The 144,179-nt window shown below is 42.7% G+C and overlaps 1 non-coding gene across 1 annotated transcript; it reads right to left on the bottom strand.

Annotated features, from left to right (window-relative positions):
• Positions 1–76,335: 76,335 nt before the first annotated feature.
• Positions 76,336–76,458, bottom strand: LOC138094061 (U6atac minor spliceosomal RNA). Its single transcript, XR_011146196.1, has one exon. It is a non-coding gene; the product is annotated as a U6atac minor spliceosomal RNA (small nuclear RNA).
• Positions 76,459–144,179: the final 67,721 nt, after the last annotated feature.

Raw genomic sequence — 144,179 nt, 5'->3', positions numbered from 1 at the left:
AAGTGAAATAAGCCAGACAGAAAAAGAAAAATAATTAATTATGTTACTTATACGTGGAATCTAAAAAAATACAATAAGCCAGTGAGTGTAACAACAACAATAAAAAAGCAGACTCACAGGTTTAGAGAACAAAGTAGCGGTTACCAGTAGGGAGAGAAAATATAAAGGTAGGGGATTATGAGGTACAAACTATTATGCATAGAATAAGCCACAAGGATATACTGTACAACACAGGGAATACAGCTAATATTTTATAATGAATATAAATGGAACATAATGTTTACAATTTGTGCATCACTATGTTGTACACCTGTAACTTATATAATATTGTACAGCAACTATATTTCAATTTTAAAAATTAATAAAAATATAAATTAAAAAAAATTTAAAGACAAAAAATTTTATAAAAAAATGAAAGGCATTTGCTCAGGCTGACTGGGCCTGGGGCAATCCCATGGGCACCAAGGGTGCTGGCAGTCCTGCCTGGGATCAGGTGGATATTGCTGGGAAGGCTACTAGGCCTCTCCGAGCCTTGGTGTCCTCACCTGTAAAGTGGAAACAATGACCCTGTGGTAGAGGCTTGTTGCACAAGTTGGGGGGTGAAATGTTCCAGAGAGGGCTCGTGGCCTGGCATGTAGTAAGCGCTCCATGTGCAGCGGTCACAGTCACCCACTGCAGGCATCTAGACCAAAGTGACCCAGAGTTCCTGCTCCACGCGGGCCTCTCCTCCCCCTTGGGCAACCCAACTGCTTTACCCCGACGAGAGACATGGTTTCATGGAAGCCACCTGGAGCTGGGCTAGTGCAAGGTGCTTAGTCAAGGCCCTCTTGGTTTGAAATTCAGTGACCAGGGAAGAAGCTTTTAGGGGTTCAGGGTGTGTTCAGGGGTTCTTTGAACCCTCTGAAACCATGTTGATCAATTTTGTGCAAAAGTGTATTTTTCCTGGGAAAGAGGTCTTGGTTTTTATCAGTTTCACAGAGGGGTCTGTGATCTTAAAAAATGTTAGGAACCACTGGCTTGGAGTCCAACCAGCCTGGGACACATGGGGGCACACGCATTCCTCTGAGTCTCTTAGGGCCTTACCGAAACGGTGCTGAGAGCTGGAGCCAGTCCCAGCCCAGACCCTTTGCCAGCCTGGAGTGCAGCTCTGGACATGTAAACGGAAGAATGAGAAATCCCTTGTCAAGACTGAGAGGTGAAGTGATGTGGCTTTGTGGTGGCAGAGATCCTCTGTACAGACCCTGCTCCACCTGGGACTGTCGGCCTTCAGTCTTAGACGGGAGTTGTAATACCAGCAGGAGGCTGTGGCAACCTCTGTAACCAGGCTTCTGGGTGTGTGTGTGTGGGTGTGTGTGTGGTGTGTATGTAAGTGCAAGGATAGATCTGCCTGGATCCTGGGTGGCAGATGTTGGTACCAGCTTCTGGGGGTGGGAGGTGCAGTCTGTGGTCCAGGAACTTTACAGAAGAGAGATCTCCTGTAATTCTCATCTAAAGGGAGGACAGCCTCCATCTTATTACAGGGCTCTAACCACCTCCTGCTAAAGCAAGCTGGCAGCTACAGGAGCTCCCTGTCCTGGAGGAACAACTTCTGGGCACAATGGTAGGCTTCTCCCCACATCTCGTGCTGGGAGAAGGTTCTGCATAGGGCTTCCCACCTCTGTCCTCAGGGCAACATTCAGAATACAGAAACATCTCAGGTATGAGCTCTCAGAGACTGAAGGCGCATGTCCACTGGCAATCAAGTATGTTCAGATTGCCTGACTCCCTGTTTTGACACCCTGGGTTTAGTGGGATGAGACAGGTGTCTGGAGGTGCTCCGTGGCAAACAAGTTTCCTGATGGAAATGCATTTATTCAGAAGCACATTGTTGCTTCCTTGGGCAGGATGTCTTAGAGGTCTCTAAGTTGCTCAGCTTTCCCTCCAGGTGAATGGAAGTCCTTTATGCCCCTGGCTGAAGGAGAAAGAGATGATGCGGTAATAGCTCAAGCTTGTCTTCATGCAGATATTACATTCAGGTTTTTACAATGAATGTTTGATTTTCCCTGGAGGAATATTTATTTCCAAATCTACCAAATGCTTCTCGAGGCAGCCTCCACATGGATTTTAATTGCTAAACCCACTTATTCTGACTCAGTGTCTGTTTGGTAAAATGTTTAGAGATACAAAAAGTAGAGAGAGGAGTGAGCTGGGCCCAGATGCTTCTCTATGACTAACAGAATGTCCACCCAAAGTTGAGAGATGAGCAGCCGGCTGGCGTGTCATAGGTGGGTGGGTTTCTCATAACTCTTATTTAAAGCTGTGCCCTATTGTACTAAAATTATAATTTGTGAATAAGCTTTGAATTGGAGTCATTGGGCTGAGCTGACTCACTGTCAGTAACTGGGACAGGGTCTGAGGGATGTCTCCGTGTCACAGTCAACGCCGGGGAGAGGAGAAGCGGACAAAACGCTGGAGGGGAACCTGCACATCGGCTTTTCTGAGAGTCATTTCTGCAGACGTGGGGCACTCCCTTTTCTCTCCATCCCTTTCCTCTATCCTTTTAGAAGAAGGATAGGGTTACTTTGGGACTTCCCTGGCGGTCCAGTGGTTAAGAACCTGCTTTCCAGTGCAGGGGTCTCGGGTCCCATCCCTGATCAGTTCCCACTACCACAGGGCAGCTAAGCCTAGGAACTGCAGCGGGGAGCCCTTGTTGCTGTTAGTATCTGAGTTGCGGCCGACTCTTTTGACCCCAGAGCCCACGCCCCCACCCTCCAGCTCCCTGCCAAAACCAACAATAGGGTTATGTCGAAGTCACCCTCACTGTATCATCCAGTGGGTCTCAGTGGAAATGCTTGAAAATCAGAGTTTGGGGCTTTGACCTCACATGGCCCACTTTAGCTCACTAGGCTGGCCCTTGCAGCAGGAGGTGAGGTGCAGAATACATAGAAATCTGGAAACCTGGTTTCAGGGCCAGGTCAAGAGGTAGCCAAAAATTCTCACCATTTTAAGTATGGAGTTAAGGTCTTGGAAGGAGTAGATGGTCTCTCTGAGGTGGCCTAGGCCGTTGTGCTGGGCTCTGTATTTCTGGCGGGTGGGAACAGGCTGCCTGGGGGAGCCGCAGTTCAAGGGCTCAGGGGCTTATCGCAGCGCTTTTGTTCAGGGGCCCTTGTGCCATCTCGGGTATTTATGTTGTGAGATGCTCAGCGTGTCATATGATTTGATCCCAGGTGGTCCCTATTGAGATGTCTCAGTGACAAATGAAGGATGGTGGGAGTGAGTGTGGGTGACGGAGCCACCGACACCTGTATCCGTGAACAGTTCAGTTTGAATTCACTCCTATTCATTGATCAGCATTTTGAAAAGCAGAGAATAACGTTCTGAAGTGATAGATTTCAGGAAGCATAGTTTTCAGAAGAAACAGGGTAGAGAAATCCCAGAACAGAGGGCTCTAGAGGAACGATGAGGTACTGGGATGATGACGTACAGCCTGTAGCCCAGTGACTCCCAATGGGTGACGCTGGGCAATGACTGCAAACACCTTTAGTTGTCACAGCTGAGAAGGGAGGTACAGCTGACATGTTATGGGATCTAAGGACCCTCTGGTGCATAAGACAGCCAAAATGAGGAGCAATCTGGCCCAAGAGGTCAGTACCACCACTGCTGAGAAACCCTGTTGGAAACGGACCTCAAAGCAGGGCAACAGCATGACTGCCTCTTGCATTTTATGTGTAATAAACACCAGACATTCGGGGAGCGTCCTCTCTGTGCCAGACACAGTGGCTGGCTGAGCGGGAGGCCAAAGGATGACTAAGACAGTTAGGGAGACAACAGGATGGTTGGGCTCCTCTCTCTCTGCTTCTAGATGAAGGTTCTCGCCAAGAAGAACAGACCCTCACAGCACCATCTACAGTTCCTGATGATCTTTGTTCTCAACAAATGCTCACATCCATCGGAGCGAGGCACACTTCTGCTATGAGGCCTGTGCTATGATTTGTCCTGGTGACTTCAGCTGGCCTTTGGTGCTGTCCCGAAGGCTTCCTGGTTTCTCACGCATGCAGCTTCCCACGCCAAGAAGCAGACTTGTTTTAGTTACTGAGATGGACTCAGATGTGACTGTGTCTGGAGCTCACCTCTTGCTCAATTGTGATTATTCATGGCTGACTGCAGATTTCTGCAGAAAATCCCCCACATCTGGCTTCAGGAAGCCCTGCTCAGGGGGTAGTTCTTATGCCAGAGTGTCCTGGCAAGGCAGTGTTGGAGAAGGAGGAGAGTCATCTGTGTGGCTCACAGTCCCGTCATTCTAACCCCCCTTGATTACATGTTAGGCCACAAGAGTTCAGTGGAGTGAGAAGGTCTGTTTCACATGAGGGATTTGGACTTACAGGAGATGGAAAAGTCTGAAGATATGAATTTACCCAAGGCACAGAATTCGAAGGCTGCCTGGGTCAGCCCAACCCCAGCTTCGCCCACATAGGGATGGTCCCCATTTCTGCTACAATGGAACACGATTGCTGGGGCAATTCCTTTGCTGATAGACTTAAAGCAACAGTTCAATTCAGTGGCTCAGTCGTGTCCGACTCTTTTCGATCCCATGGACTTCAGCACACCTTGCCTCCCTGTCCATCACCAACTCCTGGAGTTTACTCAAGCTCACGTCCATTGAGTCAGTGATGCTATCCAACCATCTCATCCTCCCTTCTCCTCCCGCCCTCAATCTTTCCCAGCATCAGGGTCTTTTCAGATTAGTCCGTTCTTCTCATAAGATGGCCAAAGTGCTTAAGGCATAGAACGTCTCTATCATCACACATTTATACTCTTCATATTCTGTGACAAAGCGCCTACGGTGGGGCAGAAGGTGCTACAGAGTTATTGCAAGGGGCCTGTGACCTATGCAACCAGCCTTGATGTCAACCAAACATATGATATTTCACACATAAACATTCTACTCTTTTTCAAATGTATGTGAATGCTGCTGTGATTAAACCATGGGGATTAATTGAGGTGCTGAATTCAGAGTGAACTGTTATTCCCCTGCCACTCCTGTCTCAAACCACCAACAGTTTTGAGTCTGTCTCCTGGCCCGGTCCTATCCCTTCCCATTTCCACCTCTTCAAGTAGGAACTGGGTGTTGTCAATTACTCCGTAAATCTCACCTGTGCGCCCTTCCTTCCCTGGTGTTCTCCCCCAAGTCAGGCCCTCATCACTCCACCACTGGAAGACGACCAGAGCTCCCCACCTGGCCTGCCTCCAAGGCCCCGTTCAAGATCATCTAGCACTCTGCCACCAAGTAAATCTTCCTTCTGGTCCATACAATTCCTTGGTCTAAAAATACTTAGGACTTCTGGTCTCTTAACCTGGTTATTCACAATGCCTCTCAGAGTGGCATTAAGTACCACCTCTTGAACACAAAATGAGAACCATCTAATATTTTAAAAATAACTGAAGCAGATTGAAGTGTCGTGTAAAATACCACAATTTATGGTTACCGTGTATTGATGAGAATTATTATTTTATCATATCCTTCAGAATGTGTGTGTGGGGGCATGCTCAGTCACTCAGTCATGTGCGACCACATGGACTATAGCCCGCCAGGCTCCTCTGTCCATGGGATTCCCCAGGCAAGAATACTAGGGTGAGTTGTGACTTCCTCCTCCAGGGACCTTCCCAGGAGGAATCTGAGTCTCTTGCATCTCCTGCTTTGGCAGGTGGATTCTTTACCACTGTGCCACCTGGGAAGCCCTTCAGAATGAAAGTGTTCAATAAATAGATGCAGTGGAATTATAGATTATGAATAGAAAACTTCATTTTCCACATCTCATTTTTTTCAAGAACAGGTCACTTCCTATTTCCTTGAAATAAATTTTCCCTAAATTGTAGTGTTCTACAGAATTCTGTGTATCAGAAAGTTCAGGAACTGCGAGCTTAGTTTACTGGGCCCAGGACTCTAATTCCAATTTCTCTTTGCTTCCATGAGGGTGTAAGCAGAGAAGCTTGTCCAAACAGGACCTGCTGGCGCCCTCTGGTGGAGATCGGGGAGAAAACATACACAAAGAAAGGTTGCTCTGCTGCTGCTGCTAAGTCGCTTCAGTCGTGTCCGACTCTCTGCGACCCCATAGACGGCAGCCCACCAGGCTCCCCCGTCCCTGGGACTCTCCAGGCAAGAACACTGGAGTGGGTTGCCATTTCCTTCTCCAATGCATGAAAGTGAAAAGTGAAAGTGAAGTCGCTCAGTCGTGTCCGACTCTTCGCGACCCCATGGACTGCAGCCCACCAGGCTCCTCCGTCCATGGGATTTTCCAGGCAAGGTTGCTCTACCTATTGGCAAATGCTATTACTGTATTGAAAGGGCCCCAAGAAATGTGATTTGCAAAGTCTGTTCTGACAGGGAGGTGTCTTTTGCTGTGTGCAGTACTGCAGAACGGATGGGAATCATTGGGTGGGGGGTGGTAGGGTGGTGGTGGAGAATAAATAACTGGAAAGTGCGGATAATTAAATACCAATTTTTGGCTGACAGTTTTAGTGCCTTTCCACCAGGGCATTTTACAAGGAACAATCTGTTTGAGGATCTCTTTCTCTTTTCATGGTGGGAAGAGGAGCAGAATGATCCAGAGGGAGGGTCCAGTCAAAGCTTCCTGCTCCTGGCAGGGATTCGAACCCAGGAAGACCAGCCTCCCCGGGACCCGGACTGCCTGGTCTCTGGGGTCTTTCCTGCTGGTGGTTGCTCCTGATGGCCGTCAACCAGCCCTTGTGGCCACTCAGCCTGGCCAGGGTCCCTCGCTGGTCCATGTGTTTCCTTCTCCTTCTTCCTACTAGAAATGGGGGTGCAGAGGATAGTACCCACGGGAGGGGATGGAATGGGCGTGATGAGTGTGTGTAATACAGCCTGTCATGGGTGAGAGGCACCACATGTTCGGCTTGTTCTGCTTCTATGGTTGTGCCATGTGGTCCTGGATTTGCAGCATCTGAACATATCTGGCTGGTAGGACACTGGACAAGTCCTAGCCAGTGGCACCCATCCTTGCTTGGCTAAATCTGGCCTGCCTTCCTGGTCTTATCTAAACGGCAATTTATTCCAGGAGACCTTCCTTGAGGTCTCCCAAAACAGGGGGAGATGATTCTCTCATGTGCCCCCCCAGCCCACAGGCTGTACCCCATTTATTGTACTGATCACTCTGTACTTCACCAGCCATTTGTTTTGGCTGTCCTCACCATCAGCCTCCCTGACTCTGGTGGTGACTATGGCTTAACTCTCCTCTGTATCCCCAGGCCTAGTGCTCTGCCTGGTACTCTGAGAGGGCTATCGGAGAAGGCTTCCCATACCGTCTAACTTCTGGGCTATGTCTTCAAGAATAAGAAGGGAGGGACTTTCCTGGTGGTCCAGTGGCTAAGATTCTGGATTCCAAATTCAGGGGGTCCTGGTTTGATGCTAGACCCAACCTTTTGGATGTGAAAACACAACCTTTCCAGGACAAACACAATTTAAGAGAAGATACATATTCCCCCCTCCCCAGTAATGGACACTTTGGAAATTAGAGGAAAACATAAAAGAATTTGTGGATCTCTGGGCCTCATACATTAATACCAAGAAACTGAAAGCAAGATGTCTTATCTTGAAATGGCCATGGCCTCTTTATGCCCTGGGTGCAGCCTCTACCCAGATGCGTTAGGACAGGGTCACAGCCCATTGCTTAGAGAGATGAGGCACAAATAAAGCCCGCTGGGAGTGTTAAAGTCACAGCCACAGCTGAGATAAAGGGCCTTGACAGCAGCTGCAAACTGGGGAGACAGAGGGAGTGAGGGGCTGTGGGGGGCACAGGCACAGCTCCAAAGTGCCAGCCACTTCTCTGGCCAGCAGGAACCCAAGGGTGCAGATATAGGTGTAGAAATACATGGGCTTGACGTGGCTCCGTCAGCAAGGAACCCGCCTGCAATGCGGGAGACCTAGGTCTGATCCTGGGTTGGGAAGATCTGCCGGAGAAAGAAATGGCTACCCATTGTTGCCTGGTTAATCCCATGGACAGAGGAGTCTGATTATAGTGCATGGAGTCACAAGAGTTGGATGCGACTTAGTGACTAAACTACCACCATGTATATATGTATATATACATTTTTTTTTTCAGATTAGAGTTTATTACAGGATACTAAATATAGTTCCCTGTGCTACACAGTAGGGCCTTGTTGTTTATCTATTTTTATATTATAGTATCTACTAATCACAAACTCCTAATTTATACCTCCTATTCTTTACCCTCTGGTGACCATAAGTTTGGTTCCCATGTTTGTGAGTCTGTCTCTGTTTTGTAAGTAAGTTCATTTGTATCACTTTTTAGATTCCATATATAAGTGATGTCATATGGTATTTGTCTTTCTCTGTCTGACTTACTTCAATACGTATAGAACTCTGTAGGTGCATCAGTGTTGCTACAAATGGCATTATTTCATTTTTTTTCTAGCTGAATAATATATATATTATTACTATATATATATTACTATATATATAACATCTTTTTTCTTTTAAAAATTACTTTATTTTAATCTAAATTTATTTATTTTATCACATCTTCTTAAGCCAGTCGTCTGTTGATGGGCTCTTGCTTGGCTTCCGTGTCTTGGCTGTTGTAAATAGTGCTGCTCTGAACGCTGTGGTGCATGTATCTTTTCAAATTAGCGTTTTCTCTGGTAAGATTTCTTGATCTTTAAATGGCTGGCAACTGACTCAAATTTTAAAATACTCTATCAATCCTCTATCAATCAGACAAACCAAATGCATCTGTGAGTCGCATTCACCCAGTGGCCTCTGTTCTCGACCTCCTTGGCAAGGATTGCTCCAGCCAAGAGCTGGTTTCTCCATTCAGACAGATGGACAGACAGTCCCTTGGGTCTTGTTTCCTCCTGGTTGCCCAACAGAAGGCTGATGTTCCCAGTGTGACCCAAGCCAGTGCTTTGACTTAAAGCCTTGGGAACTAGTACGTGGACTGGGATATGGGGGCTCCAAACTTCAACTTTATCTGAACTTTTGGTAACTTTTAGTCATTGCATTCAGCATCTTGAACCTTGTAGGCTCTCTCCCACAGGCTTCTCCATCCCCAGGGACCCAGCCTCACTGGCCACTGTCAGAACAAGGGGGAAGGAAGGGGAAGAAGGGGACGCTCCCAGATCTTTTTTAATTGCTCCTAGGAAATGACAATCCACTCTAGTGTTCTTGCCTGGAGAATCCCCATGGACAGAGGAGCCTGGTGGGCTACAGTCCACAGGGTCGCACAGAGTCAAACACGACTGAAGTGACTTAGCACGCACACACCTAGCTGCACCCGGGGTGAGCATGCCTACCTTGGCACTCTGTGATGCTGAGCAGCACTGTGAGTTGCATTCCTTTCTCTCCACAGTCCAGACAGCTCTGGGATTGTGGAGTTAGTGAACCCTGAGCTTTCAAAGGCATCCAAGCTGCCTTTGGTGCAATTCACTTGGCTTGGAGCTGGGAGGATGGCAGACAGGACAGGAAAGAGGGAAAATGGGGACGTGTAGGAAAAATGGGGTATGAGAAGATGGTTATATCTCAGGTCTCAGGTGAGTCCTTGGGACAGGCTGCCAAGTGAGAGTCCTTGGCCTCCTGCAGGAAAGAATTCAAGAGCTAGCCATAGTAAAGTGAAAGTAGATTTATTTAGGGAGATATACACTCTATGGAGGGGCTTCCCAGGTGGTGCAGTGGTGAAGAATCTGCCTGCCAACACAGAAGATGCAGGAGATGCTGGTTCGATCCCTGGGTCGGGAAGATCCCCTGGAGTAGGAAATGGCAACCCACTCTGTATGTTTTACCTGGAGAATTCCGTGGACAGAGGAGCCTGGTGGGCTACAGCCCACAGGGTCTCAAAAAGTCGGACAGCACAGCAGTGGCATTCTATAGACGGTCTGAGAAGGTGAGAAGCGGCTCCAGGGCCTGGGCTTCTCTCAGAAAGTCAGAGCCATCCTGAAATATGGAGTTGTTGGTTTCTACAGGCTGGGTAATTTCATACACTAGTAAGTGGGAGGAATATCCTGTCTTGGATAACAGACGGGGATTTCCAGGAAATGGGGCATCGCTCACTTTCTGGCCTTTTGTGGTCAGCCTCAGATCTCTCCTGGTGCCTGTGGGCATGTCCTTTAGCTAATGTATTAACAATGAACGTATAATGAGGCTCAATGTTGCAGAAGCTGAATATTCTGCCATCTTGAGCCTAGTAGGTTCTAATGGGTTTTTTGTTGTTCAGTGTTCTTCTTCATGGTTGTGTCCTTCTTTTAATGGTTGTGCCCTGCCTCGATTCTTCCTGTCTCAGAAGAAAAGCAGAAAATGGCAAAAACGTGCTTCTATGATTCCTCACCTTCTCTGAAACCTGCTTGGCTTGTGCTGAAACTCAGAAGAGAATTTCTCCATGGAACTTTTCCCAGGGTGTGTTTGGTTTGCCACAAAAACAAACTCTCTGTTGAGTGTAGGCATGTGTGTGTGTGAGCTGCTGGAGGAGGCTTTGGGTTGTTCTGGGTTTTGTGAAAGGTATCTATCTGGTTTCTCCCTGTTCTCTTACAGCATGTGGCAGCTTTAAGCTCCAGTGAGCTGCTGCTTTCTTGGTGCTTCGGACCCAGTGCAGGTGCCACTGCCACCTTCCTGCTGGGAGAAGCCCGGGGTAATTTCTCTTTTGCTGCTGGTGGTGTGTTCTGAAGCTATTTGAGTTTGGTTTTAGTGCCTGATGCCCTCTCTTTGGAGTTAATCCCTCACCCAAGAGCTCAGTGTGACTTTTGTGATAAAGCCAGTTTTCTCTGAGGGCTGCTGGTACCCAGGGACTTGGGGGTCCCTGGAAGTGCCTCTGGCAGGTGGGCATATCCAGCTCTGGTTTGAGCGTGTGACTCCAGCTAGGATTTGGGACTGAGGGGAATAAGGTCCTGAGCTTCTCGGGGACGAGGATCAGGTCCTTGAAAGCTGTCTGAGGTTCAGGCTGAGAAGGAGAAGTGGGTTTGGAATTTGGAGGTGGGTGTTCCTGCCCCAGGCATCCCTTCCTGCTAGCCTTGTTTACCTGCTCTGGACTCCTAAATGGTTCCACATTTAGGAACCTGCTTGGGACTCCTAAATGCTTCCACAAAACAAGCGAGTGCAGAGGTGGCAGACTGGTTTCAATGACAGAGTCCGGGGCTGAGCTGACCGCAGGCACTGTGCTAGGACCCCGAGCTTCTGCAGCTCCCCTCCCCCCAGTCCCTCAGCCCCTGGACAGCAGGGCCCATCCTCTGTGCCTGGGGTCACATGCTGCTCAGTGACATTGAGGGGGTGCAGGAGAGGGGGTGCAAGACTTTATGATTTTGCTGACTTTCTCATTTTAACTGATTTAAATGTAAATAGCCACATGCATCTCGTGGCTGTTGTCCTGGAGGGCTCAGCTTCCAAGCCTCCTCTTGGGGGGAGTCCAATGGACAGGAATGATTTCACTAGACACAAAAAGCATGTATGTAGGTGTGTTAGCTGTCAAGTGAATCATGACTCCGGGACCAGAGTATAACAACCCTATAGATGCTCTTAAAGGGTGACTCGATGGTGGGATCTTCAGACGTCAGCTCTGGCATCTTTTTCACTTTCTGTGTGTGTGGGGCAGAGCCTTTGGCTACCTTTACACCACTTTCTTCCACACCCAGCTCTCCCACAGCCAGGAATCACATTGCTTTGGAATAGCTCTGTTACTGTTTTGTCTTAGAAAGAAGAGTTTAGGGGTTGGGGATGGGAATGGTGGGGAAAAAGGGACTTTTCATTATACCCTCCACTCTGGTTTGACATTTCCATCATATACACATACGCACAACTTTCATCTATATAAATACATAAAATGATGATCGATCCCCTTGTCTCAAGCCTTCACGGCATTGTAGTTGGCATGAAAAGATGCTCAGGATATTTTATTATGTGACGAAAAGGAGGTCACAAAACCATATGTTTCGTTTTTGGAGGACACAGACACAGGCAGTGAGGAAAAGTCTCGATGGATTTGGTCTAAGTGCTAATTTGGTTAGTGGCGTTCTGGATGACTTTAAGGAATCTTTTGTATTGTATTTCCTGGTGTTTCTTCAGTGAACGTGCATCACTTGTGCTGTAAAAATAATAATGGGAACATAATCTACAACCACAGAAATCACCACAGGCCTCTGTTTCTGATTCAAGAAATAGGGTTAAATGACTAAATGAATACATGTGCATGCTTAGACGCTCAGTCGTGTCCCACTCTTTGCGACCCTATGGACTGTAGCCTGCCAGGCTCCTCTGTCCATGGGGATTCTCCAGGCAAGAACACTGGGGTGGGTTACCATGCATGATCAAATGAACACTTGAGGTCTAATCCTTGTATGGGCTATTTAGAAAACTTTAAAATCGAATAATGGGTGTAGCATTTGGAAAGAAGACCGAAAAAAAAAAAAAAGCAACTCTCTTCATCATTACCATGTGACAGATCTCTGAGCTGTGGACGTCTGGGAAACTGTTCTTTTGCAGTTAATCAACTGGGTTGGTTTGTTTTTCCCCTTTCCCCAGTGCAAATAAGCTTTACTACAGTTGAGACTTCTTGATGAAAGCTTACATCGGTTTTTTATTAATTCTCACAAAGTTTCCATTTGTAGTTTATTCAATCCCTGTTATGTGATGTGTTATTGTCCGTTATTTGGTTCCCAGAAATATCCAGGTTACCATTTATATTTTTGTATTGCATATGTAAGTATAACTGAATCGCTTTGCTGTACATCCTAAATTAACCCAACTTTGTAAATCAACTATACTTCAGTTAAAAAAGGAATGGAATCCTAACAGAATAATAGGAGACATGTTACATAGAATAAGTATACATCTGAAGCAAATGGTAACCTGGATATTTCTGGGAACCAATGTATACATATATATGGGGCTTCTCTGGTAGTTCAGACAGTAAAGAATCTGCCTGTAATGCAGAAGACCTGGGTTTGATCCCTGGGTTGAAAAGATCTGCTGGAGAAAGGAATGGCTACCCACTCCAGTATTCGTGCCTGAGAAATCCCATGGACAGAGGAGCCTGGTGGGCTACAGTCTGTGGGGTCACAGAGAGTCAGACACGCCTGAGCGACTAACACTTGTGCTTTTTCCATACATATATATATTATTTTTGAATATACAGTAGGTCCTTGTTGTTTATCAACTGGATTTGTTTTGATTTTGATTTCTTGCTGTTTTTGGTGGAATTGTGTCCCCTCAGTCTCTGTATATTGGCACCTTAGGCCGTTATTGGGCCTTTGAAGAGGTAATTTTGGTAAAATGAGGTCATATGGGTAGGCCTGATTGAATTTGACTGGCGTTCTTATAAGCAGAGGAGATGGAGACATAGGCAACACAGGCAGAAGGGTGACCTTGTGACGGATCAGTGAGAAGGGGCCTTCTGCCGGCCAGGGAGAGAGGCCTCAGAGGAAACCCAGCCTGCTAATACCTTGTCGTGGACCTTTAGCTTTATAATTGTGAGTCAAGTAATTTCTGTTATTTTAGTTTATTATGACAACACTAGGAAGCTACTATATTGGGGTTTTGTGTGACTTACTTCATTCAGGCCAAAGAGAAATGAAGGAATAATTTTTACTGGGCTCTTCCTTGGGCCTCAAATCTGGCAAAAACATGTCTTTCGCCTTGAGGGAGGGAATTTAGTGAGACTATGGGAAGGCTGTTTCTCTTCAAACCTTTGGGGACAGCGACATCTAGTGGTCTTTTCTTTTCTAAGTCCCACTCTGTCGTTCAAGGCTATGGTTTTTCCGGTAGTCATGTATGGATGTGAGAGTTGGACTCTAAAGAAAGCTGAGTGCCCGAAGAATTGATGCTTTTGGACTGTGGTGTTGGAGAAGACTCTTGAGAGTCCCTTGGATTGCAAGGAGGTCCAACCAGTCCATCCTAAAGGAGATCAGTCCTGGGTGGTCATTGGTAGGACTGATGTTGAAGTTGAAACTCCAATCCTTTGGCCACCTGATGCGGAGAGCTGACTCATTTGGAAAGACCCTGATGCTGCAAAAGATTGAAGATAGGAGGAGAAGGGGCCGACAGAGGATGAGATGGTTGGATGGCATCACCGACTCAATGGATGTGAGTTTGGGTGAACTCTGGGAGTTGGTGACGGACAGGGAGGCCTGGCATGCTGCGGTTCATGGTGTCACAAAGAGTCAGACACGACTGAGCTGTACTCTGCAGTTCTCTCTGGCTGTACAGAAAAACCACCTGAGGAGATTAAAACATTGCTGGTGTCCAGGTGGCACCCCAGACAAATGATACCAGAGTCTGGGAATGCGACTCAGGCAGCAGTATTTTTAAAGCTTCCCGTGTGCGCTTGCTAAGTCACTTCAGATGTGTCCGACTCTTTGCGACTCTATGGCCTCTAGTCCCCCAGGCTCCTCTGTCCATGGGATTCTCCAGGCAAGATTACTGGAGTGGGTTGCTATTCCCTTCTCCATGGGATCTTTCCCGATCCAGGGATCAAACTGGGGCCTCATGTCTCCTGCGTTGGCAGGAGGATTCTTTACCACTAGTGCCACCTGAGAAGCCTTAAAGCTTCCCACATTAATCCAAAGTTCAGCCAAGGTTGAGAATCACAGCTTTCAAGCGGGAACCCTCTTGAAAGGTGGTGAAAACATAGTTCACTGAAAATAATTCTGGGTAGTAAAAATACGACTTCATATTATGATGTAACTTTTCACAATATGAAAACTTTTATTAAATTGTATACTTATATATTACATGAGGGTTGAGGGGACCATGGTCTGGTTCACCCCTGGGTCCCGTGAGTCTGCCACAGTGCTGGGCACAGTCTGGGGTCATAATAGCTTTTGTGAAATGAATGAACATATAGCATGATGTCTGGCTGTGTCAATTGTAAATATAATATTTGTTCAACAGAAAATAGCCATCACACTTTAGAGTTTCGAACGTGTTATATTAGGTTCACTTCAAAGTGACTCATAGAATATTGCAGGAAGACATCTTTGGATCTGTCGTATAACACGTAGATTGATTTTTTGGAGTCTTTACTGCCTCTGATACTAGGAAAGGATTTTTTGAGGTTCAATTTTGTGGCAAGCTCTCAGTGTCTACCAAGAACTAATATCTTTTCCTCTGTGTTCCATTCCCCACTGCCTTTGGACTTAGAAGGTTCTATTCTTTCAAGATCAGTTAATTGGTTAAAAGTTTTCTAGTTTTTAAGTTGTTTCTTTTTTCATTGGCTTAACATATCTGAAATTAATTTTTTGTGTATGATACGTAGTGAATACATAAAGATTTTCTCAAATCCAAGAGCTAATCATGCCTATATGATTTGTGAATACACCATCCCTTTTCCTGGTTTGTGACACTTTCTGTATCCTGAAATAAATCCTTTTATATACCAATATGAAAGATGTTTGGAGGAGGACATGGCAACCCACTCCAGTACTCTTGCCTGGAGAATTCCATGGACAGAGGAGCCTGGCAGCTACAGTCCATGGGGTCGCAAAGAGTCGGACTAACACTCACTCATGGAAGATGTTAGATTGAGGCTTTTCCTGGCAAACTGAGTGGGAGATTCTGCATTGTCTTCAAAGGAAATCTCTGGGAATCTGCTTCCTGACCACTGGATGTGATTAAAAAATAGTCAGTGAGGAGATAAAAGAATAAGACTGTGCAAAGAGATTTCTTTGGGGAAAGCTGTTACTGTGTTCTGGGCCCCTAGCATCCCTTTTTGGGGAGAGGTGGAGGTGCTTTCTTCTAACCTTTGGCTTGACATACAAGGAGAACTTTGGAAAGTGCTTCCCATGCGGGAGATGCAGAGAAGCAGTGCTGACTCAAGGTAGCGTTTGGACCCCTACTTGGAAACCTAAGGGGCCAGAGGAGGCTACTGGTTCCCACACCCCAGAGTTATATAGGGCATGGGATGTGTGTTTGTGTCTTAAGGATCAGATCGGGGGCTGCCTGGAAAGGAAAGAAGATTAAAAACACATTCACAAGGTTTTTGTTTTTTTTTTTTAACTACTTCTCACTCTGAGAGATGATTCTTAATTCCCCTCTGCTTGAGTGTGGGCTAGAGTTACTGGCTTGCTTCTAATGAATATAGAATACGGTGAAAGTAAAAGTGTGAGACCGCCAAGACTAGATCGTGAAAGGAGCTGTGGTTTCCTCTTTGTCCTCTCTCTCTAGGGTCATATGCTCTGCGGAGAACCAGCTGCCATGTTGTGAAGACATTCATGCAGCCCCGTAGTTGGACTGCCAGATAAAACACAGGCTGCCCAGTTAAGCTTGACTTTCATGGAAACAATGAATACTTTTTTCGTATAAGTATGTTGCCAATATGATAGGGATTGAGCATCCTTGGCTTGGGCTTCCCTGGTGGGGAATCTACCTGCAATGCAGGAGACCCAGGTTCAGTCCCTGGCTTGGGAAGGTCTCCTGGAGAAGGAAATGGCAACCTGCTCCAGTATTCTTGCCTGGAGAATCCCATGGACAGAGGAGCCTGCTGGGCTGTATAGTCTATGGGGTTGCAAAGAGTCACGACTGAGTGACTAGACAACATCCTTGATTTGGAGTTGAGACTTTATTTAGGATTTATAGTGACTTAGGGTTGTCTTTGACCTATGAGTGGGCAAAAATATCGGTGGCTTCTTCATCTGAGAAAAAGGTTAATGCTTCTCTAAGTAAAATTTAAGGGATGGTGGGAGACTGCAATGATAGCTTATTTATTTATTTTTTCCTGAGTCTTTGTTGCAACACATGGGCTCCAGATTGCTCGGGCTCAGTAGTTGTAACATATGGGCTTTCTAGTTGTGGCACATGGACTTAGTTGCCCCATGGCATGTAGGGTCTTCGATCCCTGACCAGGGATTGAACTCGGGTCCCTTGCAACGGCAGATAGATTCTTAACCACTGGCTCACCAGGGAAGTTACCAACATATGATTGCTGTAATCCAGGCATCTTGCTTATTCAATATATAGATTGCATTAGGACTAATTTGAGAGTTATCTTGATAGCACTCCCTCTTAAAATGCTGAATCTTCATTAGGACCTTTTTGTTGGTTGCAAATAGCAGAACCTTCCTCAAACAAGCTCAAATAGAAAAGAAAACTTACAGTAAGGATAGATAAGGTGGCCCTACTAGTAGGCATTCAATATTTTGGTCTTCTCTCACGTATCCAGCATCTCTGGATGTGGTAGGTTTTGATACATTTTGATATATAAATAAATTAATGAACAAATGAAAGACCCACCTCAGCTATTGAAGCTAGCTAGAGGCATTGTTCTTCCCCCGCTGGGCAGGAGTTGTATCAATACAGCTTTACTTTCACAAGTCTGTTCCTTTTCACCACTCACCAGCAAAATGGTGCAGCAAAATTGCCCGTTACATATACAGTGGAATATCATTCAGCCTTAAAAAGAAGGCAAATCTGTCACGTGCTACCGCATAGGTTACTGAGGACATTATGTTAAATGAAGTAAATCAGTTACCTAAAGACAAATACTGTATGATTCCCGTTAATATGAAGTATCTGAAGTAGTCAACCTCTTAGAAACAGAAAGCAGAATGATGGTTACTAGGGGCAGGGGAAGGGGGAAAGAGGGAGATGCTGTTCGAAGTGTGAAGAGTTTCAATTCTGCAAGGTGAATGGTCCTAGAGACCCGCGGGGGCTTCCCAGGTGGCTCTAGCGGCGAAGAGCCCGCCTCCCAGTGCAGGAGACAGAAGAGACGCGGGTTCAATCCCTGGACGGGGAAGATTTCCCTGGAGGAGGGCTTGGCAACACACTCCAGTATTCTTGCCTGGAGAATCCCATGGACAGAGGAGCCTGGCGGGCTACAGTCCATAGAGCTGCAAAGAGTCAGCCACGACTGAGGCGACTTAGCACATACACCCCCCCAAGAAAGAGTTGTCCGTGTGGTTACAGATTTCGCTGGATTTAGGAGGCAGGGCTCAGTGACCTTTCTCTTTCATTGTTTTGTGCTGATTTCTGAGGATCTTACCTACTTGTCTCAGAAGGTAACCTTCTTATCAAATTCTGGAAATTGGATCACCTACACTGTCTGAACCTCCAGACCAGCCTGGCACTCAGCCGGCCTGCCCTGCTTCTCCCAGGCTTACGTGGGAGGAAGGGTAGCTACATGGAGCCTGGATCACAGCCTGGGACCCACGACTCTGGTCCTCAGGAAAGGGACAGACCCCGAGACAGTAGGGAACCCAAGTCCCACTTAGTGATATAAACAGGCAAGGTGGGTTTTTTTGCCTTCTTCTGTAGAGGCTCTTCTGCAGAGCCTCCTGCTTTTCAGTTATGAGACTGCCTAGTCGTATTCCTGCCCCTTCACACACAGCTGTGTGGCTCAGTGTCTTCTGTCAACACCCATCTGAGTCACAGGCAGAAGGCTCTCTGCAGCTCTGTGAGGGGCCTTGACACCTAGCTTGTTGCTCCTCCCGCCTTCTCGGCTTCTCTTTCAGCCAGTTAGCACCTTCGCAGGACAGAAGGTCTGCAACAGGGGGGCCTGCTCCTTCTTAGGAGCCACGCTGGAGAACAAAGGGGGCTGATGCCCTCCCTCCTCTGTCCCCCATCTCCTCTGTCCTCAGGATTCTCCCCCTTTCTGAGAAACCCATCTCAGAGCTGGTGTCAACATCCAGGAAGAGTAATCACACCCCCTCGCCTGCTTTCTGCTCCTGGCTTGCTGGGAAGACTGTGTTGTGCTCAGGGGCTTCTCAGGGGCTTCCCAGGTGGCGCTAGTGGTAAAGAACCCATGTGCCAATGTGGGAGATGTAAGAGTCACAGGTTTGATCCCTGGGTGGGGAAGATCCCCTGGAGGAGGGTTCATGCCTTCTGCTTCCCACTTCCTGGGAAGAAAGAACTTAAAATCATGTGAGTAAGAAGGGTTATTGTAAGAATAGTTAGAAAATAGAGACAAGGGCCTTCCCTGGTAACTCAGTCAGTAAAGAGTTCACCCACAATGCGGGAGACCTGGGTTTGATCCCTGGGTTGGGAAGATCCCCTGGAGGAAGGCATGGCAACCCACTCCAGTATTCTTGCCTGGAGAATCCCCATGGACAGAGGCGCCTGGTGGGCTGCAGTCCATGGGTCGCAGAGAGTTGGATACGATGAATAAGCACACACAGAGATAAGAGAAAGAGAGAAAAAGAAACACCAGCTGTGAAAATGGGCTGCCCAGAGATAACCTGAGGTCAGCCTAGTCTGTCAGGAACAAAAGCCCGAGAGGACGTGGGAGCCAGGGCCTGGGGACTGAAACAAGGAAGAGAAAGCTAGGAGAAGGATACACATTGGCTCTGACCACTGCTAAGGGCACCTGGGAGCTTAAGCCACTCTGACTGCTCGAGGGGCCTGGGGCATAGGAAGTCCATGTTGGGACACTTGTCTAGGAGAAAAGACGGAGCCGCTTATTCATTGACTTTCATCTCCCGCTGTTGGAACACTTGCTCTAAGGGAACTCTCCTTGTCTGCATTTCTGGGTCACACATGCAGGAACACCAGAGGGTGCATCACTGCAAAATCAGAGAAAGAGGACCCGTATGGGCCTGAGTTTGGTGCTGTAGGGATGGGTGTGAGTGGACTAAGAGACAGGTGAGGAAGAGAGAGTCTGAAGTGGCGCCAGAGGCACCTGGTCCATCTACTGTTTCCCAAAATATCTGCAAACCCAGCAGTTCCTCTGAGCCAGGTGCAGTGCAAAGTGCCCTACACAGATGACCTCATCCCATCCTCTGGTAACTGGAGGAGAAAGTCCTGTTATCATCCTGATTTCAGAGATCAGAAAGGCTCAGATGAGCCAGTGAAAAAGCGGCAGGTTGAGGATCCAAGCCCAAGCTGTCTGAAACTGGTTCTACTCTGTATCTGCCATCAGAACCAGTGCACGCTGGTCGTTCGGGCTTGCTCAGCACCCCAGCTGGCTTCAGGTGGGTTGGATTGAGTGACTGTCAGTCTGTCACTGTGTTTAGGCTTCTGTTGTGTCCACTGTATTTTAAGTCAGCCCACAACTCCCAAAGCCACATGCTTTCCCACCTGTGTCTGAGGGACAGAGATAGAAGGGTTTCCACCTGGCATTCCAAGTCGTTCCCTGACTGGCCCTGCCCAATGTGGCCTGCTTACCCCTGAACTGTGATGAGGGAAACAGGATAAGCCAAGGTTGGGAGGAATCCATTTTCCCTAAAGAATGAGAGGAGAAGCAATAGATCCTTGAAAATCTGGGCTTGGTTAGGAAAGGGAAGTGGGGGGTGGATGTGAGTCCGGCACCCTTGGACCATTTGGACATTATTTCCTCAGACTTCCAGTTTTGAGCAAACCGAAGGAACGGTTGGAAGGGTCACTGAAAGGCTGGCTGCTGGCCAGACTCTCTGCTGGAACTTCTTTCTTGAACATCCTTCTCTCTGACCTCCCCTAAACCTGGTTCTTCTGTCTAATCTAGAAACAATTGCCAACCCCCTGCCTACTAGTTATTCTTTTAATAAAGTCCTCTTTGCTTTAGTTTATCAGATAAGGTTTTACTGCTTTTCACTGAGAGCCTTGACTGAGTGATGTTGGGACCTCTGAGGAGATCCAGTGAATTCCACCCTACTTCCCCACCTGGTTGCCGAACAACCAGAAATATGGCCAAGAGTACAGAAAGAGGCCAGGACGTCTTCTTTACTGTAGATAAAGGAAAAGTTGGAGATGTAATCTAGTGTGAAAGCCACATGGGGCTGCAAACTGAACCCCAGGCACAGCTGGCAGTGGACTGGGTGGGACTTCTGGCCCAGGGGGCAGTGGAAACTATTCACTGCAGCCAGATCACTCCCAGGGGTGAGAAGGGAGAAGCAAGCCAGGTAGACCTGTTATTCTTCTTAGACTTACCAGTCAGATAAGTCACTCCTCTGAAAATGTGTTATGAATATCACTCTGTGCCAATAAATGCACCATTGCCACATTTCTTTAAATAGCTACCTGATACGCCATTGTTTATCATAATTTATTCAATAATTTCCTATTTTGAATATTTCAGTTTAGTTTAGTTGCTCAGTCATGTCCGACTCTTTGCGAACCCATGGACTGTAGCACACCAGCCCTCCCTGTCCATCACCAACTCCCGGAGTTTACCCAAACTCATGTTCATTGTGTCAGTGATGCCATCCAGCCATCTCATCCTCTGTCGTCTCCTTCTCCTCCTGCCTTCAATCTTTCCCAGGATCAGGGTCTCTTCAAATGAGTCAGTTTTGTGCATCAGGTGGCCAAAGTATTGGAGTTTCAGCTTCAACATCAGTCCTTCCAATGAACACTCAGGACTGATCTCCTTTAGGATGGACTGGTAGAATCTACTTGCAGTCCAAGGGACTCTCAAGAGTCTTCTCCAACATCACAGTTCAAAAGCATCAATTCTTTGGCGCTCAGCTTTCTTTATAGTCCAACTCTCACATCCATACATGACCACTGGGAAAACCATAGCATTGACTAGACAGACCTTTGTTGGCAAAGTAATGTCTCTGCTTTTTAATATGCTGTCTAGGTTGGTCATAACTTCCTGCCAAGGAGTAAAGTAAAAGTGAGAGTGAAGTCGCTCAGTTGTGTCCGACTGTTTGCGACCCCATGGACTATAGCCTACCAGGCTCCTCCCTCCATGGGATTCTCCAGGCAAGAGTACTGGAGTGGGTTGCCATTTCTTTCTCCAGGGAATCTTCCCATCCCAGGGATCGAACCCAGGTTTCCTGCATTCCAGGCAGACGTTTTAACCTCTGAGCCACCAGGGAAGCCAAGGAATAAGCGTCTTTTAATTTCATGGCTGCAATCACCATCTGCAGTGATTTTGGAGCCCCCCAAAATAAAGTCAGCCACTGGTTCCACTGTTTCCCCATCTATTTTCTATGAAGTGATGGGACTGGATGCCATGATCTTAGTTTTCTGAATGTTGAGCTTTAAGCCAACTTTTTCACTCTCCTCTTTCACTTTCATCAAGAGGCTCTTTAGTTCTTCTGTTTCTGCCATAAGGGTGGTGTCATCTGCATATCTGAGGTTATTGATATTTCTCCCGGCAATCTTGATTCCAGCTTGTACTTCATCCAGCCCAGAGTTTCTTATGATGTACTCTGCATAGAAGTTAAATAAGCAGGGGGACAATATACAGCCTTGACGTACTCCTTCTCCTATTTGGAACCATTCTGTTATTCCATGTCCAGTTCTAACTGTTGCTTCCTGACCTGCATACAGATTTCTCAAGAGGCAGGTCAGGTAGTCTGGTATTCCCATCTCTTGAAGAATTTTCTATAGTTTATTGTGATCCACACAGTCAAAGGCTTTGGCATTGTCAATAAAGCAGAAATAGATGTTTTTCTGAAACTCTCTTGCTTTTTTGATGATCCAGCAGATGTTGGCAATTTGATCTCTGGTTCCACTGCCTTTTCTAAAACCAGCTTGAACATCTGGAAGTTCACCGTTCATGTATTGTTGAAGCCTGGCTTGGAGAATTTTGAGTATTACTTTACTAGTGTGTGAGATGAGTGCAATTGTGTGGTAGTTTGAGCATTCTTTGGCATTGCCTTTCTTTGGGATTGGAATGAAAACTGACCTTTTCCAGTCCTGTGGCTACTGCTGAGTTTTCCAAATTTGCTGGCATATTGAGTGCAGCACTTTCGCAGCATCACTTTTAGGATATTTACATCTTTTTGAATATTTACCTTCCAATTTTTCACCATTAAAAATACTGTCCATCTATTTGACTACATCTCTGATTATTTCCTTAGAACATATTCATATATTAATAATTATATGAGATTATTAATGTTAGAAGTGATTGTTGAGTATAAAGAAATACATATTTTAAGGGTTTTAGTGTATTTCCTGATTTTTTTGAAAAACTTTGTGTTAAATTATATTTTTACCAGTAGCATGTGAGAAAAATCTCTGCTCATTTTAAAAGCCTTATTTGATGGGAAAAATGTATTGCTTTAATTTGTACTTCTTGATTAATAAAGTTGACTATTGCTTATGTACTCATATATTTATCATTCATTCTCTTGCTTTGTGTCTTTTACTTAATTTTAGAGTGGTGTTTCTTTTTCTTGTTGAGTAAACAGGTCTTTGTATGGTAAGGACATTAACCTCAGTTCAGTTCAGTTCAGTTCAGTTCAGTCGCTCAATCATGTCCGACTCTTTGCGATCCCATGAATCGCATCACGCCAGGCCTCCCTGTTCATCACCAACTCCCGGAGTTCACTCAGACTCACGTCCATCGAGTCCATGATGCCATCCAGCCATCTCATCCTCGGTCGTCCCCTTCTCCTCCTGCCCGCAATCCCTCCCAGTATCAGAGTATTTTCCAATGAGTCAACTCTTCTCATGAGGTGGCCAAAGTACTGGAGCTTCAGCTTTAGCATCATTTCTTCCAAAGAAATCCCGGTACTGATCTCCTTCAGAATGGACTGGTTGGATCTCCTTGCAGTCCAAGGGACTCTCAAGAGTCTTCTCCAACACCACACTTCAAAAGCATCAATTCTTTGGCACTCAGCCTTCTTCACAGTCCAATTCTCACATCCATACATGACCACAGGAAAAACCATAGCCTTGACTAGACGGAACTTTGTTGGCAAAGTAATGTCTCTGCTTTTGAATATGCTATCTAGGTTGGTCATAACTTTTCTTCCAAGGAGTAAACATCTTTTAATTTCATGGCTGCAGTCACCATTTGCAGTGATTTGGGAGCCCCCCAGAATAAAAGCTGTCACTGTTTCCATTGTTTCCCCATCTATTTGCCATGAAATGATGGGACCAGATGCCATGATCTTTGTTTTCTGAATGTTGAGCTTTAAGCCAACTTTTTCACTCTCCTCTTTCACTTTCGTCAGAGGCTTTTTAGTTCCTCTTCACTTTCTGCCATAAGGGTGGTGTCATCTGCATATCTGAGGTTATTGATATTTCTCCCGGCAATCTTGATTCCAGCTTGTGCTTCTTCCAGCCCAGCGTTTCTCATGATGGACTCTGCATAGAAGTTAAATAAGCAAGGGGACAATATACAGCCTTGACGTACTCCTTCTCCTATTTGGAACCAGTCTGTTGTTCCATGTCCAGTTCTAACTGTTGCTTCCTGACCTGCATATAGGTTTCTCAAGAGGCAGGTCAGGTGGTCTGGTATTCCCATCTCTTAAAGAATTTTCTGCAGTTTATTGTGATCCACACAGTCAAAGACTTTGGCATAGTCAATAAAGTAGAATTAGATGTTTTTCTGGAACTCTCTTTCTTTTTCCATGATCCAGCAGATGTTGGCAATTTGATCTCTGGTTCCTCTGCCTTTCCTAAAATCAGCTTGATTGCTTGTCAAATATGTTGCGAATATTTCCCCCATTTGGTGTAGTGTATGTTTTAATTTTATTGAATATCTTTGACCTAAAAAGTTAAAGAACCTGTGTAGTCTGTAAGTTTTATCCTTTATGATTCTCTGATATTGTGACTACAGGGACTACAGTTTAAAATTAATTAATTTTTAATTTTTAAATTTTTATATTTTTGGTTGCACCACGCTGCTAGTGAGATTTTAGTTCCCTGACTAGGGATCGAACCTGGGCCCTTAGCACTGAGAATTCAGAGTCCTAACCACTGGGTCACCAAGGAATTCCCTATATGTTTTTAAAAATAGCTTTAAAAAATGTGTGGGTATATATATATATTCATATTTTTATTTGTTTATTTGGCTGCACTCAGGATTTTCATTGCATCACTCGGGATCTTTTGCTGTGGCACACAGACTCTCTAGTTGTGGCTTGGGCTCTAGAGCATGCAGGCTTGGTTGGGCATGCTTAGTTGGGCACGGACTTAGTTGTTCTGAGGTATGTGGGATTTTAGTGCCTGACCAGGGATTGAGTCCCAGTCCCCTGCATTGCTACGCAAATTCTTAGCCTCTGGACCACCAGGGAAGTCCTTCCCTATAGTTTTGGGGGCATTTCTGGCTGTGCTGGGTCTTTGCTGACTGCACAGGCTTTTCTCTAGTTGCGGTGAGTTGGGGTTAGTGTCTATTTTCGGTGCATGGGCTTCTCATTGCAGTGGCTTCTTTTGTTGCGGAGCCTGGGCTCTAGGGCTTGAGGGCTGCCATAGTTGCAGCGCCCAGGCTCTGGAGCACAGGCTGAAGAGTTGTGGTCCTCGGGCTAAGCTGCATGTGGAATCTTCCCAGATTAGGGATCAAACCCCTGTCTCCTTCATTGGCAGGAGGATTCTTTATCACTGAGTCACCAGGGAAGCCCCTTCCCTATAGCTCTTTAAAAAGAGGATATCAAATCTCTATGAAGCTCTACATATGGAGCAATATGCTTTGTCTGAATACTTTGTACCTTTGCCCACCAAGTAATTTCTCTTCCAGAGCTTCCATAAACATTTTTGTTTTCCTTTAGCTGTGGAAAAGGATCTTTGAAAGCTGCAAGGTAGCACTGACTATGCACACACAGTTTGCATGATTCTCCCTTTCAGTTCTCTTGTTGTTGCTGTTCAGTTGTTCAGTCCTGCCGACTCTTTGAGACCCCATGGACTCCAGGCCTCCCTGTCCATCACCAACTCCCGGAGTTTGCTCAAACCCATGTCCGTTGAGTCAATGATGCTATCTAACCATCTCATCCTCCATCGCCCCCTTCTCCTCCTGCCCTCAATTTTTCCCAACATTAGGGTTTTTTCCAGTGAGTTGGCTCTTGGTATCAGAGCCAAAATATTGTAGCTTCGGCATCAGTCCTTCCAATGAATATTCAGTTCTCTATATTTCTGATTTAAAACTGATCACCAACTGAAGATGCAATAAGGAGTTTAAACATTAATTTTCCAATAAGGTATTAAGCATGCCACTCAGGCGGTTTATTAATTAATTCATTTAATTGCATAAAGCAACAGATTCTCTGATTTCTTCTCAGGAAAAATTATGGGTTTAGATCTCAAGGTAGAGATTGCCAGGGCTATCCTGAAGCTATTTTTCTCCTTTTCTTAACAATGATCATGATCAGCACTGTACACACAGAGGTTAGTGGGAACCAGGCACTGGAAAGAGAGCAGTGGATGGTTGGCTGAGGCTAATAGTTTCTCAGAACTATTGCAACTAACTCCTGTGATCCCGTAAATAGATCCTATACTGCCTTTGAGGCCTTCAAGCTGGGTCCTGTGAAATATCCTTGGAATTTTGTCAGCTGTCCCTTAGTTTCTGTTATGTCTACAGTTGTCAAAGATGGTTACTGTATCCAGGATATCATGTGGGGGTGTCTCTGCCCTCCTCATTAAGTTCCAAAGATGCTCCAGACACAAATGCTGGCATACTTGAAGTCCCCAAGCTCCCCAAAGGCAGGGGCGTGGCTTCAAAAGAGGCCAGGGATGTGTTTTTATTATTATTTTTTTCTTTTTGAGGGTTTCTAAATAGTCATCTCAGAAAGATCCTGTGAATGGTTTACTTTTATATAAACCTTCCTTGCAAGCTCCCTTGGAGAAAGTTCATGTTCACTTTTGTATTTATTTTTAAGGAAGCTGTGATATTTGTAGGTCTTGATATGCACATTACATCTTGCATATCAGGACCCTCTGTGGCATTTCCAGGTTTAACTGGAAATCTGTTTTTTTTTTTTTTTCTCTTAATTGCTTAAAAAGGTCCACTGATAAGTGAATCAGAGCCACAGAACTGAGGACTGGAAGATCTTCAGGGAGATCCTACCTGCAGGGACCATGAGGCTCCAAGTCCAGGTAGAGACTACAGTAAGACCTGGGGCTTGGGGAGGTGATGATATGTATAATCTGTAATGGTGTATGTGCGTGTTTTGGATGACTGTTACAGTAGTGAGTGTCTAGAGTGTTCAGTGTATTAATTAGGTTCCTATTGTTGCTGTAACAAATGGCTGCAAACTTGGTGGCTTAGCACAACACAAATTTCTCTCTTACAGTCACGAAAGTCAGATGTCCTAAAATCAAGGTGTTGACAGTTCTGGAGATCAGAGGTCTAAGATCAAGTTGTCAGTTGGCCTGATTCCTTCTGGAGGATCTAGGGAAGAAGCTGTTTCCTAGCTGTTTCAAGCTTCTAGAAACTGCCTGCCTGAATTGGCCTGTAGCCTCCTTCCATCTTCAAGGCTGGCAGAGCAGCGTCCTCAAACCTCTCTGATTCTCTAACCTCTGCTTCTGTCACATCTCTGACTCGAATGCTCCTGCTTTCCTCTTATAAAAATTCTTGTGACTACACAGCCCGCTGGGATAATCTGGATCCTTAATCACATCGGCAAAGTCTCCTGCTGTGTAAAGCTACATAGGTACAGGTTCAACTTAATTTTAGGAATTGGGGTATAGATATCTTTGGGGACCATTATGCTGTCTTCCATATTCATTGTGACAGATTTGCCCTAACTTTTGCTTTATTGCAGAGATCCTCAAGGAGAAATGAGGATGATGGTGATGATTTATAACAACCTTTCATTAGATGGTGATATGCCATTTACAACACTTATGACATTTCAATTTCCCTGAATTTCAATTAAAGTGTAGTTAAAGGGGCACTAGGACTTCGGATCAAGAGCTCTGATTTCATCACTTAACAATCTGTATGTCCTTTAGCAACTTATTTAAACTCTTGAGGCTTGGTATTCCCATCTGTAAATTGGGGGACTATTGTGATCAATGGGAAAATTTAGCTAGATTCTGGACAACTCGAGAATCTTGGAGTGTTTTGTGGGAAAATTTTATTTGGGGAGGTGCTTTTCAACTTTTCACATTCTAGGATGAATTTACAAACTTGTCCAAAACCTTTTTGCTCTAATTTTCACTCTCTGCATTATGTGAGATGATCTGAAAAGCAGAAACCAAAACGGAATCAGACACATTCATGAGATTTACTGGGGAAAATGCTTGTGTGGGGGAATGGGGAGGGGTTGGAGGAGGTTGGGAGAAGCTGTTCTAACCCCTGTGAAGAAAAGCCAGATGGTTGGAGCTGGGTGTTGCTGGAGAAGAAGAGTAGTATGGGGTGAGATTGGTTGGAATTTTATTATTTTTTAAATATTGTAAAATTGTTATTTATTTATTTGACTGCATTGGGTCTTAGTTGTGGCATGCAGGATCTAGTTCCTTGACCAGGGATTGAACCCAGGCCCCCTGCATTGGGAGTACAGAGTCTTAGTCACTGGACCACCAGGGAAGTCCCTGGAATCTTATTGTTGAGGGCCTTGAACTGGGAGCATTAGATGATTATTGGCAGAGGAGTAACTCAATTCCAACTGCCTTTTAGAAGATTGTCCTAGGATAGAAGATGATGGATTAGAACTAGAGAGAACATGGACACCATCCAGGGACTGCCGTGACCTTCTTCAAGTGGGTGGTGTTATGGGTCTGGATTAGGCTAGAGGCAATAAAAATGAAAAGAAAAGAACATGTGTGCGAAAGTCACTCAGTCACATCCAACTCTTTGGGACCCCGTGGACTGTGGCCCACCAGGTTCCTCTGTCTCTGGGGTTCTCCAGGCAAGAAGACTGGAGTGGATAGCCATTTCCTTCTCCAGGGGATCTAGTAGCCTTGAGTTATTATTCATCCCCCAAAATAAATTTCTTTATTCCTCCCTGCCAAATAGAACCATCTGACTGTGTTAAATCAGTTTTGATTGTTGAGGGGCCAGGAGATGTTTAACATGCTGTTAAATGACTATGGTAAGGAATGGTGTTTATTTTGCAGATACTGACCCCGTCCCAATGTCAGCTGATCTGTATCAATTTCGGTCTGCATCCCATTCCTCTCCTCTCCTTTTGGCCTCTCCTCTCCTCTCCCCTCCCCTCCCTTCTATCTCTTTCCTATCAGACTTAAGAACTCAACATAATTTATGACGGGAACAGGAGTGGTCTGGGCATTCTCCCTTTCCTCGACAGTAGATAATTCATCAACAGTAAGTTATGTCAACTTGCATCTTTTTGAATTTATCATAACATCTGAAGTTCCTGATGACTTATTTTAACAAAAAACTGGGAGGAATAAAGGAAATGTAGGTTTAAAAGATGATCACTCTTGCTGCTGATCTGACTTAAGGATGTTTGACTTTGAATGTACTTGTTTGTGAGAAGTGTCTTTAGGCAAAACTGATGGCCTGATGGTGACTTAAAATAAATGGCATGGGGTCTTGACGGGTGGATAACATGTAGCAGCAGAGTGCACCTGGAAGTCCAGGTGGATATTTGTTGTTTGTTGCCATCAGTTTTGGAGACTATTTTGCATGTTCCAGAACCTCTCATTGCTGGACTGAGTTTCAAAATAGGCTTCTAGTCACTGGGCTGGAAAACCTAGGTAAGGCCCTTGTTCTAGAGAGGATTCACAGCACCAAGAGAGGGTGCAGGCAGCATGAACAAAATATAAACTAGAAGCTGAAGTTCAAAATCAGAGCTACAGTAGGAGCGCTGGTAAGGGTCTACCATGTTGGACTCTGGAATTTCTTGTGTTTAAGTTTAGGCTTAGACTGGATACTGAGACAGGACTACCCCTGCAGGTAGGGGATCAAGGGCTCCAATGGGGAAGAAGAAGAGAATGGGGCCTTGTCAGGACTGAGGTCACCCAGAGGGGATTCTCATAACATTGCAGGAAACAGAGATGTCAATCCCATACTGAAGCAAGAATCAGAACTACCTGGTAGGCTTGTTAAACCACAGACTGCAGTGCCCCACCCCCAGAGTTTTTGATTCAGTAGGGTTGGCCTGGCTTCCAAGAATTTGCATTTCTAACATGATTCCAGGTGATGCTGATGCTACATCTGGGGCCCATGCTTTGACTACAGTTGTTGTTCAGTGGCTAAGTCATGTCCAACTCTTTCCAACCCCATGGACTGCAGCATGCCAGGCTTTCCTGCCCTTGGTGTTGGAGAAGAATCTTGAGAGTCCCTTGGACTGCAAGGAGAGCCAACCAGTCCATCCTAAAGGAACTCAGTCCTGAATATTCATTGAAAGGACTGATGCTGAAGCTGAAACTCCAATACTTTGGCCACCTGATGCAAAGAACTGACTCACTTGAAAAGTCCCTGATGCTGGGAAAGGTTAAAGGCAGGAGGAGAAGGGGATGACCGAGGATGAGATGGTTGGGTGGCATCACTGACTCCATGGACACTGGGAGTTGCTGATGGACAGGGAGGCCTGGTGTGCTGCAGTCCATGGGGTTGCAAAGAGTTGGACATGACTGAATGACTGAACTGAATTGAACTGAACTATCTCCTGAAATTTACTTGAACTCATGTCCATTGAGTCGGTGATGCCATTCAACCACATCATCCTCTGTTGCCCCCTTTTCCCCCTGCCTTCAATCTGTCCCAGCATCAGGGTCTTTCCCAGTGACTTGGGTCCTGGGTACAGTGTTTCTCCCTATTTACTGTACATTTGAATCATTTGGGGAGTTTTTAAAAACTATGGATGCCTGTGTCGTGCCTTCAGAGGTTCTATTTTAATTGGTCTGTTGTCTTTGGACTTCAGACTCTGATAGACTCATTACACAGTTTTTTAAATAAAATTTTCTCTAAAATTTGCATATACTAAAATTCACTCCTTTTGGTATTCAGTTCAATGAATTTTGACAAATTTGTAGCCATATAACCACTGTTACAATCAAGATATGGTCCTGTCACTGCTCCTACCCTCATGCTATGCTTTTGAAGTCACTCTTGTCTCACCCTCAGTCCCTGGCAACTGGTGGTCTGTTCTTTGACGCTGCAGTTTTGCCTTTTCCAGAATGTCTGAATCTAAATGTAGTCATATAGAAAGTTGCCTTTGAGTCTCATTTCTTTCACTTAGCATAATGCACTTGAGATTCATTGTGCCATAGTTTGAGCATTCTTTGGCATTGCCTTTCTTTGGGACTGGAATGAAAATTGACCTTTTCCAGTCCTGTGGCCACTGCTGAGTTTTCCAAATTTGCTGACATATTGAGTGCAGCACTTTCACAGCATCATCGTTCAGAATTTGAACTAGCTCAACTGGAATTCCATCACCTCTACTAGCTTTGTTTGTAGTGATGCTTCCTAAGGCCCACTTGACTTCATATTTCAGGATGTCTGGCTCTAGGTGAGTGATCACACCATTGTGATTATCTTGGTCATGAAGATCTTTTTTGTACAATTCTTCTATGTATTCTTGCCACCTCTTCTTAATATCTTCTCTTCTGTTAGGTCCATACCATTTCTGTCCTTTATTGATCCCATCTTTGCATGTAACGTTCCCTTAGTGAAGGAAGTGAAGTTGCTCAGTCGTGTCCGACTCTTTGCGACCCCATGGACTGTAGCCTATCAGGCTCCTCCATCCATGGGATTTTCCAGGCAAGAGTGCTGGAGTGGATTGCCATTTCCTTCTCCAGGGGATCTTCCCGACCCAGGAATTGAACCTGGGTCTCCCGCACTGCAGGCAGACGCTTTACCATCTGTACCTTTTCTTTCTCCAGGGGATCTTCCCGACCCAGGAATTGAACCTGGGTCTCCCGCACTGCAGGCAGACGCTTTACCATCTGAGCCACCAGGGAAGCCCCTCGGTGTTCCCTTAGTGTCTCTATGTTCCCTTGGTGTCTCTAATTTTCTTGAAGAGATCTCTAGTCTTTCCCATTCTATTGTTTTCCTCTATTTCTTTGCACTGATCCCTGAGGAAGGCTTTCTTATCTCTCCTTGCTATTCTTTGGAACTCTGCATTCAAATGGGTATATCTTTTCTTTTCTCCTTTGCCTTTCACTTCTCTTCTTTTCACAGCTATTTGTAAGGCCTTCTCAGACAACAGTTTTGCTTTTTTGCATTTCTTTTTCTTGGGGATGGTCTTGATCCCTGCCTCCTACACAATGTCACAAACCTCCATAGTTCATCAAGCAGTCTGTCTATCAGATCTAGTCCCTTAAATCTATTTCTCACTTCCACTGTATAATCGCAAGGGATTTGATTTAGGCCATACCTGAATGGTCTAGTGCTTTTCCCTACTTTCTTCAATTTAAGTCTGAATTTGGCAATAAGGAGTTTATGATCTGAGCCGCAGTCAGCTCCTGGGCTTGTTTTTGCTGACTGTATGGAGCTTCTCCATCTTTGGCTGCAAAGAATATAATCAATCTGATTTCAGTTTGACCATCTGGTGATGTCCATGTGTAGAGTCTTCTCTTGTGTTGTTGGAAGAGGTGTTTGCTATGACCAGTGCATTCTCTTGGCAAAACTCTATGAGCCTTTGCCCTGCTTCATCCTGCACTCCAAGGCCACATTTTCCTGTTACTCCAGGTGTTTCTTAACTTCCTACTTTTGTATTCCAGTGCCCTACAATGAAAAGGACATCTTTTAAAACATAGTTTTCTAATAGTATTTTATCTGGGCTCAGTATCAGAGTAATGCTGGCCTTGAGTAAATGAGTTTGAGACTGTTCTTTCCTCTTTAGCCTTTTGGAAGAGTTTCAGAAAGAATAGCATTTATTCTTCTTTAAATGTTTGCTGGAACTTACCAGGGAAATCCTCTGGACCTGGGATTATCTTTGTTGGAAGATTTTTCTGTTCTGATTCAGTCTCCTTCCTTACTATTGGTCTGTTAAGATTGTCTGTTTCTTTATGATTTAGTCTGGTTAAGTTGTATGTTTTGGGGCATGTATCTGTTTCTTCTAGGTTATCCAATTTGATGGCCTATAAATGTCCATAATAGTCTCTTGAAATCGTATGTATTTCTGTAGTAGCAGTTGTAATGTCTCCCCTTTCACTTCTGATGTTGTTTATTTAAATCTTTTCTCTTTTATCCTTAGTCAGTCTAACTAAAAGTTTGTCAATTTTGTTTATATTTTCAAGAATCAGCTTTTATTTCATTGAACCTTTCTATTGCTTCCTGGTCTCTATTTCATTTGTTTCTGTTCTAATCTTTTAAGTTTCCCTTCCTTCTACTATATTTGAGCTTAGTTTGTTCTTCTTACTTCTAGTCCCTTGAGATGTATAGTTACATTGTTTATTTGATATCTTTGTTTTTTCCTAAATGTAGGCACTTATTTCTATGAACTTTTTTCTTAGAACTGCTTTCTCTGTCTCCCTAAGTTTTGGTATATTGTGTTTCCATTTTTTATCATTTCAACATATTTTTTGATTTCCATTTTGATTTCTTATTTGACCCATTTGTTGTTTAAGAGTGTGCTGTTTAGTTTCTGCATATTTGTGAATTTTCTAATTTTACTTTTCTGGTATTGATTTCTAGTTTCATACCCCTGAGGTCAAAAGATACTTGGTATGATTTCAATCTTCTTAAATTTGCTAAGATTTGCTTTGTATCATATAATCTCTCCTGGAGAATGTTTTGTGTGTGCTTGAGAAGAACATGTGTGTTCTGTTGTTATTGGTTGGAATGTTCTATATGTATCTGTTAGGTCTATTTAGTCTAAAGTGTAATCCCAAAGTTTCCTTCTTATTGATTTTCTGTCTGTATGATCTATCTATTGGATACTGAAGTTCCCCACTATGATTGTATCATTGTCCATTTCTCCCTTCAGATCTGTTAGCATTTGTTTAATATATTTAGGTACTCTTCCTGGTTGCAGATACACACCCCCCGCCACACACACACAAATGACCGTTATATCTTTTGGATGAATTGACCCCTTTATCACTACACAGTGACCCTCTTTGTTTCTTGTTACAGTCTTTTCTCAAGGTCTATTTTGTCTGATAGAATAGTTTCCCCTACTCTCTTTCATTTTGATTTGCATGGGATATCTTTTTCCATCTCATTGAGTTTATGTGTGTCCTTAAAGTTGAAGTGAGTCTCGTGTAGGTAGCATGTAGTTGGGTCTTTCTTTTTTTAACTCAGCAATTGCTGTTTTCACTTATATTAGGTCATCTGGCTCTTCCATTGTCGCCTCTTTCTTTTCACTGCAAAAAGTTTACTGAGAAAGCTTTGCTTGAGTCCTCCTGGGGCTGGACAGTAAACTGCGGACCCTGGTTCTCTGTTGTGTTTCCTCCACAGAATCTGTGACTCCAAACTGGACATAGATTCTAGAGTCTCTTCCCCTTGATGCACATTCCAGGTCTTTTAGCCATTATCACCATGTGTATGTATGTGTGTGTATAGACATTGATTTCAATGTCTAGTTCTCTGATAAAAAGATCTTTAAATCAACTAGGAATAGGATGCCTCATACTCGGTTGCCCTAGTATGACCTTGTGATACATTATTGTATGGATTGGGTCATTTATGTTTAATCTTTCATTGTCCCACTGACATTGCTTATAAATTGTCCTGTTTGGACTAGTTTGCTTAACTCTGTGTGGATCACAATCTTCCAAGAGGACGTGGAATTTTATTATACTGGTGTTTATAACCCATGTGGGTGAGGGTGCTCTGAGTAGATCTCACCGTGAAAGTGACGAGAGTGCACGGATTTCCATTAGTACACTCTCTCGGTCTAGGAGTCCCTATGAACTGTGGTGGAGAGACAAGGGTGAGGACTATTGCGTCACTGTTACATTACTGCTACTGTTATAGGAGCCATTTCAGCTCACTTTTTGACTGGCTTTTGCTGGCAGCTCTGCTAATGGCTCTTCCCCAAGAGAGGGAAGTTTCTGTTCAGGACGGAGGAAACAGGTATGGGAAAATATCCTTTTTATTGTTCCTGAGCCTACAGCTCAAAGAGGGGAGCATTTGTATGCTGGTCACAGGCCCAGGCAGATGGCAACTTTCTGAGGCACCTGTTTTCCAGCTGTTTGCACCCCCTGTGAAAGCCAGAATGGATGTAAGTAGATATAAAACATTCCACAAACTCTGTTTAAGATGTTAGTAAGTCGCCAAGTAGAATACTTATTTAAACAAAGTCAGTGGCCAGGGGTATTTTTATATATGTCACATTTTGCCCTGTGTGCATGTATTAATCTTGTAGTTGAAAGAGTGAATTGGTATTAACCTGATATGTTGCCATACTCTGAGTTCCCTAGGCCTGTTTTCCATTTGGAATGAAATCAAGAAGATTAGGACATGAGCCCTGATCCTTTTTTTTTTTTAAATTGTTCTATATCTTGTAAACGAGAAAAGAGACCCTTGTATTTTGGGGTGATGTCATTTTCTTTTTGGAAGAAGAGTATGAGATTAGTATTTGTCCCTCACCTTTAAGTCTGGCTTTTGATTTAATTATCCCGCGGAAGTAATCTTTTAGTAGGATGTTCTATCATAGCTTAAATGCCATTTCTGATTTTGCCTGTGTGGACAGGGCCTGAGTCTCCTCCAAATGTTCAATTAGAATGACTTACGAGAACAAAGTGGGGGAAATGGCATTGGCTATCATACCAAAGCCATTTGTACTATCAAATAATGACGTTTCTTTTCTAGAAACACATAATTATATTTGGAATTCATGATAACATTCTCCTGTATTTCAAAATCCAGACCACAAACAGATAAAATATCAGAGGAAAGAAAATGCTTTTGATGTGTCAGAATTCATTTATATTCCAACTTATAATGCTTTGTCTTACGTATGTGAATGAGTACTTATCAAAACATAGGAAGGTTATTATTCAAATATTCCATTTCTGAACATTTGTCCAAATGCAGTTTAATGTGCCCTATTAACATGAAGAATGTTGAAAGAGGATCCCAAATAGACTTCAGAAGGCAATTAGAAAACTAAATCAGGCTTTGCTCGTAAATATTTTAAAAAGACTTATTTAAGCTATAAAAGTAATACATGAACAGATACTTAACATAAAAAGCAAACAATATATTCTTAGTACTTACCAGTTTGGGGTCAAATATCTCTCCTCTGTAAGAAATTGTCAAATCTATCTTTTCATGGCTAATACCTTTAAGTTAGCATTTTTTATGATTAATTTTGCAGCTGCCCATTAAAAATATAATTTATTATTTAGGATTCTCTTGAACACATTTTGCATTTTGGTTTGCTCTCTTTAGTAAGAGGGAAATTTATAAGGCAGTCTTCTACAGTGTAGCACTTATTTTATGCCCCTTAAGTTGTCTGTTTTTATGCTTTGCCTTGTTGAATCAGTCATTGTGGTGCTTTACAGCTATTTTCACAAGTATCTTATCTTCTCAGCTAAATTGTAAGTAGTGTAAGTCTGCAGCCTATGTTTTCCGTGTTCTGTAGTACATAAAGGGTATTATGAACAGTAGGTGCTCAATAAATAAATTTTTAGACGTACAGATTAGCATTGGATTGGTTCAAATCTGCTACATAAGGACATAGCCCCTAATATTGCCTTTGGGCATAGATGGTGGTGGTAGAAATATTTTCTCTCTCCTGATTCATTTGTAGTTTTGCTCTATCTTCAGGAAGAATTTCATTTTATTTATTTTTTTTCTGGTATATGTCTTTTAGAATTTAATTTTATTTTGTTACAATTTGTTTCAGAACCATAGTTGCTTCTTATTTTTTTAAATATAAATTTATTTATTTTAATTGGAGGTTAATTACTTTACAATATTGTATTGGTTCTGCCATACATCAACATGTATCCGCCATAGTTATACACGTGTTCCCCATCCTGAACCCCCCTCCCTCCCCATACCATCCTTCTGGGTTGTCTCAGTGCACCAGCCCCAACCATCCAGTATCATGCATCGAACCTGGACTGGCGACTCGTTTCATATATGCTATTATACATGTTTCAGTGCCATTCTCCCAAATCATCCCACCCTCTCCCTCTCCCACAGAGTCCAAAAGATTGTTCTATACATCTGTGTCTCTTTTTCTGTCTCACATATAGGGTTATCATTACCATCTTTCTAAATTCCATATATATGCATTAGTATACTGTATTGGTGTTTTTCTTTCTGGCTTACTTCACTCTGTATAATCGGCTCCAGTTTCATCCACCTCATTAGAACTGATTCAAATGTATTCTTTTTAATGGCTGAGTAATACTTCATTGTGTATATGTACCATAGCTTTCTTATCCATTCATCTGCTGATGGATATCTAGGTTGTTTCCATGTCCTGGCTATTATAAACAGTGCTGCGATGAACATTGGGGTACACGTGTCTCTTTCAATTCTGGTTTCCTCGGTGTGTATGCCCAGCAGTGGGATTGCTGGGTCATAAGGCAGTTCTATTTCCAGTTTTTTAAGGAATCTCCACACTGTTCTCTATAGTGACTGTACTAGTTTGCATTCCCACCAACAGTGTAAGAGGGTTCCCTTTTCTCCACACCCTCTCCAGCATTTATTACTTGTAGACTTTTGGATCACAGCCATTCTGACTGGCGTGAAATGGTACCTCATTGTGGTTTTGATTTGCATTTCTCTGATAATGAGTGATGTTGAGCATCTTTTCAGGAAGAATTTTAAAATTCTGGTTAATTGAAAGTGCTAATTTCATTTTCAGTTCAAGATCTCATCTTACAAAAATTTTATTTGGAGAAGGAGAAACAAAATCAGGGTATTTAGATTAGAATAAGGATGCAAAAGGTTAAGCTGCTATTTCTTTTAGAGTCTCTCATCTCTCCCATCCTCTCTTACATGCATTTGACTCTTTATGTGGGATGGTTTCACCATTCTCCCTTCTTCTGACCACAGGCACTGAGTACCAGGGAAAAATGAATGGCAGATTGGCTGAACTCACCATCAGGGTACTTGATTCATAGCCCAGACACTCCTTAGTTATTCTCAGACATTCATCTCTTCATTTTGCCAACAAATCTGAATTAATCACTTATTATTAAGGCAGGAGTTGTGCAGGCCTAGAATTACTGTGGGCACAAGACAAACACACCCAGCCCCTAAGGGACTTGTACTGTTGGGCTCTGTCAAGATCTTAAATAAACTCCATTACAGAGAGGATGTGAACTGCTTAAAGCCTAGTGGTGTCGGAGAAAAAATTAGACATCTGCAGACTGATTCACAAAGTAATTGTGTGGCTCTTCAGTTTAACTTAAACTTAATTCAGGTTAGATAAAAAAAATACAAAATCAATTTGACTTTTCCAGTCTAAGGAGAAAAATGCCTTACAAGTAATTTTTAAAAAATAAATTCTAATAAATATAGAAAATTACATATAAATTATAATCCCATATGACAGCTTCTTGTGAAGAATTACAGTCCCCCACAACTATTAAGTAACCTATCAAGAAACTATTTACATTTTCTCCCCTTCTCAGCAGAAGTTGACACCGTGTTGCGGGTGTCCTGTGGAATGAATGAGGACTACACAGGGACATCCGGCTTGGTTAGAAACAGAAGAAAATGTGACCATGATTTCAAGGATGATCCAGGATAGCTTGGCAACAGTCCTTGACAGCTCTCCTGCTGAGTTTTTTTGGGGAACACAAATGGAAAAAACAATGACGATAAAATTTCTAGGAAATAACCCAATCAGGTGTTGCTTAATGGAGTCTACTGTCATTAAATTCCAATTCGATTCATTTGGAGAGTGAAATATCACAACTGCAGCTACACCATAATCGCTTTTGGAAGATGGAATTTGTATAAGCTGGGTTAATCCCTTGATCACCAATTCAAATAAAAATAGATAAAACATGAGGAACTTGGCAGGGGTAAAGGACTGGGAATAGCAATAATGATGCCAGAAGGTGTCTTTCCTGCCAAAGGGAATTGGCATAGGAATAGTCTCTGAGCCCAAATACTGGAAATTGCAAGCTGGTATAGACCAAAGACAGATTGTCCACGTCCAGTAAGAGAGCAGGAATTCTGTTGACCCAACCAGATCACAAGTGAACTGACTCTCTGGCCTGCACACCTGGCCTCATGCAGAAATTTGCATTTCTTTCCATTTAGAGTTTGGCTTTCTGTTAGCCTGCAAGTAGTTTAATGGCTTGTCATGAACAAGTTCTGTCTTTGTAAGATATAGCAGAGACAATGTCTCTCTCAGGGGTGAGCTACTCTGTGTTTGTAGAAGAGGTTCTTTCCATGGAATAATTAGGAAATTGGTCAGTGAATTGTGACTCTATGCCCAGAGATGACCCTCTGGAGATCTGAAGGGGATAAGAGCTACCACAAAATCCCAATAGACTTCCAGGGCATAAACGTATATCCAAAGACTCAGCAGTATTGTACTGTGCATGCTAAGTTGCTTCAGTCATGTCCAACTTTGTGACCCTTTGGACCCACCAGGCTCCTTCATCCATGGGATTCTCCAGGCAAGAATACTGGGGTGGGTTGCCATGCCCTCCTCCAGGGGATCTTCCCCCACCTAGGGATTGAACCCTCATCTCTTGTGTCTCCTGCATCGGCATGTGGGTTCTTTACCACTAGCGCCACCTGGGAAGCTGGGTATTGCTCTCAGTTCAGTTCAGTTCAGTTCAGTCGCTCAGTCGTGTCTGACTCTTTGCGACCCCACGAATCACAGCACGCCAGGGCTCCCTGTCTATCACCAACTCCCGGAGTTCACTCAGACTCATGTCCATTGAGTCAGTGATGCCATCCAGCCATCTCATCCTCTGTCGTCCCCTTCTTCTCCTGCCCCCAATCCCTCCCAGCATCAGAGTCTTTTCCAGTGAGTCAACTCTTTGCATGAAGTGGCCAAAGTACTGGAGTTTCAGCTTTAGCATCATTCCTTCCAAAGAAATCCCAGGGCTGATCTTCAGAATGGACTGGTTGGATCTCCTTCGGCAGTCTTAATTACAAGGCCATTGCTTTGAATTTGAGATACTTTGGCAATCTATTATAATTAGCAGGTATGGGGTGAAATTGGCAAATTCTTCTAACATACTACAAGCAAAATGGAATTTCAAAGTCATGTTTACATTAGTTTTCATGACAAACCTTTATTACCTCACATACCAAAAAATTGGCATGGTATTTAAATTTTTTAGGTTTTCAGCGAAAAAAGACCCTACAAGAATCTCTACTAGGCTGTACTTGATTGCCTGTACATTGGATAGGATCCTTTTGACTGAAAGTTATGGAAAACCAAGGTCAGAAGGGTTTAAACAATAAACAATATGAATAATTTGTTATCTCACTTAACAAGAAGACCCGACAGAGGGTTCCAAAACCAGCACTTCAGAAACATCACCAAGGTCTCACATTCTTTCCATTTTGCCCTTCTCTGTGAGCTTGGTACCTTTTTCTGGTACCAAGATGACTGCAGAGTTGCGGCATTGAAATGGACACAACCATAGTTCCTGCCCAGCTCTTTTTTGTAGAAGAAATTTATTACTGAGGAAATTCTTCTAGAGATTTCTCAGCAGACTTCATGTGTCAATTCATTGGCCAAGAGTGGATCATACTCCCTTCCTAAATCAGTCAGTAGTGGGGTGAATGGGCTCATGAACTGACTACTTAGCACTACAGACTAATCAGGATTTACTGCTACAGGCTAATCAGGATTTGCTTCCAAGTCAAGTTGGGTGAAAGTGTCTCTCTGAACACAAAACTCACACACACATACATATGTGCGTGGTTCTCCAACAATAGCCAACCGCCGAAATGTGTGCTCTCCAGAAGCAGAAGCTGAGACAAGGTTTGAGGTGTAAGATATTATTAGGGTTTAATTCCTATTAAGGGAAGGTGCAGGAAGCAGGACTGAGCAGAGGAAGAAGCTGAACCGTGATGTAGCTCTGAAGAAGCTTTGGCCAAGAAAGTGGAGAGTTTGGGGGCAAGTGTTGCCCAGGGGTATCCTGCCTCAGGTCTTTATATATATCCTGACCAGGCTATGTATACCTATGTATATACCTATCTGAACATTCCCCAGATGTGGGCTACTGGCCAAGGCTGCTCTGCAGCTGAGGTAGACCTGGAAGAGTGTGCTTTCCATTCTGGGCAGAAGGTCTTCCTTGCAGGGGGAGGTGGGTGGTACATTCCCAGGTGTACCACACCCACCAATGTCTGTTACAGCCCAGTGTGCAAAAGTGCATAAACATGAAAAAAAAAAAACAAAAAACCAGCCACATTTCTTTAAAAGGATTCTGTAGTTTCTTCTGTTCCCCTTCCTCTGTTCCCAGCCTCAGTTATTTCAGAGTTGCAGTGTTTTATTGAATGTGACCACCATGTGTGGATCATAGATGTTTAGAGCTCAAACAGCTCTTGGAGCTCACCTGTTCAATTAGAAAACCAAGGGGTTGGGTTAGATAATTAAGCTGAGGTGCAAATGAGATCTGGGATTGAATATGAAAACTTGCATGTCGTGGGCATTCAATGAATATTCCTCCAATTGAGGACTCAAATTCTGTTCTCCTGACTTTTAGACTTCTAATCCAAGGTTTTTTGTCTTTCAACATATGCTTCCTTGTATGTGTGTGTGCTCAGCATATGCTTCCGTGTGTGTGTGTGTGTGTACATGTGTGAGTGTAGTCAGGGGTTTGCAGGGAGAGTTAGACAGCAAGAGAATTAGTTTAACATGTTTCAATTAGGCAGTCTGGGATTTTATGTTGTACTTATAGGAGAAGTCCTGCAAATCAGAATGATTTCACTTGAAAAAAATGGAGGCAGCTTTATCTGGCATTCAGATAGGTTTTGTTTTATGGGCTGTGTTGAGGCCACAAACTCAAACTTGGGTGGGGCAGTAGCTACTAAATCCAGCTGATTATTGCTATGGGGCAATGCAGGCAAGATGTCTTGCTTTCTCAAGAGAAGCTGGAGAGCTGAATTTTTAGATAGTATTTCCAAAATTTCTAGTGTTGATTCAATAGCTTAAAAACATGGTGTTTTCCAGCTCTAAGCATGCTAAGTTTCAAATTCAAATCCAGCAGTTCTCAGCCTGGGGCAAGTTTGCATGCTCTCTCCCTTCCCCCCTGTGGAGATATTTGGCATTGAAAGTGAAAGTGTTAGTTGCTTAGTTGTGTCCAAGTCTTTGCGACCTCCTGGACTATAGCCCACCAGGCTCCTCTGTCCATGGGATGCTCCAGGCAAGAATACTGGAGTAGGTTGCCATTCCCTTCTCCAGGGGATCTTCTTGACCCAGGGATCAAACCCAGGTCTCTTGCATTGCAGGCAGATTCTTTACCATCTAAACCACCAGGGACTCTCTGGGTTTATTTCTGGTTGTTACAAGTGGAGTAAGAAATGCTACTGGCATCCAAAGGCCTGAGATGCTGCTAAGCATCCCATGATGCCCAGGACATTCCCTACAGCAAAGAGTTAACCTGGTCCAAAATGTCAATAGTGCTGAGTTTGAGAAGCTCTGCTTTAGTCATATCTTAAAGGAAAAAGATAGAAACTGTCTCTTTTTCACTGGAACATCCTGCTTGAATGATGGCAGCTGGAACCTGCCCAAGAACAAGGAAGTGAAATTTCAGGACTTCAAAAATCAATGCCTTTTAAAATGGTTACTGATCAGCAAATGGCCAAAAAAGCATATGAAAAGATGCTCAACATCACTAATCACCACATAAATGCAAATCAAAACAATAATAGATATCATCTCAGACTCATTAGGATGACTACTAAAATAGATAGCTAGTGGGAAGCTGCAGTATTCAGCCTGGTGCTCTGTTATGACCTGGACGGGATGGATGGTGGGTGGGAGGCAGGGGGTACATGAGGGAGGGATTATATGTATACACACACACACACACACACACACACACACACATATACAGCTGATTCACTTAGTTGTACAGCAGAAACTAACAATATTGTAAAGCAATTACACTCCAATAAAAAACCCTAGAAAATAACAAGCTGCAGGTAGGTGACCTTGGAATCTTTGTGTACTATTGATGAAACTATGATATAGTACAACTGCTATGGAAAATATTATGGTAGTTCTTCAAAAAAATGGAAACTACAACTATCAGCAATTCTACTCCTAGGTATATAGCCAAAATAATTTTAGATCTGCTGGAGAGGTATTTGCATACCTATGTTCATAGCAGCATTTTTCACAATAGCCACTGATGAATGAATGGATAAAGAATATAATGAGGTTTATACCTTCAGTGGACTACTGTACGGCCTTAAAAACAAAAGAAATTGTCACATGCCTCAACACAATGAACCTTGAGGATGTTACTCAAAATAAACCAGTGACAGAAGGGCAAATACGGTATGACTCCGCTTGTATGAAAGTAGGTAAAGTAATCAAATTCATAGATATGGAGAGTAGAATGGTAATTACCAGGGGATGGTGGGAGGGGGCAAGGAAGGGTCATTGTTTAATGGGTATAGAGCTTCAGTTCTGTAAGATGAAAAGGTTCTGGAGACTGTTTTACAACAATGTAATAAATATACTTAACGCTACTGGACTGTATACCTAAAAATGGTTAAGATGGTAAATTTTATGATATGTGCTTTTTATCACAATAAAAAAGATGACTAAGCTGAAAAATAGTCCACCAATAAATTCTAATTTCATTTGAAATCAGTTATACCAAGTGGAGAAGGCAGTGGCACCCCACTCCAGTACTCTTGCCTGGAAAATCCCATGGGCAGAGGAGCCTGGTAGGTTGCAGTCCATGGGGTCGCTAAGAGTCGGACACGACTGACCGACTTCACTTTCACTTTTCACTTTCATGCATTGGAGAAGGAAATGGCAACCCACTCCAGTGTTCTTGCCTGGAGAATCCCAGGGACGGGGGAGCCTGGTGGGCTGCCGTCTCTGGGGTCCCACGGAGTCGGACACGACTGAAGTGACTTAGCAGCAGCAGCATCATACCAAGGGCATTTTTGAAAAACAAAGACTACAACAACAAAATTGTTTGTAGATACTCAAATCGTGTTTTTCTCTGCATTCAAGGAGAGAAGCATCTAAGGAGTTGACCTGTGGCTGAGTGACAGGGAGTCAGAATTACAGGGGTCATGCATCTGTCCTATCCGGACCCCTCATGGCCCAGTGTCCTGATGAATTAATGTGATCAGATCACCAAGGAGTCTCCTGCTCTGAGGAGCTGGTGGAACGAGTGCTTTTTCTGATTGAAATGAAAACTGTCAGTGTTGTGTCTTCTTCCCTGCTGTATGATGAATGACTCCGACTCTGTGCTCTAAAACTTCCAGAAGTTGGTTTCTGATATGAAAATCAAGATTTTAGAGTTTTATTTCTGTCTTTCTCTCCAAATCTCTGCTATATGTTTAAAATGGCCTTTCCTGATGGCTCAGTGGGTGAAGGATCCACCTGCCAGTGCAGGAGACACAGGTTCGATCACTGGGTTGGGAAGATCCTTTAGAGAAGGCAATGGCACCCCACTCCAATACTCTTGCCTGGAAAATCCCATGGACAGAGGAGCCTGGTAGGCTGCAGTCCATGGGGTCACAAAGAGTTGGCCATGACTGAGAGACTGATGCACACAGGCATGCATGTGTTTAGAATATCTATTCTGAAATCAGTTACATTTTTCATTCTGGGTTGTAGACAGTGAGTTAGAAGGCCATCTCTGATACCCAGAGTGAGGGCAGAGGAAAGTGGAAGGGGTGGAATATGTCAAAACTCCATCCTGATACTCAGGTTGCCTTCTTTGCCCTCCTGTGAGTTCCTCGGCAGGGTCTATATCTTCATCCTGTGCCACCAGGCTTGGAGTTACTAAGAAGGTGTTTGAATCAAGGAAGGAATGAAGGAGTGAGTGACTTGACCTCTTTTTTTCTAGGACTTTCTTGGCAGTCCAGTAATTAAGACTCTGTGCTTTCACTTCAGGGGGCACTAGTTCAGTCCCTGGTCAGGGAACTAGGATCCTGCAGGTCGCACAGCCAAAAAGAGAATAAATAAATAAATGGAAAAGTATTCTTAAAAAAAGCTTAAACAATAATGCAGAGTTAATAATCTTAGGGATGACATAAGCTGTTTTCCTCCATTTCTTTTGGGTAACCCATTCCCTTCCCCTGTTAAAAATGGTTCTCAGGAAAGGCCCACCTGTGGTTTTGCCCCACATTACACACTGATTGATGGGTTATCTCTCCACAGTCTATTGCTTCTTAAGCCTTGTCTACGCTGTGACATGGAAGAGCTGTCTTTGTGAGAAGGGCTGTTAGGTGTAATTTTTTGGGAGGGACTCGGGGGCCGTCGGTCCCTTCCTGGGCCCCTGGACCTATTGAGCACCTAATCTGCTTTGCTTACACTGAAGGCCAGCCCTGATAATCCCAGCTCCACCTGCATCACCAGGCTGTCAGCAGGATAAAGTTGGATGATGGATGGAGGAGCATTTTGAAAAGTTAAAAGCTCCTCACAATTGTGAGTTGTTATTGTTATTAATCCACAGTGTCAGAGAGACACTCCTCTTGAAAAGAGTCCCATTCCTGAGGAGCCTGGGGGCAATTTGGGAGGAGGTATCACTCATTGGTTTCTTGTTCTTAGAGCAACAAAATCGCCCCCAGTGCACATGGAGTGAATAGGATGAAAAGTTGTTCTTAAAATCAGCACGGATAAAGGGCTCCCCTCTCCCACCCCAGAGCCTCTAAAACTTGTAAACTTTGCTTTGGCAGGTTCATTGCCAAGTGACAGGGAGCCAATAGCCTTCCTTCTCCCTCTCTGTTCCCACATCTCTTTCTCTACCCCCTCTCAGTTATTTTAGAACAAGTCTCAGCACGGAGCTGATCGTCAGCTTCTGGAAAGCTGAACTGGTGCCTAAGTATTTGGCTTGGCTGAGTGAGGGGAGGAGGGCTTGCTTCTGCAGGAAGAGGACAGGGGTGCAAGCTGGGGAACTGGGAGGGGACGGGGGCCTTGGTCCAAGTTTGCACACTCACTCCCTGGCCTGCGCTTCTGTATTCTCCTCACAGCTCATCCAGAGGTGGGGCTGGGAGAGGATGGAGGCTGCGGGGAGGCAGGAGGGAGGGTCTGAGGCAGTCAGGTCCTGGGACTGATTGAGATTCTGACTGTTGGTCAGATTTTGTTAGATATGGGGCCAGCTGCTGGAAAATAAGTCAGGAAGTGGGAGAGAGGTGGCCAGTGGGTATCTATGGTGGTGATTTTTTGTCTTACAGGAAAGAGCTGTTTCCACATATCTTTTTCAGGTGGGAATGGGGACCCCTGCTGCCTTTCCCTCATCACTGGCTGTTTTCATAGGTTGGGGTTTTGGCAAGAAGACATGTGTTGGCTGGAGTTCCTGGGACTGGGTTGGGCAGCACAAGGGGGGCCCCTGAGCTGGGGTTGAGATGCTGTCCTCTGCCCTCACTGATGGTGAGCACCTTGAGCTCTGCTGTTCTTTGAGAGCAGCCCCAAGAGTGAAGGGCCTCCTGAGGCAGCTGCCTGCAGTGTGGGCAGGCTAGGAAGCATGGCTTTGTATCTGTGTGGGAGAAACTGTCTTCTGTACTCTAGAACCCTCTTGCTCGGTGAGCATGCCCAGAATATGGCTTCTTCTCTCTAGTTCTTCCTGCTGAGTGAAAACCCCTTCTTCCTCCATCCAAATTTAACTTACACAGGGCTTGGCTGAAATCCCACCTCCTTCTGTACCTTTAGAACAGTCTTCTCATTACATCCCAAACATTAAGAACCCTGTTCATATCCATCACACGAGTGGGCTCTTGATGACCTGAAAGTCCATAGATGTTGACACTCGTGAAGTTATTTTTATCTCATCATTTATTATGTGTGTCTCAAGAATTTCTCTGTATGTGCTATATTCTTCTTGAAATAGTTCATTTCTTTAGGACAAATGCTACCCCCTACTCTTTTGAAAAGATTTTGTGTATTTAGTATTTATTTTGGCTGTGCTGGGGCTTCGCTGTTGTGCAGGCTTTTTTCCAGTGGTGAATGAGAGCTACTCTAGCTGCAGAGCATGGGCTCCTCGTCGTGGAGCACAGCTCTAGGGAATGCGGGTTTCAGTAGTTGTGGCACATGGACTCAGGAGTTTTGGTTCCCAAGCTCTATGGCACGGGCTCAGGAGTTGTAGGGCACAGGCTTCATTGTTCTGCGGTACATGGGATCTTCCCGGATCAGGGATGGAACTCATGCTTCCTGCGTTGGCAGGCAGATTCTTTACCACTGAGCCACCAGGGAAGACCCCACTCCACTCCTTTTAGACACTGTTTGATTTTATACTGAAATTTTATACTGAAAGTGGTAAGCATTCTAAACCCATTTCTTCCCTTTTTCCTTTAGTGAATATAGTTTATGGGAAATGAGGATAGGTATTGGACAGGCAGATGTACTGTCAAGAGCAGAAAGGTTCTAGAGCATCCATCCTCCGCGATGTGCCTTTACTGCCTCATCCGGCACCAGCGTCAGGCATCACTAGTGGAGCGTCACTCTCTTCTCCATCCGACGCATGTGCAGGCACTATCTATCAATCAGAGCTGGGCCGATGCTCTGAAGCATTTGTGGGGAGCACGTGGGCTTCTTTGAAATTCTCTCCCTCCATTTCTCAGTCTTCCCTGAAATGGCCAAAGTAGGTAAAATGAGGGACAGGAGGCTGGGTGGTCAGAAGGCAGGAGGAGGTCTTGGGCATAGGAGGATGCCTTTTACAATTCTGCCACCCTGGGGGAGTTGGATAATCATGCTTGGATGGTGGTCATGCAGGAAGGAGACTAGAATGGCACTTTACGTTTCCATAGCTGCTTCAAAGTATAACATTTTAATATACAGAGTGTCTGGGTCCCACGTTCTTACTTCCCAGTCCAGGTATTATATCAGAGAAGTAGACTTTACATTTTGGTGTTTTCCGGTAGGGTAGATGCAATCCGGGATGGGATTATTTTCTGTCTGCCAATTCATACCTGGTTTTCAAAGATTTTCATATCAAGAATTGCTTTCAGAAATTAATGTTAAAATACTACTGGTGTGGACACTTCCATGGGAGTCCAGTGGGCAGGACTCTGTGCTTCCAATGCAGGGGATGCATGTTCGATCCCTGGCTGAGGAAGTAGGATTCTGCAAGTTGAGGGCTGTGGCAAAAAACAAAACAAAACAGAACAAACTTCCAGTGCTCACTTCCCTCGGGTCATTATAGGCACTGCCAGTGCTTCCTCAGAGCCTATACTGGTTCTCAGAGCCCACCACCCAGTCTCTCTTCACTTTGCTTCCAGGCTGGCACCAATGGCCTTCTTCACAAGATGTCTTCGGACCACTGGTTTTGCTTAAATCACAGCACAAGAGCCAGACATGTCTGGGGGTTTCCCTTCTGCCCTGAGGTGACAGGCAGCAAATGACTGACCTCATGCGAGTCAGAAGGGCCAGCTCCTTGCCTCAGTGTGTGCTCTAGATTGCCCCTTGCAATCAGGGTGAGGCAGAGGCTTGGAATCACACCCATACTCAGCTCTTCCCCTGTTTTTCTCCTGCTTCCCCCACTCCCTTCTTGATTCTTCCTGAAAGCACTTCATTGATATATTACTGGCAAGTGAATCACAGACTCAAGATCTGATTCTGGGAAACTGATTTAAGATGAGGGCAGCAGAGGGGGGATGGTGGTGGTGGTGGTGAGAAGGGTGACTATTTAATCTCAATCATGGTTAAAAGAAAGCTCCATGGAATCTTGATCTGGGGGCAAGGGATCTGTGACTAAAGCATGGAGGTATCTGGGGGAGGATGCTTCCAGTATCTGTTTGCCTACAAGACTTGGGAATTTGTAGTGTCTGTTGAGACTGCCAGTGGTCTAGAGAGGATTCCAGGTGTGGGCTGAGAACCTGGGTGGGCAGCAGTCAATTTCTATAGCTCAGGTTAAATCACTTCTGGAAGCCAGAGGGTTGGTAGTAGTTGATTTCTCAGTTTCTGAGACTGGAAGTTGGCAACGGCTCTGGAACAGCCACGATGACCTCCATGGGCGGAGGGGGAGGTTTTGCGTGGTGGATGCTGGATGTGATTGCAGCCATGAAATTAAAAGACGCTTACTCCTTGGTAGGAAAGTTATGACCAACCTAGATAGCATATTCAAAAGCAGAGACATTACTTTGCCGACTAAGGTCCATCTAGTCAAGGCTATGGTTTTTCCAGTAGTCATGTATGGATGTGAGAGTTGGACTGTGAAGAAGGCTGAGCGCCGAAGAATTGATGCTTTTGAACTGTGGTGTTGGAGAAGACTCTTGAGAGTCCCTTGGACTGCAAGGAGATCCAACCAGTCCATTCTGAAGGAGATCAACCCTGGGATTTCTTTGGAAGGAATGATGCTAAAGCTGAAACTCCAGTACTTTGGCCACCTCATGCGAAGAGTTGACTCATTGGAGAAGACTTTGATGCTGGGAGGGATTGGGGGCAGGAGGAGAAGGGGACGACTGAGGATGAGATGGCTGGATGGCATCACTGACTCGATGGACGCGACTCTGAGTGAACTCCAGGAGATGGTGATGGACAGGGAGGCCTGGTGTGCTGCGATTCATGGGGTCACAAAGAGTCGGACACGACTGAGCAACTGAACTGAACTGAACTGATGCTGGCTGTACTGCCGTCTGGGTGTCAAGGTGAAGTGGTTTGACCTTTGAGAGTAAGCATTTCCTTCCTTTATTTTAGGGTTTCCTTGGTGGCTCAGATGGTAAAGAATCTGCCTGCAATCCAGGAGACCCAGGTTTGATCCCTGGGTCGGGGAGATCTCCTGGAAAAGGGAATGGCAACCCGCTCTGGTATTCTTGCCTGGAGAATTCCATGGACAGAGGAGCTTGGGAGGCTATAGACTATGGGGTAACAAAGAGTTGGACACGATGAAGTGACTAACACTATGAACTATGTCCTTTATTTAAAATTCAATTTATTTTATTTTAAATTCAGATTTGCTACCTTTCACTGCAGTCACAATGTGGACACACTTCTGTGTGAATTAAAGTAAACAAAGGCACACACTATTTTTCTGGAAATTTGAAGTTGAGATGGAATATTTATCTGTCTTGGCTAGGCAATTTTTTCTCTTTCTACTCCATCCAACACCCTTGTTGGATTTTTTTTTTTAACACTATCATATGAGTCAGAATGGGTGTATCACTTTTAATTATTGTTGATTACCATTCATGTTGGAACAGCTACCTTGTAATACCATCTCCTATCAGAAATAAATGTCGACTTAGTGACCTGCATGAGATAGCTGGTGACCCAGCCCACTGGGGAGATGGCAGGCAGCCGCCTGGCGCTTGTTGAATTAAGAAGTGTGACTATAGTAATTAGCAGTGAGTTTCCAGCACAGGAGAGAGTAGATTCAGGGCACAGCCCAGTTGTCACACAGGTTGACCCCAGTGTGGGAGAAATGAGGGATTTGGGATTGGGGCCTAGAGGGTTGGGGAAGGGGTCACGGGAAAGATGGTCGGTGGCAGAAACCAATTTGACATCCTTGAGCTTGTAATAGGATTTACCCTGGGCTTGCAGACCTTGGAGGTGTCAGCTATGCAAAGCTGGTTGACAGTTCTACAGCCCTGGAGTATGTAATTGGGACCAGAAGAGTTAAGTCTTGACTGTTTTGCCTCTAGTATGTGCTTAATGGATCACAAACAAAAAGGAAGAGACACGGTGTTAAAATAGAACTGGGGCACAGATTGAAATGATACACGATTACTAGCAGTTGTACAATTCATGGAAAAAATGTGCATGCAGGTCTTTTAGGAAGTGTAAATAAAACAGATGGGTTTATGGAAGGGAGAAGTATGCTTTACACACCTAGCTCCTATATCAACAAATATTGCCCTCAAGGTAAAATTTTTAAAAAATGTTCTAAGCTTGTATTAGTCACACCCATTTATTTTTGGCATAATTTGTGCACTATTTGGAAGTTGGCAAAAACAGGAATTGTAGGGCCAACATTTGGTCTTGCTTCAGGAGTTTCTGTGAATATGAATGCCTGAAGTTTATGTAGGCTTATACCATCTCTATAGCAACGCATGTTTGTTGTGAAAATCCCACCTTTTAAAGTCAAGAATTTGTATGTTAACCTCAAATTCAACACACTATTCTAATTCTGGTGTTTTAAAACACTTTTAGAACTGTTGCATGTTCAGTATTGGATTAGATTGGAGGGAGAGTTGATGGGTATACTTGGTAAATATATACACTCTGTCTCTGTCTGTCTGAGAAGGGAAGCCCTTGCTTTTGGAAGTTAACCTTAAGGTCCCTCCAGATGGAGCCGGATGAGTGGAACTTCAGCCCATGGAGCAGCCCTGGCAGATCTGAGAGCCCCGTTTGAAGCAACAGTGGAGAAAATGGTTGTTGATTGTGATTTTTCCACCGACTGTTTAGAACTTGGGAAGAACTTATGGAGTACCTGTTTGGCTGGCTTTGGTCCTTCAGAACCTGGAAAGCAAAAAAGGGCTGCCTGGACTCCAGACCGAATAAGGGAAAACAGCCCACATCCTTTCATCACCCTGAGGCATGGAGATTCTTCTGTGCAGTTCCATCTCTGTTGGGCTTTTGTGTGGTGGGTGCTGTTCTTGCCCTTGCTGGGATTCTTGATGGAAGCCTAGTTATATACCAGTGGTAGCAGGGAATTTGAGTATTTTTACTGGTTTCCCAGTGCTGGCTTTTGGCAGAATTATGATATGCCTTATGTCCATAGCCCCTGGGCTCCGACATCCTGCTTCTTTTTGATGATGCCCTTTCCTATCCTCAGTGCTTCTCAGGATCCTCAAACTCTCCCCTCCCCTGACTTCAGAAGAGGATAAGATCAATTCTTTCATGTTGCTGTGTAAGAGAAGAGTCCTTTCACAGAGAGCAGCGGGCTTGGAAGAAGAACTAGCCTCCACATTAGAATCTAGGACCTACTTATTAGTGATGTGTCCATGAATAGTTTGCAGAAACTCCTAAAGTCCTCCATGTTAGCATGAAGGAAAAGAAAATAACACCTGCTTGAAAGACATCATGGATGTGACAGAGCTTTTTATAGTTCTCAACTCATTCAAATGCAGATCTGAAATAATAAGAAATGGCAGATAACTTTCCGTTCACATCCCAACTTTGTTCAATTGTTGGTGGCTGCTTGAAGTGTCATGTGGAAGATTCTTAGATGGAAGGAAAGTGCTGAGATTGATTGGTAATGTCTGTCAATGGTGCATGGAAGCTGGAAGAGTGCCCTCCTGTATAAAATGTTGCCACTTCTTGGTCCATTTTCTTTTCAAGAGGGTAGACTATGAAATAAAGGGATAAACATTTACTACTAAAATTTCAGGTGTCAGTGCATGGTGAAGGCATTATATTGAAGAAGTGGACCTCTCAGAACCCAGAATCAAGCATGTATAGTTCTGACTCTGTCTATGGATGAGAACTGTCATATTATTTCACAAGGCTGTTCTAGCTGCCTCGTTAGGAAGATGATAATAACTGTGACTAGCATCGCATCTTCCCTTTTTGTTGTTCCATTGTTCAGAACACCTCTTCCATACATTTTGGCATTTGGTAAGAAACAGGTTAGCACTTGGCTCTTTGTTGTTCTATCTTGATATCTAGTGGTTTATTTTATTATGTTTTTATTGTGTTAGAATTGACATGTAACATTATATTAGCATCAGGTGTATAACATAATGATTCAATATTTGTATGTATTGCAAAATGATCACCACAGTAAGGCTAATTAACATTCATCTTCATACAGTTACAGAACACTTTTTTCTTGTGATGAGAATTTTTAAGGTCTACTCTTGGGACTTCCCTGGCAGTCCAATGGTTAGCGCTCCACACTTCTACTGCAAGGGGGCATAGATCCAATTCCTGCTTGGGGAACAAAGATCCTGCATGTCTCAAGGCATGGCCAAAAAAAAAATTAAGGTCTACTTTCTTAGCAACTTTCAAATATACAATACAGTATCATTAATTATTACCGTATGCTGTACATTACATGTAATTACATGTTAAAGACTAATGGTTTTTAACTATATGTTCCTATTCATCTGTGAAACTGTAAGTTGTCCAAAGGAAGGGATTATGTCCAACACTTTCTCTCCTGATTCCTGGTCTAAAATAGGATAAGTTATTATTCGCTTAGCAAATTCAGAATTGATCATTACAATTTTTCTTGTTATATGCACAATTAATTTTGAAAAATTTGAAAAATGAAAAAATGAGAGAATCAAGTAAAAATTGATTATAACCTTATCACTAGAAGTAATTACCAATACCATTTGATGTGTTTCCTGCCAACATTTTTTATGTATATATTTAGATATAACTTTCAAAATAGGTGAGAGCATACTGTTTATATAATTATGTAATCTGATTTTTCATTTCAGTCAGTTCAGTTCAGTCGCTCAGTTGTGTCCAACTCTTTGCGACCCCATGGACTGCACAGCATGCCAGGCTTCCCTGTCTATCACCAACTCCCAGAGCTTGCTCAGACTCATGTCCATTGAGTCGGTGATGTTATCCAACCATCTTATGCTCTGTCGTCTCCTTCTCCTCCTGCCTTCAATTTTTCCCAGCATCAGGGTCTTTTCAAATGAGTCAGTTCTTTACATCAGGTGGCCAAGATATTGGAGTGTCACCTTCAGCACCAATCCTTCCAATGAATATTCAGGACTGATTTCCTTTAGGATGGATTGGTTGGATCTCCTTGTAGTCCAACGGACTCTCAAGACTCTTCTTCAACACCACAGTTCAAAAGCATCAGTCCTTCAGTGCTCAGCTTTCTTTATAGTCCAACTCTCACATCCATGCATGACTACTGGAAAAACCATAGCTTTGACTAGACGGACGTTTTTTGGCAAACTAACATCTTTGCTTTTTAATATGCTATCTAGGTTGGTCATAACTTTTCTTCCAAGGAGCAAGCGTCTTTTAATTTCATGGCTGCAGTTACCATCTGCAGTGATTTTGGAGCCACCCCTGCCCCCCCGCCCCCGCCAAATAAAGTCTGTCACCGTTTCCCCATCCATTTGCCATGAAGTGATGAGACCAGATGCCGTGATTTTAGTTTTCTGAATATTGAGTTTTAAGCCAACTTTTTCACTTTCCTCTTTCACTTTCATCAAGAGGCTCTTTAGTTCTTCACTTTCTGCCATAAGGGTGGTGTCATCTGCGTATCTGAGGTTATTGATATTTCTCCTGGCAATCTTGATTCCAGCTTGTGCTTCATCTAGCCCAGCATTTCGCGTGATGTACTCTGTGTATTAGTTAAATAAGTAGGGTGACAATATACAGCCTTGATGTACTCCTCTCCCAATTTGGAACCAGTCTGTTGTTCCATGTCCAGTTCTAACTCTTGCTTCTTGACCAATTATTGCTCTGATTAATTTTCTAAATGAATCTTAATAAACAATAAAATGCTTAAGTTTTAATTTTTAAAATGTCAACTGTTTATTAGTTTGTGACTTAAACAATGGTATCCATTAATTGTCAAAAAAACCTTGAAAGATATGGAATGAAAAATAAACAACTTCCTTCCCCTCATCTACCTCATGCCCTCACTTTCTGTAGGCCCCTCCCCCTTTAAAAATTTTGTATTTCCTTCCAGATGTTATTTTTACATTCATTGATATATAAAATATTGTTCATATTATTCATATGGTTTTTCAACATGACTTTTGTGCTTATTATGTCATTGAATCTTTTACATTACTGCATTCAAATCCATCTCATTCTTTTAAACTGCTACAAGATATCCCATTCTATGGATATCTCATTCTTAACCAAATTCTTATTGGTGGGTTTTTGGTGGTTTCCATTTTTTTGCTATTATAAACAACACAGCATGAACATATTTACACATATATTTGTGTACAGAAGTGTGAGTGTTTATGTAGGATTAATTCCTAGAGTGGAAATTCTTGACTAACGAGAGGATTTGTATTTAAAATAATGAAGGAGAAGGACAAATTGCCCTACAGAAATGTTAAACTATTACATTCTCACCAGCTACATATGAGCTCTCTGTTTTCAAATATCATCAGTAATATTTTCATAATGAGGAGGTCTACCATGAAATTAAAAGATGCTCACTCCTTGAAAGGAAAGTTATGACCAACCTAGACAGTATATTCAAAAACAGAGACATTACTTTGCCGACTAAGGTCCATCTAGTCAAGGCTATGGTTTTTCCTGTGGTCATGTATGGATGTGAGAGTTGGACTGTGAAAAAGGCTGAGCGCCGAAGAATTGATGCTTTTGAACTGTGCTGTTGGAGAAGACTCTTGAGAGTCCCCTGAACTGCAAAGAGATCCAACCAGTCCATTCTGAAGGAGATCAGCCCTGGAATTTCTTTGGAAGGAATGATGCTAAAGCTGAAACTCCTGTACTTTGGCCACCTCATGCGAAGAGTTGACTCATTGGAAAAGACTCTGATACTGGGAGAGATTGGGGGCAGGAGGAGAAGGGGACAACAGAGGATGAGATGGCTGGATGGCATCACTGACTCAATGGACATGAGTGTGAGTGAACTCCGGGAGTTGGTGATGGACAGGGAGGCCTGGCGTGCTGCAATTCATGGGGTGGCAAAGAGTCAGATACAACTGAGCAACTGAACTGAACTGAACTGAGAGTATCCTGACTGAAAGTGAAAGTGAAAGTCGCTCAGCCGTGTGCAACTCTTTGCGATCCCATGGACTCTGTAGTCCATGGAATTCTCCAGGCCAGAATAGTGGAGTGGGTAGCCTTTCCCTTCTCCAAGGGATCTTCCCAACCCAGGGATCGAACCCAATTTTCCCACATTGCAGGTGAATTCTTTATCAGCTGAGCCACACGGGAAACCCAAGAATACTGGAGTGGGTAGCCTATCCCTTCGCTAGTGGATCTTCCCAACCCAGCAGTTGAACTGGGGTCTTCTGCATTGCAGGAGGATTCTTTACCAACTGAGCTATCAGGGAATCCTTAAAAATAGTATTACCTTGCTAGTTTCACATGGATTAATTTTCCAGATTATGACTATGGAGTCATTATGTTAAATTTCTACCCTCCCAACCCAATGGACAAACAAAATCCTGTTTTTGTGACTTGGATTGGGATGACATTTAGCTTATAGAATAAGATGAAGAGAACTGACATCTCTACTGATACTTCTTATCCAAAAACACAGTTTTTGTTTCCTTTTATTCAGACTTACTTTGTGTTTTTCAATAGAACCAACATCATTCTTAAAAGCATTAGAATACTCTGCCCATGGATTAACTATCATTTATGTGCTATTACCTTATTGCTAAACTATCAGATCATTTCTAGATTCAGCAATGTTACTGTGAGCACTTGCATGCTTTGTTTTTGAGTATATTTTGCTGATTTCCTTAGAATGTATTTCTGGAAGTAGATCAAAGGACCTTGGCCTTTAAAAAGCTCTTGGTAGCTATTGGGAGATAGTGAATTTTTAGAAAGGCTTAAACAATCTACTCTCCTATCAGATGCGTAAGAGTACCTATCTGGTTAAACTGTCACCAGCTTCAAGTTAACATTCATAAAAACTTGGCTTTGATGAGAAGGAAGTGTGTGAAGGAACACAGCAGTGTGCAGTGGCCCCACCTGTCTGTGAATAAATCTTCTCTTCTTTTCTCCTTTGCTTCATGCTTACCGCCCAGTACAGTCAGGGGACAGTGTTCACCCTTCACTAAACTTTGGAGACATTTAGTTAAAAAAATTCTTGGGTCTTTTGGAAAGTTCAGTTGTCCATGGACATCTAGGAATGGAGAATAAATTTAGAGAGGTGTCTTTCCATTATGCCATGATAAAATTGTCTAATACCAGAAAAGATAGATATGCTACTGGAGATCAGTGGAGAAATAACTCCAGAAAGACTGAAGAGATGGAGTCAAAGCAAAAACAATACCTAAGTTGTGGATATGACTGGTGATGGAAGTAAAGTCTGATGCTGTGAAGAGCAATATTGCATGGGAACCTGGAATATTCCATGAATATTCCAGGTCCATGAATCAAGGCAAATTGGAAGTGATCAAACAGGAGATGGCAAGACAGGAGATGTCGACAGGAGATGTCGACATTTTAGGAAGCAGCAAACTAAAATGGAAGGGAATGGGTGAATTTAAGTCAGATGACCATTATATCTACTACTGTGGGCAAGAATCCCTTAGAAGAAATAGAGTAGCCATCATAGTCAACAAAAGAGTCCAAAATGCAGTACTTGGATGCAATCTCAAAAATGACAGAATGATTTCTGTTCGTTTCCAAGGCAAACCATTCAATAACACAGTAATCCAAGTCTATGCCCCGACCAGTAATGCTAAAGTAGCTTAAGTTGAATGGTTCTGCAAGACTTTCTAGAACTAACACCCAAAAAAGATATCCTTTTCATTATAGGGGACTGGAATGCAAAAGTAGGAAGTCAAGAAATACTTGGAGTAACAGCAAATTTGGCCTTGTAGTACAGAATGAAGCAGGGCAAAAGCTCATAGAGTTTTGCCAGGAGAACGCACTGGTCATAGCAAATACCCTCTTCCAACAACACAAGAGAAGATTCTATATATGGACACCACCAGATGGTCAACACCGAAAGTGGATTGATTATATTCTTTGCAGCCAAAGATGGAGAAGCTCTATACAGTCAGCAAAAACAAGACTGGGAGCTGACTGTGGCTCAGATCATGAACTCCTTATTGCCAATTTCAGACTTAAATTGAAGAAAGTAGGGAAACCACTAGACCATTCAGGTATGACCTAAATCAAATCCCTTACAATTATACAGTGGAAGTGAGAAATAGATTTGAGGGATTAGGTCTGATAGACAGAGTGCCTGAAGAACTATGAATGGAGGTTCATGACATTGTAAAGGAAGCAGTGATCAAGACCATTCCCAAGAAAAAGAAATGCAAAATGGTTGTCTGAGGAGGCCTTACAAATAGCTGAGAAAAGAAGAGAAGCAAAAGGCAAAGGAGAAAAGGAAAGATATACCCATTTGAATGCAGAGTTCCAAAGAATAGCAAGGAGAGATAGGAAAGCCTTCCTCAGCAATCATTGCAAAGAAATAGAGGAAAACAACAGAATGGGAAAGACTAGAGATCTCTTCAAGAAAATTAGAGATACCAAGGGAACATTTCATGCAAAGATGGGCTCAATAAAGGACAGAAATGGTATGGACCTAACAGAAGAGAAGATATTAAGAAGAGGTGACAAGAATACACAAAAGAACTATACAAAAAAATATCTTCATGACCCAGATAATCACGATGGTGTGATCACTCACCTAGAACCAGACATCCTAGAGTGTGAAGTCAAGCAGGCCTTAGGAAGCATCACTACGAACAAAGCTAGTGGAGGTGATGGAATTCCAGTTGATCTATTTCAAATCCTAAGAGATGCTGTGAAAGTGCTGTACTCAGTATGCCAGCAAATTTGGAAAACTCAGCAGTGGCCGCAGGACTGGAAAAGGTCAGATTTAATTCCAATCCCAAAGAAAGGCAATGTCAAAGAATGCTCAAACTACTGCACAATTGCACTCATCTCACACACTAGTAAAGTGATGCTCAAAATTCTCCAAGCCAGGCTTCAACAGTATGTGAACCACGAATTTCCAGATGTTCTAGCTAGATTTGGAAAAGGCTGAGGAACCAGAGATCAAATTGCCAACATCTGTTGGATCATAGAAAAAGCAAGAGACTTTCAGAAAAACATCTACTTCTCCTTTATTGACTATGCCAAAGGCTTTGACTGTGTGGATCACAAAAAACTTTGGAAAATTCTTCAAGAGATGAGAATACCAGACCACCTGACCCACTGTTTGAGAAATCTGTATGCAGGTCAGGAAGCAACAGTTAGACTAAGCAACAGTTTAGGCCTTGTAAATTGCATAGAGTAACTTGGGCTTGAGATGGGCCAAGTGGGAGAGGAGGTTTCCAAACTCCATACCACCAGATGGGTGTCTGGAACAGAAGGCTTCCTCCTGCTTTCCAGGGGAAAACATCATTCTGATTCTCTGTGCTTCAAACCCATGTTAGCAAGCAGATGCCATATTTACTAGAAAAGCCTTGGGTGGACACCTGGACAGCTCCCCTTGTTAATTCTTCTTTGCTGTGGGGTTATTATTCACTCCTGTGTACTTTGGCAGGCACTGAGCGTGGGAATTAGACACTTAAAATGCTCTCATTCCATCTGAAAACCCCTTTTGTGGCCACCACCTCACCATAGAACCTCCTCCATCAGGATTTTTGTGTGGGGTGGGTCATGCTTTTATAGGGTGGTGTCTTTCAGGGCAAGTCTATTAGGCTTGTAGGATGTTTTAATTGGGGCAGTGTAATTGCAGGGTGCCACAAGGGCCCTGGCAAGGGATACTTTATAAATCAGATTATTATGCTTAGCTGTGCTAATGGGCATTTATATGCCCTAAATCCTTCATATAGCAATGGGATAATAGCCCTTAAGGCCATAGTTACTATTTTGGGTTGGGCCCACTTGTAAAACAGGATCTTTTTATTGTGAAGCTGTTTTCAGTTAGAGGAGTACATAAAACCCTTTAAAAGACAGAATTTCAATTTTGTGGTTGCTATCTTATGTAGTTTAAATGGTAGAGCCACTATATTTGTGTGTGTGTAAAAAATATGTATATAAATATTTTAAATATATTTAAAATATTAAATATTTAAATATACATATATTTAAAAAAACTTAGAACCAAAAAGTTAAAATTGTACTCCTGAAGCAAGACTTCTTAATAATGGAGAACTACAGAATCTTAGTGGAATTTGGCCAAATGTACATCCTTTCCCCTGATCAGTAATAATTTTGAATTTTGGGGAGAAAGATTCTTTTTGGTTTTGTGATGTGTTTCAGAGGTTCTAATCTCCCTGGAAGACCTTGGCCTAGTGACGGGCAGTGGTGTGCCGGACACAGACTCTATGGGTTACACTGGGGAATTGAACACTCTGGCATGTCTTCACAAGGTTTTTCACATCTAAGGCAGACAGAATGCCTGGCTAGCCCAACAGGAGGTCTTGGGCCTCCTGGGACCGTGTCTACCCCATTTGGTGGTTCATAGTAAGCAAATGGAATGGATGGTGGGTGGCTGCCACACTAGACATGCTGTGTAGATGTGGCTGGGATAGGAAAAGACTGAAAACTGCATGACACGGGGAATGGGTTATTTCCTGAATAGAGAGGACCCAGGGTGTTGGGACGGAGAAGGCAATGGCACCCCACTCCAGGACTCTTGCCTGGCAAATCCCATGGACAGGGGACTGAGCGACTTCACTTTCACTTTTCACTTTCATGCGTTGGAGAAGGGAATGGCAACCCACTCCAGTGTTCTTGCCTGGAGAATCCCAGGGATGGGGGAGCCTGGTAGGCTGCCGTCTCTGGGGTCACACAGAGTCGGACACGACTGAAGCGACTTAGCAGCAGCAGCAGCAGGGTGTTGGGAAGGTCCCCCACTGATAGCCTCTGCCACTGATTCCCTTCATTGATATTGAGAGGTCTGCTTCACCTTTCAAGAGCACACACGTGCATACACTCACTCTATTTTGAGGGAGGAGATTGGGAATGAAGCTCCTCTGAGGATGGAAACTTTGTCTTTGGTCCCTGAGGACCGAAGAATCAGAGAATGGGAAACATTCCTTCTGGTCTTACTGTGTGCTTACAAAACTAAATTTAGTGACTGTCTTTCTCTCCTCTCCCTGGCTGCCTGTCCTCTTTCTGGTGTCGAATTTGTGAGTCTGAAGGACCAGCCAGGCATGTGGTTTCCACAGCCCTGTTTCAGCCTCCCCTTCCCTGCAGATACCCCGACAATTCACCCTTCTGAGCTTCTGTTTCTTACGGAAGACTCGAATCATTAATCATGAGGATTAAACATGATTCAAAGCTCTTCAAAGTTTTTATCATGGTTGCAGTAGATAGAAAGCACTCCAGAAGTGTTAATTGCTATTTTTGTATTGTTGTTGTTGTTATTATTATTTCAATAGAAACATCATGTCCTGACTTCATTTGCAAGGTCTTTGAGAGCTTCCTTGTATCCACCTGAGCACCTGGACCTGTGCCTACAGGTGATGATTCAGGGGGTGTGGAGGATGGCACAGGCTTCATATTCTCCCAGTGCTGACCCTTTGGTTTCTAGAACAAGATAGTTGGTAGCTCAGAGGTCCTGCTGAGCTTCTTGGCAAATAAACAATAGCATGTTCTTTTTAAAAATAAGACTTTAATTAATTAATTTATTTTTGGCTGCTCTTTGGTGCCCTGTGGGCTTTTCTCTAGTTGCGGCCAGTGGGGGCTACTCTCTGCTTGTGGTGCGTGTGTTTCTCACTGTGGTGGCTTCTCCTGTTGGAGATCACGGGCTCTAGAGCACAGTCTCCAGTAGTTGTGGCTCCCAGTCTATAAAGCCCAGGCTTACTAGCCGTGGCCCACAGGCTTAGCGGCTCTGCAGCATGTGGGACCCTCCTCGGCCAGGGGGTAAACCTGTGCCTCCTGAATTGGCAGGTGGATTCTTTACTACTGAGTCACCAGGGAAGCCTGGCATATGCTTTGGGAAGCAAATAAGGTGACTTTTCATTGACCTACAGTTTCCTCTGTGTGTATGTGTGTGTGATGTGTGGGGAGGAGGTGAGTGTGGCAGAGAGATGAGCACTTGAAGAGGTGGGGTGAACAATGGGAAGCTGGTTTCTGCTTTGCCCTGTAACTTGCTGTTTTGGGAGGCCACGTGGTTTAAGGGAAGGAGGATGATGTTAGCGTCAGAAGGCCAGGGTTCGGGTGCCCAGTCTGTCACTTGCCAGCTATGTGAGATTGGGAAATTCACAGTCTTTGGGGGCTGAAGTCTCCACACTCATCACGTTGTGATACTGCAATTCTCAGGGCTGTGGGGGAATCCAGCGAGGGGGTCCTTTTTTAACTGCTGTGTGAGAAGTGACACAAATATCAGCTGTAGTAACTGGACGTGTCCTGATTGCACGTAGCTTGGTGTAGCTCGGCGATTCCTTTTTCACTGCCTTCTTCCTGTGCGCTTCTCTGCCTCTTCAGTGGTCCTCTCTCTTCTCCCTTTTCCATCGCTGGAGTAATCCTTAGCCTGAAGGAAGCAGCAGAGGAAACAGAGCTCCAGCTCTGGCTGGGACCTTTGCACTGCCCACTTGGAGCATTTCTCTCGCAGCTTTCCGACTGCTTGGTGCTCAAGATGTTCCGAATCTGCGCTCAGTGTTCTTTCTCCCCTCAGGTGCATTCCTCAGTGTTACACTTATCTCCCAGCCAGAGCATGTATTTACTTCCAGGGAAAGATTATGGTTTGTATGGCTTTGTATTAATACAAAGGTGGGCATGTGGTCGGGAGTGAGTCATTGTTTCCTCAGTGGTGCTCTTGCTGGGGATGGATGAGAAAAATGCGGCAAATATCCCTGTAGCCTGTGGATCAATAGCCCCTGGAGGGCATGCTTGAATGATGGTCCAAAGGGACAGGGCTCAGGCTCCTGACTTCTCTTTTTGCATCAAAGAGCATAGACTTGAGAGGTGGTCTCCAGGATGGAGAGGTGGGTGAGGTCTGGAGATGATTCAATAGGAAAATCACTGTTTTTCTCTTTAGAAAGTAGAAACCATCCTATTACTATTTAATAATTAATGAAGGTATGAGTCTATGTAGATTAATCAGGAAAAAAGATTTAATGGAAAATACAGATCTTTTCAAGAGAAACAGCTTTAGAGAGATATAAAATAGAACTAAGTTGTGAACAACTTTATGCTACTAAATTTGGAAACTCTATATGAAATGTGAACATTTAGAGAACACTATTAAATGCCTGTGTTGGTAAAATAAGACACAGAAAACTTGAATAAATAAGTAAACACCAAAAAATTGAGATAGCAATCAAAGACCTCCTCTCCAAAAAGGCACCTGACTCAGACAGTTTTACAATTCACTTCTAGCAACCTCAAAATAGAAAGGAGAATATAACAAAAGCTGTCCCACTCATTAAAAATAGTATTTATTTATTTATTTGGCAGCATCAGGTCTCAGCTGTGGCACGTGGGGTCTTCGATTGTGGTGTAAGGGCCTCTCTCTAGCTCTGATGTATGGGCTTAGTTGCTCTGCAGCATGTGGGGTCTTGTCAGGGATCGAAACCACTTCCCTTGAATTGGAAGGTGGATTCTTACCCACTGGGCCACCAGGGAGTCCCTGTCCCACTCACTTTTGTGTTAAAAATAATTTTTATTCTAAAATTGGATAATGACAATATAAAAAAAGAAAATTACTGACCTCTTTTGTTTATGATCACAGATATAAAAATCCTAGATGAAATATTGTAGTAGCTTATCAACTGTTAGTAGTTAAAAACATATTGTCATTTAGAAGGTTTATTCAGAAATGAAAGAATAATTCAACATGGTAACGTAATTCAACACATTAATAGACTTTAGTCTTAAAGGAGAAAGAAAATCACAAGATTTTGGTAGATACAGAAAGGCACTTAATAAAGCTCGATACCTACCTGTCATGAAAAACTTAAAACACAACTTACACTTACTGGAGAAACGTGCATTCCATTTAAGATTGAGAGGAGGCAAGGATCTCCATTATCATTCACTAGTGTTAGCACAGTATTGGACTTCCTAGCCAAGACTAGGAATGAAAAAAAAAGAAATCAGACGTGTGAATTAGAGGGGAAGGAACGAAACTGCCATTATTTGCATAATGTGATTGTTACATAGCAAAAGCAACAGATTCAACTAAATTAAGCAAAATTGTCAGATACAAGATCAGTTTATGAATATGAGTAGAGGTACTCAACTGCAGCAAAAAGAGATTAAAAAACATAGTAGAAATAACATTCATGGCACAAACCAAAACTATGAAATATTTAGGGATTAATAGAAATATATGACTTCTATAGAATAAATACTAAAATGCTTAAAAGCTATAAGAGTAGCCAGAAGAAATGATCAGAGTAAATGCATTTTAGTGGCATGACACTATAACATTATGTTTATCCTCCCCAAATTAAGTTATAAAGTCAAGGCAATCCCAAGAAAATTCCAGAAGGATTATTTTTAGGAGTTTGATCGTTGTATTTAAAAACTAATATGGAAAAATAAAAGGTCATGAATAACTCACAATCTAATTCACACCTCTGTTTCTTTATCCATAGTCTTGGCTAGGAAGTCCAGTTTTGTGCTAACACTAGTAAATGATCATGGAGATCCTCATCTTGTCTCTTCATCAACAAAGGGAGATGAAGAGAAGAAAGTTATCCTATTAGGTATGGACACATCACTAGCCTTAATGTGGGGGAAAAAAACCCCAGAGAAATAGAGCAGTGTGAGAGTAGAGAGCTCAGCGACAGACTGTGTATAAAGGAACTTCAGAAATGAGAAAGGTGAACTGCTGATAAAGCTGGATCCCATGGCCAATTCTGTTCCCGAAGATGGCTGCAATGTTCTCTCCTGTCTACAGGCGCTTTTTCACAATATGACTTTGACACTTTTCCCATTGAAATGTGGCTTTTATGTTTCCTCCCCTTGATTCTGGGCAGGTTTTGACTACAGCAGAAGTAATTCTAAATGATTTCTGAAGATAGGAGATATAAAGTGATACCGGTGATATAAACTGCCGTTACTTTTTTCCCCTTGGAACTCAGCCACCATGTGTGAAGAAGCTCAAACAGTCTGTGACAATCAAGGTGCTGGTGGGAAGGATATGGCCCGCGGCCCTCAGCCTTGGCTGGACTCCCAGTTGACAGCCAGCCATACGAACTTGCCAGCTGTCAGCGAGCCATCCTGAAAGTGCATCCTTTGGCCCCAGGTGAGTCATCCCAGTTGCCACTCCATGGCGCAAAGATGAACCATCCCTGCTGATCCCTACCTACAATACAAATGTGTGAGCAAAATAAATGTTAGTTTTACTTGTAAGCCACTACATTTTGGAGTGTTTTCTTATATACATTTTAAGCAGCTCCCTGGCTCACACCATATACAGTTATTGATGTTACATCATTAAAGGTTAAACAATACAGTTTGTAAAACATTACATAGGAGAACATCTTTGGAACATAGGAATGGGAAAATATTTCTTAAGCAAAACCTCAATTATACAAACTATAATTGGAAAATTGATGAATTTAATTAAATAGAAATTAGAACCCTAACCCAAAGCAATAATGTTTTGTGAACTGATGACTCTAACCAAAACATTATTAAAAACCTTCAGTCTTAAAACACATAAACACCTCCCCACTAAATACTCCATGCACTAAGTTAATGCTTATCCTGGGAGATGTTTCCTTGTGTTACTGCTCTTATTCTGCTTGGAAACTCTTTCCTCCTATAAGGAGTCTCAGTATCTTCGGGTCAGAAGAGCTCTTTCCTTCAGTAGCATCTCCTCATTGAGTGAGATACAAGAGAAGCAAGATACACTTCCTATCTTTAGGCCAATTCATATAGATGGAGAGAAAACATACTCAAGAAACAATTAGATAATGGCCCAAGACAGTTTGTAATTAAGTGTTAAGATGCGTGGAGCAGGCCTGCAACCAGCAAAGGCAGAGGTGCTGCTGGGAAAGAATGGGATGTCTGCTAAAGATGAAAATAGTTATAGATATATGGCATTTTATTGACTTCAGAAGAATTTGAGTGGAGTCACAGGACTTTCCTGGACCCTGAGCTTACTGGCCATTGCCAGGAGCAGTGGATTTCCAGCTGTGCTGCCAGGGGTCACAGAGGTTGCCCTGATCAGCCTCTGGTGCAGGAGGCCAGCAGGAGAGAGGGGCTCTGAATTTACCATTCAGCTTCAACCAGATTTGCTTTCCATGAATCCAGGGCTTTGAATGAAGACACTGCCTGAAGACAACTTTTCTGTACTGAAGAGTTTGAAACGAGAGGCCTACAGAATAAAATTCAGTGCCTCAGTGAGTGTGAGGGAACCTAACTTCCTGATCTGGCTCTCACTGACCTTATGGGATGTCATGGGCCTCCTCTGATCCCAGAAACTGCAATTTTCCTGAAGACCTCCTTGCTCTTATGTCTCTGTGTGCCGAGTGAATTCCTTGTATCGTTCAAGGTACAGCTCAAGTGGTCTTTCCTTTTTGGACACCTTTCTCATCAATCACCTTCCCCTAACCAGAGCATACCCCTTTCTTTAAGCACTCACCATACATGGTGCTATGATTGTCTTTGTATCAGGCTATGAGCATCCCTTCCTAAAGGTTGAATGCTAACTTCTCCATCTTTGCAGCTTCAGCATCCAGAAAGGTACCTGGTACATAGTAAGTGATAAGTGAACACCTGTGGGGGGAAGAGACACATTTGTGTCTCTTACATTTTTAAAGACTTAAAAATACTAGGAAGATTGTGTGACAGAGGTGGTATGTGGCTTGTAAAGCCTAAAGTATTTACTATCTGACCCTTTATTAAAAAAACTTGCTGCCTCTCTGGGACCCTATGAGAAGATACTGTGCAAATGTCGTGGGATTCTAGAGGCTGTGCAGAGCTGACTGTACTGGTTAACATTACTAGTTGGTCCTTGGCTAACATAATTGCTCTTATTATGTGCCAGGCACTGTTCTAAGCACTCTCTCTATATTAACTCATTTAATTCCCCTCTATCCCCTATGAGGTAGGTACTATTATAAGCTCCATTTTACAGGTGAGGAAACTGAGGCACAGGAAGTTTGACTTGGCCAAGGTTCCTCAGTGACTTCTCTTTAGACAGAGAATTAGCAGAGTACGGTGGTTAAGAAGAACGTCCTCGTGCCCTCCAGCCTGGTTTGACTCTCGTCAGCACGACTTTCCTGAGTCTCTAGGTATAAGGAACTCAAATATTATAGAGAGGAAAAGATAAATGCTCCTTCTTATTAAAACTGTGATGCTGCAAAAGTCACACTGACAAATACCTTGTGTTACTGTAATGGAATAGAGAATATGAGTCACTAGATTTGGAGAAAAGCAGTCAGATTGGGAGGCGAATGGTACTGCCCAGGGACTTGTGCCTGTGGGGGGCAGTCAGGGTACTGAGGGTGGTATATAAGTGAAGGGCGATTGCAGTAAAGGCCGGGGGTGATAGGGTTAAGAGGTAGAGTTGGTGCACGTGTGCACATGCACACACGTGCATATGTGTGACATGGAGAGGGAGAACCTGGAAGAGAGAAGGAATGTGTGTGTGTGTTTGTGTTCAGCCTGTACTGTAACTGTAAAACTATAAGATGGCTAAGGAGGGTTGATTGGGAAGATTTCTGGGTGAAACACCAGCATAAAACTTTATAAGAAAATCCCACACTGATACTGTTTTTCAAGACTTCTGGAGTCATCTTTGTGTTTTCTTTGAATATATCTTTATGCTAAGACTGGATCACGTGGGGGCCAGGATTTACGTGGGTTTTGTTATCTATCAACTGAACTCAGTAACTAAGACTAGCCTCCCCACCTATGATTTCATGTCAGTATAAAGTGCCTTTTAGCCCAGGATATTGGCAGGAATGTCTGAAAATCATTCTAGAAACAGACCAGTTGAGAGCAAATGACAAGAGTTACCTCTAGAACTGCTGCCAGATGTGAAAGGTGCTGGGGATATATTTCAGTCTGGAGTTGCAGACATCCAGTGGTGGAACCAGCTCCAACCACCTGGTAAGAACCAACCGTGCATAGATATTCCCAGTTCTGCACTTCAGCAGCATCCCAGTGGTAGCTTGAAATTGGCCGTGATGGAGGAATTCATGTCATGGAAATTAACAAATGCTACAAGTCAGTTTTTTTTCTCACTCAAGCTGGTTGTTAAATATCTATCGGCATACCACTGCAGGCATCAGGTTTCTCCCTCTTCTCAGTTCCAGAATTTCTTTTATTACTTAAAGAGTATAAGGATCATGGTAACACGGGTGGAACCTTGAGGAGAAAGAGCATTTCAGTGGGGAAATTTTGTTTTTAATAAATAGGCTGAATAGTAGTTCTCAGTTTTGAGGGGCTTTTTCAAGTGTCTTAATGCTAATCAATCTAATTTTGACATCAAACATTCTAGTCAAATGGTGGATGTAAAATAATTGGGCTTCTATGTTTAAATGGTGTGTGTGTGTGTGTGTGTGTGTGTGTGTGTGTGTGCGTGTGTGAATGTTTTTGTGGTGGGAAAGACTTGAGCAGGAGAGAGCTGGCACGTGGTGGGGTACTTATAGAAAAAAAGAAATATATTTTGGCCTAGTATTTCTCTATATTTCATTCAGATTTATTTTTTTGGTTTTTTGGAGGATCTTTTTTGTTGTGCATTGACTTAATATCTTTCCACCAATATCTTTCAGGGAGAGAAGTGCATTTTTTAAAGTATGTTTAATGCAAGTCACAACCAGAGAGGATAAAAAATTACTAAGTTGTTGTCCATGCATGGTTGAGTATTATGTCTTTGGTTTTTCAACAATAGCTGATTTTCAATAAAGAGATTATCCTGTAAAACTGAAATAGCTCTGGAAAGGAGTCAAAGTTTCTCAGTTACTTAGTAGAAGTTTACTATTATCACTGGTTAGCTCTAATTAACACAAGAATGAGATTTGGATGACATCGCAGGGGGGTGTAAGTGCCTTTGTTGTGTGACTCTTACTGTTTGTGGAAGAACCAACTCTTGCGGGAAACAGACTCCGCAGCTATTGGAATATAATTATGTGCGTTTTATTTGTTTTTACAGAACAGATGCAAGACAAAGAACATAGTATGAGATATTGGAATGTAATTTCGAAGCATATGTTTCCAAAATTATGGAAACATTCTGGATGATAAATAAATCCTTTCAGCCTCAGAGGGTACAAGCTTGTAAGTCTAAGGGGGAGTGGGGTGTCAGGCGGGGAGGAACACGGTTTAAGTAACAGGCTAAAGAGTACACAACATCAAAGCTATTAAAGCATAAACCCCCAGATTTAAAAACGTGAGAGGCAGAAGATTATGTAGCGGCTTTATAGAGCCCATTTCAAATGAAGGATAGAACAAAAGAATGTGTGATTGAAGCTCTTGAAGAGATTTATTTCAAGAGAGAGGCAAACATTTTGCTCTGATACCAATTAACCAGGAAAAAGCACCACGTCATAAATGCCAATATTAAAAATGTAAATCCCACACCCGAGGGTGTATTGAAGACAGGTCACAATGCTTTGAAGATGAAATGCATAAAGAGATAACAGGAAGAGAGTCATTCAACCACCCAGACTACCTGCTTCGTTCTGTGTTTTGTCTGCGGATGAGATTTTTCAATGAGGTAAAAGGTGCTTGTTTGGGATAGTTTGGCCACTTGACCTGTTATAATGTGGGGTTCCCATATCATCCAAGAGAATTTATTATTGCAACTCCAGAAGTCCCTCTTCATCACACTTTTTCATCTGTACTAACCTGGAGATGCCCCAGAGATATCTGTTATACTGACTAGCATAGTTCACATAGTAGATGTGTAGAAGTATTTACAAAATACAGAGTGAAAACCATCAAATGATATGTATAGCACTTTGATGCCTTTTAAAGTATATTCACCTCCATTAACTTAGTTATTCCTCATCATAATTCTGTACAGAAGGAAAAGTTCATAGAGTCGTTTCCTTTGGAGTTTGGGGTGAATTTAGGATGATTAGGCCAGCTCTTTCATAAAGGAAAAGAGGGCCAGGGAGGCTGAGAGATACTTATACTCATTAACCTACTCAAGAAACTGAACAAAAAGAGAGCTGACCTTCTCAGTCACCAACAGCATTGTGTGTTGCGTCGTGGGTTTCTCTCATTGATAATAAGGCACCCCAGTCTTCTGGGAATGAAAATACACTAAAAAGTCAAATAAAAAGTGTTATCTGGAATAGAGATGTCTGTTGCTACAAAAATATTCAACTCATCATTACTGAACTAAGATAATAAATCTCTTTACCTTTTGTATTTTGGTGCATTGAAACGCTATCTTTTATGATCATAGGTGTTGCTTCATTATTTAAAGCATACTTGTTATTGCAGGAAAGACAAGCTCTCGCTTGATTTATAATGGAACGATTATGCTTTGAGTTAAATGAAAGTTCAAAGGAAAATGAATTCTAAATAAGAATAATTGAAGAGATTCAAGGTTCATTTGAGTTTATATTCATCAAGGCGATTGTCTCCAGAAATCCTCTTATTTGAAGCAACAGGACAGATCGTAACTTACAAACTTTGCCTTTATGACATCACTTTATTCTATATATCATAATCAGAAATGTTAAGCCTCAGCAGTAATTTATACAAAACGTATTGTTACAGAGTTATAAATGTCATTAAGTGGTAGACTTATGCCTCAATGTCATGCAAGTTGAACTCTGGATTTAAAAAAATTACCCATAATGCAAGTATTCTATAAAAATATTCTTAGTCCTTTCTCCTCCAGAGCAGTTTCATATTAAAAGTTCAGTTTCATTTTACACCTGTACTCTGCTCTGGGAAGTGCAACCTTTATTTCTCCTTCATGTTTTTAAAGTCACCTTCTTAATTCTTGTAGAACATAACTCAAACAACTGAAAATGTTAGGAATGAATTTACAGTCCCTCTGGCTACTCTCTGTCTGGGATGGAAAGGAGAGTGAAGCTGGAGATAACTTTTCCTGCCATCAAGGGACACGTAGAGGGAAGAGGTGATGAATTGTAATGTGCCAACTACTTTTGATTATTCAGGGACTTTTGATGGAATCTGTGGATTGTTCAGGTCTCCGGTTTTCTATTTTGGCTCAGCTCACTGCTCAGGGGCACCTCCGGTGGCCAGGGACAACTGTCCACCTACATATGGTAGGCCTCTGAAGAGAAGGTGGCAAAGGAATGACCCCCTTCTGAGCCTTTCTCCTTGTCAGACACAGGGTAGAATTTTCACAAATATATTTCCATTAAATATTCACTTTAAACTTACAAGGAAGGTACTATCATCCCATTTTATAGATGATAAAGGCTCAGGATGGTTCATTCATTTCTCAAATCCTTATTGAAGTTATGCTATGTTCTAGTCCTGGGGAAAAGGTGGTAAATGGAAGAGATGAGCTCTCTGCCCACTTTGAGCTTAGAATGCAGTATGGGAAAAGTTAGACAAATCACCTCACACATAAATGATAAAATTACAAATAATGATGCATGTGATAAATAAAAATTATTAGGGATTAGGAAGTTTATATAAGGGGGATCTGATCCGATTTGTGGGGCCAGAATGGTTGACCCTGAGGGTGTAGTGTTTGAGCTGACAATTAAAGGATGGCATAAAAATCATCAAAGTCTGCACAGCTACCCAGTGGCAGAGCTGGAATTCAAACTCATGTCTGCCTGACACCAGATTTTATCCATGTCACAGTACTTCATGTAGTTGAGAATGTGCACTGAAACCAGCCCTTTGACTCTAGGCACCAGTCACGCTCCACCAGCTTCTACTTCCGCAGACTGTGTTTGGGGGAGTTGGTGATGGCAGATTGGAGGTACTCATGGGTCCTTATGGCTTCTCAGCAAGCTACACCCACACACAAAGCAGCCCTCCTCTCTGCATTCTCTCCCTTTTCTTCCTGGTTCCATCTAGGTTGAACTTGGGCACTGGTGGCAGGGGCGACCCTCTGGCATTGTTCCTGGTTGGGGAGAGGCCAATTTCCAACACTTGGGAGGAGTTTGATGAATGACCCATTCAAGCCAGAATTCAGAAACATTGCCCGGGGCCTCTCAAGCTTCCCAGAGTCTGTCTCCTAGTCTAACTTTCATTGTTCAACCCTACTTTCCAGATCAAAAGCTGGGGATTGGCCACGTGCCTGAAGAACTCCCTGACCCACTGAGGAACTGTGGTGGGGGTCCTGGGAGCAGCTAGGGGAGGGTGGTTGGAGTCCAACCAAACATTTCTCACTCATGTTTCCACCCACTTTGTGTCTGGCGGGGGGAGCTGCCCTGTTGGACATGGTTGCCACCCAGAGCCAACCTTCCAGCCAGGGACAGGGGTGGGAGCAGCTGATGACGGAGGAAAGAAGTCAGGGAAATGGAACATTTTCCTGGGTCTTCTGATAATTTTTTTCCTCTCCTCCAGATTATAGAAAAGGCTGTAACTCCTTGAAGAAATTGAGGCACTAGATAACTTTTCAAAGACATTCCTCCAAAACACAAAGACAAAAAGGCCTAGGGAAAAAAAGTCTTTTTTATTTTTAATTTTTAAATTTTCTAAATTTCTACTGCTGGTGATTTATTCTTTTGGGTTAAGCAGCATTGCCTTTTTGGTTCAGTGCTTTTGTTAAAAAGCATAGTCTGGGGTGAAGGGAAGTTTTCAGTCCTGGACACCTTAATGTGAATGAGTTGATCATTTCCCTTTTCTGAGATTGGTGGAAGGGCAGCTGGAGGGCCGTGGGTATATGGAGAATAGGTTGCTAAAGTGGGGGACGTAGGTAGCAGCTTATTTCACTGGTACTCAGTTCTCTTGTCTTTAGCAAAAAGCAGCAGTTATGATCACTAGGGGGCGGAAGCAGGCCAGCAACTGGTCTCTAGTCCTTGTTACCAATTCTGAAAACCCAAGTTGGCAAATTTCCATTATTAGTGCTCTTTTTTCCCTAGGAATCTGGAGTTGCTGCAAGCTGGTATGAATGTGTGAGTTAGGCCACTGTAGTGCAATGAAACAACTCCTCAGGAAATAAAAGCCCCGTGTAGGTAAAGCAAATACCCAGCAGATTCCATCAATGAACTTGGGTATTCTCCCATTGCTTTTATTCTGAAAATTTCTCAGAGCTAAAATTCAAATGAGAACATTTGAAGTCAAACTGGTTTGTTAAATCCATACTGGTACCCTTGATTTCACAAAAGGATGAAAATTTACATAAAGATATATATTTTTTTCTTATGGAGGACACACTCTCTGGAGGAACAGTGAAAAAGAATCTCCCTTGCAGTCAAACATATATTGTACTGTTACGGATGGCTCTGTTCTTACTGAATAAATCTTGCTTAGCAACCTACCTCCAGAGTAAATAATAAATCACTGCTGAAAGCTCCAGGCATTTAGCTCTGTCTGGGCAGTAAAACTTTGCAATGGTCTTGACAGCATTTTGTAAAATCATAATTGCTTAGGGAAAGTGATTCTGGATGTCTTAAAATGTTCAGAATTAAAGAGTAGCTGTTCCTTTGAGGAAAATTATCCTAATACCATGTGCGTGTGTTATCCTTTATAAGAAGTCTAGATTATAATCTACAGACCCACTTCATTTCTATTAAGGATATGATGCAAGAATGGGACTAGAAACTCAGTCACATGCATCACACTCAGGTTTTATAGGAAACTTTGTGACAATTAGGGCAAAGATGCTCAGTTGTCTATGCACAGTACACTGTATTCAGCCTGAAATGGGTTCCCCTAAAACTCAAATGTTGAAGTCCTAGCCCCCATACCTCAGAAGGAGGAGTAGGGGTCTTTCAGTGAGGTCATTAGGATGGGCCCTAATCCAGTATGACTGGTGTCCTTGTAACAAGAGGAAACATAGAGACGGATACACACAGAGGGAAGGTCGCGTGAAGACACAGACAGGCGTCTATGAGCCAAGCAGGGAGGCCTCTGAGACCAGCTCTGCAGATACCTTGATCTCAGACTTTTGGCTCCTAGAACTGGGGGAGAAAATAAATTACTGCCATTTGAGCAGGCTAGTCTGTGAACCTTTGTTTTGGCATCCCTATCTAGCTAACTCTACGTATATATGTATTATATATATGTATTAAAATTGTTTTCAAAAGTCAATGTATTAAAAGGATATCTTTACATATTTAAAATATAGCTCATGATCTGGGTTTGCTGCTGCTAAGTCGCTTCAGTCGTGTCCAACTCTGTGCGACCCCATAGACCCCACCAGGCTCCACCGTCCCTGGGATTCTCCAGGCAAGAACACTGGAGTGTGTTGCCATTTCCTTCTCCAATGCATGAAAGTGAAAAGTGAAAGTGAAGTCATTGAGTCATGTCCAACTCTCAGCGACCCCATGGACTGCAGCCTACCAGGCTCCTCTATCCATGGGATTTTCCAGGCAGGAGTGCTGGAGTGGGGTGCCATTGCCTTCTCCGCCTAGCAAGGCTAGGCGCTTTCTTAACTACCAATCCAAGTTTCGGACCTAAGCCACTGTACACAGTAACAGTATAGATCCAAGACCCTTGAAAGTCTAAGATCCGATAGATTAGGTTAGTACTTCTAATTCTCAAGGAGTTATGAAATGGTCAAAGAGACCAAAAAGTTTGACTGAGAAAAGAGAGTTTGGTCCACATGCTTTGCCCATTTCTGATCGGTTCCCAAAGGAGACATTGGGTGCCTCTTGGCATTGGCAGGTCGGTATAAACCCCCGACAGGTTTCTGCCATAAGTCGTATGAGATCACCGTGGAACCGCAGAGCAGGGCTCCTTACTTGCTTCCCGCAGGGCATGTCATTCATTCACACAAGCACACCGTAGAGTTAGTAAAGCACAGCAAACGTGTTCGCTAAGAGAACAAAGAACTAGAGCTCCAAGCATCCTTACCTTGTCCAGAAGGATCCTGGACAAGCCCCCAAGATGAAAGGTTGTTGTTGAATCACGACGCCAGGATTCTTGGCCCCCAGAGGAGAAGAATTCAATCCGGGGCCAGAGACGAGGCTTGATCGCTCAAAGCTTTTGTGTAATAAAGTTTTATTAAAGTATAAAGGAGATAGAGAAAGCTTCTGACATAGGCATCAGAAGGGGGCAGAAAGAGTACCTGGGTTTAACAGTTTTAATATCAGTAATTTTAAAGTAGAATTGTTTAAAATGAAATGAAATATTTATGGAAACTCCTACTGTTGAGCTAATCCCCCCTCTGTAAGTTGCCGTTAAATCAATGCACTGTGTTTGTGCCTGGATACTCTGTAAGTGTCTGGCCGTTCCAGTTTCTCAACCTTGGCAAGCCAGGAAGGTACCTTTGGGTATTGCTCTTTTCTATCTTTCCCCCGAAGTGTCACAGGACATTTAACCCCAGGTTTTGCAGTGTAAGTGAAGTCTCTGTCTTATTTTATCCAGTAAAACAACAGTGCATTGTTCCCAGGCTCACCTCTGGGATGGGGTATGGATGAGAATCGTCTCGACTGCCTCCCCACTTCTGGCATCACTCTGAGAAGTGCCAAGAGTGTATAATCAAAACCCCAGAGGGGAGAGATGAGCTAAGCAGTTCAAGATAGTTAGACCATAGAATTGAGCTAGTTTTTCAAGATGGATAATGGGCTTGAGTTTTTAATCTCTTTTTGTTTACTCATCTCAATCACCAGGTGTGTTGAAAGCTCATTGGAAGAGAATTTGGACCAGCAGTCAGGAGGCTGGGGTCTAGCCTACCCCAGGGATCTCTCCCTACTTTCTTCTAGCACTAACATTCTCGATAGTAACTAAGTGTTTGAGGCCATGGGGCAGGTGCTGCATCTAAAACGGCCCTTGGCAAAATGGACAGGTTCAACGTTCCTTCCCTGGCCCGGTGGCCTGGTAGTGTCTCCTTTCCAAGACTATTTTGCATTCATGAGACTCACTCATTTCACCCGTAGGTACTAATAGATAAGTTCTACTAATAGATCAGTTCTCTGGTGTTACCTTCTTTTCCATCTTTCTCTCTAGCAAAACTAGTTCTCTAGAGAGTACCAAGCACATGTCATTTACAACTTAGTGCAAGTTTAATAGGTTACATTCAAAATCACATTCCTTAACTTAGCTGTAGGACTGTCTCCTTCGAGCAGGTTCAGTCATCTGGGAGGGTGGAGAGCCATCTTTGAGGGTCAGGAGCGTCTTATGAATCTGTCAGTTAGGTAATCCCCTTCTTTGCTGGGGAGAGAAGGCCAGGTGTGAATAAAAGAACCATGTTAAATGACTGCTGTGAGTTTGTAATGAACAGGAAACATCTGTGACCAGGATTAAAAGCCCAGGTCTGGTTGACCTCCTCCGTTTTCATCCTCTTGCTGCTGCTAAGTCACTTCAGTCGTATCCGACGCTGTGTGATCCCATAGATGGCAGCCCACCAGGCTCCCCCATTCCTGGGATTCTCCAGGTAAGAACACTGGAGTGGGTTGCCATTTCCTTCTGCAATGCATGAAAGTGAAAACTGAAAGTGAAGTCGCTCTGTCGTGTCTGACCCTCAGCGACCCCATGGACTGCAGCCTTCCAGGCTCCTCTGTCCATGGGATTTTCCAGGCAAGAGTACTGGAATGGGGTGCCATTGCTTTCTCTGCTTCATCCTCTTAGGTGGATGCATATTTAGTATGTATTTTCTTACTCTGGGCAACTTAGTGCCACACACCAGTTATCCGAACCACGAAGCAGCCCAAGTCCAATGGGCAGCAGGACAGGACAGGACTTGACCAGCTTCCCGATGATTCCTGCTTTCTTGCCTCTGTCTGATGCAATCTGGGCAACAGAGCATGGCACACCACATGAGGAGATCAGTAAGATATTTTTTCGGATGACTGAATGAATGAATGAATGGCTGTGTCTTACGAGCTCTTGGGGAGACCCCACTGTGGGTCTCTCAGTGTATTTTCCTGCTGCCTACTGTAGTTAGGTGTGCTTCTATGCTGCATACCACACCTGTGACACTATGTAGCATGGTGTACTATGTAGTGAATGCTACATATACACATATAGCAAGCACATACTACATACGCTATGTCCATAAGACATGTGAGAGGGAAAATGAAGGTTGCTCAGTTGTGTCTGACTCTTTGTGACCCCATGGACTGTAGCCCATCAGGCTTCTCTGTCCATGGGATTCTCCAGGCAAGAATACTAGAGTGGGTTGCCATTCCCTTCTCCAGGGGATCTTCCTGACCCAGGAAACAAACCGGGGTCTCCAGCACTGCAGGCAGATTCTTTATCATCTGAGCCACCAGGGATGCCTCCAAACAGGAGTTAGATGCCATGAAGTAGGTGGCAATGGCTTAACCAAAGGCATGTTGTCAGGCCATAGAGCTTCTTCCATCCTAGTCAAGGGGAATGCTAATCTTTTCTCCTTTCATACAACACATAGAAGACATACACCCTAAATTAAAACTTTAAAAGGTTGAGAAAAAACCTAAGTACAAGCAGAAGTTGTTCGAGTGTTTCTTTCTAGACCCCAGTGGGTGTAAATGCACACTTTGTGGTGGGAGAGGCTGAGCCCCACTTCAGGATCTCTTGCTTAGTGCAATATTTTTATGTCTGACATTGACTAGAATCTATATTCCATCCACTGGATGAAGGAAAGCCAGAATTCAATTAGACGAATGTTCACTGAAGGCCTGTCTTGTCCTGGATAGTCTGCTAAATGCCAAGGGGTTAGTGACTCTGTGCCTGGGATTATTCTAGGCAGACCTGATTTAAAATACTCATTTTCATTTTCCCATAAGTATACTCACCCTGGCTGGTTGCATGCCCAGAGTTTTAGTATAGAAAGTATTGTGACAATTGCTACGGAATAACCAAAGGATGGAAAAGACTGCTCCTGTTCCTCAGGTCTTATTTTGGGTTATGTTGTGTTAGCAGTGGCCACAGTAAAAAAAAACAAAACAAAACAAACAAAAACAACAACAGGGCCACCAAGGAGGAGCATATGGGAGCTCTAGATATCTTGGCGATGTGGTGATGTCTGTTTCTGAACCCAAAAGGAGGGGGCACAGATTTCCCTTGATTATTCTTATTTAATCCATAAAACGGTAGTCATGTATGGATGTGACAGTTGGACTGTAAAGAAAGCTGAGCACTGAAGAATTGATGCTTTTGAACTGTGGTGTTGGAAAAGACTCTTAAGAGTCCCTTGGACTGCAAGGAAATCCAACCAGTCCATCCTAAAGGAGATCAGTCCTGGGTGTTCACTGGAAGGACTGATGTTGAAGCTGAAACTCCAATACTTTGGCCACCTCATGTGAAGAGCTGACTCATTTGAAAAGACCCTGATGCTGGGCAAGATTGAGGGTGGGAGAAGAAGGGGATGACAGAGGATGAGATGGTTGGATGGCATCACCAACTCAATGGAGATGAGTTTGAGTAAACTCAGGGAGGTCTGGTGTGCTGCAGTCCATGGGGTCACAAAGAGTCGGATATGACTGAGTGACTACACAGAACTGAACTGAACAGGTACAGGGACACTTCTGAAAGATGAGCAATTTTATTAAAAGCACAAGAAAATAAACGAGGGCATTAAAGTTACACAGCCCTCTGGGACTGAGCACAAATAGAATGAAGCCGGCTGTATGTTACTCAGACTGTTGGGGCTGAAACAGTCAGGGGAAGCTTTGCCAATGTGTATGGATGTGAGACTTGGACCATAAAGAAGGTTGAATGAGAACTGATGCTTTTGAACTTTGGTGCTGGAGAAGATTCTTTAGAGTCCCTTAGACAGCAAGGAGTTCAAACCAGTCAATCCTAAAAGAAATCAACCCTGAATATTCATTTGAAGGACTGATGCTGAAGTTGCAGCTCCAATACTTTGGCCACCTGATGCAAAGAGCTGACTCATTGGAAAAGACCCTGATGCTGGGAAAGATTGAGGGCAGGAAGAGAAGGGTATGAAAGAGGATGAGAAGGTTGGATGGCATTACTGACTCAATAAGACTTCCCTGGTGTCTCAGATGGTAAAGCGTCTGCCTGCAATGTGGGAGACCCAGGTTTGATCCCTGGGTGGGCAAGACCCTTTGGAGAAGGAAATGGCAACCCACTCCAGTACTCTTGCCTGGAAAATCCCATGGACGGAGGAGCCTGGTAGGCTATAGTCCATGGGGTCACAAAGAGTCGGACACGACTGAGCGACTTCACTTCACTTCACTGCGTCAATGGACATGAGTGTGAGCAGACTCTGAAAGATGGTGAGGGACAGGGAACTTTGGAGCGCTGTAGTCCACGGGGCTGCAAAGACTTGGACATGACTTAAGAGACCGAACAGCAGCAACTGCGGGGCCTGGAAGCACAGTGGCATGTGCTTCCCGGTAGAGAGGAGCCTCTGGGACTCTGCAGGGGAGGTGAACAGTGAGAGCTAAGAATGTCAGTGAGGCTGAGCTGGAAGGTCTGAACATCAGCCCGGCAGGTCATGGGAGGGCGGCAGATGGGTGTTCATTCTGAGTCGTGGGGTAACTAGTGGAGATATGGGTGAAAGTAGTTGTGGCAGGTTTTGAAAGCCAGACAGAAGAGTTTCAAAATCAGTTTGAGGGCACTGGAGAGCCATTGACCAAAGTGAATTTGGAGAAGGTTAATTTGAAGCTGTGGAGAAATGCTATCTGTTGATGTTATCTTCTGACACCTCCTGATTCATTCTATCTCGGTTTGTGATGCAGAAACAACCTCCTTATTGGCTCCCTCCCTCTCACTCAACTCTTGCTAGTCCACTTCCTGTACTTTTGGCTAAGAGATCTTCTAAAAATGCCATCTGACCACAGCTCTTCCCAGCTCAAACATGTTTAAATGGTCCCCACCATCTTTTCCATAAAGACCAGATGCCCTTATGCCTTTTCCGTTGTCTTGCTCTCCAGGTTTTTCTTCCACTTCCCACAAGCAAAACTGAAGGCCTTGTACTTCCCTGAGCCCTCCACCCCTCCTGATATTTATCTGAGCCATGAGATCCGCCCCCCAGCCCATCCCCAACTTCCTCTTACCCTGGCTGACTTTGGCTCATGCTTCAGACTTGGCTCAGCCTTCAGAGTTCTCTTGAACGTCACGGCTCAGAGTGTGGTCTGTGCACCAGTGTCATTCTCAGTATCTCCTGGATCTTGTTAGGGATGTAGAGTCTCAGGCCCCACCTCAGACCCACTGAGTCAGACCTGCATTTAACAAGGACTCTAGGAGGATTATGTGCGTAGTGACGTTCAGAAGCACAGCTCTGGGCATTCTGGTCCACTCCCTTCACACCCCCAACTATAGGAGAATCAGGCTCCCATGCACTCCTGGAAGCCTTCCTAAGGGGACATTGATGTCTTTTTATTTTCTTGTGTTTCCTTCCTTGATTTTGACCTGTCTGAGGACCAGGATGACACCTTATTCATTTTTGGTGGCTGACTCAGGGATTAGTCTAGTGCCAGCACACAATAGGTGTTCAATAAATGCTTGTTCCATGAGTGAACCATCAGCAGCAGCCTCATATCACGAATGATGATCCACTGTTACTCTCACACCACTGGTGACCAGCATAAGGGAGACCCCATACAGGATGCTTTGTTGAGACCTGTTGACACCTTAGTTTCAAGCATCTATTTACCCTAAATGAGCTGTGAGGCCAGCCAGGCCCCTGGTACCTGCCAGAGCCCAGAGCCCAGTGCTCGTGATGCTGACATGTAAATTCAAGAGACTCTCCTATTAGCAGGACTGCTTTTAAACAGCTGCCCCTTGGGGAAGAACGAGCTGTTCATGAAAAACAGACTTGTCAATTAAACAACATTCTCCTTCTGATCAAAGATCCACCTTGAAGACTTTTAATTTGGCCTTAAAGTGAGGATTGAGGGACTAAACGACATGGGGCACCACTTTTGACCGCTTACCCTTAGTGGGGAGCCCTCATCAGGACTCTTGGCTCTGTGCACAGAATGGGGAGGTCACCCTAGCTCTAGAACTGGCTTTTCTCTCTATCTTGGAGACGGACATGGGTGACCCTCATGCCAGAGCTTCAACAGTGAGAGAGCCTCCAATTGACCTTGGAGTCCAAAGGACACAGTTAGACCTGCCTCAGTATTTCAAGGCCCAGTTATAAAGTCTGGAGCATTGTCAAAGGGGACAGGGGGACATGACGATCAAGGCTTGGCCTTGGAAGTCCATGAACAGATTTTTGATGCTTCTCCCTTCTACCCTGAATTTTCTGTAGCCCAGCTGAACTTAAAAAAACGTGTCCTCTATTTGTGATGAAAGGAATAGCTTGCGTTTGCCAAGTCCTTAACTCGTCAATGCATTTTCCAATCTTGGGTGTCATTTGGTCCTCATGGGAGACAGCAGAACTGTGTCACAGACTTTATTTCAGACCTGTGGGACTAAGGTGCAGAGAGAGGAAGAGACCAATCTCGTGCCGTGTGACTAGTGGGGTTGAGCTGAGGTTGGGACCCAGGGCTTGTGACTCAGTGCAGAGCTCTTTGCAGCCTGCTTCTTGAATTTACAAGATGGATTCCTGCATGTGGATACCACATGCCAGGGTGGAAATATACCTTGTCTGTTAATTCTCATTCCTCTGAGATATAGGAACTCTATCTTCCTCATTTGCCAGACTGGGAAGTCATGGTGGACATCCCGTCTTGGCCAGACAAATGTCTCCTGCAGGACCCAGCTTCCGTGTGATTCCTTGGGTTCTTTCCTGGTTTCCCAGCAGCCATGGGTACTCCTCCTTACTCTGCTCTTGAATCTGTTGGTCTCTCCTCTATAGCATCCATCATCCTATGGGATGGTAATCATTGGCCTTTGAGTGGTTTGAGGGTATCCTTTTTTTTTTTTGACACGATTCAACCCTGGGTAATGATATTCTTTCTCTTTTCTTTGCAATTTTCCCTGAACTTTTGTTTCTTTGGGGTCCTCTGGAGTAAAAGAAAGCATATTATACATCAGGGCACATTTGACAGATACAAGTGATTATTACTAATAGTGGGATTATTTCCCCACATGTCCAATGTATTCAGGCTTCTTTCAAATGAAATGAGTTTAAAACTCATCCCTAAAAATGAAATGAAGTCTTTAAGTTTAATTCTACCTACCTCCTTCTTTTATCTGGATTTCAAAACCTTTTTGTTTTTAATGAGAGTGATATTATGCTGCCCATAATTTTTAAAATACTTTGATACAAAATATACTCACACACATGGACTTCAATTATCTTTATAACCACAACTAGAGGTTTTACTTTTTGTAGGTGAAAAAATAGTGTTCAAGATCTGTGGATTGGTCAGAAATATTGCAGTGACCCTTCCCCTTTGCATAACAGTACGTAAGAACATAGTCCAGTGGTCCATACCTTTCCAAATGATGCCAGATGTTCCCTTTGGAAATGATCCTGCACCAGCCACTGATTAGAGAATTCTGGTCCCACAAATCTAATTATAAAATCAGCTGAAACCTGCTGGTAGTCTATTGTCACATCTTCCTTTGGCGGACCTAAAACTTTCTACAGGGATGGAGAGCTGGAATGTCATGCTTACAGACTTGGTTGTATGAGCATTTTGGAGCCTGCTTGCTAAGTGAATGAATACACATGTGGTGGAATTTTGTATGGGACTTAATTTTATTGTAAGCAAATAGTGGAGTTTCCCAGCTGGCTCAGTGGTAAAGAGTCCACCTGCCAATGCAGGAGACACAGGAGACATCAGTTCAATCACTGGGTCCAGAAGATCCCCTGAAGAGAGTAATGGCAACCCATTCCAATATTCTTGTCTGGGAAATCCCATGGACTGAGGAGCCTAGAGAGTTATGGTCCATGGGGTCACAAAAGGGTTGGACATGACTTAGTGACTAAACAACAGCAACAGTCAAATGGCAAGGGGAGAGGTCTATAGACCCCACCCACCTCTAGCTGTTGGATGCTGCCCATGTTTGCTAGAAAGAACCTAATAATTGCGAACAACCAAGTTGGCTTAGGTGAGATCACAACAGAAGATAATGGAAAAACTGAGTTCATCTCTTAGAGTAGTCTTTGGCTCATTAGATTACTTTATTGCCATTCTTAGGATATTCCATCATCAACCTTCTCAGTTTTGCAAAGGAGGCTAATAAAGTGTCCTCTAAGCAAACAACAAGAACACAACACTGCTAATGATATCTTAGCTTCGTCTTATCATGGCTCCGAAATTTAGTTTTCAAAATACACTGGGGGCCAAGGATGACATGGGTGCCTGCGTGATGAGTGTCATCCTGTCCAGAGAGAGAGGATTGCTTGACAGTGTACACAAGGGCAGTAATGATGGCAGCACTGCTATCAATCCAGGGTCACTGGGGAAAGACTCCAGTTTCTTTAGCACCTTTTACCACATGGGGCCTATTAGGATTGAGGGGAGAAGTTTGCTGCAGATTTTGTGGGAATCCATGGCAGCTCAGCATGCTTTAGATGGTGGGGTAAATCCTGCGTTGTCCCTCATTTCTAGGGTTGGAAGTTATAGAGGGATTTTTTTTTTTATACCCATGCAATAATAACTTGGCAAAAAGAGTCTGTATGTAGAAGAGAATCCTGGAATGAGATACATCAACTGTTAATTATGGTTGTCTTTGGATGGTGGAAATAAGGATAGTATTCTTCTTTCGACTTTGGTTTTTCACAAAACATTTTAGTGCCTGATGATACGATTTTGAGGCACTTGGTATAGGGTCTTTCAGCCTTGAGTGAGTTGGGGGTACAATGTCCAAGCTCTGACTTGGCCGCAGGGTGACAGCAACCCAGACTGACCCCTTGGGCATTGCCAGACTTATTATAGGAGGAAAGAGCCCAGAGAGGGAAGAGAGTTTCTTAATAGAGAAATGGAGGCTTGGGTCATCTTAATTTCAGTGTTAGAAGAACAGTGACCTTTTTTGATATCCCAAGTTTCTACAACAGGTCACAATGCATCAGAAGCATTTCCCCATGCTACTAGATACTTTAACTAGATATATCCAATATAAATATATATATTGGAGTCCCACTATCCAAACACACTCACTAAATTAAGGATTGAATGTTATGTCATTGAATGGTTGGCTTATTATTCAATGAATGAGAACTCTACAGTTGGAAATTTAGATCTTTTCATTTTTCATCATATATTACAACGAATATAATTGTGCATAAAGCTTTCGTTGGTTTGTTTCTGATAACAGTAGTATTAGTTAGTGTTTATGCAAGCTGCTTACCCTTCTAGAACTTCAAATTTTGTTGGCAAGGGACTTCCCTGGTGGTCCACTGGTTAAGAATCTGCCTGCCAATGCAGGGGACATGGGTTCGATCCCTGATCTGGAAAGATGACATATGTTTCAGAGCAACTAAGCCTGCGGGCCACAACTACTGAAGCCTGTGTGCCTAGGGCTCATGCTCTGCAATAAGAGAAGTCACTGTAATGAGAAGCCCCTGCACTGCAACGAAGAGTAGCCGCCCACTCACCTTAGCTGGAGAAAGCGGGCATGCAGCAACAAAGATCTGATGCAGCCAAATAAACTAATTAATTAAAAAAGAAACAAAAAAATCCAAACTTTGTTGGCAAGTAGGGTCAGGGACACAAGTAAAATAATAGAATGACACAGGACGAGATCCTATAGTAATCAGCGACACATAATTTGTACAGCTAGTGCATAAATTAAGGTGAAGTAGGAATTGAAATATTACTTATACAAGGTTACTAAACTCACCTGATCTTTGGTTTCAGATAAAGCTGAGTTCAAATACAGATACTGACATTTATTTGCTATGTGATTTTTGGATAAGTTACTTAATGCTTGACCCTTTTTTCTAAAAGATATTTTTTTTGGGGGAAAGAAATGCCTCATCTTGGATTTAAATCCAATAAACGCATGCCAAAATATGAGATGCTTTTACGTAGCTGTGAATTTTAAGGAAAGATAATATTTTATTGGGCCATTCTGGAGTCCTTAAGTCACACCAAGTGTAAGTTTACACCCTCCCCTGAATTCCGTACAAGTTTAGAATGTGGTACAGAGTGTCCTAGTTAATTCACGTCACTCATTCATGTAACTAATATTCACTGGCGCTTAACATGTGTCAGACACTAGTGGCTATGGGGACTTTTTATATCCTTTTCAAGGTGTATCAGTCTTATCAAAAATGGCCCCAAAACCAGAGTAAAACAATTTTTTCTCAGAGCAATTGAGGGCCTGAATACTAAACAATTTTTGAAAAAACGATTAAGTGATATGTACAGTCTGGTTACTAATAAGCTCCCAATGGAAATGCCAGTGAACAGCAAAGTGGCACCTATAAGAAGCCCCTGCCTGGCTCAGCTTTTAGGGGAATCACGCTTGGGGACGACTCCTGTGACCTTATGAGCTGCTCATAAAGTCTGCCCTTGAGGTCAGTGCTGCCAGCCCAGTGAGCACTAGTGATAAGTACTCCAGAGGCTGATGACTAAATTCAGGTACCTCACTTTAACCCCACTTTTTAGGCAAGCCAACTCAGCCTGGAGAACTGGGTCCAGTAACACTGTGACCCCAGGGTTGTAGCCAGCAATACACTTCCACTTCTCTGCTGCTGATGAGTCACTTCAGTCATGTCCGAGTCTGTGTGACCCCATAGATGGCAGCCCACCAGGCTCCCCCATCCCTGGGATTCTCCAGGCAAGAACACTGGAGTGGGTTGCCATTTCCTTCTCCAATGCATGAAAGTGAAAAGCGAAAGGGAAGTCGCACAGTTGTGTCCGACTCTTCGCGACCCCATGGACTGCAGCCTATCAGGCTCCCCCGTCCCTGGGATTCTCCAGGCAAGAACACTGGAGTGGGTTGCCATTGCCTTCTCCAATGCATGAAAGTGAAAAGTGAAAGTGAAGTCGCTCAGTCGTGTCCGACTCTTAGCGACCCCATGGACTGCAGCCCCCCAGGCTCCTCCGTCCATGGGATTTTCCAGGCAAGAGTACTGGAGTGGGGTGCCATTGTCTTCTCTGAAGTGATTTTGGAGCCCCCCAAAATAAAGTCTGACACTGTTTCCACTGTTTCCCCATCTATTTGCTATAAAGTGATGGGACTGGATGCCATGATCTTAGTTTTCTGAATGTTGAGCTTTAAGTCAACTTTTTCACTGTCCTCTTTCACTTTCATTACGAGGCTGTTTAGTTCTTCTTCACTTTCTGCCATAAGGGTGGTGTCATTTGCATATCTGTTATTGATATTTCTCCTGGCAATCTTGATTCCAGCTTGTGCTTCTTCCAGCCCAGCGTTTCTCATGAGGTACTCTGCATATAAGTTAAATAAGCAGGGTGACAAAATACAGCCTTGATGTACTCCTTTTCCTATTTGTAACCAGTCTGTTGTTCCATGTTCAGTTACAATCAGAATTTTAAAAATTGTTTGCCAGTATGATATGTGGAAAATATGAGATTCCATGATTTAATCTGCATTTCCTTGATCATTGGGGAAGGTAGCTCATTTTTCACATGTATCTGTCATTTATACTTCCTTTTTGTGCATCGCTCGTTCACTCTTTTTGCTATTGGCGTGCTCATCTTTTTCATATTGATTCAGAAGAGCTTTTTCATATGAAGGACGCACATTTAATTTTAAGTGTTAAGATTCTAGTTAAAAGGGAAAGTGAGCACTATGCAAAGAAAACATGAGCACATTTTATTAGCTAGTTCCCAGTCTTGTTCTTCTCTAATCACTGCGTCTGTGGAGACTAGAGTGAGGACTCTAAAATGCAAGCCTGATCCTGTCGTCCTCGCTCTCTTTTTTTTAAAAAAATTAATTTATTTTTGGCTGTGCTGGGGCACGGGGTCTTCTTTGCTGCCTGTGGGCTTTCTCTAGTTGTGGCGAGTGCAGGCTATTCGCTAGTTGCCATGCACAGGCTCCTCATTGCTCTGGCTTTTCTTGTTGCAGAACATGAGCATCCAGGCTTCAGTGGTTGTGGCACACAGGTTTAGCTGCTCCACAGCATGTGGGATCTTCCCAGAGCAGGGATCAAACCTATGTGCCCTGCATTGGCAGGAGGATTCTAATCCCCTGGACTACCAGGAAAATCCTCTGACTCCTTTTAATAGTTCCTGGTTGTACCATGGTACAGTCCATCTCCCACATGTAGAGTGGCAGGCCTTTTATTACGATCCTGCTTCCCCTCTTGACTCCTAACCCTCTATATCTAGTTCTAAGAGCTATTCATATTGCATCATCTTCAGCTCCCAGGAACTGCCAGCCTCTCCCTCCCTCTCTCTCTCTCTTCTGGGCCTTTGTGCTTTATCTTCTGCCTAGACCTCTCTCCCAATTCTTTTTCTGATAACCACCACTCATCATTCAGATCTGCCTTGGACACCACTTCCTTTAAATCAGTGATTCTCAGCCAGGGATGCTTTGTCCTCAGGGGACTGTGTCTGGAGACATTTTTGATCATTATACTGGGAGAGAGTTATGTTAATGACATCTAGTGGGTAGAGGCCAGGCTTCTCAGGTAGCTCAGCTGGAATCTGCCTGTAATGCAGGAGACCCCAGTTTGATTTCTGGGTTGGTAAGTTCCTCTGGAGAAGGCATAGGCTACCCACACCAGTGTTCTTGGGCTTCCTTGGTGGTTCAGATGGTAAACGATCTGTCTCCAATGCGGGAGTCTTGCGTTTGATCTCTGGGTTGGGAAGATCCCTGGAGGAGGGCATGGCAACCCACTCCAGTATTCTTGCCTGGAGAATCCCCATGGATAGAGGAGCCTGGCGGGCTTCAGTCCATGGGGTCACAAAGAGTCACACATGACCGAGCGACTAAGTACAGGACAGCACAGTGGATAGAGGCCAGGGATGCTGCTAAATATTCTACAAGGCCAGGGATGCTGCTAAATATTCCACAACAAAAAGTTATCTGGCCTGAAATGTCAATAGTAGTGAGGTTAAGAACCCCTGTTCTAGATCTAAAAAGTCTTTACTAGTCTTCCCTCTGATTTACTAGCGGTAGACGGGAGAGCCTAGTGGGCTGCCGTCTCTGGGGTTGCACAGAGTTGGACATGACTGAAGCGACTTAGCAGCAGCAGCAGCAGCAGACTTACTCATCTACCTCTCTCTGCCCAGTCTAAGACAGCCTTCCTGCGCCCACAGCCTCCCAGAACATTATCCTGTGTTACCATGTTCGTGGATTTACTGCACTGTATTGTAATTGTTCTCTAGACTAGAAGCTTCTTGAGGGGAAGAACATGTTTTGTTACTCCAGGGCCAGGGTTGAGAATATGGTTGGCAGAAGCAGCTTAGCACATTGTGCAGTGGGGAAACAAAGTGCCTGGACTTGATTCCCAGACTCTGCTACTTGCTAGCTGTGTGCTCTTTGGTGAATTACTAACCTCTCTGTGCCTCAGTTTCCTCTTCTATAAAATGGGGATATTAATAGCATCTATCATGTGAATTATTAGGAGGAATGCATGGGTAAATGTTGGTGGATTGCTTAGAGAAGTAAGCTCTCTATAAGATTATTGTATAGATTATTTCCTATAAATAAAGGAGTATTAATGAAATGAGTGCTCAATAAATATTTGTTGACTGAATGACCAAGGCATGCCTTACTGTGGGTTTGGTCATCTCTCCTTTTCTTATCTTTCTCCCATTTCATTCAGCACACAGTAATTTTCTCCAATGATTTGAAAAGCTTCTTTGTAGTTGTTAATTTTTCTAGGCTCACATTATATCCCTAAGTAGCTCTGTGATCATGAGCTGCTAATTTTCCTTAAAAATGTTCCTATTTCTATTTGTGTAAAGGGGCAAATGAGAGTAAGCCAAAATATGGAATCATAAACACATACATTCGTTTTGGAAACGCCTTTCTTTTAAATAAAATATGTACGTGGTTCCTCCTTTTGTATGCGGGGTGTACTATGGAGAGGCTTTTACAAATGAATTTGCTTTAAAAGGAGGTTTACACAAGGTACATGAGCACACGCTGGAGCAGTGTCGTGTACCATCTCAAATCAGCGTCGGCTGTTACATATTTGAAGTTAATTTGACGTTGAAGTAAACAAATCAAAGTGTGTTTATGGGATAATTAGGCCCTATTCTCAATGCTGTGGCTAAGAAGTTTTGTCACAATTACTGATCAGTGGTTTTCTTTGTTTTGCTTTCAGAATTCCATAGCAACACACAAAAATAAAGTGGTTGCTATTATATGGGTACTTATGTAATTCCAGCATCCTGTATGCAGAGTATCTGAGGAGGAAGTCAACAAATTCTTAGCTGAATCTTCTCTTGGCTCATAGAGTAGAGCCTGGTTGGATCTTCAGAAATGGAGAGGAAAAGAGAACTTTTATAAATGTGGTCCAGTCTTCCACAATTGCTTTAAAACGCATGTTCCTGTTCATTTCTTGCTTCCTCTTGTGCATTGTGGGTTTTTCTCCTTGCCACTGAGGAGAACTGGTTCACAATCTTGTGAAATGAAGTCTTCCATCCAGATCAACAAGGAAACTTGACATGAGAAACCAAACCAAGAGAGTATCATACATCATACTTTAAAAAAAAAATTTTTTTTTCCCAAAGAAGCTCATTACATTCCCTAAAGGAGTATACAGTTGGACCTTGATAGCCATAGGGGATTAGTTCTAGGATCCACCCAGATACGAAGATTTGCCTGTGCTCAAGTCTCATAGTTGGCCCTGTGTATTTGCAGTTTCCACTTCCAGAGATTCAGCCAACCACTGATCATAAACGTAGTAGTATAGATATTGAGGGGGCCTCCCAGGTGGCTCAGTGGGTAAAGAATCCACCTACAATGCAAGAGACACAGGAGACGTGGGTTCGATCCTTGGGTTGGGAAGATCCCCTGGAGGGGGAAATGGCAACCCACTCCAGTATTTTTGCCTGGAAAACCCCACAGACAGAGGAGTCTGGCTGGCTACAGTTGACGGGGTCACAAAGAGTCGGAAACACTGAGCATCTAAGCAGGGAGATAGGTATTGAAAAAAAATCCAAATATAAGTGGACCCAAAGCAGTCCAAACCCTTAACTGTTCAAGGAGCAACTTTACTTAATCACATATACTCAGAGGAGTCTTTTTATGGTGTGCCAGTGCACTTGCCGGAAGGTATATTTAGGAGAAGGGATCTGCAGGGTATTGAGGACAGGCTGGAGGGCTGGAGATGGGGAGCCCTGCCCAGCAAATCTCCCTGAAATTGTTCTGACCCACTAGAACGGTCTTGGAGTGATCTGTTCTTCTTGAACACCATCTCCCCGGTATTTACTCAAAGCAGGCTGGCATTTACAATGGGTCCTTCTACCAAGAATCTGTTCTTTTCTGATCTATAAATGAAGTTGCGGATCAGTCCCCAGTTCTTAGCTTGAACGTCAGTTCCATTTTTCCTCCTTTCCTAAACCCCAAGACTCCTTGCCCTGGGCACACAGCCTACTGTTTTCCAGCAGTGTCTCTGTCCCTGGAACCGCCCGCTGCTCATTTGAGGTCCTTGGTGACAGCGGCGCTGTGCCACCGTCAAATCTCTGGGGTCTGCTGCTGAGTATTATTTTAATTTCTCTTCATCTAAATTCCTCATAGAGCAGCTTTTGAAACATGAGATTGTCTTATTAAGAGGTACTTATTGTAAAATAGAGTGAGCTGCACCTTTGATGAAGACAGAAGAGGCCAAGTTTGACGGGTTGGACAGCGTTAGACAAAGAGAGTAATTAATGACTTAATTGCCTCTTCACCCTTTCCTTTTTAAGAAAAGTTTTTCTTCTTTTCTTTCAAAACTCACCAGGCTGAAAATTGGAATTCCCAATGCTATTTTACAGCTTAGTGCAAAAAGAAACAAAAAATGGAGCCCAATTTTTCTCTTACATTTTCCTGTAACAGCATCCTCACTTACTTTCTAGAATCATCGTCTATTGATTTTACCTGTAGTGGCCTTGGAAGTTGCAGTGATCTGTTTCTGAGAAGTTCAGTACCTTGTATGGATTTCCCTGTGTTGGTTTAAACGCTGATAAGATACATGGCAAATTAATGAAATAAAAATAGCTTTGTCAATAATCAGAAGAGAAGCCACTTTCAACATTTGTTCAGTACCCACTGCTTTTCAGGGCCTAGACAAAATTAGTGCGTAGGATTAAAGAATATATTCGTCTTTTATCCTATGTTTGAGTACTTGATCACAGAGGCATGGTTTAATCCAAACATCAATAGCACCTCGTCAATTCCGTCAGAGACAGCTGTCAAAGTGGACTTTGGGTTTGTTAGGGCTTTGCGTTTTATCCTTTTTTAGGGTCATGGAGTATTTTCTTTGATTCTTGATGCTGAAATCTTTCTTAATCTTCTAAACTTGAGAAACATCTGTTAGGATTTAATAGGACGGTTTTTGTCTTAAAATTAGAGCCCATCTTGCAAATCATTCTACCTCCTTTCCTTTTCTACCCCAATTTAGAAAACTGGGGGGCTGGGACGGAGGAAGGAAAGCCCATGTCCCTCATCAGACAGGAGTTCTTCTGCTCAGTGTGCAAAGAGTATGTTGGAGTGATGCTCAGGCAGGGCACGACATTTCTGAATGCTGGATGCTGGAAACTGGTGTTCAATTTTATTTCCTGGTGACATTAGCAATTTCCCTATAGCACATCACTTAGCCTGGGATCTGAGTGGCAGATTTATGGATACTCGTGAATAATGAGACAAAAATGATATAAGGAAGAGAAACAGCTGGAAATAGAAATTTTAACCTTTTCCCGTAAGCCTCCTAGTTACTGGATTGCATTGTGTCAACAAAATTTAGTAGCTAACATAGCTGGAGGTACAGTAATGGCATCTAAAAATACATGCCTCCAAATACATACAGACAGCTGTCATCTCTGTTGACAGAATATATTAGTCATTATCCTCATCAGTAGACACAAAATCATCACAGTTTTCATAATGGAGGCATTTCATACCACATAATTGCTAGTGATTTTGGAAGGCCTCCGATAAAGCCACCACCATTGTAATCATGGTGTTTTCATTTACTTGCTTTTTGTATTCTTAACCTGGATATTAACACCTTAACCAGAGTGCTTCACAGGGAAACATTAAAAGCCTTCTAATTTATTGCTTCAGACACGTTACCGCCTCCCCTTGACAAGGAACATGGGCTGGAAACTTCTGTTCTGAACAGGAGGGGGGTCCAAGCCCTTTCCCACTGAAGGTGCCAATATCCGAATCCAAACCTTTTCTAAATGTATTGGAAAAAGATGTCTAACTCCCGAGAACTGGATTTGTACCATTTTCCAAGGGTTTCTTGCTCCTTCTCAAATGCAGGAAGGAATCCCCTGTGCAGAGCCTGTGGGAGATGGTGGCAGGAGGGAGATTCTGGATGCTTGATGCCACCTTTAGGAGCCTTGTGACTTTGGGGAGCTTTTTGATCTGTCCTGAGCCTCAGATTCTTATGGAAAGTGGGGAATAATCATAACCACCTTTCAACTCTGTTCAAACACCCCGTGAAAGCACTTAGAATGTGTCTGCTGTAGAACAGATGATTAAAAAAGAACAGCTTCTTGGTGTTCCTGCCCTGTTACCCTGCACTGAATTCTTGCCACCTTCCTCCTCTGCCTCGACATATATATGCATTCTTGTTCCGTTTGCCATTTGATACCTTCTGTGGAACTGGTGCCAGATTTACTCATGAAATGGGAGTAGAACAGCTGCCTCAGCTCTTTCTCCTCTATTTTTCCCTCATCTATATTTCTCCAGCCTGATAAGGGAGAATTCTTATTGTTACATGTCTTAACATGCATGCGTGAAAAGTCACTTCAGTCGTGTCCGATTCTTTGCAACACTATGGACTGTAGTCCATCATGCTTTTGTTTGTGGGGTTCTCCAGGGAAAAATACAAGAGTGGGTTGCCATTCTCTTCTCCAGGGGATCTTCCTGACCCAAGGATCTAACCAGAGCAAAATATTAAGATCTATCACTTACTGTATCAGGCCTTGTGTCAAATGCTTACAAATATTATCACATTTAATCCTCATAATGACCCTGTTGGGTAGATGCAATTCTTATCCACATTTTCCAGAGGAGGAAACTGAGGCTGTGTCTTGAGAACAATAAGTATCCCATCCTCATAGAGCAAGTAAGCCCCAGAACTGAGCAGGGGTCTGGAAGCCCAGTGATTGCATCCTTGCAGCATTTTTTTTATTGTCAGGCACCATCTCCCAGAGCCTAAGTCCCCAGGTCCTCACAGCTGGGAGGAAGGCCTTCTGTGTGGCTGAGAGGGAGAGAGCCCACCCTCTGGGAGGGTGTGTTGCTCTTCACAGTACAAGGGGGTCCTGCCAAGGGTGGTTGTTTTTCCCCCTCTGCCTCTTCCTCCCACTTCTGACAAGGTTTTCAATCAGCAGCTTGTAGAGGTCCGGCCTGTGGCCTTCATTTCATGCAATATGCATAACTGAATTCCCCCGAGGGGACTGAAGGGCAGAGGGAGAAGGGGAAGAGGGGATACAAAGGTCCCTTGAATCAAGGACAGAAATGTGCTGTGAGTACAGGCTGAGAGCAATGCCTTGTTTAAGCTTCTGGTGACCCTCAGCGGTGAAGGGGATGCTGCTGCTGCAGGACGTGGGGCCCCTGGGCTGCTGGCTGGGGGGCCTCTCTACTTCGGTTCTGGTTCCTGGCAAAATCTGCACAGAAAGTGGCACAGGCTGCTGCTCAGGCCTCTGTACTCAGGAAGAAGGCATTTCCTCCCCTTCTGGGAAGTGCCCCCAGGTGGCTTCTTCAGGTGGAAGTCCTGCTCCCCTGGAGAATAGGCTGCCTATTCCTTCCACAGCCTTGAGTGGAACCAGCGCCCTCCTCTCTCCGGTTGGAAATTTGTTTCTGTGGAGATTCTGCTGGTTGCTTCCTCTTTATCAACAGGCTGGGTCTGCATTTCACCTGGAAGCCATATTCTTTTTTTTTTCTTTAATCTGTCTAAAGCAGGATAGTCGTTTCAAGGAAGAAAAAGGTCAAGATGCTCATGATCCTGAACCAAACGCTATGTATTTGCCACCTCCATCCAATAAATGGCTTGTGATCCACCGGGAAATAAGGGCTCCTTGAATCAAATGGCAGGAATATGCTCCCCTTTAGTGCAAGCTGAACAGAATGTCTTGTTTGAACTTATGTGGGGCCAGAGAATTATCTGAAAAAGAAGACAGATCAAAGTTAAATTCTGCTTTCTAAACATAAGTAGAGGGTTTGTTTGTTTGTTTTTTAAAAGAGGTTGTTTGCAGTCTTTAAACCTCCATTATCTGGTTAATATCTTTTTCTTAGGATCCACAAACACAATTTTCTCTAAAAGAGGACTATGGGTCTGCCTGTGTTATTGGCGGTCCTCAGAGGGCCTGATGTTTGGAGGGCCAGAAAGAAGAGGTTCTGGAAGTCTAGGAGCAGAGACATAAACTCCCCCTTTATTTAAAGTGTTCTTTTAAAAAAAATTGTGGTAAAAGTCACATAATATAAAGCATACTATTTTAACCACATTTAACTGTACAGTTCAGTGGCACTAAGGACGTTCACGTGTGTGCATGCTAAGTTGCTTCAGTCATGTCTGCCTCTGACTCTTTGCAACCCCATGGACTGTAGCCTGCCAGGCTCCTCTGTCCATAGCATTTCCAGGCAAGAATATTGGAGTGGGTTGTCATGCCCTCCTCCAGGGGATCTTCCCAACCCAGGGATTGAACTTGGGTCTCCTGCATTGGCAGGCAGATTCTTTACCGTCTGAATTACCAGGGATGTCTCTAAACTGAAACTCTCTCCTCATTAAATACCAACTCCCCATTGCTCCCTCTCTATCCCCTTAAACCCTGGCATCTATCAATGTACTTTCTGACTCTAAGCACTTGACTATTCTAAGTACCTCATATAAGTGGAATCAAACAGTATTTGTCTGTACCTAGTGTATATTGCAATGTACTTTTCTTTAAGGAATTTTATAACTCCTTTACTCAGTGTCCAAGACTCCTCTGGGCAGCAGCCACAGGCATATAAGAAATAATTAGGCTCCTGACCTGTTTTGTGAGAGAAAAAGTAAAGAGTATAAAAGGTTCCAGATGAATCACGGTGGTATTCAAATTTGAAGTCATCCCCAAAGCTTATGTTCTCATCAGAGCATATATGTAGTCATAGCTTCAGTTCTTTTTGAATCTTCGTTTCCTCCCCTCCCCTCTTCTCACCTTCAATTCCCTCCCCATCCCACCAGCAAGCATTTTCTTTCCCTGCCAGCTTCTTGTTGAGGGCTGTTTGGAGTACTGAATTCCCCTCAGGACAGACCTGAATCATCCCATGCAGGGTGTATATTCATGTAACAGCAACATGTGAAAACAGGCCCCAGGAGAAGCTGGACTCAGGGCCACCCACTGCAGACATTTTCTAGGTGAGCCTGACCTCGGTGACGGGCCAACCAGTCAAGCATTGTGTGTGCTGAGGAGAGCCAGGGTGTGAGGGAAACCTGCCTTCCAGTGACGAGTGATTCTGAATCTCAATGATGTTTTCCTAGATGTAGTTTCAGTTTTTCAAATCTCCTGCAAACGAGGCCTTTCCCATTCTGGGTAAGTGGGCCCTCCCCTCCTCCTGCATCTGACCTGTCTGCTGCTGCCAACTGATTAGGCAGGAATGGGGGGACGTGGGTGCTGCCGGGGTCAGGTTATTGGATGGGGTAGTCGTCAGGCTTGGGCGTCCCCAACTAGTAAACACACTTGCTGTTACAGAAAAGGCAAAGTATCACATTTTCCTCTGAATTCTTGAGGAAATTGCTCTCATATACAACACCAACCTTTGGCTGCGTGACAGAGACAGTGTGTCGTTCGCATGCCATTACCAGGCTGTAAAGTCTGGTCAGGGCTGCTTTTTCGGAGTTTCCAATCTTTTGGGATTCTTGGAGGGTCGCCCTGGGGGTCAGGTTTGTTTAGTCTGGTCCGTAATGGTGTAAAGTGGCCTTGACTGTCAAGCCTACCTAAATAATGCCCTATCTGTGTGATACTCCACCAGCCCCTCGAAGTTGTATATATGTTTCACTTTCTAATATTCAAAGCCGAATTGGATTTCATTGTTAATAGAAGGCAAATTGTTTCTAAAAACAACCCCATCTCACTTTGAAAATTAGCCAGCGTTCAGAGGGCCCCTGCAATTTAACGGGCGGTCCACACTTTTCCTTGGGAAAACAGCGCAGCACGTCTGTGTTTCTGTATATACGTTAGCCACTCTCTGCCTCTCTTTTAAGACTCAGTTGAACATATGCTATTTTTCAGGCTCTTTCTAAATGGAAGCTTAACATACACAGAGGAAACAATATACATGCCAAGAGTATAGTGAATTTTCACAAACCCAGCACACCCTAGACACTGGCCTCCAGATCCCGAAGCAGAAGATCACTCCTCCAAGAGCCCTCTTCATGGCCCTCCACTTCGAGCCCAGGTGATTTCAAACTTCTCCTGTTTATAATTTACCCAAGGTTTCCTGTCTTGCAACTTATTTCTCTTTTCCTGATGGGGGAACATTCTCTGAATTGTCACATAACACATCAGGAGGTGCAGGAGCCTGTCTGATCTTCTGAATAGTAATAAACAGTGTCTTTCTAGAACCCCTGAATCTGGCATTGTGGTGTCTTAGGGAGCTTTGTAAACTCATCAGTACCTTGTTAAAATGGGGTTCACTTCTGTATTATGGATCCCTCTAGAAGCTCAAATCATGCTCCTTTACATATTTCATACAATAAAAATTCAGTTTCACAAGATCTGTCTAAACGGCATGGGCTTATCTATCTAATTCACACCCGGGCTTTGTGAAACGCCTTGGAACCCACTTTATAAATGTTAAGCGATTATGGCCTTGGGGGTGGAGAGGATAGAGGTGCAAGAAAGATGCTCATTGCAAACATATTTTGCTCAGAGGCTTTTACGAGTAAATAGGTTCTCCTCCCCAACCTCTCTATATTTCAAAACTAATCTTGTTTGAAGCTCTATAGATGGACTTCCCCTCCCCCCCTTTAAACATAGTTCAATTCCTTTCTTCCTAAGCTCCTCAGCTCCCAGTGCAGCTTTCATTACAGCAACATAAATAAAAAGTGACATAAAATTATACAGCCCTGTGTAAAGTAGTTTAAGGAAAATGTCTTTTATGGCGGCTTTTATGGTTTCACCAATTAGTTATTAGATTTTCTCCATTTTTAATTTGATGTCCTGGGTATGCGTTCTGAAAGGTTTCCTCCCTCCTTTCATCTCCTGGCAGTAATAAGACTGGGGGGCCTTGAGCCCCCGTTGAGCTGACTTTCTAGTTTTGTGAAGGCCTTTCACTCCAGCTTATTTGGGCCAGGCAAGTTCCTTAGGAGAGAGGCCAGGGTCGAGGTGTTTTCAAGTGAGCAGAGTTTTACCCCCTTATTAACACTCAGGGTCCCCCGCAGCCTGTGAACTTGCCTCCTGCTGAGGGTAGCTGCAGGCCGGGCTCAGGTTTGGACCCTGGTCGTTGGACCTTAAGCTGATAAATCCTGAGTTTTTAGTAACTTTCCAAACATTCCTGGGGAGTGAGAATAACAGAGATTTACTCCTGCCAAAATTTAATCATGCAGAAAAAGTGAAATTTAGATCAGCGTATAGATTATTTTTTAATGTGATCACTCGACGGAGGAGGCAAAGGGAGCCAGAAGTTGAGCACTTAGTGCAGCCGAGTCTAGACCATTGCAATTTGATTCATTTGGGAGAATTGTATTAGGTTTTAGGCTTTGGCTTGGGCTAGGCTGTTCTCTTTGGGAGTGCATGATGTCATTGTGTCAAGCGTGTCACGGCCAAGGCATTCTGGTATTTATGTTGGCTTCAGATCTAGCCCAGAGTACATGGCAGGCTCGATTTATTGCTACTTTAACTTTGTTTAGTCATGGAGAGGCTTTATTTATGTTGGTAAATTTCAAACAGTGGCCAACAGTGACCGCACAATGAAAAGGCCTGCAAGATTCATCATCGATAAATCACCTTGTTGCTGAGTTTCTTTAATTAAGGAAAAACTCCGTCTGTTGATCCCTGTGGTTGCTGGAAGGAAAGCAGGGTGGGGAGTGCTTTGATTAATCTATCTATCAGCCCAGCTTTGGAAAGTGAGTCTCCTGTTTCTGATTGTAGCTGGGCAAAGACCTAAATAAAAATTTATCTTGTCAAAACCTATGGGCTAACTGAAAGCAAATAAAGAAGTTTTATGGCATCCACATAAAGTTAAATAAATAGTGCCAAAGTGCAATGTGTCCTACAGACATTTTTCATTACAGTACGTGGCTGTTCTTAGGGGAGAGCTCATTAACTTAAAAAAAAATTACCTTTATTGGGCCACTCATTATTGTCATGATTAAAACCAAAGACTGGGGCTCATGGCTTGGTGCTGTTGGAACCACCCAGGATGGTTGGCTTGGTAAGTGCTTCTAAATGGTGACAAGCACATTGTAGATATTAAGGGATCTTTTTATTGATTCTTCTAGAAGGTAGCCCACCTTCCTGTTGATGACATACCGTGGGGGCAGTGGGGTAAAGCTCTTTATGTCTGATTGAACAGGGGACCTCATCTCTGGGTGAACTTACTTTTCATGTAGGGGATTCCCTCTAGAAAAAGCCTATTGAGGTTGGAAGGCTCTTTTTATCAAACGCACTTTAAGCAGATGTCTATCTGAGCTTGGGCTCCTGGCAGAGTACTTCCTTTTTCTAGTTAAAGGATGTCTTTGAATCAGACGAAAGACAGCAGCTGATGATGGAGAGGGCCAATTTTGATATTGAGGTCGGCTTAAGATCACTTGCTTTTCCTTTTTAGGTTGTGAAAAGGGTGCCTTCTTGCTACCAAGCTTCAGGATCTATTCACAGGAAAAGTGTGATTTCTCGAGTGTCAAACTGTGGGGCATGATGTATCTGATGGAGCTATACCATAAATGTGGGCTTGAGGGAATATGGATGGTTTTGAGGACCATCTCCTGTGGGGTCCTGGTGCTGTAGGCTACTTTGGGACATGACATCTTTGTGTTGACAGACTAAAGCTGCTCTTCTTGGATTTAGCTGATGGTTTTGCAAGTTCTTGGCTCTTTTCCTGACTCCTGTCAGCATACTGCCATTATTCATGGGTCAGGGCTCTCAAGGAGCCCCACAACTGAGGGTGGTGATCATGGTGACGGTGTGTGAGGAGCATGGGTGCTCCACCAGGGTCTGGTTAGGAGAGATGGGGAAGCCAGACCTTCCCTTGAGTTAGGAAGATAAAAACTTACTCAAACGGGGGACAATATAGAAGTCACAGTCTGGACCATAGAAATGGGTAATACGTAGATAAAAATTTCCAACTACTTTACGATGACTGTTTCTCATGCACTTTCTGTCTTTTCATTGGCTCCAAGATATAGTTGTAGGTTATCTTGAAGTCACCTTAGTTTGCCGCTATGCATAACCAAGGGCAGTTCACTTTTTTCCCAGCATGGAGGTCAGAAGTTAACAACAGGGCCACAAGTACTGTGTTAAGCTTTCTCCAATTGGTTTAACAAATGCAGGGCTGTGTGGGGAATCCAATGAATCTGAGGTCATGGTGCTTGCCCTGAAGAAGCTTCTGATCTCCAGGAAGGAGGTAGGATTTGTGGCACTGCCAGTTTGAAGGTGAGGACAGCTAGAGGGTGCAATCATAAGGTGTCATTGTTCTTTCCTTCCATGCCTGGGCCGTGGTTCTTCCTTCTGCAGGAGAGATCTAGGGTAAATTCTGTCAGTTTTCTGGTCACTCCACAATCTTTTGTTTGAAAAAATGTTCTTTTTTAAAAAAAGTTTTTTGATGCGGAACATTTTAAAAGTCTTTATTGAATTTGTTAGAATATTGCTTCTATTTTATGTTTTGGGTTTTTGGCTGAAGAAACATGCAGGATCTTAGCTCCTCAATTGGAGATTGAATCTGCATCTCCTGCATTGGAAGGTGAAGTCTTAACTACTGGGCTGCCAGGGAAGTTCCTGCAAAAAGTTCTTAATTCAGTATTACCACAGTGGTTTTCAGCCTGGGCTACCCATCAGAATTGCCTGGGCTTTTTTTTTTTTTTTTTGGATATCAATATCCAGGCTGCTCCCCAGGCCAATGAAACCAGTATCTCTGGGGATGGATCCAGGCATCAGGAATTTTTAAAACTCCCCAGGTGAACCCAATGGGCAGGCAGGATAGAGAGCCATTGAAATGTGCAGTTCCAGATGAATAATGGAAGCTTCAAAGTCTATTTCAAATTAAAGCTTTTCCCCTTCTCTTATTTTGGCCTGGGAAGAGGGCATGGGAAGCTTCTGCTTCTCATCTTACAAGTCTATTACTCTCTGCCAACTTGTTCACCAAAGTTGTCAACTGCTCTGTGGTTGGGGTGCTGCTGGGGGAGGGGAAGTAAAGGCTCGGGATCTAATGCGACAGGCCCTGGTGCCGTCTGATGTGGCTTCCTCATGCTGTGGCAGATGTCCCAAGCCCATTCATTTTGGGGGTAGGGATGAGCCTTTGTGTATTCTTCAGAGACTGCCTTCCACCCCTTCTCTGCAGTTCTCTTGGTTTTCCAGCATCTTATTCATATGGAGAGATTCTGCTGGTGTTCTGGTGCTGCCTCCCTGGAAGACTGTCCTAGACAAAGTCCGTTTAGGATGGCACCAGGCTAGAGTACATCATGAGAAATGCTGGGCTGGAAGAAGCACAAGCTGGAATCAAGATTGCCAGGAGAAATATCAATAACCTCAGATATGCAGATGACACCACCCTTACGGCAGAAAGTGAAGAGGAACTAAAAAGCCTCTTGATGAAAGTGAAAGAGGAGAGTGAAAAAGTTGGCTTAAAGCTCAACATTCAGAAAACGAAGATCATGGCATCTGGTCCCATCACTTCATGGCAAATACATGGGGAAACTGGAAACAGTGGCTGAATGTATGTTTTTGGGATCCAAAATCACTGCAGATGGTAACTGCAGCCATGAAATTAAAAGACACTTACTCCTTGGAAGGAAAGTTATAACCAACCTAGACAGCATATTAAAAAGCAGAGACATTACTTTGTCAACAAAGGTCCCTCTAGTCAAGGCTATGGATGTGAGAGTTGGACTATAAAGAAAGCTGAGCACAGAAAAATTGATGCTTTTGAACTATGATGTTGGAGAAGACTCTTGAGAGTCCCTTGGACTGCAAGGAGATCCAGCCGGTCCATCCTAAAAGAAATCAGTTCTGGGTGTTCATTGGAAGGATTGATGTTGAAGCTGAAACTCCAATACTTTAGCCACCTGATGCGAAGACCTGACTCATTTGAAAAGACCCTGATGTTTGGAAAGTTTGAAGGTAGGAGGAGAAGGGGAGACAGAGGATGAGATGGTTAGATGGCATCACCAACTCAATGGACATGGATTTGGGTGGACTCTGGGAGTTGGCGATGGACAGGGAGGCCTGGCGTGCTGTGATTCATGGGGTCGCAAAGATTCGTATACGACTAAGTGAACTGAACTGAACTGAGGCTGGATGTCTCTCAGTCACGTGGGTTTCCTCCTCCTCTCTCTGGTTTCAGAGAAGCAGTCACCCTAGACATCCCCTCAGGCTCGCCCATGAAGGGGTCTGGCACCAGCCTCTAGTGTTCCACAGACTTCAGGAGACTAAAGCTCTCCCTGGGCTCCCTGAAGCTGCCTCCTCCAGGACGGAGGTAAGGGGAAGCAGTGCTTTAGCAGAGAGCACTAGCTATCCCCCAGCATTTGTTCCACTTCTTTCTGCATTGCAAACACGATTTCCCAGAACAAAAACAGTGTGTCTCACTTTCCCTTGCAGCCAGACAAGGCTCTGTGACTAAATCCTGATCAAAGGTGTGTTGAGTAGAAGCAGTGTAGGCAATTTTCAGGAATTGTCTTTAAAGGGAGAAAGCATATCCCTCTCCTCATCCCCCTTTTCTTATTGCATGGGATTCAGGTGGCTGGGCTGGAGGAGCCATCTTGGTCCCAGAGGTGGGGGAGGAGCTGGGTCCCTGGTGTAGGGCCAGCACACACAGATGGCCTACCTTCACTTTCACATGAGAGAGAAGTAAGCTTCCATCTTTAAGCTCCATTGCTTTCAGGCTTCCCTGGTGGCTCAGATGGTAAAGAATCTGCCCACAGTGAGGGAGACCTGGTGTGATCCCTGGGTTGGGAAGATCCCCTGGAGAAGGGAATGGCTACCCACTCCAATATTCTGGTTTTTATGGGTTTCCTGACACAATTGAACCTGATCCTAAATAATTCATAATTTTGTCCCGAAATGGGCTGCTGAGCATGAGCTTAGGCAGGTAGTGGGCCACAAGGACATAGGGATTGCGGGCTAGAAAGATGGAGCCCCCTGTTATGTGGTGGCAAAGCATTTGGTCAAATTGTTATCTGCTGCAAGGCAGACCACGAATGAATGGAAATAGTAGGAAAAAAGTCTGAATGTTGGTGGTGTTGGATGCTTCTTGCTGTTTTTAGCTTTAGTCCTGCAAGAGAGAGCTGAAGTCAGCAGGGAGCTGGTAAGGCTGCAAGCAGAGATGGAAGGCAATTTGGCTGCTGCTTGTGTTCTAATTTGGCTGAAAGCCCAGCAGTTGTGGTCTTTGAAATGTTGAAAAAGCTATATCTGTACCCCAGATTGAAGCAGTTTTAAGAAGTGGCTACCAATGGCAGAGTTGTTAAGATATAACACTGTAGCCCCAAGTCTTCTTCAAGCAACTTCTGTCAGAGTTCTCTGCCCTTTGGTGGGAATCGGGCTTAGCTGGCTGTACAAATCAGAACTCATCCAAGCCTTTGGTTTTAGTTGCTACTATGTTGAGAGAGAGGAGTGTGGTCAGTAAAGACTTGAGACATTTTCAAAAACTCTGCCTAGATGCGATCTTTCACTGTGGTTTTTCACACATAGACATAAACTGACTGGAAGTCTAAGATTTTGAAGGAATTCTATTGGAAAAAAGAAGTCTGTGATCATCAGCCTCTCTAGCAATGCCTGGGCTCCTGAACCTGTGTTAGTAGAAAGAGGGAGTAAGAGAGGATCATGTGTGTTCTCCAAGGCCCATTTCACATGTGTCCAAGAGGGTGATGGATAAGGAAGAAACCTTCCAGAGAGCAAAGACAGGGATAATAGACAGGGGAATTCTTCTCAGGAAGGAGACTGAGAGGCTGCCAGACGGTCTAACCAGGGAATTCACTTAACTATTAAGGAAAGAAATCTTTGCAGTTTCTGACCAGTGGGCTGTGACAATAGTTATGGGCCAGTAACTTCTGGACATTTCCCATTTCCCCCGTTTCCAAATGGGCTTTTTTATTGTTGTTATCTTGCTTCTTTTCTACCAGTTTTATTTTATGTGTGTGATGGGAAGATAACTTACTATTAGTAATAGATCACCTGACCATTCAGAGCTCTGTCTGGGTCTGGTGGAGAAGATTGAGCTTTGCTCACAGGTCCTGACTTTAAGCTGAATGCAGTTACTGCTTGGCTTGGTTGTCTTCTTTTTTGGAGAGTGTGAGTGTGTTCTGTAACTTCTCAAAAGGGTCCACATGATATTTTTAGGGCTTAAGAGGTAGATTGTGGAAGAAACAGCTAGATTTCTTGTTACATCTGTTGTTCCCTTCCTCAATCAGTACCTGGTTTCTTGGCATAAAGTCTACATTTCCCCATCGCCTTGCAGCCCCTTGTAACTAGGGTTGGCTATGTCACCACATCCAGGCCAATGGAAAATAAAGTGTGTGTATGCAACTTCTAGGAAGTGTCCTTTCTAGAAAGGAGGACACTTTCTCTTTCCCTTTTAACCTTCCTAGTGATGGGAAGGTGGGTGGAGTCTCCACTGCAGTGCTGAATCATTGATTTAAACATTCACAGGAGAGATAAATACAGTTCTACTTTTAGAAGTCACTGCCATTTTGGTTCTGCTCTCACTTGTGGTTGAAGCCAATCCTATGGAGGATATTGACAGAACACAGACTAATGGGGAATGAAAACCTCTCCTATTCCCAACTTCTTCAATTTCAACATTTTATATCATTGAAGACAAAAGTCGCAAAATTGATTATAAGAGCTTCTCTTTACAATTTCCACACAAGTGGCAAGTGGTTTAGGTAGGGAAAGCTGGCACCTATTTTCCAGGTGTCCCCAGGGAAACTGAGACAGAAAGAGTCCCATTTTAACATCCTATTATAGTCATGTATATAAAGGAGTTGTTCCAGAGACTGTATACTGTAAGTTAATGACAGATTTCATGATGTATACTATAGATTCTCAAGGAATTCAGAGAATTGAGAAATTATTGTGGGTTAGACTAGTTAGGGGTTTCTCTGGTGGCTAAGATGGTAAAGAATCCGCCTGCAATGCAGGAGACCTGGGTTTGATCCCTGGGTTGGGAAGATCCCCTGGAGAAGGGAATGGCTACCCACTCCAGTATTTTGGCCTGGAGAATTCCATGAACAGAGGAGTGTGTGAGGCTACAGTCCATGAGGTTGCAAAGAGTTGGACACGACTGAGGGACTTTCACTTTCTTTCACTTTTAGACTAGTTAGAGAAACTTCTAAGCTGTGGAAGACTCAAAATGAAGGTCTGGATTGAAAGAGAGTGAGCCATATAGGGATGTGTGTGTGTGTGTGTGTGTGTGTGTGTAGGGGTGAGGCAGTTCAGACTGCACAAGTGAAAGTGTGTAAGTAGGAATATATATGGTCCAGGGGGGCATTTTCTTTGGTGTTATATAGTTCTGGGTGAAACTTGATCTCCATCTCTTTCATTTTTCTTTTCCTTTTTCTTCAAAAGTTGATATATGAATTGCATTAGAGTGGTTTAAACAACTACCTGAATTATTGATGAAAAATAATAGCCCTCAAAGTACCATCTTTTTATGTTTTTTTTTCAGATGTGGAAGACACTGTTTATCTGCCTTCTCCACCATCATTCCTCCCAAGCCCCTGCCAAGAGACCACTGTTTTGGTTGGGTTATCAGGCTGCTATGTATTTTGGGGGACATCAGGTCCTGTCCCAGTGCAGAGGGGGCATCTCAATTACTCTAAGCCAAGCAAGGGAATCTGTTACACTTTTTAGTGGTTGCCATGGGAACTTGGCATGGATCACAATTCTGGCTGAATTGCAAGAAGAAATCTGCTAGGGGGTGGGGATGTTCTGGAAGTTTTCTTTGTTATTAAAAAGCAATATAAGGATACTGCATTTGCCAGATTCCTCTTACATGTTGTATGAACTCAAATACTTAAAATATCCCCAGACATCTGCCACCATGAAGGGACAGGCCTGAGGACAAAAGCCAACAAGCCTGGGAGAGCAGAACAGAAAGATGGAAAGAAAGAATCTTTGCAAACTTATCTCTGTCCTTATCCAAACATACACAAACATGGATATGTCATTTTCACCTCCTGTAAAACAGCTGTATGAAGCATTTATACAGGCTTAATCTTTTCTTAACTATATATCCTGGAGTTTCTGTAGGTATTAGGCAGAGAGATAACTCACTATGGAAAAATAAATGTGTAATATTCCTTTGTGTGGATACATTAAAATATATTTAACTCTTTTGTACTGATGGATACTTAAGTTGTCTCTAGTTTTTCCAGTTATGTGTTTCCTTACATATAGAATCTGTTGTTATGTTTACCTCTGAAGACAGATGACATGAAGCGATATTAGTGAGTAAAAGGATTTATAGGTTAGAATAAGCTAATTGCGGTAACAAATAGATCCTTGACTATTTAGTATTTCAGACAAAATAAACGTAAAAGTTCAAGTTAGTTCCAGGTACTTAGATGGAACTAAGGGTCTCTGCTACCCATAGACATTCAGGGGTCCAAATTGTGAGGCGTCTGTTACCTTCAACAAGTGACTCAAATGTCATACCTGAGCTCGGATTCAGTTACCTGCTGCAAAGGAGTCTGGCAAATGTAGTTTAGGTATGCCCAGGAGAAAGAGGAGACAGATTTTGAGAGCAGCTAACTAGTTTCTGACACAAAGGGTAGATATAAGTATATTTCTAATTTAAATATGTGCTACCAGATTACTTTTGCCTATGGTGGCAATGATTCACATCTCCACTAGCCATATCTGTGTGTGGCCATAATTCTACCCTTTGCCAGTCCTGAATGGTATCATTCTTTTCATTTTTCCAAATCTGATGGGTGAATAATGATACTGCTTTAATTTGTAATTTCCTGAATAGTAATGGTTGAGTATCTTTTTATGTAGGTGACAGTCACCTGGCCAATCTGTTTCAGATTTTTAAAATTTTGTTTTAAGTCTTTTATTTCTTTTCTTATTTTTATTTTTAAATTTTATTTTACTTTACAATACTGTATTGGTTTTGCCATACATCACCATGAATCTGCCACGGGTGTACACGTGTTCCCAATCCTGAAACCCCCTCCCCCCTCCCACCCCATTTGTCCTACTTTCCATCTCTCTTTTTTTTTTTTGCCTTATTTCAGATGAATTACTTTTTATTATTTCATTTCTCTCTTCTATTAGTTTGTTCATTTTTATTTTGCTTTATTACCCTTTTAGAGATACTCAGAATTTCAACATACCTCCTTGATTTATGAAAATCTAATATGATGTTGCAGGTGAGGTTGGTTTCCCAGGAGAGAAAAAGTCTAAGATGCAGATTACTTCCGAAAGTCTATTTGGGGGATGCTTTTGGGCTTATCACCAGCGGAAAGGAAGGAAGGATGCAAGTTTGGCAGGAGGAGTTAAGTTGCAATGCAATTACAACAAAGGCCTGAAGCCACCATGAGGGGGCCTCTGAAGCTGGATGCTCTTCAGAGTTGGGTGAGTAGGTCAGGCGTTTACATCCCCACATTGACTAGTACTTGGATACGGGCTGCCCTGGTGGTCTTCTTAAGCTTATGACAATTATTAAAGAGGACTGACAGCTGAAAGAATAGGTTCTTAAGTCTTGAAGTGGGGTGGTGCTACCTATTAGATTATACTGCATCTAAATTAATACTATGATTCTTTCCTAGGCAATGAAAGGAACATACTTCTTTAATTTCACTTGACTCCTCTGATTTTATTTTGGTCCCTTATGTTTGTTCCCTACACATTTTAAATGCCATATTATTATTATTGTTCCTACATTAGATTTTCATTTAGATTCACCTACTTGCTTCACCTTTTTGTGGATCTTTATTTTTTGCATTTTTGAGCTTCCATTTAGGATCATTTTCCTCTGCTTGAAGAATTCTCTTAGCATATCCTTTCATATAGGTCCGTTGGTAAGATGATTTTCCCTAAAACATCTTTATTTAACTCTCATTTTTGAGAAACATTGTCACTGTTCCATGTTTACAGGTTGGCAATTATTTTCTTTCATCTGAAAATGTTATTTTGCTTTAATCCTTGAAGTACACTTCACTGGCTATAGAATTCTTGGCTGACAGCTTTTTGCTTTACCCTCTCACTGTTTTGCCACTCCCTGTCTCTTGCCTCCTAGTTTCTGATGGGAAGTTAGTGACATAGCTAACCATGCTCTGAGCACTTTCAAGATTTTCTCTTTATTTTTGGTGTTCAGCAGATAGAGACTGCTGTGATTGTTGTAGTTTTCTTTGTCGTTTTTTTCTCCAATTTTTATTGAAATAAAGTTGATTTACAATATGTTAGTTTCAGGTGTACAGCAAAGTGATTTATATATATATATAAAAATATAAATATATAAATATATATATATAAATATAAATATATATATATATCGGATTCCTTTCATTATAGTTCTATGGATCTATAGACCCATAGATCTTTGTTGGTTATCTACTTTATATATAGTGATAGTGATAGTGTTAGTCACTCAATTGTGTCCAACTCTTTGTGACCCCATGGACTATACAGTCCATGTAATTCTCGAGGCCAGAATACTGGAGTGGTTAGCCGTTCCCTTCTCCAGGAGATCACTCCAACCCAGGGATCAAACCCAGGTCTCCCACATTGCAGGCAGATTCTTTACCAGCCGAGCCACTTGGAAGCCCAAGAATACTGGAGTGGGTAGCCTATCCCTTCTCCAATGGATCTTCCTGACCCAGAAATTGAAATGGGGTCTCCTACATTGCAGGTGGATTCTTTACCAGCTAAGCTCCCAGGAAACGCATTTTATATATAGCGTATATTTTCTGGTTTTCTTTGTGCATATCCTTCCTGTGGATCACTGAGCTTCCTGAGTATATAAATGATGACTTCCACTAAACTTGGGAAAATTTCAGCAATTATTTCTTTAAATGTTTGTTTATGTCCCAATCTCTCCCTCTTCTTCTGAGATTCCCGTTACACATACGTTGCTGCTGCTAAGTCACTTCAGTCGTGTCCGACTCTGGGCGACCCCATAGACGGCAGCCCACCAGGCTCCCCCGTCCCTGGGATTCTCCAGGCAAGAACACTGGAGTGGGCTGCCATTTCCTTCTCCAATGCATGAAAGTGAAAAGTGAAAGTGAAGTCGCTCAGTCGTGTCCAGCTAGTAGCGACGCCATGGACTGCAGCCTACCGAGCTCCTCCATCCATGAGATTTTCTAGGCAAGAGTACTGGAATGGCTTGCCATTGCCTTCTCTGACACATACGTTAGGACTTTTGATTTTGTCCCACAGGTATCTGAGGCTCATGCTCTTAGCTGGAGTCTGCCGTGTGCATGTGGTTCAGGTGTTAGCCAGAGATTTGGGCAGAGTATAAACCCAGAAATTGTGGTTACCCTTTCTGGCTCTCTCCTTTCTGGAATTTCCCTCTAGCTTTCAGTGCCTCTGGTTACCCTTAACACTCTGTTTCTTTTTTTTTTCAAGCCAGTAATGATGTGGGTTTTCTATTGGATCCATTCTATACTGCACTGACTTTGGTCTATGCTTTAGGCCAAATGCCATCAAAGAGAATAAATCACTGTAGGCTGTTCCTTTTCCCCAAGTGTCTACTCTCCTCCACAATCTATGTGCCTTTTTACCCGGTAGTGCCTTTGAAATGTTATTTATCATTTTGAATTTTGTCCAGAATTTGCAGCTGGGATCTGTGCGAAATTTGGGTATGGTAGGAGTCATTTCACAACATTGGAGGTAGAAGCTCGATTGTTTTCTCTCAGTACTTTTGATCTCAGGTGGCCTTGGCCGGCAATGGCTTGGAGCAGGGCTTGGGTTCCTAGCCAGAAGATGAGGCCAGGTCACAGCAGTGAGAGCACCAGGTCCTAGCCACTAGACCAGTGGCCAGTGACAAAGGTCCTGGCCCTTTGGCTTTGCGGAAAAGAATTTTGACAAAGACAGAACATGTTGAAGCAAATAGAGTATTTATTAAGAGGAAAAAGTACAATATGTATGTATCGACACGCAGGCAGACTTGGAGGGAAAGTCCTTGAGTCGCGCCCTTGTGGCAGTTTGAGTTTCTTTTATAGGTGATTTCTTCTCAGTGTCCTTTGGCCAATCATTTTGATTTGCCTGGTTCCGAGTCCATATTTGATAAGTCTCGGGATCCTCCCATGTGTGTGCATGCATCTCTTAGCCAATTGGATTCTACCACAAAGGCTTGTGGGTAGAACATCCCTTAACATCACTCTCCTTTGATCTCCAAGGAATCTTTCTGTACATGTATGATCAGGGAGGTCTCCTCACTTTGAGAATCAGAAGTATGTTATCTGAGCAGAGCCCAGCCTGCTCCCTCAATTGCTATACTCCTCTTGGAGTTTCAGCCCACAGGGAATGAAGCTCCAATTTCTTTACCATGGCATAGCCCATCTATCTCCTGCCTCACTTTGAAAATATCACTTCACTGTCTCCTTTTGGTTATTTCTGTTGGGAATCCAGTTGTCAGTCCATTTCTTCTACTGAAGACAATGGGTCTTACTTCTCTATCCCTGGAATTTAGGCTTTTCTCTGTGATTTTCAGAAGTCTCCACTACATCTGTGGAGATGTGGGGCTCCGCCTTCCTTCCTCTTTGGGTAGGGAATCTGAGATTTATGGTGCTTCCTGAGTTTGTGGCTTATCTTCTTTGATTAATTTTGGAAATGTCTTAGCCATTAGCCCTTCCAGTATTACTTCGTCCCTCCAGTCTTTACTGGCTTGGTAGCTTATTGAAGCTTTCGAGCAGGTTAAAACCATTTTTTCCCTACATGTTCTTGTACTCAGCAGGAAGATAAGTCTTTCGCAAGCATTACCACCATTGCCAGAACTGGAAATTCTTGTTTGTTTGTTTTTTTAATCTCACCAAAGGCTCAGAATACCTCAGCATTTAATAGCAACTTGGAACTTTTTTCTTTTAACATGAGAAAATCGCTAAATTTCAAGGCTGGCTGTGACAGTCAAAGGGTATCAGAAGAAGAAACAGTGTATCTTCAATGTCCACAAGTAGTGTCATCTATTATTATGATTTTCATCTGCCTCATATTGTTCCTCTGACAATAAACTGTGGTTTTTTTCATGTAATCCTTTGCAGTATGTAGGAGTGCTCTAGAAGTGTATGTAAAAAGGGACCTGTCCTCACTGCAGGGCTCTTGGGTGGGGAAACAAAGTAGCTATCAGTCTTCCAGTTTGCCCAGTGCTAATTGTCATGACTGCATAGCCACATCTGGAGTCATATCTGAGCTGCCAAAATGACTCAGGTCAGAATGAACCTCCTTCAACCGCTAAATTGTTTAAATGTTGTTGGTTTTGGGGAGCAGAGTTGTGTTCATGGCAGAGTGAAAGGTCAGTCAGTCAGTCAGTCAGTTCAGTCGCTCAGTCGTGTCCGACTCTTTGTGACCCCATGAATCGCATCACGCCAGGCCTCCCTGTCCATCACCATCTCCCGGAGTTCACTCAGACTCACGTCCGTCGAGTCCGTGATGCCATCCAGCCATCTCATCCTCGGTCGTCCCCTTCTGCTCCTGCCCCCAATCCCTCCCACCATCAGGGTCTTTACCAATGAGTCAACTCTTCGCACGAGGTGGCCAAAGTACTGGAGCTTCAGCTTTAGCATCATTCCTTCCAAAGAAATCCCAGGGCTGATCTCCTTCAGAATGGACTGGTTGGATCTCCTTGCAGTCCAAGGCACTCTCAAGAGTCTTCTCCAACACCACAGTTCAAAAGCATCAGTTCTTCGGCGCTCAGCCTTCTTCACAGAGCAAAAGGTGGTGGACTTATTTTCCCAGTTCAAGTGGCCTCATCCCGAACAGAGGGCATTAGACCCAGTGATCATGGCAGGGATCTGCCCCTTTCATGGTGACATCTCTGTAACCTGTTGCCTGCCCTCCTTTTCACTCATAATCCCCAATTCACCTGCTGTTGGCTGCATTTACCTGTTGTTTTCCTTGCCCTTTTACTTTCCTACCTGTTTCTCTTTTACTTTTAAACTCACATCTTCATCCTGCTGCGCAGAACCATGCCTGTCAGGGCAGAGAGAGAGAATAGGTTCTCAGGAATAACTCTGAGTGTGATAATGAGGTACACAGAGTGGTGGTACCTGGAATATTTTTATTAGCAGAAACAAGGGATGATCTGGGAGAGCAGCAAGGCTGGAGCTCTCTTACTTTAGTCTGCAACTGACATGCCAATGATTTTGTGAATTGCATCAGCAGCCTTTATCATAAATTTAAAAAAGTCCTCACCAGCAAGTCAGTACCATCTTCAGCTTCTCTGCTCCTGCTCTCAGTTGAGAATATTTGTTTGAAAAGTTAAGTATACTTTGACAAGCATTTTGGTAAGACCCAGATTTTGAGAAACTCACAAAATAGACTGTTTTTTTTTTTTTAAACAAACAATCTTTAAGGAAAAAGATTTGAGGGGAAATTTATAGATTGAAAAAAGATAACACACCTGAAATGTGTAGACATTATTTGGATCATTATTAAAACAACTATATCATCAAAGAGGTATGACTGTTATAAGACAATTAGAAATTTGAATACTGAGTAGATATTTGATATTAAAGAATGATTAAGATTTCGGGTGTGATAGTGTCACTTGCTGAGTTAAAAAAAATTCTTCTAGAGACACAATGAAAATATTTGTTGATGAAATGAAATAATGTTTGGGCTGAGCTTTGAAATAATATGATGGGGGAAATGGGTGGAAATCTAGATCCTATAAGACTGTGAATTGATAGTTTTAAAGTCTGGGTGATGAGAACAAGATTTCTTATATTTTTGGTCTACTTTGGTACATGTTTGATGTTTTCCGTAATGAAAGGAAAAAAGGATCTCTGTGTCCTTGGGCAACTTTGTAGAAAGAGTTCTAAGCAACCCCCAATTAATAAAATTCACCCATTCCACTCTATTTTGCATAATATCACCAAACTGACACCTCAAATATAAGGAAGCTTGTGGGTCTGAAAAACAAAGCACATATTGTAGGGTGGATTTTCAATTTCACATAAAATGCATATTGGCCTGAGGCCTGCTCTCTTTTAGGCTAACTGCTCTCTTTTAGGCTCATCCAGATGATTCTTTGTGTATATGTGTGTGTGTGTGCCTAATACTCACATTAAAGCCTTTGAAATAGAATTCCATCCTGTGCCATTAGACTGCTCCAACTTTTTAGAGATCACTTGTGATCCTGAATATTCCAGACAAAAAGCAAATATATAGAATGAAGTTTCATAGGATTTCTCTCCATGTAGTTAATGTTATTAATAGTTGAATCTGCACTTGGTGTCAGGTCCTAAGCTAAATATTTTACATACAGTATTTTATGACATCCTCATAGTTATTCTGTGGAAAGTACAGCCATTACAACATTTTTTTTTGATATGAGAAAATGAAAGCTTGGAGTTTACATAACTTCTCCAAGGTCACATACTGGTAATTAAGGTATGGAACTAAGGGGGTTTGAAACCTAGGCTGCTTGACTTCAAGTTGAGCTTTATTATGAATTCCAAGTTCTTTGGTAATTTAGTTTACTGCGGATTAAATTAAATTTAGGCTCTTTGAATGTACATATTTCAAATATACATATTTAGGCAAAAGCAAAAATATAGAGAATTTTAAAAAAAGTTAAACATACATGTAAAATAGATAGCCAATGGGAATTTGCTGTATGACACAGGGAACTCCAACAAGGGTTCTATAACAACCCAGAGGGGTGGGATGGGGGACAAGAAGGAGGGAGGTTCAAGAGGGAGGGGACATATGTATGCCTATGACTGATTCATGTTGATGTTTGGCAGAAACCAACACAATTCTGTAAAGCAATTACCCTTCAATTAATAAATAAATAAAATTTAGAAAAGATTAAACAGACCCAGAAGAAATAAAAACCAAATGTCAAAGTTCCAAAAACACCTTTAAGTTTCCTAGAATTAAAAATCTTGGGGGGCTGGGCCACAGAGGTGGTTGCCATAGCGGGAGTGAACTTCCATGAAGCTTTCTGGCATCTTCCTCAGAGCAACCCATAGCAGTACATGGTACATTGTCTTCTCTTTCTTGGCCGCTGGAAGCAGGGATGAGACGTGCTTTCTTGATCCAGGGGATTAGGCAATCCTGGTGATGACCTGAGACCCCGTTTCCCACACGTCCTGTTGCATTGTCACTGGCAGTACATCAGGATTGCTCAGCCTCTTCACAGAGTGTCAGTGTAAGGCTCTCTCCCTGGGCTTGATGTGGTGGCCAGGTCAAGCGCAGGAGGGAAATAAATCAGTCCCTTGGGAGGGCCTCCCGTGTCTCTAGGTTAGCTTTACTTTTCAGTTCGTTTGGGTAACTTAAGTCCAGGAAAGGAGAAATTGCCCGCTGTGTTGGGAGTAAGGGGGAATCTTGTAAGACAAATAAGATCCAAGATGAAGAATAATTTAAATCTACCCCACCCTAGAATATTCGTCAGGGCTCACTTCAGAGGGCTCCAAGGGATGCTCATTAGTTTGAAATATCCCCAAGGGTCCTAGCAGCCAAGAGAAGCTTGTGACTATGTGGCTGTTGTTACAGGATGTGGCTTTCAGTCTATGAACTTGTAGTCTTTGACAGTGGTGACATTAAGAGGAACTCTGAAATTGGGACTAGCCAAGCTTGAAATCACTTAGGAAGATGAACCATTAGAGTGGCTACAGAATAGACTTGAGAAGGAGGCATCCATTCAAAAGAACTAGTATGTGAAATCCCTGCCATCAAGCACATGGGTTCTTTGGGACTGTGTTGAGGGTATTGGGCTGGAGTCAAGCACCAGCAGTAAAAGAGAAGCGTAGAGGGGTTGGACTGGATCAGTTACTTTAAAGTGGGATCAGTGAGTAGTGACCAAACTTCTGAGAAATTGAAGATCCATATTAGGAGCAGGCTGTCATCAGCTGATGGAATTCTATAGCCCCTTAGACTATCTATAGAAGGTTCCATGATTTTGGATGTACAGATAACTTGCTCATAGAAGCACTTCCTCCAGTGGGTGGACCAAAGGCTCAGGACTGTCCTTCTCTCTCCTTTGAGCTCTTGCTATCCAGTTGGTTGGCAGGGTACCAGTTCACAGGGACTCTGGCAACTTCCCAAGAGCCACATTTAGGAGAGCCTTGGAATTTGCTCCTTTTTTTCTACCTGAAAAGCAGGATGTTTCCTGAGGATTCTTCAAATTTATTTTTCATCTTTGCTTATTTTAATCTATAGATTCCTCTCTCTCTTGCTCTCCTTATTCCATTTATTTGAAAACTTTTTATTAGTATTGATTACACACCATCTACAGTTATTACAAAACATTGACTATATTCCCTGCGTTGTACAATGCATCCTTGAGCCTACCTTATGCTCAGCAGTTTGTGCCTCCAGCTCCCCCATCCCATTCCGCCCCTCCCTCTGGCAACCACTGGTTTGTCCTCCATATCTGTGTCTGCTTTTTTCTTTTTTGCTTATATTCTCTAGTTTGTTGTATCTGTTTTAAGATTCCACATACAAGTAATATCACAGAATATTTTTTCTTCTCTCTGACTTATTTCACTAATGCAGTACCTCAAGTCCCTTCATGTTGCTGCAAACGGCAAACTGGCCGAGTAGCAGTCCGTGTGTGTGTGTGTGTGTGTGTGTGTGTGTGTGTGTGTGTGTATAACACTTTTATCCATTCATCTGCTAATGGAGGAGATTCTTAAAGGTAAAAGTTGGAAACACTTCTTTTATAAGAGACTCTACAAAATACTTGTGTTTGCAATAGCACTAAACCTAGATGCTTCTCGATTCTCTATCTCTCCCATTAATGTGGTTACTCAGAAAAGAACTCAGAGAGTATATTTATTCCTTTCCCTTCCTTTTAGCTTTAGTTCAGTTGCTTGGTTTCTTTACCCAATGACTGGTACCTCAGAGACAGCATCTCACTGAGTTTTAAAGAGAACAAACTTTACTTTTAAAGAGAAATTATATACATTTCTCCTTTGATGTACATTATCCTATAACTCTGTCCTGGCCTTCTGGATTTATATGTAGATCATTTATTAAGGCGGTGCCCCTAGGAAGCCAGATAGGAAGCGGGGGAACCAGGACAGGGAGTGGAAAGAAGCTATTCAGGTTGCTTTGGCCGCCTAACAAATTACCCTGAAACTTAGTGGCTTAAAATTATGTCACTATTTATTTTGCTCACAGATCTACAGCTTGGACATGACTCATTGTGGACAGCTTAACTCTGTTCTGTTCGAAGCAGTTGGAGTGGCTCAAAGACCAGGAGTGGCTCTGTGTGAAGGTACATGTACTCCTGTGTCTGGCTGTGGATTCTGGCATCTGATGATGTCTCAGCTGGACCACCTAAACATGGCCTCTGCCTAAAATGCAACATTCAGAGAAAATGAAGTTGTAGCATAATACCATTTTTAGTATGATACAGTATACAGAAATTTAATAAACACAGTCCACTAGGTATGGGTTACTTATGGTTACATATATAAGTAGTAAAATTATGAAAATGTAAACTAGATATGTAAGTTCAAAATGATTTCACCTGGGGGCTGTAGAGGTTTGTACTTCATCTATGATATTTTATTTGTAGGAAAAAAATCTGAAGCAACATGATAAACTTAACATTTATTATATGTGGAAAAAGAATCATGAGTATTTGCTATTATTTGTATCTTTTTTATACATTCTATTTTTTTTAAATAAAGGAAACATTTTGGAAAATTAAGAACACCTTTTAAGTTAAGGGTATTTACATAGGCACTACCCCTCAAAGCAATAAGGTTGAGGTTAACATAAAATAGGAAAAAGTGTGGAAAAAAATTGATAATGAAGGATTGTCAGAAAGTTAGGTATGAATTGGAGACTAGAATTGTAATGGAGCTATGCAGTGTAGAACACGTACTGTGGAAAACAAAACTTTTCTTTGAAAATGGAGAAGAAAAGTCAAAGATTCAACTGATGAGGGACAGGGCCAGAGAGAAGGGGTCAGCAAAAATGACTGTTGTTCTGGAGGAAGAACCCACCTTTTGAAAATTTATAAATGCCATCTTCCTCTGTTTAGATTTTCTGATCAGGAATCTAACTATATTAGATTTTTTCAAGAGGATTTATAAACCTGGAAGAAGCTAGGGTCTGTGACTTTTTCATTAATTGTTATTATTGGTTTTGCTATTTTTCAGTATCAGGAAGTGTGTTTGGGGGACAATAATCTTTACCTCACACAAAAGCCACTTCTTTTCTAGCCTCAAATAAAGACTACAGTCATTAAATGACAGTGACATTGTGTTTGCAGAACTGCTAAACCCAGAAAGCCTTTTTCGTTCCCTCCACTGAAACTGATTTTTGTTCAGCAATATAATGCCATTGCATTGACAAGGAACTTGAGTAATAATTTTCTGGTCTAAGAATTCATTTTTAATGACCTGAGTGTATAGGGTTTTTATTTTTCTATTTTATAATTATGAAAAATGAATAAACTAGCAGTGGTAGATATAATCTGTGATTAAGACTCTTTTTGTAACATCTTCCAACTAAGACTTGTGAATGACTCTTCTTGGGTTAATTGTACTTAAAATCAGAATATGTAATATAATCTTAACTGTGTTAAATTATGCATAGAAAAAGAACTGTAAAGAAATAAAATAGTAAATGAAGATATATCTGGGTGGTGGGATTCTGGGGGATTCTAATTTTCTTTATGTATTGTATATTTAAACAATTTCCTAAGATAATAAATTATATTTTTATAGTCAGAAAAATAGATGCTATTAGGACAATCAATGTATATATGGCTTTTATATACCATCTGATACAAATTATGTAAATACCATGCACAAAGGAAAGATTGAGAGGGGTCTTCCATGGTTAAACAGAGTCTGCTGCCTTTGGATATTAGAACTACAGATTCTTTTTTCTTTTCCTTTTTCTTCTTTCTTTTTTATGGTTTTACAGCTGAGATGGCTATATATTTTTTTCCTAGTGAAAAATACTTTTTATTTTACAAATGCGCTAAAATAAAGTTTATTCTACTCAGCATAATAATACTAAGATGGGTGTACAGAGAAAAGATATACTTTCTATTTTTAATTCTTTAAACACAGTAATTATTTAAACTATAGCCCTCTCTTCTTATGAATAAATTGTTTTTAAAATTAATAGTGGTCCAAACACTAAATTTACTGCAAGACTCATACTAATAAAATAATTTTAATAAAATTAGATTTTTTATAAGGTAAAATTGCTATGGTGAAATTAATACCTTTAAATTTATTACAGTGAAACAGAAGATTTGAGTTTTGGACTTGAAGTTCTAGACCATAGTTTTAAAGAAGAAAGAAGTTTTGAGTTGATTTCAAGTCCAACTTCCTCATTTGATAGATGAGGAAATTGAAGTGGGAAGAAGAGAACTGAACAGCTCTGAGTTTCACATTAATTTGCACCAAAACCCAATGTTTCAGTGATTTTTCTTATTATAACCATGCTTCTGGAGAGGACTGGTTTTGAATGTGACTTACACGTCAGAGGAAACTGACATGTAAACTATTTACGTAGACATCTTCACATGCAAAATGAAATATGGCCTATTTCTTTTCTTTCCTTTTTAATTTTTTTTTTTTACAATTATGTGAAACACCTTTTGACTCCTGTGTCACAACCCCATGGCTAAAGCTGCTTGGTGACCATCTTGGAAGGAAGTACAAAATCCCTAATGCTATTCTTCCTGCTCAGAATTTCACTGTAGAATTCCACTGGAGGAAACCCTATGAAGAGTTCACTAAAAACTGAACAGCTTCTAGAATTAAGGTAGCAAAATGTCTTTAGTTTCTTTTATACTGGCGGCTCAAATGGTAAAGAATCTGCCTGCAATGCGGGAGACCTGGTTTCATTCCCTGGGTTGGGAAGATCCCCTGAAGGAGGGTATGGCAACCCAGTCCAGTATTCTTGCCTGGAGAATTCCCACGGACAGAGGAGCCTGGCAGGCTCCAGTCCATAGGGTCGCCAAGAGTCGGACATGACAGAGCAACTGAGCACACAGCACGTACTATTTTTTAAGATTAAAATCAGTAAAACATTTACTTCAAAAGGTAGCTCAGATTTTGTTGAACCCACTCCGCTTGCAAAATAATAATACAAAAATCTGTCAAATAGTCCAGCTCTAGATTCTAGAATTTAGAAGATGAGAGAGAGAACAATGATGAGGAAAGCGATTTTATAGGCATGGTAGTGGTGTGGAGTAGCGCTAATCATTATTTATTGGTGATTGACAGGCATCCAAGGGTATTCTGGGTAAGTCTTATTTTTCAAGGCATGTTCTAGTCCTGTGAAAGCACCATAGTAAATTTTTTGAAATATATTTGAGATTGGACTCTGGTGTTGAGTTTTTCTGAATATGTGGCAGCATAAGGACATATTATCTGGGATTTTAGGCTCCCTTTTGAAGTGGAGGTAATCAGATTTACACTTTAGTATTTCCACTAGATGGCATTAGAAACTTCTAAAGCCATGAAGTAATTACTAGTCACCTTTGTTAGGCTGTAAATTACACCTGCATATTTAAGGGGTAATTGGCAAATGACTTTCTGGTGTGTTTTAGCTCTCATGCCTGGTACACAGCTAAGACATTTGTATCAGATCTCTCCTTTGACATAAATAGCTCCTGGGATTATCAGATTGTCATTCCACATCTCATGTTCCAAGCAGGAGTTTTGAACACAACGTATACCTTCACCTCACTATAAATCAACGCCAAGTAGCATTGCTTTGTCCCACCTGAGCAAAGCAATCAGTTTAGAGCAAACATGTTAGGTGGACAGGAACAACCAAAACTTTTATTTTCCCAGCACACTGAGAAAAAAGTCGTTTGTTCTTTTGAATGGGATGCCATGTTTCAAACATGAGAGGGACAAAAAAACAAAAAACAAAAAACTGAAGATCTATCAGCTTATTCTAGTGGTTGTTACAGGGCAACTGTGCTGTGTAGGTTTTTAAATTATAAATGAAAATTAACAGTCATGAATAGGTACACATTCCAGTGTTTCTGAAAAAACCTTTGCTTCTTTAGATGCTCTGTCTAGCTAAACCAAGAAGTAGGTTTGGCATGTGTGTGTACGTGTATATCTTTTCCTTTCCTCACTGTGGTGTATCTCTGTGGCTGCTGCCTGCTTCCTAGCCTGGCTTTCATCATTTCTTCCTGTTGATTGGTGTCACCTCGCATGCTTAGAATGTCTGCCTGTCTGTTCGGAGTGTGAACACATTCCTCAGAATGCTGATCTGCTCGTTTCACACCAGTGTCAAAATGACTTATTAAATTCAGCACCTCCTGATACTCAGTAGCTGATGTGTTGCTGTCCAAACAGTAAATGACAATAAGCATATGCAGCTGGTGGGCCTAGCAAACTCATTTAATTTGATAAAAATGTCACCGCAACATGCTTTAAATCGCTGTCCTTTTCATCATTGCTAATTGCTAGCTATAGACCTTTTTCCTATGCTTAACACAAGTGTTAAAATACTGCTCCTTCCTGCCTGATTAAGAATTTTAAAAAAATGTAGAATTCCTTTTCAGTGGCAGCATTATTTCATCAAGAGATGGATTTTGCTCTTAATTAGCCAACATGCCACTAGGGAAGCTTCAGAGTCATGGGTGTGAAACAGCCTCAAGCAGGAGATCAATCTAAAGGAAAAAAATGGTGGCTGGGGAATAATTGGCAGCTCCGGTGAATGTGGGCTGGTTATAACAGTGACAATATGTTCCACTGGAATATCACAAACCTCTCTCCTGTTTCCAACTTGGCACATTTCAAGCTCAACAAAAGCTGAACAATATATCCCATGGTTATTTGTCTATTGTTTTGTATTTTTTCCTTGCTGCTTCATTGAGGTTTTCTCTTGTGTTGGGTTGACAATCTGAACATTTCCCCTGAACGGATTAGGGGATTAAAAAGGAATATGAATTCTAAAAATAATAATCCTTCAATAGCTTGGTGCTTAAAAACAGATCTGGAACTGATCCTTACATCAGAAAACAGGCAAACCTGCACTAATTTGCTAAACCCAAATGTTGATTTAAAACACAGACACACATACCCATAAATTGAACTCAAACTTTTTGAGTGATGTCTACTTGATGAATAGGAACTGACTCCATTTTTTTTTGAATTATATAATCCAAAAAAGAGGCTACATAAAATTTTCTCCCAAGTGAGTTGATACTTAATTTAGTTCAAATTCCTACTTTTTTTCCTTCTTCTTAAACAAGCTCTGTGTGTTGAGCCTGACTCCTGCAGCAAGTGAACTGACAGCCACGTTGGCCACCAGACTGTCCATCCACCCATTAGCACGTCCTCCCAGCAGGAGGCTTTATCTAGGATCTGGCTTGTGCAAAATGCACTGAGGAAAGAAGGAAAATCTTCCCTTCTTCCTGATATTCTTGCATTTTAGAGCCTGGTAGCCTTTCTGTTTCTCTTTGCTAAACACGGAACAATGATTCTATATTATTTCCTATTTTATTTATGTGATTGAAAGTATTTCTTAACGTTGTTTGTGGAAGAAAATATCAGAATCATTTTGGTGTAAATTCCAAATGATCTCTCCAGTCATCTACCTATCGTCTTCCCGCTTTGATTGGCTAATCTAAATAAGAGTCCATTGAAGGTCTGGGTAACCTATTTTGAAATCAGATTTTTTAAAAAATTTATTTTTAATTGGAGGATAATTGATTTATAATGTTGTGTTGGTTTCTGCCATGCAACAGTGTGAATCAGCCAGAGGTATACATCTACACCCTCCCTCTTGAGCCTGATTCCAACTCTACATCTAAAGTTAAGATGTACGTTTTGATCACCAGGCAATCCCAGGCTCTGAGAGGTTGTTTCATTTTCCCATCTCTTTGGGCATTGGTGGTACCTTTACCTCTGGCATGCACAAGAAGAACATGTCTTTCCAGAAAGGCCTACAGATGCTTTTTATGCTTGAATTGAGCAATACTCTGAACTTTACCAGATCAGTTATCAGTCTCACTTAGAATATGCATTTCCAAAGAGAGAAAGTACTAAAGGCTCTGGGCTCTGATTAATACTCATGGTGGTGGGCAGGCATCAACCAGGTGATACATGTCCCATGGCTGGCAGGTACATGGTGGAAAGCAAGGCTGGTGGCTCCCTGGTTGACATGTTGAGGCACAGGGGACCCCATCCAGGTTTTCAAACCATTATAGAACTTCCCCATTCTCAGCTGCAAATCCACTTTACATATCAGTGCCTTACAGGGTTCATTTCCAGATAAGTTTGGAGCCAATTCTTTCAATTTTCAGCTCAGTAAGGGAAACCTGATGTGAAGAGCTGACTCATTTGACAAGACCCTGATGCTGGGAAAGATTGAAGGCAGGAGGAGAAGGGGACGACAGAGGATGAGATGGTTGGATGGCGTCACCAACTCGAAGGACATGAGTTTGAGAAAACTCCGGGAGTTGGTAATAGACTGGGAGGCCTGGCATGAGGCTGTCCATAGGGTTGCAAAGAGTTGGACATGACTGAGCGACTGAACTGAATTGAAGGGAAACCCCACTTAACTATGTTTCTGCAAAGAACTCTGGGCCCTTCATGTTTTGACCTCATCTTCACACTTGCTCTCATTAACTGATTAGTAGAGATTCTTCTAGAATTACTGTATTTCCTGAAACAAGCTAGAAGGTAGTTTTTATTGGCTACATTAAAGTTTTCTTTTCTCATGCATAAGTAATACATAAATATAGTATTGTCTCTTCTGAAATATTTAAGTAATAAGGTCTCCATGTACTCTTCCTGTCTCAATCTGGTGCTGATCCCTGGAGAGACGACCTCGTGTCTTGGCCCATGTGCTTTAGCCTCTATTTTTGCGTATCCTTACATATGTGTGTCCATGGGCCTGTAGAAATCACCCAGTGTTATTTCAGTGGCCTCTTTTTTTCAAGCACAAATAGTATCATTCTAGGTGTATCATTCCACAACGTGATCTTTGAACCGAATAATGTGTCTGAGAGCTAGCCAGGAGATTTGGGTTATTCCTTTGAAGAACTTCAAGGGCTTCTGTAAATAAAAAGAGCAAAGTCTGTTTAGCAATTTCTCTTCATTTTATAGATGAGAAAAGACGGTCCAGAGAAGTTAAGTGAATTATCCAAGGTTATGCATGCTTCCTGCATGTGAAGTCGCTTCAGTCATGTCCAAGGTTACCCAGCTACTAAGGTTACCCAGGGCCTGGGTAAGAACCCAGGCTGATCTGAGCCTCCAACCTGTGCGGATCCTTCTGTGTCATCACATACCCCTGGTGATGCCCCCTCTGCTCCCTCTCTGCACTCCTCCCACACCTGCTTTACTTTTGAATCTCCACGGGACTCTAGATTCATCTTTCTGCTATGAGTAACCTAATTCAAACACTCAGCAGATCTAATCAGAGGTCAGATCTACTCCAACCTAGAATTTACTCCAGGATGAACAAATATTTTGAAAAACATATTTTTTTTACTGGGCACCTTTTAATATTTTGTTTTTGCCAACCAAGTTTTGTCAACCCTTAGGCTATCCTAATCCTACAAATCTTTTTTATTTTTATTTTTGTTGGCATGTAGTTGATTTATAATGTTGTGTGTGTGCTGTACAGCAAAGTGAATCAGTTTTACATCTACACATATCCACTCTTTTTTAGATTCTTTTCCCATAGAGGTCATTACAGAGTATTGAGTAGAGTTCCTTGTGCTATATAGTAGGTCCTTATCTAATCCTACAAATCTTTTAAACACTTTTTTCCTCAGTGGGTTCTATTTTCCATGTTTCGTAGGAAAATGTGTAGGAAGGATGTGGGAAGCCATTGCTTGGGGAAATACTGCCCTCAGGAATATGACAATTGCAGTCATTCTTATGTTTCTGTTGGGATGTTAATGGTGGGATCAGGAGGCGTTATGGTGGGGTCAGCAGGAGTTTCTGTTTTTGAAGAGGCTGCAACATCAGAATGGGAGATAGACTCGGTAACTCAGTTGCTTTACAAATGAAAGGGCCTTTACCTTCCCCCAAACACTGTCATGACTTGGGACTCAGCAGCTCATTCTAGAGAGGATCTGTTCTTGAAAACGGTCCATTTGATGCAGCACTTTGAGAAGTCATCAAAAAAAAATTGCTGTTTAAAAAAAGTCCTGTTTGTAAATTTTGCTTACCTATGGAATGAACTAATTTTTGCATCTCAGTGCTCAGATCTGGAACTTCACATAGATGTATTTGAACATAAAATTTTAAAGCCATTGTTGCCCCAGCTATGTGCTACAGACACTCCCACCCGTACCCCATTGACCACCTGGTTAGTTTTCTGAGAGTTTCTGCAGGAAAGGTTTACAATGGCTGGCTCCTGGTTTGATGTCATATCGATAAATTATGGTGCTTTAAACAGATGTGATCTCACAGCATGGAATCCTTCAGGGTAAAGCTCGTGAAAAGGTTTCTTTCCCCCCTTGGTTTCATTGTAGTTTTGTTGTTTGGAGGTTTTATGTTGTTCATTTAGTTCCCTGGCTATTGGGGTTTTATAGTCATATTTCCTTTGTTTAATATAATTTCCTTCTTTTTTTCTTTTAGCTATTTTTGTTAGGGTGCCCAGAGGCTTCAGTTATGAGTGGCTGTAAAATAAAATATATTATGATTATTACAATGATAAAGTATAAGCTTTTAAGAGTCTGCTTATATTGACCCATATATTCTCTTTCTCCCTCTCTCCAAGATACACACAGAGGCACATTGGAAATGCAGTAGAAAACGGCTGCCAGTTTAAAAGCAGAAGTTAAGAAGAACAAACCTAAGCATGCAGTGAGAGAGCTTCAAGCTAGACCAGCTCCCAGCAGAAGTGAGTCCCAAGATCGTGGATTCTGTTGCCTCTTCTCTCCTCTGTGAAGTGGCAGATGCCAGCACCTGGGCTTGAACTTGATCATTACTGTTTATTTCCTAACCTTTTCTGGGCTACCTACCTCCCTGGAGTTGCAGTTCTCTCACCTGTGAGTTGGGAGATGGAAGGTTCTTCACCTGAAGTCTGAGTGAGATGTATGCAGAAGCACCACACATGGTATCTGGCAGATAGTAGATGCTCAGTGAGTGTGAACTAGTGCGAATATGACCTCTGCTTGCTTCTTGCCCCCTTGTGGTGGCTGGTCTCTTGTGCTCTGTGCTCCCGGAGACATGGCAGCTTGCCCCAAGAGGGCACTAAAACTGTGTTTGTCCTTGCTGTCTCATTTCCTAGGTCTTCTGTGCCACCTGCTCCCTTCCAGTTTCAGATCCCAGGCTCCATTCTGATAGAACCTTGCATCAGCTGGCTATTATGCTAAAAGCAGCTGATGACCACTCAGGTATGAGATGATAGTGATTTATGGATGCCATCCCTCCAGTCAGCATTTGCAATATTATAGGTTTTGCTTTTACTTTATTGGGCACTAGAAGAGCATTGAGAAAAAAAGGAAGCTTTCTCATGGTAGAATATAGGAACTGTAGCATGCTATTTTGATGGATGGGAAGAAGGCTTTTCATTTTGAAACCTTTCAGATCATACCCCACAGGAAGCTGCTCAGTCTCTCTACCCATACTGATCTCTTCCTGTACTGGGTTAAATAGTGTCCCCTTCCTTCCCCCCCCCCCCCCAAACCCCCCCGCCAAGTTCATGTACACCTAGAACCTGTGAATGTGACCTTATCTGGAAATAAGGTCATTATAAATACACTGAAGTTCAGGTCATATTGAGTTAGTGAAAAGTGAAAGTGTTAGCCACTCAGTCGTGTCTGACTCTTTGTGACCCCATGGACTAGCCTGCCAGGCTCCTCTGTCCATGGAATTTTTCCAGGCAAGAATAGTGGAGTGGGTAGCCATTCCCTTCTCCAGAAACTGGATTAGTTCAGTTCTGTTTAGGCACTCAGTTGTGTCTGACTCTCTGTGACCCCATGAACTGGAGCACGCCAGGCCTCCCTGTCCGTCACCAACTCCCAGAGTCCACCCAAACCCATGTCCATCGAGTTGGTGACGCCATCCAGCCATTTCATCCTCTGTTGTTCCTTTCTCCTCCTGCCCTCAATCTTTCCTAGCATCAGGGTCTTTTCAAATGGGTCAGCTCTCTGCATCAGGTGGCCAAAGTATTGGGGTTTCAGCTTCAAAATCAGTCCTTTCAATGAACACCCAGGACTGGTCTCCTTTAGCGCTTCTCATGATGTACTCTGCATATAAGTTAAACAAGTAGGGTAACAATATACAGCCTTGACATACTCCTTTTCCTATTTGGAACCAGTCTGTGATTCCATCTCCAGTTCTAACTGTTGCTTCCCTACTAAGCCCTAAATCTAACATGCCTGGAGTTTTAATAGGAAGAGGGAAATTTGGACACAGAGATAAACAAGGGATCAGGCTAAGTGAAGACTGAGGCAAAGCTTGGAATGATGTGCCAACAACAGGGATTGCTGGCAACCATCAGAAGATGGAAGAGGCAAGGAAAGACTCTCCCTTAGAAGGTATATGGTCCTGCCAACTCTGACTTCGGACTTCAAGCCTCCAGTACTTTGACAGAATACCTTTCTGTTGTTTTAAGGCACCCAGTCTGGGTACCTTGTTACAGCAGTTCCAGGAAATGAATACACTGACTGCGCAGGATGTCTGCTGAATATTCAGAGTGAGCCCAGTGGGTCCAGCAATAGGGAGGGGTTGTGGGAAGCTTTTGGTGTCAGGCAAGTGATGTTGGCTTAGAGCAGAGCTTGGCATGTTGGGCATGAAGCATGTGCTGTTCAGTTTGAGGAGGGGAGCATGTAGGCTGTGAAAGGACGGGTGATGCTGAGCAAATGAATGAGTTCAAGGAGTGCAGGCTTCACTTTATAAAAGGAAAGTCCTCATAAAACACACCAGGCAAGCTAAATTTTTCTTGAATCTTTCTTAGAGGAAACGAAATTTCAAGGGATCATTGACATTGCAAGAAACTAGAAATGTTTTTACAAAGTGGAAGATCTAGGCCCTTCCCCAACCTGGGGACTGTTATTTTGTGAGTTTCCATCCTATACTTGTGAAAGTGAGGACTTCCCAAAATGCAAGAGCCAAAGGAGGTTTGGGAGAGTGAAGGGAGGCTGACTTTTCATACTCTGTAGGGAAAAAAATTGTACAACTCTGACAATTTAAGAATTTTAGAACGACCTCTTTAGATACTTCATAATTTATTTCTGAATGTTAAGGAATAGAATTTAACAAGAAGAGGCCATTGTGTGTCAAAATAGAGGAAGTTCTTACTCGATCATTTGAAATAGCAGTGAAAATTAGTTTTTCAACCATCCATTCAACAAACGCTTTCCAAGTGCCTGCTACATGGTAGATGCTTTATCAGGCCCACCTGGTGAGAAAGATACCAATAATCTCTATCCTTGCCTTCAATGACCCTGGGGGAGGGGATACACAGGCTTGTAAATACGTAATTATAGCTGTAGATAACATTCCTGAACATCCACAAAATGCCAGGCCCCATGACAAATGCTCTATATCTAGGATAGCATCATTTACTCCCCAAAACCCTATGAAGTAGATTCGGTTACTGGTCCCATTTTGCAGATGAGAAAATTGAGGCTTGGATGGACTAAATTGCCTAGTGTTAACCAACTAAATAAGTGATGAAGCAGAGATTCAAACTCAGGTCTGGGGCCCTGAAGTTTCCACTTCTCACTATGAGTGGTTGAGATGTATCTGATGTATGTGCTAGAAAGTGAGATTCCCTGGGTTTGATTCTCATATCCACTTGCTGCTAGTTGTGCCCTTGAACAAATCACCATACTTCTCTGTTTCACAGAGAAAGCTAATGATAGGACCTGCCTCACAGGCTTGTTGTGAGACTGAAATAGTCTGATGCAGGCAAAATGTTTAACACACCCCTCAATGTGATCTGGGCAGTGAGGACATATCAGCTTTTGTTGTTACGTGTTGATGGGGGTTGAGAGTCCCTTGGACTGAAAGGAGATCAAACCAGTCCATCCTAGAGGAAATCAGTCCTGAATATTCACTGGAAGGACTGATGCTGAAGCTGAAGCTCCAATACTTTGGCCACCTGATGAGAAGAACTGACTCATTGGAAAAGACCCTGCTCCTGGGAAAGATTGAAGGCAGGAGGAGAAGGGGACGACAGAGGATGAGATGGTTGGATGGCATCACCGATTCAATGGACATCAGTTTGAGCAAGCTCCGGGAGCTGGTGATGGACCGGGAAGCCTGGTGTGCTGCAGTCCATAGGGCAGCAAAGAGTTGGACACGACCGAACTGAATTGATGGGGGCTACCGTAGGGTTGTGACCTGAAGGCTGTAAAGCAGGAGAAGTTCCCGGATTAGATGCTGCCTCTCCTGTATGGTGCTTTGATACTGGTCCAGGCATTGATCTATTACTGAGGTCAAAAGGAAGGTCTGTGTGTGAGGGAAGCTTTGGAATTAGGGGTGGCAGGTGAGGGGAGGGACAAACATCACAGGATTTACTCTCATAGAGCTCTGTTTAAAAGGGGATAGTTAATGGTTTCAGTCTGTTTAAATGTATTCCACTATAGTATTTGGTATATAGGATACAATCTATAGGATGGTAATGGAGGTGTGCTAGAAAGTTCCTCTAGGCAAAAGGACCTTTAGCCTGGGTAGGATAGGGAATTAAGGTCTTTTAAAAATATATCTAAGTGCTATTTGGAGGTGGTAGAACAGTAGCTTCCAATAGTTGGAAATGCTGTACCTCAAATCATGTGAATACATGTCTTAGCAGAGATCTGGGTTCTGAAAAAATGGCAGAACAGGACACCTACAGAACAGGTAAATTGATGAGGACTGGGAATGGTCTAAAGCCACCTGGTACAGGTGACATTTTGAAGTACAGAGGCTTGAACTTGAATCTAATGCTTTTTTCTTCCTCTGCAACCTCCATACAAGGGCTCAAATATCACCTCGTCCAGGATTCCTCTCTGATCCCCCCAGAGCCTGAGCTCTCTTCACATATCCTGAACACCTCTAGTGCAGAACTCACCATATTTGTGGGAATGAGCTCTTGAGGAGTTTGCTCTCCTTCTCCAGCCCCCATAATATTTTTAACACCATGGAAGCAGCACATAATAGGTACCCATGTTGTAACTGGATGGAAGTAGGTATTATCAGATTAACAAAAAGCGGGGAAATGGTCCAGAAAGGGGAGATTCAGAGAATGTTGACCACAGTAGTCTCTCGTTCCATAATCTTGATGCAAACAGACCTTGGTTCTACATGCTTGAATTTAAAATCCAGTGTATGGTCAATCTGTGGTCATGAATTCTACCTGAAATAATTCTTTTTCTCCATTTAGACGTAAAGAGCCTACAAATCTCAGGTAGAGGGCTTCGGTTTCTTGGAAGCAAAGTAAATGTGGTGGGTCTGGGTTCAGGAGAGAGGGGGATATTGATTGACTCATCTCTCCTACCCTCCAAGAAAAAAAGAGAGAGAATATTTATGCTAAGGCAAGATCCACTACAAGGCAGGGAGCATTACCTTGGGAAGAGCATCTGTCCAGGCCACCCATCATGTTCTGAACACCTACAGCATGTGGGCAATCAGGGAATTTACACATCTTCAGATCTGCTGTACTGTCGGGGACAATGCTACCATTTGTACCTAAGATGTTGAAAATGACTCTTCTATTTTCTCAGGCAGCTTTGGGATGATTTCAAACTTGAAAAAACAAATTGAGGGTAAAAAATTACCTCCTCTTCTTCCTCCTCCTTCTGCTTATCTTCTTCCTCCTGTTTTTTCTTCTCCTCATCTCCCTCTTCCTCTTCTTCTCCTCTCTTTCTTCTTCTTCGCCTTCTCTCTCTTTTTTTTTTTTTTCCTAAAGGACGTTCCATTCCAAATCAGTGGAGATAGTCTGTAAAATTCTAGATTTTGTTCGAATGTTCTCTTCCATGTAGAACAGCATTCTTTCTCTGTTGGCAGAAGCAGCCCTTTGTCTAGGCCAAAGCATGGCCATAATCCAGGCCAACAGTAACAACGGCTTTGGGACATATTGCTATTTGTTACCAGGATGGCTTAGAGCACATGACTTACCCTAAACAAATGAACGCTAAAGGTTTGGATTACCAAGGGCCATACATTTAAACCCACTCAGCTTATCTTTGTTGGGGCTTACCTCTTCAAAGACAGCCTCCTGCTTTAACTCCTACTATTACCTGATTCTCTGTTTTAGCAGAAATTTTTAAAAAGCCTGGAGAGACTGATGCTTCGGAAGCTTCAGTTGCTGAACCACCACTATAAGGGAGAGAGATCTGCGAGGAGCAGCAGCTCTGCCAGCAGGGGTCAGCCCTGCTGGCTGCTCACAGCAGGTAAATTGCTTGACATCACAGTGTCAGGAGTATGGCCTTGAGAGTGAGTAGACTGGGCTGAAATTCAGGGACTTCAGCACTCACACTTTAGTTCTCTTTTTCATTATGTTCTCCTTTGTGTTACTTTTCATTATATTCTTTTCTTTTTTTGTTATTTTGTCCTCTTGAATGTGTAATACTTTTACAAGTGTGAACACAGAAAAAATATAAAAATGCATGTGCTTAGTGTCTTTTTCTCTTCTGCCCCTGCTCACTTTGCTTGCCTCTTCTCTGACACTTATAGGTAACCTTTGTTATTAGATTCTTATTGTTCCTTCTGGTGGTTTTTTAATGAAAATACAAGAAAATTTGAATATATATTATTATTTCCCTTCCTTTCTTATCCCCAAAGAACCTTACTATATCTACCATCTTGAATCTTGTTTTTCTCATTTTCAGTATCAGAATGTACTAAATGTATAGAATGATCTTCCTGGTTTTTACAGGTGCCAGTGTTTCACTGCATGGATATACCGTACTTTATTCAACTGGCACACTATTGCATTGTTTCTAGGCTACTGCTGTTAGAAATAATGCCACGAGGAACTGCCTGGTGTATATGTCCTATGTATGCTGGCATGCCTGCAGAATTACCTTTGTTGGGGCAAAAGATAAATGCATCTGTAATTTCAGCAGTGCTTGAGCCACTTAATGGATAGGCCATGTTAGGCCAGTTGATTGTCCTCGCAGATCCTTAATTTCAATCAGGTGTGAAATGCCCACCTCCTCCTCAGATGGTTGTAAGGATTAAATGAGGCAATGGTTGTAAAATGCTTAGCACGGAACAGCACTCAATAGTAATAGCTGTTAATTGTCATTAAACAGAAACTTTCAAATCTGGCAATCCTTTTGTCTCTAGGGATCTGGAACAGACTTGGTCTCCTAGTAGGTGCTCAGTAAATATTTACTGATTGAGTACCATTGGTAAACTATTGAGATGTTATTACTTGCTTCATTCCATGTCTTTTCATGAAGACAAATCTCTTTCTGGTCTCAGGATTAATTGTACTTCTAAACAAGCAGTTTGATTTTCTTCTAAGGACACCAGATCATGCAACGGATGGTGTTTCCCTCTTTTCACCTTGGCTGCTAGGAGACTCAGAGTCCAATTTGTTAGTCTCCTCTAGCTAATATGCAGACCATTACAGCAACTTAGCAGCAGCAGCAGCAGCAGCAGGGCAGCTGTATCGTAAATCAGAGTTTCTCAAACTTGGCTGTATAGAATTACCTGGGTTACTTAAAAAAAAATCCTGATGGCCAGGTCACATCCTATACCAATTAAATCAGGATCTCTGGGAGTGGGACTCTGGCATCAGAACTTTTTAAAGCTCCTCAGGGGGCTCTAATGCACAGACAAGTTTGAAGATAGGTATTCTAAACTAACCTTACCCCTAGCTTTATCTCATTTTTCCTATCCTTATTTTTCTTCCATGGTAACAAATTTTATTTCTCTCATCTTCTCCATCTGTATCTTCACCTTCCACATGGAAAGTAGTGCATGGCTTAATGCAAGTCATCAATAACACGATGCTTGGCAAAAGAAGAGGTAGAGGAATAGAGAAGGAGCTCGGGTGTCTCTCTAGAGAAAAATTCATTTATTCATTTATGCATGCATCATTCATTTATATTCAGCAAATATTTATGAAGTGCTTTGGGCTCAGCTTCCCGTTTGGGGACCATGTTTGGTGAAAATAATGCCTTAGAGAGATTCTTCCTAGTGAATGTGTTCTTTAGGCAGATGATAATTTCAGGTTATCTGATAGAAGCTGTGCTTCTGACATTTCTTTCTCCCTCCAGGGAGGCTCTTGGCGTTTATCCAGAGAAACATCCTGACATCTACAGGAGGGAGTGGTGAAGAACCCAGAAACATGTCCATCCCTAGAAGGCGTCTTGGCCCCAGGAAAGCCAAGTATTTGTATGACGAGGCATAGAGTAGATTTTGGCTTATGTCTTTCATCACTTGGCTGAGTCCTTTGTCAGATAAAAAAGTAGCAGCTGAGAGCATTAGTGGAACAATCAGCCTAAGCTCCCTGTGAGAGAGCAGACAGGGATGAGGAGGCTGGGTGTGGGCCGACGGCAGCGGCAGTGATCGTCATCCACATAGACCCACTGAGCTCAGAGCCCTGCGGCACCGGCCAAGAAGCACCCTTAACTGCGTGCAGGATCCTCGACTGCCCCTCCAACAGGAGCTGTCCCCGGTCAGTGGTGAGCCCAGACAGGACAAACAAAGTAAAGAGGCGCCTGCAGGCCCCTGGCCACAATTTGGACTTCTTTTCTGAAGGGGGACTCTGCTGATTCTGTGGGCCTGGCTCCCTCCCTGGGGGCAGTATGTAAGCAGAAGCAAGCCAGCAGCAGGGGCCACCCCTAAGCTGGGTCGTGCCTTTGCAGCAGGCTTCCCTGCCAAGGTGAGAAAATGTGAGATGCTCCCCAGCGGGTGCAAATATGTGGAAGAAAATGGAATGGAATCCATCCCCCACTGAATTCCACCCTCACGCTATGATTTGCTCTCGTGTTCAGTTCTTCTGTATCCAGCTAAAGGCTTTCTGTTGGAATGAAATTAGAACCAAAAGGAGATGGAGGAGCCATTGTGGCCAAAGATGACACTGGAAAAGGTGGCAATTGGTGGCCACCTTGCCTCTCCCCAACTGGTCAGAATCCCTCGGATAAACAAGCAGAATGTCCGCAGCACCTCTGGTGCCCACTGCGGCACTGCAGAGCCACTGTGTACCCTGGGGCTCTTGCCACAGTGGGGCCCTCAGACCCCAGAGACCCTCCAGCCTCGCTCCCCTGGACTCCTCCTCTCCTTCCTTTTTTTCAGGGGTTGGGGCTCTGCTGTCCCCTCAGCACCCACCTCCATGATGTGAACACACTTACCCAATTCTGGAAGGATTTATGCTCTTTGGAGGAGCAGATTTTTAAAGCCAAAAGGTTTTGCTGTGATGGGTGAAAACACAAACAATAATACCACCAGAGCCAGGCCCCTTGGTACAGAGGCCTGAGCAGTCAGACTTGTTGGTAAGTGGGGTGACGTGGTGGGGTGGGCTGGGGGGCTCTCCCTGGATCCCCAGTGAACCAAGTACTCTTAGAGGAGTGAGGACCAACGTGTCTGCTCAGGTTTCTTTCACCGAGAGGCAAGCTCTGCAGATTGAGGCCCTGGCTAAAACCCATGGCAAGGCCTTGAATGGGAGCGGCTTCTTCTGACGAGCTTGTTGGGCCCACTGCGCTGGGCTCTGCCAAGAAGCCATCTGAGCATTTGCTCTAGTGCTGACGTAAGGAAGTGATTATGACTGGAAACTTGAATCTGGAATGCTGTCTCTTTAGGCCCAGGGTACTTCTAGTGCGCTTTGCTGGGTAAAACAGGTTTTTCCAGCTCCGTGGGTGGTCTCATGGCCACTGGGAAGAGCATCTAGCTGGGAGGTTTGCACTGTGGACCTGCCTTGGTCAGTCACCTGCTGTGTGACTTGGGATAACTCACTCAGCGTCTCTGGGCCTCCTGTGAGTGTTTCAGCCTTTTCCACCTCAAGACAGTTTATGTAATCAAGTGTGTTATTAATTTGGTGTCATTTCCTCCCCCCGCCCCCGTAGTTTCTGTAGACAGGGAATGGAGTTGCGCTAAAAATAAACTGGCGAAGCCAAAGCGTACATACACAAAACCCCTCGGCATCTCTCTGCTGAGTTTCACTTGTCAGGAAGGGCTGCTAAAGGACAGCTTGATTCTTCTTTATGCAGTTGTCTGCAAATGGCACTTGAACGAAAATATTCCCTTTCATCTCTGTGACAGAAATATGATTCAGTAATTCTTTGTGAAAATGTAGATGATACGCTGCCGTAGTTACAGTGAGTTAGGTTTAAGTGGCAAATGCCTACTGATAAAGACTTAATTAAAGACACAATAGCAGTGGGAGGTCATTATAGTAATTACAGTCCCGGTTTTATTGTGGGGGCCCAGTCCTGAACTGTAGCAGCGCGTTATCGCTACAGAGCGTCTCGGTGCGATGAGGCCGTGCTCAGCCTCCGTGTGCTGAGACTGTCGCTGATGGTGGGATTGGTGCTTTTTCTGCGGATGCCATGGTTCCACTTTATTTTAGCCTAGGTTTTGTGCCTTATTTAAAATATACGTGATAAATCAGTCATCTCATGCAGGGCATTCTGTTTCATGTTTCCTTGGACATGTGCGGTATGTGATGGGTTGTAAATGTGCCCCGGGTCTTCTTTGTGGCAGCACATCCATCCATTAGCCTTATAAAGGGGAATTCTGAGGCCTCAGAGAGCAAAATGTGGTAAGGCCAGGAATCCTATGCTTGCCTGGAGTGGAGCCATGGGTGGTGCCTTGGGAAGGCCGGGAAGAGCCTGACTTCGGAGTGGCTGTGAGGTGTGACAGGCTGTTGTTTCCCATGTCTGAGCAGCTCTGCAGGGCCTCTGCCTCCAGCTCTTTCCAGGACGCTGTTACTTTACTTGGAGTGTCCTGCTCCAGGCCAGATTGCAGGCAGAGTGTCTTTGTGCATTTAAGGACAAATCCCTCCCCAGACTTGCAGGAAAACAGCAGGATCTTGAACTGGGTTTCTTGTCATATAGGTTGGAATGTTGGTCAAAGGATAAGAGTTGCTAGCAGTTTGCCACTGTGGTTAAGAATATTGTCAGCATTATCAATGATCTCCAATCAAATAACATAATATTGGTTAAATATGAAAGTCTATCAAAATGTGAATCTTCTAAGAAAGTAGAATTGTGGTTGCTAGAAGCTTAGGGGAGGGGACACTAGAGAGTTATTGTTGAATGGGTGAAATGAAAGTCACTAAGTCGTGTCTGACTCTTTGCTACCCCATGGACTATATATAGTCCATGGAATTCTCCAGGCCAGAATACTGGAGTTGGTAGCCTTTCCCTTCTCCAGGGGATCTTTCCTACCCAGGGATCAAACCCAGGTCTCCTGCATTGCAGGCAGATTCTTTACCAGCTGAACCACAAGGGAAGCCCATTGAATGGGTACAGAGTTTCAGTTTGGAAGATGATAAAGTTCCAGAGATGGATAATAGTGATGGCTGCAAAACAATGTAAATGTACTTACACCACTGAACTGCACACTTAAAAATGGTTGGGGCTTTCCTAGTGGCTCAGTGATGAAGAATCTGCCTCCCAATGCAGGAGACATGGGTTCAATCCCTGGCCTAGGAAGATGCCACATGCTGTGGAGCAACTAAATCTGTGTACCACAGCTACTGAGCCTGTGCTCTAGAGCCTGGGAGCGGCAACTGCTGAGCTCACGTGCCGCAACTACTGAAGCCTGAGCACTCTAGAGCCTGTGCGCCACAATAAGAGAAGCCACGCAATGAGCAGCCTGTGCACAGCAACTAGAGAATAGTTCTGGTTTGCCCCAACTAGAGAAAGGCCCATGAAGCAATGATGACCCAATCAGCAAAGCCAAAAATAGCTAAGTAAATTAAAAAAAAAATAGTTAAGGTGGTAAATTGTAGGAAATGCCAGTCTTCTGCTTCTTTGAAGTCTGAGATAAGTAGTTTGTGGTTATTAGGTATTCTGTTCACCAGGTGAAATTGTGAAAGGTTTTATCCTTTTTCCCAAAGACTCTCCTTTTTTCTGACTCTTTCCTTGATGTTAGCTTGCCTAATGATTCTTCAATAGGCATTTCTGTCCTATTTCTGGTCCCTGACTAGAATGATGTAATGACATGTACAGATTCAATAAAGTGAAAGTCACACAGTTGTGTCCGACTCTTTGTGACCCCATGGACTATACAGTCCATGGAATTCTTCAGGCCAGAATACTGGAGTGGGTAGCCTTTTCCTTCTCCAGGGGCTCTTCCCAACCCAAGGATCGAACCCAGGTCTCCTGCATTGCATGTGGATTCTTTACCAGCTGAGCTATCAGGGAAGCCCTACAGATCCAGTAAGACAGAAATAAAGCTCAATATGCACCTTCCCCATCATTCTGTTGCTAATGCTGGAAATGGTCTGAGTAGCAATTCATCCCTTTGGATTGCTTTAGAAGCCATGGATAACTTAAAAACCAAAAGTACATGTAGAAAGGGGTTCCTTGACTCTTCCGAAGTAGTCCTAGGCTATCAAGGCTCAGATGAAATTAAGTGGGACCCCACCAGTCCCCCTTAGGTTCCTGTGTCCTGATACTTCTTGAGCTTCTTGACTGGTTCCTGACTTTGGTTATTGGTTAAGACCTTGGCTAATAACTTACTTGATTTGGCTGGTCACAACTCACAGCTTTCTGGTTGGCTCTAACTTTGCTTTGCCTCAACTGACTCATCTGCTGCCTCCTAGCCCAGCCTTGTTATGTAACTGCATCTCTTCTGGCATCTACCTCCAGCAAGTCCCAGGTTTGGGTTTAATCACATTTCACCAGTGTTCAGGGGCTTGCATTAAAATGCCAGAAATCTTCAAAGGAGTGACTACTCTGCCTGAGCCACCCAAGGGATTAAGTTTCAGAAAGGGAAGTGGATGATGGGACTAGGATGGAGAGAAATATTCAGTAATGGAAGACTTTAGCATCTCATTCTCAGCAATTGATAGAACTAGTAGACAGAGATCAGAGAGGCTACAGAAGACCTGAACAAACCATCAAACAGTAGGATCTCATTGACATTTATAGAATATGTCACCTAACAATAGTGGAATATACATTCTGTTCAAGCACTCATGGAACACTTGCCAAGATGGACCATATCTTTTTCCCCTTTCTTTTAAAAGAATTAAAAAATATTTTTATGTGATTTTAAAGGATACTTTAAAATATTTACAGTTATTACAAAATATTGAATATATTCCCTGTGTTGTACAATACATCCTTGAGCCTATCTTACACTCAATATTTTGTATCTTCCACTTCCCTATCCCTGTGTCGCCCCTCCCTCCTCTCCCCACTAGTCACCTCTACTTTGATCTCTATATCTATATGTGAGAAGATAGACCATATCTTGAATCATAAATCAAGCTCCAAAATTTAAAAGAATTGAAATATTTATATTATTAAACCATAATGGAATCAAACTTGAAACAAATAATACAAACGCAGCAGAAAAAGTTCCAAATACTTGGAAGTTAAACAACACAGTTCTAAACAACTCATGGATCAAAGAGGAAACCCCAAAAGAAATTTTAAAAATATGTAGAATTTAATAAAAGTGAAAACATAACATATCAACAATTTGGGATGTGGTGCTACGAGGGAAATTTAACCACTAGATGCTTATGTTAGAAGAGAGGAAAGATCTCAAATCAATAATCAAAGTTTCTACCTCAAGGAACTAGAAAAAGACCCAAAGCAAGCAGAGAAATGAAATAATAAAGGGCATAAATAAATAAAATTAAAAATAGAAAAATATGAATGAAACAAGTTAGTCATTGAAAAGAAATTAATAAAATTGATAAATCTCTAGCAAGAAAACAGATAAAAAAGAAAATACACAAGTCCTCAGTAACAAGAATGAAACAGAGGGTATCACAACAGATCCTATAGTTATTGAAAGGATAATAGGGCATTATTACAAACAAGTTTATGCTCAGACATTCTAAACTCAGAAGAAATGGACCAATTTCTCAAAAACACAAGCTACCAAAAACTCAGCCAAGATTAAACGGATAGTTTAAGTAGTCCTATAATTAATTTAAGGTTGAATTTGTGATTACGTAGCCACTGAAAAAGAAATCTCCAGGCTGAGATGATTTTACTGAGAGGATTTTATTAATCATTCAAAGAAGTATTAACACAAATTTTATACAATCTCTGCAGAAACTAGAAGAAGAAGGAATACTTTCCAATTCATTTTATGATGTGAATATTACCCTGGTTCCAAAATCAGGCAAAGAGAGCACAAAGAAAAGAAAATTATATGCAAAATATCTTATGAACTTACATAAAAAAATTTAGCAAATAAAATCTGACACTGTGTAAAAAGAATAATAGACCATGACCAAGTGATATTTATTATAGGTATGCAAGAATAATTGAATATTTGAAAATGAATCAATGTAATCCACTAGCCCAACATCCTATCAATTGAGGGAGAATAAACATTAGACAAAATTTAATACCTATTCCTGATAAAAACTCTAAGCATATTAGGAACAGATAGGAACTTCCTAAAACTCATAAAAATCCTACAGCTAACTTAGTGGTGAAAGACCGAGTACTTTCCCTCTAAAACTGGAAACAAGGTAAGGATATTTGCCCTCACTACTCTTGTTCAATGGAGTTCTGGAAGTTCTAGCCTCTGTGATAAGATAAGAACAAGAAATAAAAGGAAGACAGATTGGAAAAGAAGAAATAAGACTGTGTCTGAAGACAACATGATCCCAAGGAATCTATAAAAAAACCTTTAAAAACTGAGCTTGATGAAATCAACACACAAAATCAATTGCATTTCTTTATACTGACAATGAAGAAAATACAGCACCATGCACAACTGCTACAAAAAATGAAGTGCTTAGGTGTAAATTTAACAAAACATGCAGAATTTGTACGTTGAAAATTACAAAATGTTGCTAGAAGATCAAAATACTTGCGGAGACATATTGTAGATCAGAAGATTCAACACAATAAAGATATCAATTCTCTCTATATTGATTTATAGTTTAATGTAACTCTTACCAAAATCTTAGCAAAGTCTTTTGTAGACTATATAAGTTTGTGCTAAAATTCATATAGAAACAGAAAAGCTCTTTAATGGCCAGAAACAATTTAAGAAGAGTAATAAAGTGGGAGAAATTATTCTTCTTGATATTAAGAATTATTATATAACTAAATTGGGGCAGTGTGGTATTTGCAGAGGGATAGAAAAACAGATCAATGGAACTGAGTGGAGAAACTAGAAATGAATCCACACAAATATGCCCAATTAAAATTATTGACAAAAGGAACCAAAATGATATAATGGAGGTGGGACAGCCTTTCAATAAAAGGTGCTGGTTCAGTTGGATATCCATATGCAAAAAAAAAAAAAAAGGATATTGAGCTAAATCTTACATCTTATACAAAAGTTAACTCCAAATGGATTGGATTTAAATGTGAAACATAAAATGGTAAAACTTCTAGAAGAAAATAAGAGGAGATCCTTGTGACCTCAAACTAGGCAAAGAGTTCCCAGACTTGACATCAAAAGCATAATCCATAAAAGGAAAATCGATAAATTGGACCTTTTCAATAATAAAATTTTTGCTTTATGAAATGCTCTTAGGAATGAAAAAGACAAATTACAGACTGGGAGAAAATATTTGCAAGTCACATATAGGAAACTGACTTACATTTAAAACATATAAAGAACTCTCAAAACTCAACATAAAAAACCAGACAACCTAATTAAAAAGTGGGAAAAAACATTAATGGAGATTTCTGGAAAGGATATACAGATGTCAAGCGCATGAATAAAGGTTCATCATTAGGCATTAGAAATGCAAATTAAAAACTTGAGATGTCACTATATACTTATCATAATGGCTAAAATAAAACAAAAATAGTGATAAATAAAATACTGTGATAACACCAAATGCTGGCAAGATTGTGGGGATATTGGATCACTCATACATTGCTGGTGGGAATTACAATTATACAACCACTCTTGAAGACAGTTTGGCAGTTTCTTAAAAATAAAACATGCAATTATCATACAACCCACTGTTTGTGCTCTTGGGCATGTGTTTCAGAAAAATGAAAGCTATGTTCACTCAGAAACTTGGGCAGGAGTGCTCACTGAAGATTTATTAATAACCCCAAACTGAAAACTACAGAAATGTCCTTCAGTGGGTGAATGATTAAACAAACTGTGGTACATCTATACTATGGAATACTACTCAGCAATGAAAAGAAATGAACTACTCATATACACAAAAACTTATATAACCCTCAAGGAAATTATGCCATTTTTTTTTTTAAAGAAATGGAAATAGTGTGGTTGTTAGAGTTGGCAGTGTTAGAGTGAGGAGAGAGGGGTGAATGTGGCTAAGAAGGGGGTAACAAGGGAGTATTGTGGTGATGGGACAGTTGTGAATCTTGACTGTGGTGGTAGTTACATTAAGCTACTCATGTGATAAAATTGCATAGAGTAACATGCACACACCAACGTATGGAAAAATCTGAATAAGCTCTATGGTTTGTATCATCAGTTTCCAGATTTTGATATTACATTATAGCACAACAGTTATATAAGATGTTAATAATATGTGGGAAGGTTGGGTGAATGGTATACAGGACCTGCTTGTGTATTTTTTCATAACTTCCTTTGAATCTATATTTATCTCAAAAAGTTTTAAAAATGCCAATAATTCTCAAAGGGGTGACTTCTGAGTCTCATATGGAAGAGTATAGATTCTTCAGTGGAGAGCAGATATGTGATGGTAGGTGGAGGAGGGACTACTGAAAAGCAGCAAAAGGATTTCTGAAGAAAAATTACCATATTCCTCTTTATCTGGGACCCAGATAATCACGATGGTGTGACCACTTACCTAGAGCCAGACATCCTGGAAAGAGAAGTCAAGTGGGGCTTAGGAAGCATCACTATGAACAAACCTAGTGGAGGTGATGGAATTCCAGTTCAGTTCAGTTCAGTTCAGTCGCTCAGTTGTGTCTGACTATTTCAAATCCTGGAAGATGATGCTGTGAAAGTGCTGCACTCAATATGCCAGCAAATTTGGAAAACTCAGCAGTGGCCACAGGACTGGAAAAGGTCAGTTTTCATTCCATCCAAAGAAAGGCAATGCCAAAGAATGTTCAAACTACTGCACAATTGCACCCATCCCACATGCTAGCAAAATAATGCTCAAAATTCTCTAAGCCAGGCTTCAGCAGTACATGAACCATGAACTTCCAGATGTTCAAGCTGGTTTTAGAAAAGGCAGAGGAACCAGAGATCCAATTGCCAACATCTGTAGTATCATAAAAAAAGCAAGAGAATTCCAGAAAAAGCAGAATACTTTTGCTTTATTGATTACACCAAAGCCTTTGACTGTGTAGATCACAACAAACTGTGGAAAATTCTTCACGAGACAGGAATACCAGACCACCTTACCTACCGCTTGAGAAATCTGTATGCAGGTCAAGAAGCAACAGTTAGAACTGGACATGGAACAACAGACTGGTTCCAAATCGGGAAAGCAGTACGTCAAGGCTGTATACTGTCACCCTGGTTATTTAACTTCTGTGCAGAGTACATCATGAGAAATGCTGGACTGGATGAAGCATAAGTTGGAATCAAGATTGCCAGGAGAAATATCAGTAACTTCAGATATGCAGATGACATCACCCTTATGGCAGAAAGTGAAGAGGAACTAAAGAGCGTCTTGATGAAAATGAAAGAGGAGAGTGAAAAAGTTGACTTAAAACTGAACATTCAAAAAACTAAGATCATAACATCCAGTCCCATCAGTTCAGTTCAGTTCAGTTGCTCAGTTGTGTCCGACTCTTTGTGACCCCATGAATCACAGCACGCCAGGCCTCCCTGTCCATCACCAACTCCCGGAGTTCACTTAAACTCATGTCCATTGAGTTGGTGATGCCATCTAGCCATCTCATCCTTGGTCGTCCCCTTCTCCTCCTGCCCCCAACCCCTCCCAGCATCAGGGTCTTTTCCAATGAGTCAACTCTTCACATGAGGTGGCCAAAGTCCCATCACTTCATGGCAAATAGATGGGAAAATGAAACAGTGACATATTTTATTTTCTTGGGCTCCAAAATCACTGCAGATGGTGACTGCAGCCATGAAATTAAAAGACCCTTGCTCTCTGGAAGAAAAGCTATGACCAACCTAGACAACATATTAAAAAGCAGAGATATTACTTTGCCAACAAAGGCCCATATAGTTGAAGCTATGGTTTTTCCATTAGTCATGTATGGATGTAAGAGTTGGACCATAAAGAAAGCTGAGTGCCAAAGAATTGATGCTTTTGAATTGTGGTGTTGGCGAAGACTCTTGAGAGTCCCTTGGGCTGCGAGGAGATCCAACCAGTCCATCTTAAAGGAAATCAGTCCTGAATTTTCATTGGAAGGACTGATGCGGAAGCTGAAACTCCAATTCTTTGGCCACCAGACTCGCTGGAGAGGACTCTGTTGCTGGGAAAGATTGAAAGCAGGAGAAGGGGATGACGGCGGATGAGATGGTTGGATGGCATCACCAACTCGAAGGACATGAGTTTGAGCATGGGGTTGCAAAGAGTCGGACATGATTGAGTGAGTGAACTGAACTGAGCCTGCCTGGATATTATAGTGAAATATTAGTAGTTTCTTGACTGGGGTTGTGTGACAAAGCTTTGCAAGACATGGGATATGTTTAAAATTTTTATTTATTGAAAAAGTTGTTTTTGAACAATTAAAAATACAGAAAACTAAAATGAAGAAAATTAAAATGTATGCATATTCTCAGCATCCAGAATTATCCATTGTTAACAGATGGCATATTTGTTTCAGTCTCCTTTTTTTCATTTTAAAGAAAAATCACTCTATTGTTTTTCCAGGGAAGTTATATTTTGGGGGCTGAAACAAGGAGATGTTTAAGAGAAATGAGAGGAAAGAAAGAGGATAACAAAAGCCAAAATCCCTATTCTATTTTCTTAGTTTTTTGCTTTAATTTGATTCCTCTTTTCTACCTGACAAAGGGAGGCTGAATTACTTCAACTGCACTAAGTATTCAAGGGATATTTTATGGCACCACAATGATCGGGTTTACTGCTAAAGAGCAGATGCCCCTGGCACCAAATCAGTCTATAACCGAGTCTGGAAGCTCAGTAAAGACAGATAATTTTGAACAGGCACAGTATTTAGAAATGGTTAACCACTGGCAAATGTGGAAATTGTTCATTATAAGCATAGGCTGGGAGGTTAATTTTCTGTTTTCTTACTGACTACTTACATATCTTCCACTCCAGCAGTTTAGTTTTTAATTCTCACAAATAGAGTCTATTATTGGATATCAGAACTGTTAGTATCTGAAAGTAGGGAAACAGAAAAATGTTGTATGTTCTTCATCCAACATATTTGCCACCTGCAGCTGGGACATCTATCTGCTTGGAGCAAAAGATCTGCAGATAAAAGTTTGATCTCTTTAACCTTTTCATCCTGGCTTTATTAGAAACAGACTCATTATCTAGGATTAAAATATCGAGTAGTTATCTTGGAAAAGATGATCAAATTCTGGACAAGAAAATGTTCCTTAGTGAGGGATGTTAAGGAGAACTGTGGTTATACAGGGAATCTGGAGGACCAAAGGCACAAGACTGCAAGTGTGAACTTGAGGTGGAAGGCTATACAGAGGCACACTTGTGCATCACAAATGGACCTCCTGGGGCAATAAGTACAAAGTATGGAATGTTTAATACTGGGAAAAAGGGATCTGAACACTGAGAGGACTGATGGATTTGTTTTTGGAACAGCTTGAGATAAAATTCACATACCATGCAATTCTCTCATTTATAGTGTACAATCCTCTTTATTCACAGTTACACAACCATGATCGCCGTCAATTTCAGTACATTTTCACTACCCCAAAAGGAAATTCCACACCCTACTTCTTATCCCCCTGGCCCTAGGCAGCCACTAATCAATTTTTTGTTGCTATAGATTTACTTATTCTGGACATTTCAAACAGATGGGGTCATATAATATCTGGTTTTGTCATCAGCTTTTTCTATTTACACAACGTTTTCAAGGTTCATTCATCTTGTAGCATGTATCAGTACTTCATTCCTTTTTACATTTCATTTAATCTTTAATTTTATTTATATTCTACTGCATGGGTATGCTGTGTTGTGTTTATCCATTCATCAGTTAATGAATATTTGAGTTGTTTCCACTTTTTGGCTATTATGAATTATAGTGGCCTCAACATTAGTGTGCACACATATTTTCATTTTTCTTGAGTTATATATCTAGGAATGGAATTGCTGAGTCATATGGCAACTGTATGTTTGAGCATTTGAAGAACTGACAGACTGCCTTAGAAAGTACATTATTGTATTGTCCACCCCTCCCCCCCCATAGTGTATCAGTCTTCAGCATTTTCCACATCCTTGCCAATACTTATTGCTGTCCATTTTTTTTTATTATCACCAGTAGGTGTGAAGTGGTATCTTATTGTGACATTGATTTACATTTTCTTGTTGATTTAATTAGACTGATAATCTTTTCATGTGTTCACTGGCCATTTGTATATCTTCTTGAGCAAAATGTCTACTCAAATCTTTTCCCAATTTTTAAATTGAGTTGTCTTTTTCTTATTGAATTGTAAGGGTTCTTTATATATTCTAGACATAATTGTCTGTTGGATATATGATTTGAAAATGTTTTCTTCCATTCTGTGAATTGTCTTTTCCATTTTCTTGATAGTATCCTCCTTTGATGCACAAAGCTTTTCATTTTTATGAAGCCTAGTTGATCTATTTTCCTTTTTGTTGCTTGTGCTTTTGATGTCATATCTAAGAATCTATTGGCAAATCTGAGGTTCTGAAGCTCTGTCTCCATGTTTTCTCCTAAAACTTTCATAGTTTTAGAACTTACATCTTGGTCTTTGATTCATTTAGAGTCAATTCAAATTTTGTGTACAGTGTGAGGTAAGGGTTTAGTTTTATTCTTTTGCACATGATTATGTAGTTGTATCAGCACCTATTTGTTGATTTTTGGTGGAATTTTTAAAGTGAAAACAAGTGACAGTGTTAGTTGTATCTGACTGTTTGCAGCCCCATGGACTGTAGCCCACCAGGCTTCTCTGTCCTTGGGATTCTCCAGGCAAGAATACTGGAGTGGGTAGCCATTCTCTTCTTCAGGGGATCTTCGTGCCAGGGATCGAACCTGGGTCTCCTGCCTCACAGGTGGATTCTTTACTATCTGAACCTCCAGGAAAGCCCACTTTCATAGTTGCATTAAAATGTTGTATTAATTTCTGCTGTATAGCAAAGTGATTCAGTTATATGTGTATATATATATATATATATATATTCTTTTCCATTATGATTTATTACAGGATATTGAATATAACTCCCTAGGCTGTGCAGTAGGATCTGGTTTTTTATTCATTCTGTATGTTCTTTGTTATTGTTGTTCAGTTGCTCAGTTGTGGGCAACTCTTTGAGACCCCATGGATTGCAGCAGGTCAGGCTTCCCTGTTCTTCACTATCTCCCAGAGCTTGCACAAACTCATGTCCATTGAGTTGGTGATGCTATTCAACCATCTCATTCTGGGTGCTCTGGTGGATTTTAAATGGGTTGTACATCCTATTTTTCAATCAATGGGATTGGAAACCTTGAAGATTGAATCTATTCATTTTATAACGGAGGCAAAACTCCTTGTGGAACAAATATGCCCTGTCACCATTTGGAGTTTTTTCACCTGTATGTATGGTGCTTCAGGTGGGGCAGAAATGCAAGACGACTGTGGCAGCCACTGAGGTGAGCTGAAGTCAGGTCATGGATCAAGGCCCAGTCAGGTTCCTTGGAATGATCCTGCTCTGGTGAGGAGATATCACCTGTGCATTGGATCCAGCCTGTTACCTGGGGGCCCTCGGCTTCCGGGTTCCTCAATATAG

Source organism: Capricornis sumatraensis, chromosome 1, assembly GCF_032405125.1.
Source record: "Capricornis sumatraensis isolate serow.1 chromosome 1, serow.2, whole genome shotgun sequence".
NCBI classification, from domain to species: Eukaryota; Metazoa; Chordata; class Mammalia; order Artiodactyla; family Bovidae; genus Capricornis; species Capricornis sumatraensis.
Note: the sequence above shows the minus strand (reverse complement) of the source record. Positions and strands in the feature narration are given on the sequence as shown.